The sequence below is a fragment of the Xiphophorus maculatus genome, chromosome 23, assembly GCF_002775205.1.
Source record: "Xiphophorus maculatus strain JP 163 A chromosome 23, X_maculatus-5.0-male, whole genome shotgun sequence".
NCBI classification, from domain to species: Eukaryota; Metazoa; Chordata; class Actinopteri; order Cyprinodontiformes; family Poeciliidae; genus Xiphophorus; species Xiphophorus maculatus.
In genome coordinates, this window is record NC_036465.1 from 7,454,552 (window position 1) to 7,598,730 (window position 144,179).

Consider the following 144,179-nt stretch of genomic DNA (forward strand, 5'->3'; position numbering starts at 1 on the left):
TAGCTGTGGTATCATTTTCTGGTCCGGTGTATAAGATGAAACCCATCACTGACTGTGGAATCCCCCCACAGGGAGTCCAAAGTCCTCTCAAGTGTTAACAGCTATCGACTGCGGGCATTTTTATTTCCCTCAATCGTTTAGAAGCTAAATAATTCATGCTTGAGTAATTAACGCTGTCTACTTGATGCAAGAGCTTCTCAATCTCCACACACGACAAGTATCAGGGTTCAGTAGCAGTAAATATGTTTGTTTATAACATGATTTTAAAACTTTCAGAGCTTTAAATAACAGACTTTCACCACAGCTGATGTCTCCTGTTCAGCCTCAGTCAAAACAAACCCTGCACTGCCTTCCCTGAGTCATATTTCTAAATGTAAATCTGTTGCTGAGCCTCATGGAGAGCATGTGGGCTTCATAATGTCATACTTTCCACACAGTCTAAGCCCAGTTTAACAGCAGTGAGGACAACGACCTCTAAATGACTGGGCTTTCAGTCTTCAGTGAGCAGAAAAAAAAAAAAATTCTCAGTAATTTTATGAAAAATCATGAAACGTACATGCTGACTTGACTTTTTTATTTTAGATAGAGTGGATGTATGAATGGAGAAGATAATATGAAGTAATCCGTAGACATATATTGATTAAAGAAGATCTCCCAGACATGTCTGTCTTCCCTTGTTCTTTAGCAGTTGGGGAATCTGAGTCGACTCCAATTAGATTAGTCACCGCAGAGGAGGTCCATGTCAGGACCTCGCAGAGTGAAATCTCTGATGCTCGCTCTCTTCTATTGATTGTTTCTGAGTTGCATCTCTTGGGATGTGGGGGAGTTCAGGCTGCCCAGGTTTACTTTTTCTGTTTTATTTATTTTGGGGGTTTTTTTCACCAGGAACATGTTGTCTACAAACGGGTCATGTTTTGTTCTGGTAAAACCATTTTCTGTTGAGTATTTTGTGGATCTGACTCAGGAGAATCAAATAAACTACACCACAGTTGGAAACGTTGAGTTGGTGCTTTGCAAATGTATCATACACCTCAAACGTTTGCACATACCTATTCATGTTAGAATTTATTTGAACCTTTTTTTTCACAGAACAGCTGCATTGTTAGTAAATTTTGCTAGCAAAGAATTAAGAAAGCAATTTATTTAGTTTCTCCCACTTCAGAGTACAACTTCGTGTTGGTCCATCACCTAAAATAACACTTAAATGAATTTGAATTTGGGGTTTCAACATGTTGAAATGTAAAAATGTGATCATTTATTGATAGTCTTAATTTCTTCACCTAAAGTGCAGTTAAGTTTTGACACCAGTGACTGAAGATTTAGCTCCCTAATGGAAAATATATCGCAGTTTGGAAAAATATCTCTTCCAGTGACAACTGCAAACTAGAAATTCTAATATTCTAGATTATTATGAGACTATCTACAAAATCTCACTTGGTGGTAAAATAAAAACAAACTCATTAAATTAATTTATATCAAAAGTCATTGCTGTCAGAAAAAAACCCTTATTTTAAAAAGAGAATAAAAGATTGAAGCTTACAGTGACTGCACATGCATTATCACCTTCCCTCAGGCTATTTTGTATAATTAGCTAAATGCTCTGGTGTAAAAGATGGATTCCTGTTAATTACTTGCATTGTCACGCTGTGATGAACAGTTGCTTTTTGAAAGCAGCAGTCCCAGAGTGAACAAATGTCACACCTTCAGCTCCAAACCTTTAAAATCAACAAATCACACCTGATTTACTATAAGTAGCAAATAGTTTTGTTTTTTAATCAACATTTTTTATTTATTTACACAGTACAAAACCAATACAATAACCTACACACCATCCCATTTTATGGCTGCATGGTTAAAATTAGACCAAGAAAAACCCGAAAATCTCCTTTTCCCTGAGCGGCGTTTGGCATCAGTAGGTAGGAAATGGTTCCTTTTAAGAGGAAGCACCCTTTGGCAGGGCCAGGCTCAGCATGAGCGGCCATCTGCCTCGTCCGGTTAAGGTGAACTCAGAGCACAGAAAGAAACGATGAGCAGAGAAAAAAGGCATGCAGCAAAAAAACTTACTGTTTTGGTCTGATGACCACAAATCTGAAGCATGCAGCCAAATTCAAGCCAGTTTACTGAACTGTTAAGTTTTAGACATAAGGCACTTCTTTAAGTTGTTTTCCCAAGAATGTATTGTCTGTATTTTATTTATTCCTTTAAGCTTAGTAAGTTGTTTTTATGTTTTAGTCTTTTAGCTTGTGATCCTTTGCTACCATGCTGCATGATTTTAATAATCGCCTTGGAGACTCATCCAGTAAAACTGCTGAAACACTGAGTTTCTTTAAATCTAGAGTAAAACACCATCTGCTTAGAGTTGCTTCTGAACCATAATAAATCAAACTCTAACCAACATTTTCATGTGCAACGACAGCACTTGGTAAAATGTAACGTTTCAATTGTTAACTGTGTTCTATGACTTTGTACTGTTGTGTTTTTATGATGTAAAGCTCTTTGAGCTGCCTTGTGTCATGAACTGTGGTTTGATGTTGGTGAGGATGACTTGGTAGACTCTGGTTATGGTGAAAATTATGGTTTAATAATGATAACGAACAAAACAGAAGTCCAAGCAAAAAGTACAAAATCCAGGCAGCACAGGTGAGCAAAAAGGCAAGGCGCCCAGACACTGGTAGCAACTGGAACCAAAACACGAGGAACTAAAGACAAGGAGACGAGACACGACTGCAGCGACATGATAAGGATCCGACAGGGAGCAGGGGACACAGGTGGGAATAAATACACAGGGAGATAATCAGGGGAAACAAGGCTGGAGACAGTTAAGGGGAAGATACAACAACACAGAGACTCTAATGTAGAAACATACACAAAAACCAAATCCTTAAACCTTGTTACTGAAATGTGGTACACAAATAAACTTGATTGATCCTGTCAAACGCTGATATAGCATAAACAGGAAGTGCTGCCTGCTGTTCTGCAAAACTTGATTATATTTTTTTATGATTACAAAACTCTTTTTGAGAGTGAAATCTTTCTGAGCTTCTTGGGAGCTTTGTTGCTTTCCTCCTTTTTCCATTTTTGTCATTCTTTAAAAATGTGACATTTTTCACAGTCTGACTCTTGATCTACATTTTCTTGCTGACTGTGATGGACCTTCGCTAAAACATATTTGTCTTCTACCTAGATATCTTGGGACCTGAACATGCAAAGACAGATAAAGACAGTTACAAAGTCAGCCTTCTATCACCTGAAGAACATTTCTATAATTTAAAGACTTATGTCCCAGCAAGATCTTGAGAAACTCATCCATGGATTTATCTTTAGTCAAACTGATTACTGCAACAGCTACAGATTATTGCTGCTCGTGTTCTCATTAATACTTGACCTGTTGTCATCGTATCAACTTTCCAGACTTCTCTGGTCTTCTGCTTCTGGTCTACTCTGCATCTCCACAATCCGAACCAGACATGGAGAAGCAACATTCAGTTTTTATGCTACTCAAATCTGGAACAAACTTCCAGAAAACTGCAAAACAGCTGAAACACTGGTTTAGAACTCCGTTTGTTTAGGGTCTCATTTGATTAATAATAACTGGAACATTGATCAATATAGTTGATGTATAGTTGATGATGATTATGCTTGATGATTTTGAAGATGGCATTTGACAAAATGTTTCATAATTAGTCATGATTAAAAACTATTGTATTATATATTTTATCAAGTAAAGCACGGTTAAATGGCTTGTTGCTGAAATGTGTTTTGCAAATAAACTTGACTTGACTTGGGCACAGGCTTACAGAACGGCTTTGGCAGCCAGGTTTTTAGCATTAGCGTCACTGTCATGTTGTTCCAGATAAAGATCTACTTCTTAGTCTGGTTGATTTCTTCCTGCACCTGAGGCTGAACCACATTGTTTTCAGCTTCTGAAGTTTTATCATTTTTTATTAGCAATGAAATTATTGCCATTGACGTTTTGTGCAGAGGGCTGAGGAGAGTTCTGTTCTCCAGCTGTCATCCAGCATATCCCGCTGCAACTGCTGAGTCAGAGTTTATATTGCTGAGAATATCGAGATATGCTAAATTACTCTGGTAGTGTCTACTTTTTGCCTACCGATCTGCATATCAGTGTATAAATGTGTGTGTGTTTGTGAGTGCGACTGGGTGAGTGTGACTCTAGTGTAAAGCGCTTTGAGTGGTCAAAATGACTGGAAAAGCGCTATATAAGTTCAGTCCAGTTTACCATTTACTTATAAAAGTACAGAAATGGAACAGTTTGACAGATATAAAAAGATATTTTAAAACCAGCAAGTGATTCTCAAAGCACTCATAGTGGAAAATCTGGTGTTGAAAAGCTGATCAGTGGAAGACTGATGCATCTCTGGGCTTCTGTATCTTTACCCCACACATTTCTTATGATTCACTCTTAAATATTTATTGCTGACAGGTAGGAAAGCTTTGAAAAGTATCCAGAAAGCCCAAATAACTATTAAAAAACCATTCTAACACTCCTGTGTTATTGTTTTATTTAATTTTATTTTAGTTTAGCTGTAGTTTTCTTTCTCAAAATCCTGTGTTTGTTTTGTGATTTTGTGACTCTTCAAGCCTGGATAACAATAGAGAGACATTAAAGATTAAGTTTCAATCTTTAAAATGTGCATTTAAAGAGTTAGAGTACTAAAAATGTAATTATTTTTTTATTTTATACTCAAAAACTAAAAGTGGAGCTTCGCTGTCGAGCCTTCCTCACAACACTCCTCTTTTAAGGTTGTGCAGTAATATCCACAGGGACAGAGAGTCCCTCAAGGCAAACGCCTACTTCCCCGTCCTCTTGATGAATCATTGACATTAATGTGATATTTCAGATAGCTTACTACATAAATTAATATTTTTTTCTGACTTTAAAGCTGCATATCCTGTTGCACAAATGCCCTTTTGCATAAAAGGAATTATGTTTTGTTGTCCTCAAGAAAGTTTTACTGCTTTTTGAAAGTATTCATATCACACTACTTTATTACTGAAGAATGACAGAAAGCTGCTGTTGAAAGAAAGCCAATAGGAGTCCTATTGGCTCCTGTAGGGCCTATTGGTCCTATAGCCCTTTAAACACAAACAAACACACTTTGTGTTTCCTTTGTTTGAGGAAACACAAACAAAGTACTCTGGTCAGCTATAACAAATCAAACCATTTATGGCAATAAACTAACTTTGCACATCACCCTGAACATACACTTAAGTACTGAGTTGGAAGCATCATACTGTGGAGTTGCTTTGCTTCTGCAAGGGACAGATATCAAAGTTAAAGAGAAAATGGAGTCAGCTAAATGCAGGGAAAAACCTGCTGATGAAAGCTGTGCATGCTTTGCTGAAAACTTCATTCAGTGGATGTGGATCGCTGCTATAAAAGCAAATAGTGCAGATTCACTGGGCTGAACACAATACACAAACTACACTTTTATTTGACTATTATTGTTTCTACTTTAAATGTACGCGTCATATATGACCTGAACATATGTGAAGTTTTGACTTGTTACATTTATTTAGGGGTATAAGAGTTAAAAGGGACTTAATACAAATGCATAGTAATATTTTCAGATTTTCATTGGCAAAATAATGTAAATCAAATCTTGTATCTCCTTGCATTTCACTAAATTATAGCTTTGTGTTGGACTATTACATGATATCTTAACAAAATGTGTTGAAGTCTGTAGTTTTAAAGTTCCACCCATCCATCCATTTTCTAACACCCTTGTCCCTAGTGGGGTTGGGAGGGAAGCTGGTGCCTATCTCCAGCTAACGTTCCGGGCGAGAAGTTTTAAAGTTAAAGTGGCAAAATGTAAAAAATAAATAAACTTACAGGGTTATGAATGCTCTTGCCTGGTACTGTAAGTAAAGGCAGTGACTTGTTTAAATTTATTTTACTTATAAACAAATAAGGTATAAGTTAGTGAATTTGAATTTAGTTTAAGTCATTGTCAGAGAAAGGTTAGTGTGCCAGTGAGCTATCAGTATTCGCTTCCTAATTTTAGGATGTTAGAAAACACAATAGCACAAGCTGACAGTATCTAATGTAAGTGAACAAAGCTCATGTTTCCTCATAGTGTTCTGATGATACATTTATACTGTGACTTCATGAAAAATGAAAGCTCAGATCCACTCTTGGTGCTGTGTGCTGTGATGCAGCCAGGCTGACAGTCGCTGGCGGCTTTGTGATGTTCAGCCACCGTTAATGAAAAGTGGAGCTCCCAACGCTCCTGGTCACAATATGCCCTCAAAGCTCTGTTGTTTTCTAGATTGATGTCAGAAACACAAATATAAAAAAAAGCATATTGAACTAGAGAAATTGTGTAGAAATGGGTGAGTCGTCACACTAATAAACACGTTTCAGGTAGTAATTATTCACTGACATGTGGGAGGATGGAGGTTTGATGTGGGTCAGAGGCTGCAGATGTGGCTCATGTGGTGTTCTGACATGACGGCTATAAAAACGTGATCTTGGTAGCTGCTATGTCACTTATCTGACATATGGGAGAGAAATATGACAGCATTAGTTACATTTTGACTCTGACCAGCAATATTTCTTTATTTGCTGACTCTTTCATGGTCTTTGAAATTAATTTCAGACTTTTGAAATGTAAAACATACATTTAAAAAAAAAACATTGATAGTAAAACATTGTTTTCTATAATATTGATGCAGTCATCCATTTTGAACACCTGTATATTAAAATACACAGACACATGCCATCTTTACTGTATTTTTCTTTTCAAGTTTGAATTTGGCTTTGTTGCACATTATTACCCCATATTGTTTATTTATAATAAATAAGTGAGCATGGAATGCAGTATTTTAGCCCAGTCTGTGCTTATGACCTTTGTAAATTCGTGAATGCCAACTTTAAGTGTTGTTTCCAAACCTCATATGTTCATATGACATTTTTTATATATCAAAAGTATATAGTCTACTTATTTAGTCTACTTGTGTCTTTAATAAAATTGATGATGATTATGAAATCTCTTTCTACATGGTCACCTCCTTAAATGTACTCAGCTTCTTTTTTTTTAATACTCAAATGTCACCTTAGGTAGCAACCAAACAGTCCTTGACCTCACTGATTAAAGCTGGAAACTGTTGTCATTAGCCACAATCATGTAGGAGAAGCAGCCTGATTACCTCATCAGCGCCACCCTGAGTGTGAATACAGTGGGCACTTTTTGTTTAATTTGATAGCTAACTGACACAGCAATATCCAAGTGGGCATCAAAATTCAACCACCAACAGCTTGCTCCTGAGAGAGAACTTTAAGTTTATCCACATTACTCATTTTGGCTTTTCTATGCAATGGTTCTGATTTTAAGTAAAGCTTCAAAGTGTTTTACACCATAAAAAACATAACACTGTGTTCTCATTGGGTCAAAAAAGGTGATAAGAAAACAATATCAGCAGCCAGCTTCAAGTTTTTCTGGTGGGTTTTATTCTTTAACATCTTTGTTTTCTGACGTCCCTCCCATGTATCTAAAATCTTACTAGAATTGGCAACACATCTGCACTTCATTAGACCAAACCAAACCACAAAATCTAAACAAAGAAACAGGAATCAGGATATTAATCTAGTTTACAATTTCATCTGCATAACTAAATGGTCTGCAAAATTAATAATTTAATGTGTTGAAATTCAAAAGGTTACATGAAAGAAACCAAACAGTACAATAAAAAAAAGAAAACCCTCCATTTGGCTGCACACAGTGATGCAATCAGTGACATCATGCAATCATTTAAACAGGAAATGCTGGGCCGGCCCCTCCCATTCACCTGCTCTGGTTGTAGCATCTAATGGGTCAAACAATGGTGAGTACAAAAGAAACAACAAATAATTAGACTAGACAATTTCAGACCTAGAAATTCGAGTTGGTAATTGTTTTCTTGAGAAATTATGTCTTTATTTTGGAGTTACCAATCTCATAATTTAGAAGAGCCACACATCTGACTACACAGACACCTCTATTAAAGACCTTGTTGTCAGTTTCATTTTAGTTATACAAACTTAAAACTTTCATTTTAAGTTTGTATAACATACACACAGCTCTAAATTATTTTAAAACTTTATCAGACATTTAAGATATTTTTCTAACATTGCTAAGCATTTTGAAGGGATTTGTCTGTTACATGAAAATTGTAATTTTGCAAGCAAGCAAACTTGTCTTTGTGCATGTGTGGCATAATGTTAGCTGAAAGCATTGTCATTGTTATCCGACTGAAATATCGCAATCAGCAGCTCAAAACAAGTGATTCAGAGTTATTTTGTGACATGGGTGGACATTGCCTGGGTATGACAGAGTGTGAGTCAGGAGCTTGCTACTGCCGAATCAAACATGCCTCTGGGCTTTGCTTTAAACAGACTGAGGACGGACGCAGCTCTGCTGGAAAGGTCAAAACAGGTCACAGGCCATGGACACAGTGGGAACACAATCCAGTGACATTTACACTCTCCCTAACCCTCACATTTTATGCAGTAGCTTGTGCAAGTGTCCATCTTGTGAGGCAGATCTCTGTACTACTTCAGTGTTTATGTTACTCTGTATAGACTTTCTTTGTTTTATAACTCGGGTCAACTTAAACTCTGAAATTATTATTTTTTTAATTCAGCATAGGTCATTCTTTTAATCCAGAGACCAAAGTCTATCTTTGTGTAAAATCTGCACTGACCATTTGAGGCAAAAGCACTTTACAACACATTTGAGTGTCCTCAGACAAATGGAAGAAGATCTGAGCATGTCAAGAAAGTTCAAAGAGGTTCAAGTTTCTTCTAAAAATAACAGATCTTGCGACCTTCCAACTACAGGTCTGTTTCCTCGTACACCACTGAGTAGCACAGACCTGCTCAACCTGGATGGAAATGTCACAACACCTCTGAAAATATCCAGCTGGGATTGGACTGGACTTCTGCATCAAAGCTAAAACTTTGCTGTGAGTTGTCTTCTGACGTCAACATTGAAGCTCTAATGACAAGTCGAAGTGAACTTTCCATGTGGTGACGTTACTGCATGAAACTGGAGACTTTAACAGGAAGTTTCAGCTGCAGCTTCCAGGCTTCTCCGCAGTGTAAAGGTAAGGACTTTATAATATCCATACCCTTCAAAATCAAATGTTACTGGGAATAAAACTATTTAATCACAATTTAATCATATTTAGTCACAAAGCAAAACAACTATTAGTGAATGGTAAGAAATAGTCAAATAGCTGCTGCATGCTTTTTGTAAAATTAACCCAACTTACATTAGATGTAGTTTGTCTCCTGAAGATCAACATCCTTTGGTCAGTTTTAGTATTTTTTTGTTTGCTTCTTTGCTATTTAGCTGTAAAACAAAATACAAAACCCTAATCGAGCTTCCATAAACTTGTATCCAATGACATCACAAAAGGGGAAAATAATTAATTACAATTTTTTTTGAGTCTATCCATTTGTACTACGCTTTCTTTTATTTTTTTTGTTTCTAATCCCACTTCTCCTTCACCAATAGTTAACACCTACAATGTTAACTATTTTCAGCCTGACTTGTGTGCCTCTTGTGATTTCTTTACCAGTCTGCTTTTTAAAATCATTGCATTTTGTGAAATTTCACAGTGGAAATTCAGACTTTATGACCCACTGTGTCAGTGTAAATTGGTTTTGGAAAAATACAAGAAATAGAAAGTTAACTGACAGTTAACATACCTTACTTAGCCACTATTGCTATGGGATATTAAGATGGCAACCTAAGATAAGATGCAATTCAACAAGTGTTGGCTGTTCACATAAGCAAACATTAAGAGTAAGTACAGGTGGAAGTGAATGTGAATAAACTGATACACATATTTACAGATTGACACCCTCCATGATGAGTACAAACCATAAATGATGCTGGCTATTAATAGTGATGTATCCAAGCATATTAATGGAAAGTTGATTGGGAGAAGCAACATGGATTAACCACACTCTGGAGAGGAAAAAGCTGGGGGAGATTTATAAAGCCTGGAGTCAGCGGTTCGAGAGCAGCAACAAGGAGTGTCCCGGACATGGATCTCATTCCTTGTGCGTGACACTCGTGAACCAGAGACGATCTCAGAAGCCATCTGCTGGTTTTGTTTGTATTTTATTAAGTCTGTGGTCTGAGCAGCTGTCTACCAGAAAACTTTAGATCGCCTCATTCTTCCCTCTGCGGGCGAGCTTTATGGAGGCACAGATTTCATTTTCCAGCATTGCTTGGCACCGGCCTACATTTCCAAAACCATCATTACCAAGTTTAATGACTAGGTTATTGCTGTGCTTTGCTGGCTGGCAAATTTGCTTGGCCTAAATCCCACAGAGCATGTAAGGAGTATAGTCAAGAGGAGACACCAGGGCAAACAATGCATATAAGCCAAAGGCTGATATTAAAGTAAAATGGGCTTCAGAACTCCCAATTACCTTTAGGCCACAACACATTGGTGCAATAAATCACAAAAAGAAAGCCCTGAGGGCATATATTATATGGCATAGATAATATACTGGAAGCCTGATATTTCTGTATTGCAGTCATGTTTGTAAATTCTTTTTAATTAAAAGCTTCAACTGTGCATGTAATAAATCTATATAAGACATGCACAAAGTGATACCTTTTTGCTTTAATTTACTGAGATGCAGCTACTTAGGCCCGATTTCCAAACTTTAGGCACCTGGCAGGTCACACAGGTTTTACAGTATGAACTGGTAACACTATCTCATAAATCACAGTTCTTAAATTATTTATCTTCTGTTTTTGCGTTATATTAGTCAGAGCCACTGCTTCGCATTGTAAGTTATGCCTTTAATAAAGCCAGTGTTTGGAGAATGCGCAGCCTGGATGTGAATGGGAAAACGCAATGCTCCGCCACTGAGGCGACTGAATGAGAGCAACAGCAAGATGGTGCGCGCCATGCAGCAGCAGCAGCAGCAGCAGCAGCTCAACCCCCTGCTGTAATTCTTCACCGCATCGACAGCACGGCTCACACACACCGCTTTTATGGATGGGACAGCTCGTTTACATCCCAGCAGTGATACTGAGGTCCAAAAACCAACGTCCGTTGCGTGAATCGGCGCTGAAACGGGCGGAGCGCTCTCACTTTGTGTATCCTGTTGATTGTGCCTGCTGAGCGATCAGAAGAGCAGGGCAGAGACAAAACAAAGAGGCAGACGCCAAAAACAAAAAGCTGGTGGCAGGAGCTGCGCTGGATGGCATTCCTCTCTGGGTTTGTTAGGTGGTGTGCTTCACTGTTTTGACTTCAGAACCTCTTGGGGGGGAGAAAGGCTGCGCTCCATTTCGCAGCTTTTTTTTCTTCTTTTCTTTTTATCTGCTCTGGTCCTTTGTCACAGTAGAGTAGGTCGTGATTTTTTCTTTCTTTTTTGGTACATAACAGGATTCATGGTGGGAGCGCTTCCTTTCATCAATGTGCATTGATGTAGCAGAAAAAGTGGAGGAGATAAGGTAGGCACGGAGATGCTCACAGTCCTGGTTCCGGATGTTTAATGAAACTGTGCTACTCCTTTTGTCTTGTTACATGTGAGTGTGTGCAGAGGACAGCAAGAGTTGGATGTTTTCATTGATACCTAATTGAACTGAATTGGGTTGCACCCCCCACTGTCCTTTGTTAGACTTCATGATGTGTCCGTCACCAAACGCTGCTCTTCTCTTGTGGAAAATAAAACAATAATGTGACTCTCATCGGCATTTCTCTCCTCACAGAACCCTTATCTCTGGGAAGGATTTCACTGAGGACGGTCAGCAAATAGGGGGATTTCGATTTTTACCTAAATCGGGAATTACACATCCAAACTGGGATCTATGAGCGGAAAAGTGGCGAAGGCTAAAGAAGACAAGGATGCTTCCAAGGGTAAGAGACGAGCCTTGCCTTGCACGGACTGCTTTCATCCCTGAAGGGGAACATGCACCAATTATTTCCCCCTGCATGATCAAATCCCCCTCTGAGGTTGTAGAGCAGCCACTGGATGGGGAACCATTCCCAGCATGATGCATTCGGGTCGCGAGAGCAATGCATTTGCTTCTGTAGGCCTACATGCTGCACACTAGTTTTAGATCACATGCTTCAATTGTATTCACAAACGTGGGTAATTTGGACAATACATCCTTCTATGGACCTGGCTGCCTTCTCATTGAATAGAAACCCACATGTACAGTAATGTTTCCAACGCTGGGATGGTAATTATTTCATCCTGTTGTGTTACTGGCATCCTGTTGAAAGGTCCTTTTGTGTTTCTCGCTTGCGCCGTCATTGCAGCGCGTGAGATCTCGTAGCCTGAACCTGTGATCTGTGACGCAACACATCTATATTTAATATTATTATTATTATTATTATTAATAATGTTTATAATGTGTTTTTACATTGCCACAGAGACAAGGTTGTCAGAGAAACATGGCAGGACTAATTAGTGTACCCGTTTCATCCACGCCGTGTATTTGCGCGACTCTTACCGTCTGTTGCACCTTTTCTGTTTTCTACACGATACTTATAAAATATATATGTATACGGCGATAATTACTTTTAAGATGACATACCTTTATTTCCCAGAACTTTAAAGCGATACTGTAAGGTGTTAAACGTCACCGATAAGTATTTAGATGCTTATGGAAAATTAGTAAATTAGTTTTTGTTTTTAAAGTGCAATGTAATAAAGCAACATTAGTAATGTGGCACCGGAGCAAGGGCTGTTTATTTACAATACATAGAAATATACTGTAAGTGGATTTCCTTTTGTCACGTTCTGGATCAGTTTAAGGTGTTCAAACAAATCAATAACCTAAGTGGCTTAAATTGGCAGCACAGCTAAGATATTCATGTTACTTGTTGTTATTATTATGAAGGCTATAATTCACAAATAGCTACAGTGTAAGCCAGATGGTTACATACTCATTATAAAAATTATATATTTTTTTCACTATCTGATGTTAAATTAAGAGTAAATTTTGGCTGATTTAGGTCAGTTGGTTATTTCTAACTGTTAAATGACAGAAAATGAAGCAGATTGTTTTTTTTACTTCAATTTCAAATGTTTGCATACACCAAACATAATATTCAATTTTGGCTATCCGGTTGAGGACGCCATGGCTGTGCAGGCTTCTGATAGTTTAATTCACACAATTTGTGAAAACTGGAGGCAGAGGTATTAATGTAAAGCAGATCTAAAACACTCTTCTTTGTTGTGTGACGTCATGGTTCATCCTTTAAGATGCAAATGGTGCCACATTCATCTGAGCAAACAATTATATGCAAGTTTAAATAAACTTTCAGAAAGAGGAGAGGTTGTTTTGTCTTGTGACTCAACCCCAGATGCAAGGCAGAAAAACTTGAGATTCTGACTCAAGGTGTTAAATGAGCATCATTAGCCGCAGTCAAACAAGTCCACTGACTGAAAAACCACTGAGAGGAATAGATAATTTCTTAAAAAGCATATATAACAGTAGAGTACACTTCTCAAATTAACTTGGCAATAAAGAGCTTCATTTTAGGAAATTTGTAAAAAAAAAAAGAAAAAATAATAGCATTCTCTTCCTCTTTACAGTTGCATACAAAATGTGGTGACGCAAGATGTTAAGGATGATCAAATAAGAGGTTTATGGATGATGGACGGTGGCAGAAGAAGACAGATGATGATCTGTGGCGACCACAAAACGAACAAGAAGAAAAACATTTTTTTAACACTCATTTATTCGCACAATTATACCATGAAAACAACAACATGTTAATGCTCACAGCAACTCTAAATTATCATCTGTAACTCTACAAAGTATGTCACCTTCCGTCCTTAAATCTAGCCAAACTTTGACTGACTGAGTGAAAATTAAACTCCAGAAAAAGAAGAAGAAGAAGTTTGAGATAAACTAAGGTACGGACAGTTTTTCAAGGTATAGCAGTTCCTAAAAGATACCAAATGAAAGGTAAAAGCTGAGTTTCCCTACTGTTTTCTAAATTTAGAAAAAAGCCCTTAGCTTTCACCCCAGTCATCACTGACATGATCACGCCGGTGAAAGCGGCCCTTCATCATGGACTTGAATGGCACACAAGCAGGGACTTGCATGGAGAAAACCACTCCTGACCCTGCCAATGTTGGCAACCACCCGGCCTGCAAATTATTTCAGAGAAACAGTCCATTAAGCCAGAAGCACCTGCCATCTCCGTGGCAGTTTTTCTGGAAGCTCTTGGCCTACACTGGTTTCTAAATCTCCCACTCTTTCATAGCAGAAGAAGCATTCAAAACATTTATCACTCACTAGCTGCTAAAATTACCCTCAAATCTCTACCATCATTGTTGTTTAAATAATAGATTAACTTTCTAATGAATCTTGTATGCAGTTATTAAAGCCAGTAACTGATTTGCCATAATTCACATTCACAGTCAGTCTCATAGTCCATCTTAGTTTCCGCAGAACTTGGCAGAAGAATAAGTGAGTGGTTTTAGATTCTATAATAAAAATGTTATTAAATATATCAGCAGGAACTCATGATCATCTCATTATGTTTCTATATGATTTCACATATTCTGGACACAGGAAACTAAATCAGAAAACTTTCACAGTTCTTTTGCTTTAACTATAATAATACTCAAGTCATCCGCTTTGTTTATAACCTTTATTTAACCACACTTGTACAAGAATTTGGGCTATCCAACAGCAAAACAAGATAACTTCAACCTTTAAAACATTTTAAATTCATTATACTTTAATAAAACAAATTACATAAAACATGTACAGCTAGAGGTTTTTGTCTCCTTGTCATTCAAGAGAGCTTTAAAATTGTTCAGTGAAACCATCTCTTCAGTCTTTAGATCCTTCTGTAATTGGTTTCCGTAATGAAGAGCAGCATATTTAAAAGCTTTCTTTCCCAGTTCTGTCCTGGTCTTTGGTTAACAAAGAAATAATATCCTGGTAACAAAGACTGGAACCACTTGAACTTTTCCTCAGTAACTATTTTCTCAGTAGTGGTTCCAGTAATAATCATATCAAAAAGACATACCAATGTTTTAAGTTTTAAGTTTTGTGACAAATATGTCTCTTCACCTCTCAGAAAATTTACTGCCTATCTTCTGCAGTCCATGTGAAAGGAGGAAGCTGAAACCTGGTGGGGTAGAGGGGGATGTTGTGAATCTGGGCTGCGGTATCAACGTCAGTGAATCATGTTGTGTTAGTTTTCTCTGTCCTTGTGAAGGTAAGCTGTGCAGACAAAGTGATGTGTCAAAGTGAACAGGACGTACACACTCTGAGCTTCATGTCTCTTCTCGCTCAGAACCCACAGATGGATAACTTCTATATATGCAATTTAACAGTTTTGCACTGAAGCATTTTGCATCAGTTATGCAGGAATTTTCACTCTGCTTGTCCTCTCTGTAGTCTCATATCACAAAAGATCAAGCCTATCCCGATTTATGAACTCTTTTTAAACCTTTGCTCACGAAGATAAGATCAGGAAATAAGATCAGCTTCACATGTAAGTATCAGCAGATCACGATCCCCCAAAATTAAGGAAATCGGCGCCCAGAAATCAACTGGTCAATAAATCAGTTGGCCAATAAATGTATCCTATTATACATGTATATAATGTAAACAGCAATGCCAGAAATGCAATAAGTTTATGGTAGGTGTGTGATCTAATGGTACTGCTGATTGCAGCCAATCCACATGGTTAGCCGAACTAGAGGGCCCCATAACCAAATTTTGCTTAGGGCCCCATGGATGCTTGGGCCGGCCTTGCTTCTGTGCAAATAATTTTCTCTGCTCTTCGGTCATTCTACTCCAGCCTCATCCCTGTGCAGCGTGCTGATATACTCCCCTCCTGGGCTCCAAGTGTCAGCCAGCCGATTCACTGCTGCCCCAAACTGCAGATATGAGCAAAGCACGGGGCATAAGTCTCGCATATTTGCTGGCAGATTAATTCAGTGCAAGAAAAGTCATTGAATCAATGGATGCCCAGAGAGAAGTTTGTAGCTGCTTCATTAATCACAATGGCGGCAGCTCTGCCCCCCGCAACACTGACACCTGCTCTAATCTCATCAGCAGAACTGCACACAGTGTCATTAGGACCCTGGTTTGCTCTTTGAGGAGATACCGTGAGTAGCCTGTGGTCAAAGGAAGATCAGCTGGTAATAATTAAGAGAAGATTTAACGGTATAATCATTAAGACACAGGATTAGATGTCAGCACCTGAACTGAGAGGTTTTATTTAACTCTACGGTCTTGCAAAGAGTTTAAAATGTAGTTCTTGCAGCCCTGAATGTGGAAGTTTCTTGAAGTTTTGATGCTTTGTTATGTTTCAGCATCAAACTTAAAAGGATTTTATTTGGGATGATACGTGATTGATCAATGCTACGCTGTGCATATGCAAAGACACAAAGTGTTATCAAGTATTTTTGTCTAGTTTTTAGTGTTTCTAGTATCTTTGTACACTTGAAATTGTACACAAATAACTTCAAAGTAACTTTTCATCAAGAAATAGGAGCTTGTTTTAGGTTAATTAGAAAATATGCTGAGGTATTAATGTGGCAAAACCCAGTGGAGTATGGATAAGGCACTATATATTCCATAGTATATTTGTGGTTTTGTAAATTGCTCCAATCATATTTGAATAGAGCATGTTTACATAGCAAAATAAACATTTTTTTGTAAGATGTTCACTCATGCATGTGGCACATTTTCTTTCCTTCATTTATCTTTTTTATGCACTGGTTAATCCTGTTTAGCATCAGTGGAGGGGAGCATCTCTAGAGTCTGTTTGTAGCTGAGAAGAAGCTCAGTAAACTCTGGACAGGTCATCAGTCAATTAGTGTTCTTGTCACTTAGCAGTTTCAGAAACTACAAATAAATTAGGATCATTTAATTGTCTCACCAAGCTATTATGTTACTTTGTGTAAGGATTTACTGTCAGGAATGGTTACACAAATTATAACAAGATATGTTTACAGATCAGTGTTTGTTCTGTTCCATTTCATGAGGTTTGCCGGATTTAGCCGGTGTGTTTGGAAAGGATGTGATGTATTTCCGATGACAGAGCGGTGAAATTGTTCCCTGTCAGATTCCTTCCTGGTACTGACGCAGATCTGATGATCATGCCTGGAGGAAACCGTCTCTGAATGGCGTCAGGGATCCGCCACGCTTCATCTCTCAGTTGTGCGCTGATTGCTTTGAGACTGAGGACCCATCTCTGTCAGTGACCCAGCATGGCCTTAGATCAGTGTGTTGTAGTTCCAGTTTTTGGTTTGTTGGGATGATCCACAACATCTTCTGATAAAGCACAGTTCTTTATTGCATAATGATAAGTTCTTGGATTAGAAATGGTTCGTTTTCTGTCTGACGTCATCATTGCCGAAGTGTTCCCTCCATAAAAGCTCAAATGCATTAGTCAGCTTAATAATCCACAAAGCTGCATGGCTTCTGAGGTGAAAGGCTTTGTGAGTTGTCCTCAATTGAGATTTCAACACGCTTCCTGTAGATGTTAATTTGTAGGGGCCAAAGAACAGCGTTTTAATTATTTCTAGTTATTCCTTCAAGCTTTTTTCTGTTAAATGTCTTCATTATCTTCAACATCTCCATCTTTACTTATTTTCTAATCTTAATAACTAAAAATAAAGGAAAGAGGTCAAGAGTTAACAAAAAATAGGCTATTTAATAGATCTAGTAATATCATAGCAACAAATGTATTCCTATGTTTTTCTGATCAGGTGAAGAAAGCCTTCCTCTTTCCTAAATGTTCATCAGTGATTTTTTTTTACCTTTGAGAGGTGAAGGGAACTTTTAAACTTACCTTAAAGCTGCATCTGCATTATGTAACTTTTAAAATATGTTTGTCTCTTAAAACTCTCACCATGCTGAGACAGTATAACATGAAACAAATAATCTGTGAAAAAATTGAGCTCCTGCGCCTCCTCCCTGTGGTTTATTTATGCTATATGCATAAATAAACTGCTCCCAGTCAGCAACAACCAACAGGAGCCAGGGGAAGTGTCTTAGTGCTGACAGTCACGCTCATGTATGTGCTCCAGCTGTGATAACGGCAGAGAAACAACTTCTCGCAACATGACAACTGTTCACCCACTGTCATCAGCGGCCATGCTAACTAGCCTGTGCTATGGCTGCAGGCTCTGTTGTGAGGATGGAGCTGCACTGCTCAAGAGAGCAAAGGGAAGGGTGTGACCAGAAACATTTATAGTCAGAATCTTTCACTTGTGCTGTGATATTTTCAGATAACACCAGACAATAACAGTAACAATTCCTAGAGTCCCTGTGCTTTGAGAAACAGTGCTGCCTTTGTTCTGGAAAAGACAGTTGAGCAAAGTTTAAATCTGCTGTATTTGTGTTGTGTTACGCAGGGAAGACATTGAAATAAATGTTTAGCTGCAGATGTGTCAAAAATAACCTTTATGAAAAATCATACTTTTTCCTACAAACTGGTTTTTTATTACATTAGATTATTTTAGTTTTAATCAGTATTAAACACTAGATCTACCCAAATGATTGCGTGTTGAGCTTTTCTGCTTCAGATTGATCAGAGGTCGTTGAGGTTAATCAAAGATGATTATAATGATCTAATTATTTACCTGAATTAATTCATTATAATAATTGTGGATCCAAACTAAAAAAATACAGTGGGATTTGCTGATACCTGTACACTTTGGATTACTGCAATTTACTTTCAGATATGCACTTCAGAATATAATCTCATCTAACTATAATCCTCCATAATTGTGGTTACATGTGTCAAACTGGCAGATAACAATAAATTATGTTAATCCTCAAGGTCAGTATTGTGAACTGTGTGGCGGACTGATTTGCTCCCTGTATTACGATGGTACAAAGCAAATTAAGGTTACAGATGCGTTGCAGATTAGAGTTTTTGTAAAGGTGAAAAGTTCAAGCATTTCTATACTCAACCAAAAATATCGGCAGAAAAATGGTTTTTAAACTACTCCCTATCTGCTGCAGTGAATAATTGTTTTGGCATTTTCTTTTAACTCAAAGTTTTAAACAGACAAACTGTAGTATTACTGAATACACTTGTAATAACTTTTTTAGGTGTGCAGCAAGCAAACTGTATTTATCAATGTTGTACTGAACTGACTTCAAATCATGTTACGTACTTTGATGCTAAAATCAGCCATAAAGTCAACTGTCTCTTCAAGATTTTGTGACGGTCTTCTGGGCTATGAAAAATGAAATTCCCTGAATTATAGATATGCAAATGCTTCCTGTGGAACAGGGCTCCAAGCTGGTGAGAAGCATGTACAACTCCAAATTGTGCATCTGGTTTCATGGAGGGAAGCTGTAAATTCTCAAGGCTGCAGATGAAATAGAAAATGCATCTGTAAGACTGTGAAAAAAGTGTTGCTTATATTTAGTAGGGTTTTGTTTTTAGTAGTAAAAGGAAAGTAAGGTAAAGGTGGAGAAACCACATGTTGTGCATTACAGTGCTTATTAAACTTTACCATTACCTAAAAACAACTTCAGATTTCAGAGTCACAGAGTGATGATCAGCTCAGAGTGACTGCAGTTCTGGCTGCACTTGCGAAGATATACAGTACACACATATAACTTTTTCAGGGTAACATTTTGCATAAAATTGCACATTGATAGTGGACTACATTAGTGCGGAAAACTTTTGTGACTGCAGTTTGCATCAATGTTTCATCTATTTTGCAATTCAAAATGTCTTGAATGTCAAGGTGGGAAAATGCCACAAGGTTTTCTGCTGTATTTGACACATAAACTGAAACTCGTCTTCTTGCTGCAGTTGGAACCAGAGTTTTAAAGTATTGTATGGATGAAAAAATAGTTACCATAAAAGTCTTAAGTCAGTTTCAGTCCTTCATGGCTCGATGTCCAACAGTTGCTTGAAGTTTGTCAAGATTTGAAAGGTTATTAAGGTGGGGTAAGAAAAAGAAAACTATTGGCAATAAGCAAGATATCTGGCTGGAACAGAACAGGTCTGGGAGTCTGGCTGGCAGGCCTCTGTGGTGAAGATGATCGGGCTAAATGACGGCCTGGGGATGTAAGTAAAGAGCAGATTGCTTCCTTCCAGTTTTCTAACCTCTTCTAACCTTAAGGCATGATTTCAAAAGCCTTCTGAATTCACAGATGTTCTATTAAAACAGGCTATTAAAAGCAGATTTTGATGTAAAGCGAAAGTATAAGATGATTGATGTTCAACATTAATTCCTGACCTTTCCTGATGCAGTGAGGAAGGTGTAAAAAACCTAAAAGGTGAAAAAGCTCTATTCTGACCTGAAAGGAGATGCAACCAAATGTTGCATCTGATCTTACTGGCTTAAATCTTGACAACATTGTGTTCTCTGTATCAGCAGGCACACCGTGCTCTCTCAAAACGTGCAGTGAGTAGTTAACAGGATTATCCGCTTCCTGGTCTTCTCCAGTCCTGCAGCTGATTTCACAAGCAGGTTACAGGCGGCGCATCACTTCGGTTTGCATCAATGTTTCATCTAACAAGAGCACTGTACCTATGAAAAGAAACTTCACAGCCCTGGAAAACAGGATCCTGAACTGACCTGATGGACTATTAGATAAATTTGATTTTAAAATTAAAACAGTGAAAATGGCATTATGAAATTAGATCTATTTGTAAATTAATCCAGTTAAAATTGTCCAAAAGCTGGATGTGTGATATTTAAATTGTGTTTGCTACATTGGAAAAATAAGCAGTCTAAATCTAAGCTGTGTAGAAAGTGTAACATACTGTAATTTCATGTTGGTATGACACACATCAGCTTGAACACAGATTTACACTGTGGACTTAGACATTGTGTGCATTAAAATAAATGTTAATTAAATATTAATTAGCTAAACATCTTTTTTCTCATTCCCTCAGTGGTCAGAACAAATTTAAGTCATTGTTGCAGAAAAACATTTATTTATTCAGGTGCATAAAAAAGATCACTAACAGCTTTTCTCAGAGAATTTGTTAATGAGCTGAAGCTTTGCCTTTTAAAGTTGTTCGTGGATGTTGATGGAAACTGGAGGTGTTAAAATAGGGAAGCAGTTTGCTTATTAATTAAAGTCTGACTGACTGCGCTGAAGTCACCCCGCTGTGACTCTGCACTCCAGACGATAAACATACTACGGATACTGCTGTAACATCTCTAACTAAATTGATCTCTTGGTTTTTATTAGCTCAAACTATTTTTATAACTGTTGAGTAGTGGTGTAATGATAAAGGCAGCTCATAAAAAGGGAGGATACACAACATTCAGTTCACAAAACAGGCTGAAAATGTTTTCAAAGATATTCTTGTAAAAACGTCAACTTTACTTTACAAATGTTTCACAAACTACAGTCTGTGTTTTTATACTTTTTCAAACCTAAGATGGTCCTAATGCTTAAAAACCTTTTCAAACATAATTTCATCTTCTTATGAAAAATTATCGGTTTCGCATGTATGTTTCAAAGACTGCTCAGTGTAGAGTGACTCAGTTCAGGTTTGATTATTCTAAGTATATTACATCTTGATTTTTCTCTTTATGTTTACAACTTTGTGTTTATTTTGTACTGTACTTTAGGTGTACTATGTGTTGGTTAAGAATCTGATTTTGTCATGAAGTGTGGTGTGAGGCGGTTAGGCAGCAGGCAGTAGACCCAGGATGAGATAAATAAATGACTTTAATGCAGAATGTCCAGAGAAACTCAGTCCAACATAGTCCAGAACACCGGGCATCACGGCCGAGCGGAAGCCAGGGCTCGACACCGGTAGCAACCGGTAACACAAGAGACGAGAGGACGGACTGGGCACACAGAACAACAGAGACTCGACGCCGAATGAAACGAGGACCCGACAAAGACACAGAGACACGGGTGACATTAAATGCATAGGAAGTAATCAGGGAACGAGACACACCTGGGAACAATCGGGGGGGAAGACAGGACAGGACAGCACAGCGACTCAAAGACACAGAAATTCAAAATAAACACACAAAGAACTCAAATCACAACAGATTTTTGTTGCAGTGTTTAGTTTGGCAGTCAGGTTCTTTTAGTACAGTGTTGTTTCACTTCTATTTTGATTAGTTTTAGGGTTAGTTCTGCTTAGTGATTGTTTAGGTTCGTGGTTTCTGTTTCCACCTTGTCAATAATATTACCTTTTCTTTTCCAGTAGGCTCTCTGAGTGCACACAGTATATCCAGTTCATTCAGTTTACTCCTAATTCTTAGTGTTTTCTGCTCTGTGTTCTTAGTCTGGTTTGATTTTATGGTTTGGATTTGAAGTTTTGAACATTTCAGTTTTTTTATTTGCACTCAACTTACATTATGCCTGTTGACTGCATTTGGATTCTACATTTCCACAATTAAACCACATAACTATAGAGAAGCTATAACACACATGCTAACTTCAGCATTGCTAACTGCTAACAGTTAGCCAGTCACCATATTCCCACAGTGCTTTATAAATCATTTTTATTCTTCTCTAGCTCTCTCTCACCATTTTATTTTTTCTATTGAATACCCAAAATGCTAAAACACAAAGTATTTTTGTAACCTGGGCTTTTGGAACTAATGTTGTTGATTGTGTCACACTTCCTACTTCTTCACTTCTAAATCTTTCAATCACAGGTGCAAAGATGTCAAGTTTAAAGCACTCATCTGCAGGACTTATGATTAATAAAATGACTTATAGCAATTATAAGTGTGTTTCAATATAAACTTTACTCCACGTTTTCGGAGATTTCTTGACTGATCAAACGGTGTCTGACACTTTATACTGTTGTTTAAGATATTAATATTATTTAAGATGATAATCACTGACCTTTTAAATACTGACAAATGCTGACAAAACAACACTTCTGCTTAATTTAAAGATAGAGAGGCTATTTCTGATCTAAAGTTGATGTTATGCTAAGTAACTAGTGGACTAAGTTTGGCTTTAGCTAGAATATACAAGACAAAACATAGTATCAAAGCGTTAGTACCATTTCTCAGAGAGAGCTTACGTATTCATAAATAATAATGACAGAATTTGCAGCAGCAATTTGTAGAAATCAAAACCAACAGAGTTGAGTGAGCTGAAGAAAGTCACAGATTATAAATGTCAAACCTACGATTATAATGTACTAAGAGAGAAATATTTCAGATTTCTTGAGGTTAAAACGATGAAGCAAGGGTCAACGTATTTCGATTTGAGAATGAATAGAGAAGATAGATTTAAGATGCTAAATATAGCAACAATCCTTCTCCAGTCCATGAAGGCAATTTTACAGTCTGGAGAAATGAGCATCCTGCCTGCTCCTGCCTCCTTCTCATCAGGGAGTCTTCATTTACATAATGACATGCAGCTACTGCTAAAAAGACCCCAATAAGCATGAGAGTCATCAGTCAAGGATACCTAGCTAGCTTGGATTATTCTTATGCCAAGTCATGCATACTGTATTACACACATAGTGCAACACATTAGTTGTGAGCAAATTACCAAGACAAACTCCAAATGTGAAATGCCATTCAGTTAACACTTACAGTATATGCTTTCACTTATAAGGAAGGAGCTAAGGAGATATATTCCCATTGGTTGGTGCAAGGAACTAGTTAGTGCCACATTGAGGAGCGCAACATCCTCCTAGCATCCTCTGTCGCACTAATTCGCTTTAAGTGCTTAACCTGCAAAAAATGCATCAGTGTTGTGTTTGCATTTGTGTTTGCAAAACTTTGCTTGGATATGAAGAACGTAAGAGCAAAAAACACTGAGAAGTGAATGATGTCCATTGAATTAAATAAAGAAATGATTGAAAAAACATGACAACGTTTGCATGTAGTCAACTTGCCACAGCAGTATAACCGTAGCACATCTGCCATCTGCACCATTTTGAAACAGAAAAAGATGAAAAAAGTTATACCAGCCAAACGAGTTAAAATAGTGTTTAAACAATGGACATCTATTCATGAAAATATGAAGAAGCTGCTGATAGTGTGGTTGATGGAGAAGCAGCTCGTAGGTGTTGAGAATAAATAATTCTGTGTTTTCCTTCGTCTCTTTTAGCTATTTGAATGCTTGTATGCACATACATGAATTTACATAGATCACATGTGCGCAAAGCTAAGGTTAAAGGAAATGACACACTAGGGAACGCCCGCTTTAGGGCGGAGCTTAGGTACAGGCTAACAAAGGGAATTACAAACTGTTGTTTGAGGCCATTTTGCTCTGTTAGCCCATAAGAATGGACCTTACCAAGCTCCGCCCACAACCGACCCATGTGACCGCAAATCTCACAAGCAAAGCCTCGCAGCACATTGTTTCTATGTAAACATGACTCGATTAGTGCATCATTTCTACCGGATTTTCACAATATATCAGCTACTACAATGGACAGAGGAACTAACAAGTTCATGTCATCATCTGGAAGGAGGTTACTGGTTTCTCAGTCACAAGCTGGTTGCAAACCTGAGGCCAGCAGGTGTCAGTCAGTTATGGTAGATCTGAAATTTGGTTTGATGACCTCAATATGAGAAGCTACAGACTGATAGGAGGAACCAAAGAGCTCTGTAAAGGTAAAGGCAAATCTTCTGAAGCTGGGATATAATTAATTTAATTTCACATAATTACCAGGTAGAAGCCATTTGTTGTTTCTGAAATATATTTGTTCTATTTGATGTTTGTTGTGAATGACGTAAACTCACAAACGAACGAGGTAATTAGTCCAACGTTTAGAAACTACAGCGGCTGTAATGCGCCACAGCAAAGGGAAACAAAGGTAAAATAACAAAGGTGATCAATTCAAAACCACTCGTACTTTACTCTCTCTCTCTCTTTGTAGTTTAAGCACACCTGTTACCGTGGCAACCGCCTGCTCCCCGCAAGACGAGCAAAGATTACGTTAAAAACATAACATTCAGTTCGTTACGATATCAAGTTTCCAGGCTTGATATTTATTTCTCGATTATTAATCAGCGCTTCCCTGAACACAGCGATGGTTAATTGACTAGCTGTACTTGGTGCTAACGTGGCTAACAGGAGTAACAGTTTAGTCCAAAAAAGATTTTATTTCTGCTAAAATAAAATCTTTAGTGTATGTCAGATACAGACACATTGCATATTGATCTGTTTAGCTAACGTAAGACTGTGTAGCAGACAGGCTTCAAGGTGTAGAAGTTGTATCAGTGCTGCCATTATGCTGTACTTAGCTAACGGGAAGCTAAGTGTGTTTGTGAGACGGCCACGCACGTGACCACGTAGAATGGACATCAGCCAATGAAAAGCGGCTCCTGTGGTAAGGTCCATAGCATGAACAAATGGAGCAGCTGTATTTAATCTTAATACATGCAATTCATGAATTCAACTCACTGACTCTTCTTCAACCTCATACATCAAGAACCTAATGGAGAAAGGATAATTCTCCACATAGGCTATGATTTGCAAGAACAGATGAGCTATTTATGATGAATTTTGAAAACAATTTATTGTAAGATATTGTATTGCATTATGATTTTGATACAACATTGGTTATTTTTAAGTGTGTTTTTGTATTCAAAGACTTCGAACAAAAAAAATTGGAAAATTGATTTGGCATACTCATAAATTCAGTTATGAGCTCCAACATGGTACAAGTAAAACTTGTAAGCTAAGAAGCTACTGTAAACTTATGAAAAAGTAAATGAGCACATAGTAGTGTTCTGAATGCTCCCGAAACCCCTCAGTAGTGCTAATGCCTCTGATATTTTCCTTCACAACCCTTAAAATCACGATCAGAAGACCTGTAGCAACTTCTGACTTTAGGATGATTCAGTTTCCCTCTTGACAAACTTTGTCTTTGTTTTGTCAGATGTCAGAGAGATTCTCTGCAGTGAATGATCACATCATTTTCAATGTAATTAGAGGAGACAAGTCTCTGCCTACACTGCAGAGAGGGACAGATAAAGTGAAGGAGAGTTAAACAAAGGGATAAAGAAAGGCAATGTAAGAGAGAAATGGCAGCCGGTGATCTAACAGTAATCCATACCAGCAGAACCAGCGTCCTATAGAAGATGAATAGTGCTTTAGGGGAGATGAAAAGGTTACATGCAACAAAATGCTTCCTTCATCTATGCTTGAAATTTACAGCAAAATAATTAGGACAGGGACAATGTGTAAATGCGTCAATCCCTTTATTTAAATAACATCTTATGTGTTTCACCATGGTTTCAAATCCCAACGTGTCTTTTTTGTTTTGATTAAACTGCGATCCATGACACATCTATATTAGGTAGCCTAATTTTCAGGAGTTGTGTAAGTGGTTCTTGCGTGTACTGACCTTTACGTCATGTCTGTGTGTCTGGTGTGCTGTGTAATCAAATGGTCAGTTGTTAATGCCAGTGCTTTGATGTGTTCTCTGCATTTGAATATTACATTGCATTATTATAAGCACAGCGACCTTTGCATCACATTAACCTTCAGAATATATCTGACAGAGATGGAAATGTGCTGAAAATCTACAAGATGTCGCATACTGGTTTGTGATTATCTCTCTGAGCTCATGTTGCCGTGTCTTTTTCAGCTATTTTAAGGTTTTGTCCTGCTTCCCTTTTTGCTTATTCTTTACAGACAGGAATAGAAAGCGATTGTTTGAGCAGATTGTTCTTTTTTCCTGCTTTTAATACCTTCCAGTTGTGCTTTTTTTATATAGAAGAAATAGATTGAAGTTTTATATTCATATATTCATGTTTGACAGCTAACAATAAACTTGGACCATGTGTTGAACTGGTGACCTGTCCAGGTGTGAACACCCCTAACTCTACTAAGAAACCTCCGCAAAACAGAAAATTACATTTTTAGTGCATAAATAACTACAGTACATACTTTGATAGATAAGTTGATGGGCATCGCCAGGCAAAGTAAAGCACACAACTCGTGCTGTGACTTCATGCTCTACATGTAAAGTCGGTCAAGCTGAGAACAATCTTTACTCCTTTACTTAATAAAGTCATAAGTTTATACAACTCTGAGTTTAGTTGTTACATAAACTCAGAGCAACCAAAAAAATAAATAAAAAAAACACAGGCCAAGAAAAACTGTACTAACACAGGACTTAAATCTAATACCTAACAGAAAAGCAAATATTTTATTCTCTAAGGTGGCAGCTTTAGTTTCTAACTCTATATTTAACCAGTTTTATTTTAAAAAAACCCTTGAACTTCTCATTGGGTAAACATCAAAAATAAAGGTAGAGTTTCACAGGGCTATAGAATCGGGTCAAAATGTTACCTTACATATTCACCTGTACGAGCTGTTTTTGACACAAAACTAAGATTTGAAAGTATTTAAACAATTTTCTGTCTTCTCAATGGTGATCACAGTAAAAAGGGTGCAGGTATTTCATTGAGTTATTTGCTGCTTAAGAGGAGAACTTCTGTGTGTAAACAGAACAAGTCTGTAAACAAATTTTTCTGCAGTTGAAGAATATAAAAAAGTTATGTACACAGCTTTTAAATTTACTGGCTAACCTTAGCTGGCTCAAGCCAAATCACTGTGGACGTTGCACTAACAGTAAAGAGTGGTTGATAGGTTTATTTGTCATAACCTGCAAAGAATCAGCCAGAGACAGAGATTAGGTTTCTTTTAATTTCTTTTCTGCAGAATAGGAGAATTGAGAACAGACGCGACAAATCGCTGTCAAACACTGTCTGGACTCAATTCTGCCAGTTCTTTCTTTGCATTTCTCTTTATTGTATAGAAAAAGGAGGTTGGGCTTCTTCACACAGTCACACAGAGAATTGACCAACCGTCTTTACATTCTGAAACCTCCTATGGACATGCCCTTACAAGGGCATGTGACTGACCACAACTAATCAGTTACATATGGAACTAATAACACATGAATGTTTAACGTTTTTAGCTTCCAAGCAAACATCCTAAACAAAGTTAATGATATACTATACTACAAAAGAAAGAGAAGTTAAGTAAATATAAAAAGAAGAATAATATGAGAGTAATAATATAAAAGAATAATATGAAAAGAATAATATGAAAAGATAACTTATAAAATAAACTCATGAGTAAATGAACATCAATATCAACTTGTTGCCTCTATCACTGAGGGGCACCCTGATGTCTAACGTTATGATGGATGCATTGAAAATGTGCCAGCAAGTGATGTATTCCTGATGTCTGTGTTAGACTTCATGCTTAATATGAAAAACAGGTGGGAAATGTTAGGAAAATTATCCTCCTGTTCATTTACTCATGAGTTTATTTTATAAGTTATCTTTTCATATTATTCTTTTCATATTATTCTTTTATATTATTACTCTCATATTATTCTTCTTTTGGAGAAGTTACACCTTCTACAGCTTTTCTGGCTTCTTCAAGAGACCACGGACGGAAAACTAGTATTGTAGGTTGTTTATTTTCCTCTCCCGGATTAGGATTTGCAACCTGAACCATTGGATATAACTCTTCTGATGGCTCAGACAGTGAAGGGTACAACTTTTGATATGAGCTAGAAGAACCCGGAGTTTTAGAAGAATTATATGGAGGAGGATTTTCCATTTGTACATGGATTTTAGCAGCTATTGGGGTTGTTTTACTGCGAGTGGATTGAGAGGGACCCAAAGTTTCCTGTTTTTTTTCTATTTTTTCAGGCTGGCCTGTTAACACCCCCCTTAATGCCTCAGGAGCGTCCTCCTTTGGGTCAAAGGCTGGGGGTGGGGTTTTTTGTGCACATACTTGAGCTCGAGGTTGAGTTTCATTATCTTCTGGTCTAACAAACAAAGCTTCGGTTTTTCGGCCTAATTTATTTTTAGCACGCGCATTATGTCTATTTTGTGCCTGGGTTAACCACTTACGTGCAACTACAAGTTCCTTTAATTTTTTCTGTTGTCTGGTACCAGTTTTTGAACTAACACTTGTTTCTAATTTACACACCACGTCCTTCCATTGTTCCACTTTCAACACACCATTTATTCCATACTTCTTTTTCCATTTGGCGAGGTATTTTAAGTTACCTGGCTCCATCTCACACATAAACTTTTCATCCCCTTTTAGACTTTTCACCTTCCCATGTGAAGAACCCATTTTTTACAGTGTTTTCGTCCCGTTCTTTATAACACCTAGGGTGGACGCTACAGAACGGGGGATTGGAAGTGGGGTGGTGGTTAAATTCTTGTCGTGGTAATCCTCACTTCGACTCAACTCAATAAATGATTTGAGTGGAGGATTCTTGCTACACATCCCCAACAAGGCCCACCACTTGCTTTCCCACTGTTTTTTTAAAGGTTTCACAGGTTTCTTTCCCTTCGTGTGTGTGTTTTATACTTTCCCTTCTTTATTTTACATCAAACGGGGGACTGAAAACCACCCGGATACCACATTATTTACTTACTTGGCTGATTCCTGCTCTGTCTCGGTTCTGAGTCCCGTCAATCCGCCGTTGGCTGAAAGAGGTTGACCTAAGACACTGGCCCAGCGAGGAATTTACCCCCCGGGACTTTCAGGTTAAAGAACCTGACTGCCGGCAGTTTTCAGCGCGTCTTTCCTCCGTCTGTCAGCGGCGGGTATGTTGGGAATCCCGGACGAGCCTCCAAAAATGATAGGTTTATTTGTCATAACCTGCAAAGAATCAGCCAGAGACAGAGATTAGGTTTCTTTTAATTTCTTTTCTGCAGAATAGGAGAATTGAGAACAGACGCGACAAATCGCTGTCAAACACTGTCTGGACTCAATTCTGCCAGTTCTTTCTTTGCATTTCTCTTTATTGTATAGAAAAAGGAGGTTGGGCTTCTTCACACAGTCACACAGAGAATTGACCAACCGTCTTTACATTCTGAAACCTCCTATGGACATGCCCTTACAAGGGCATGTGACTGACCACAACTAATCAGTTACATATGGAACTAATAACACATGAATGTTTAACGTTTTTAGCTTCCAAGCAAACATCCTAAACAAAGTTAATGATATACTATACTACAAAAGAAAGAGAAGTTAAGTAAATATAAAAAGAAGAATAATATGAGAGTAATAATATAAAAGAATAATATGAAAAGAATAATATGAAAAGATAACTTATAAAATAAACTCATGAGTAAATGAACAGGAGGATAATTTTCCTAACAGTGGTCACAATCATTTAATGTTGCCAGAGTGGTCAAAATCTAGTTTATTTGGTAATCTATTGTTACAAAACACTTCAAAGCTAATTTACACCTGATGATTTGGGAAAAGAAATTATCACAGTAAAGCACAATTATGTCACAGAGTTTACTCTCTGATATCCCACACCTTTTATCCAAGGAAGCGCACAATGTGCATTATATGCAGGACAAACTTTCAACTTTTCTTATCTGATGCAGCTGTGAAGATGGATGTTTAATATTTAAACATTGTGTAAAGTTTTATCTTCTGATTTTCAAAATCTAATCTTTTGACTGCTGTTGAAATTTTCACTGTATGCATAATTGATGGGGGAAAAAAAGATAAAGATTAATGTTGTTGCCATGTGCATGGCTGCACGTGTACAAGAGGGTTGCATGCCACATTCCCCTGCTCTCTGTAAAACATCTCTGATACTCCTTCCTCCTGTCTAATGGGATAAATTCAAACTGACTAGAAAAAAAATAGAAAAGCAAGAATCTCAAACTATTTGCTGCAGATATTCTTTCTTTATGTCTGCAAAATATTGTCTGGCTTCATCCATTTGAAATGTTAACACATTCAGTCTCAATAATAAATAATTCAGAATACATGAAGCAGCATAGACACCGGCACATTTTCACACATCTTTATGCAAGTCACCACTTACAATAAGGATGCTCCGTTTTAAGGAGTTGTGTTTTTCAAAGGTTTTTCAGATTTTTAGTGTTAAGTACTTAGATGAAATAACTTTCAAACATAGTCAATCTGAGCATCATCGGAAGTCCCTGATGCTTCCACAGTTTTCCCTTTTATGGAAGGATGTTGGGTTGTTTGTTCGGAATCGAGGACCCTGTGGGCATCTTTGGTGGGATGTTGTTAACACTGTGTGGAGGCAGACCTCACACTTTCTCTAAAATCAGTCATCACACTCAAAAAATAAAAACATCCATGATTCTATATCTGCGAGACAAAGAAAAGCCAAATGATTAAAAATATCTACTTGTCTGGTTATTGAACCTCATTGAGTTTTTATCCTTTCTTGTTTAACAAGGTAAAAGGCAAACATAACAAGTTTGAGACTCTTCCATTTTCGGGCGCTATGTACAAGCATTGATTCATGTGATTGATTCATTCAGACCAAGAACTTTGCTTCAGTAGCTAACCAAGGGGAAGTCCCCATTTAAACAGAGTTCACATTTATGGATCTATTAAAAAGAAAAAAAAAAGCTTGTTTTCACATGGCTTTACAACATCTAACTCTGAGGAATGAGTCATACGCATGTTTTGCAAATGCAGAGTGTATACCAGGTAAATGTGTGAGGTGTGTTTTGGTGGAGATTGGATATGTTTGTGTGGGTGATTGGAAGCTCAGCGCTCTGCACTGCAAAACCCTGAGGGACAGATGGCTGCTTAGTTTCTTTGCTCCACTGCTTTCTTAGCTTTGGCACAGGGTCTCCATTCTGACTTGGCATTAATGTAGCAGCAATGAATACAACTCCATACATTGAATACTGTCGTACTTAAATAAAATTTATTATATGGATTCCATACTGCACTGGCTTACCTAGCTGCATTTTCTTTTGAATATTTTAGATACTGTATGTGCTACCAAAAAATATGAATAGAGAGATTTTCAGCAAATAATTGGTGGAGTTGGGTTCTACGGAAAAATCTCTGAATACTGAACCATGTATAGGCAGGGGTCCACTGCTGTTTGGAGTTAGCAAGGTCGGACATTTGCTCATGCAGTGATCACAGGCTAATCAAGCAGTGCAGATTGCTGTCAATCAAACTTGAGTGTAATAATGGCTTAGTGCAGCTTGTTCTACCCCTGAAGTGGTTGCAAAACACCAGCAGGAGGATCTGCTAATGGAAACAAATCTGGCTGGGGCGGACTGAGACAAAACCGGTTAAAGCCGCTCCTGTGAGAAAGCAGCTTTAGATTATATTTAGACAGCAGGTCTTGATGCTCAATTTAAATTTTGTCCTGAAATAGTTTTTTTTTAACTTTGTTATTTATATTAATAATTAAAAGTGACCCGAATCAAGCTTATGTGTAAACAGTTTGTTTACACATAAACCCGCATGTGCTGAAGAAGAATGTAGAAGTCACATAGCAGCGCACTGCTTAGGGAAGTAATAGTGGATGCTAACAACTATACGTTTAATTGTTTGGATTTTTTCTAAAATATTTTTAAAAAATTGAAAATACCTAGAAGCACTGCTACTTGACACACAATTTGTGACGTTTCCAAGGGACCTAATCTACGAGTGTCACTTTCTGTATAACAAAGAATGGAGATAAAGAAGACTATAGATTTTAGCTGCTGCAATAGTTTCAAGACAGTTTCCACTGTGCATATTAATGCATATCATGAGATATTTTGTTTTTGTACCATTAAAACTGTGGTTTGTAACTGTTTCCCTAACCCCCATGAATACCAGGGGCCCGCTGTGGTATCTTTGCAAAAAGGAAACTTATGCTTTGATGTCCAAAAAAAATAAAATAAAATCTTGGAAGCAAGATTAGCTTTCACCTTAAAGAGTGAAACATTAGTTATTAACAGATTGGAAGTTCACACTAAATTAAAATTAAAATAAGTTTAAAAGTTCAGGTATATGATTTGAGTGTTGTAATTTCCACAATGCAGTATTATATTGATTAGAAAGTGATAATACATACTGTATCGTATTCAATTTTATGAACGATCTGCTGCCTTTATTTGTTATGAATAAAGTTACAACTGCTGGAAGGCTGTGAGTAAATCTGCAGGTTTGAGCAGTTGTTTTGAATGTAAAAGCATTTATTTCCTTAGTTTAGTTTGCTTTTCCTGGCAGCTCATTCTTAGCTCTGTTAAGTTGCTGACAGCACACAGGAAACAAAGCACATTTCTTTCTTTGCAAAGAAAGTATGACAGATGCATACAACGATGTGGATATTATGCTCTGTCATTCCGTTTGCACATTAACAAGGCAAAGCATACGAGTTTTTATCAGCTCTCTTCTACTGCGCGTCCTCTAAATATATAGATGGCATATTATTATAACTGGTTATTCCATAATATTTAAACAAAATCTAATGTATGTATGTATTGTGTCACATTGAAAACAAAGGACAAACAGTACAGGGAAGTTGTGGGTGGTAAGTTAGGAGTCAAAATGTTGCCCAGCTATAATTACAGTGCTTTTTTTTTTTTTTTCACCAGCCCTTCCTAACTATTTTGAGCTGAACTTATTAAGGCTTTGCCGCCACTAATTAAGTTGTTTGTCTTTGCAAAGCGATCTCTGCCTGCCCACTGCTGCTTCCTAATAAGTGGTTGTGTCAAAGCACCCTGCCTATTAATTGAAGGGGAGATGAAAGCAGAAATATGGTGGGAAAGTGACCTGGTGATGGCAGATTTTCTAACAGTCATTACTGAAGCTGCCGTTTGAGCCACCTAGCTGGGCCTGTTTGGGCTTGTTAACTGGAGGTTGTGTTGTGCCTCTGCAGTGTCTTGTGGAGGTTTTGGAAAGCACAGATATTTTTCTCTTAGATAGTGGAAGTTTTACTTGTATTGATTTGAAAATTTTGTTCAATAATACAACCTTATGAAGGAAAATGATGGACTTTCACAAGCTTATTTATGCATTTTCCATCTATGGAAACCTCTTGCAGCTACAAAATGTGAGATTCTAAAAAGGGAGATCATACTTTTTCTTGTATGTTTGAGAAACATGTGAAGGACATTCAAAATAGATCTCAAAAACTTTTTTTGTCCTCTTCTTATGTAGGCAATATATTTACAATATTTGATTAGGTTTGCCTTTTGTTCAATATAATTGGCTAGTCTTCATAACAAAAACATGAATTCCTGAAATCTTGGACTTGAAAATTGGACTGTACCTTACATTGCTTGCTTCATTTTTGTTTTTTCCCCCAAAACACAAAAAAATGCCTGCAAAATGCCTACCCGCATAAAAAAATTCAGTTCTTTTTAAGCTGGACATTACCTGAGTAACAGGTCTCTATTAATATACTGAGTTCAGTCGAGTAAAATGCCTCGATTGGGACCCTAAAGTGATATTTGAGATTGGACTGGGACATTGGTGGTTAAAACACTTCAAATTAATAGTATGTTTTATTTTTAAAAAACTTTAATATTTTTTAAAACATACAATCTCTTGGTGTGTTAAACATATTAGTGCAATTTTGTACACCTTTTCAAGGCTTCAATATTTGAAGGAGAAAAATAGATTCTTACTTCAAATAGTCACTTTAAAGCAGGTTTATTATTTCAAGTTTTTGACTGTTGCTTCTGTCAACAAAGGTGACTGAGGCACAGGAGTCATCCTATGTTGAGTAGTGGGTTAGATTCTCACTAGTAGTTCCAGAAAGGTAAGTTCTGGCTTTTGTTTTTGAAAGGTTGAAGTTTGAATCTGTATAATTGCACAAAAAGAAAACCTTGCAAACCAAGAATAAAACTGTGTTGTAACGGTCCTGTCTGCTGCGTCTAGGGAGTGTCAGTTTAGGTTCTACTGGGGGATTCATCTCCCATAGTGCATGTTATTCATAGAGCAACATTACTAAGGTACAATGCAAAGCTATTACAGTCAAGAAAGTGTAAGCGTGGATTCAGAAACATGCAGTCATATTAGGAAAACTGAGTGAGAGTCCATAATGAGATAAGAAGATTTTCTTCCATAAATGTTGATGGAAGTTTAATTCAAGGTTGATACGTCAAAGTGTAGGAAAGCAGCAAAGACAAAATCAGTAATTATTATGTGAAAAACACTTCCACTGAGTAGAACAAAATAAAGCATGAATGTTGCTTGTGTAAAATAAAAATACATTTATTGTGTGACTAGGAATCTCTTCTAATACACATTTCTTTCTTTGAATACTGCATGACTACATGTGTTTTTGTAAGTTTGCTTCATGTAACTTCTTTGACTGTGAACTTCGTCTCACTCCTGTTTCTTTCCTCCTTTTCTTCTCCCTGTCTTTCCAACTCTGCAGCGTGCCTTGCTGTAGGAAGCTGTCTTACTGAGGTGCAGTCAGAAGGCTGATGAGTGTCTGCACAAATACTCTGTCTTATCTCTCTCTCTGTATCTCGTGTCAGATTGACCCCCCAATAACCATTTCCCAAACATCCACAGGATGATTGTTGAGTACACTAACTAAAGCGAAGCTTTTGCAAACTTTTCTTGCAGGCATGAGGCTTTAAGAGTTTAGAGATTTACCTCCTATAGAATGTTTAGTACTAAGAATACCCCACTACAATCCCATGTCTTAAAACTCTTAATGATTTTTTGTCTTTAAATCTCCACTCTCAATTTACTGTTCTTATTCCTCACCAAAGCTCTATTTTTTTTTTTAAATATATCTAATCTTTCCCTGCAGTTACTTCTTCACCATATTAGTTTCTGTACATAAAAACTAATTGCTACACTTAATTTTGCTTTTCTTCTTCCCACATGTAAAGCTGTAAAATGTTTTCTCTCTTCTGGCTAAAACGTTGTGATATTCTGACTCTGAAGTATTACAAGGTTCAGTTGCTGCTTATTAGAGCTCTACGGAGTGTGAGTGGTTGTAACTGCAGAGATCTGTGCCAGTAATGGCACCTTTTATATGTTCTTTTAAAATATTATCAGACATAATGAGTTGCATAGGCACTGAATGTTCAATCACTGTAAAACTTATACAGTCTATAAAAACCATGCAAGAAAATTATACTGTCATATTCAATAAATATTAGTTTTGATGAGGCTAGTTTGTCAGATTAAAAGTACTTTTTTGAAAATAACTACTTTTAGAGCAGGTAATAAACATACTTTCCATTAATCCGGCATTTCTGTACTTATAGTTTTTAATGGACTTACAGTATGTAATATTTTAATCCTAAATGTCATATATTTATTAGCCATAAGCAGAAAATCATCATTATTAACAGGAAGAAAGTATTCGTATAACTGATCTGTATAATGTTCTGAGATGCTGAAATATTATAGCTTATTGAATACCACTATATGTTTTATGCATATGGTGGTATTGTTAAAATTATCTTAGGTTCCTAATTCACAATTAATTCCCACTAAAGCTAAATTTGTGCCTCTCTGTTTTTCACTTCATCTGGGGAAAAAAAGGACTTTTCATACTTTGAAGCACCGAGTTTAGGACTCATAAATAAAACAGATAAACAGAAACAAGCAATAGTTGCTAGTAATTGATAAAATAATGCATCTATTGACCTTATTATTCCGTCCACATTTCCTCCAGTTACGTCTCATTTTCCCCACTCTTTCTTAACCAATTTATAAAATGTTTTTTTTTCTCAACTAATATTCAATTGGAAATTTCTGTATTGGTCTATTCTTTGGTAATTTTTTAACATTTCACATATTTAAGTAATTTAATTAAATTATTTTGGAAAAAAAACTTACTGATGTGCTTGCACATGTAAAACAATCTATTATTTAATACCTCTATTTTTAATGTATAGAAGTACATTAAATTTGAAATGCATTTATATTGAATATTGCATTATTTTGGATCAAATAAAATATGTTTTTGGAAAGCTTATTTCCAGACTGTAAAACTACTGTACATATGGAGTCACACTGTAATTGAAACAATCTCTGTAACAACAAAAAAGGCAAGATATTTTATATAAATATAAATATATATATATATATATATATAAATATATATATATATATATACTGCTCAAAAAAATAAAGGGAACACTTAAACAACACAATATAACTCCAAGTGAATCAAACTTCTGTGAAATCAAACTGTCCACTTAGGAAGCAACACTCAATTTCATCTGCTGTTGTGCAAATGGAACTTTGTACAGAACAAAGTATTCAATGAGAATATTTCTTTCATTCAGATCTAGGATGTGTTATTTGAGTGTTCCCTTTATTTTTTTGAGCAGTATATATATATATATATATATATATATATATATATATATATATATATATATATATATATATATATATATATATTTAAAAATTAAATTTTTTTTTAATTTTTATATATATATATATGTAAATAAATATATATATATATAATTTGGCCCTTTTTATTACAGCACAAACAACAGTGAGGAATCATCATAAGGAGTCTATAAAAATGAATCATGACTCAATGACTGAACTTCGGATTGATTTCAAAGATGTTGTGAAGATGACAAGTGTGAGACAGTTTTCACTAGTTCATCATTAAAATGACACTGATGCCTTATATGTTCCATCGTGACATAAACATATATTACACTATAATGTTACAGTGGAAATCCACCAATTCGCTCTTCAGTCATTTCTGTGGTTCCTAACCCCCTACTTTAATATACAATTCAGAAGAATGGATCTGCTGACTCACAAATTAAAGCCTGTGCTTCAGTCCACACAGAAATTCTGCAGATGTGAGAAGAACTCACATCTGCACACTCACACATCTGCGTGTGAGTGTGCTCTAACACACACACTCACACGCACGTGCGCACACACAAAACTTTATTTTTATGCCTCAGTGGTACCTCGTTCCACCTCTCTCCACAGACGTCTGGGATGCTCTCATCTTCAGGCTTAGCAAACACACTGATGTGTGCACGTGCCTTCCACTGATATCGCTCTGTATGGCGTTTAGGAGGAGATGCTTTTCGCTGCGCAGCTTTGTGTCTCTGACTGCTTTGGTGCGCTCATCACAGTGCCTGCTCACATGCACTCGACGTATGTGGAGCTACGGTGACAGCAGCAACCCAAAGAGTGTAGATCCCAGGGTGCACTGGGAGTGCTTGAGGAAATGTAAGCAGCTTAAACAGTCCATGATGTTGTCATCTCCTCTCAGCTGAGCTCCCAAAATAACAGGCCCTCTGGGTACACTCTGACAGAGCTGAGCAGGGGACAGTCAACAGACATACGCAGAACAACCCGGCCCAGATTGGACCAGATCAGACTAGCCCAGTTCCTCAGTCTGTTTAAGCTCAGACTGGTCATTTTGGCCTCAGTTATTACTTTAGTGGAAGTTTTTACATTACATGTCAGTTTTCACCCGCAACACTCTGAAATGTGCACAGCTCAGCCCATTTTACCAAAGAGCTGAATACAGCAAACATCTCTCAATAAAACCATTCATTTTATGAAATTACAGGCAAATGATTTTATGTATTTTTTTTTTAATAGTGGCCAGCGAGGAATATTCTGGTGGACATGTGACTAACATAGATTGTTTATCTTACTTGATTATTATAGCAGTTTGAAAAGCAGAGCTGTGCTCTTCCAGTGAGACAGCAGATAGAGAGAAAAGTGTTTGAGTCCCTCTGCTGTTCCCCTTTCTTCCATCTAGGTCATAATGTAGGCTATAGGGCTAGTATACTCCAAGTATGGCAACATGCAGGATCCATTTCTGTAAATAAGGGATTGATTTAGAGCAGCTCACTCGCGCTGTGTCATGCAGGGTATTCTCACCTGAAAGTTCTTTGCTTAATTATTTGCAAGCTTTATAGGATGCAGATTACAACAGGCTAACTGTGTGAATGAAGGATTACTTCCATGAGTGGATTCAGCCTGTGCTGTTCTGATCTGAGTATATTTAAAAACACTTGCATAGTTCAGAGTTTAAGGAACTTTGGTAGGTTGAGTGTGCATAACATAAAATAAAACAGCAACAGTTTTTTGCTTCTTGCTTATAACACTTTTGTATATAATGTTTATAGATCGTGCTTGAAATAGTTCATCAATAAATCAACCAAACCAGGCGTTCATGTTGTATATCTGCCTAATTAATGTAGGGCTGGAAGCTTACTCCAGAAGTCTTGAGTAATGTGTATGGTGCATCTTGGAAAGGTCGCTAGTCTGTCACACGACTCCACACAGACACTCTATACAACAGCCGTGCACACACACTTTCAGATCTATGGGTAGTGACCAGCTAACCAAATATTTAGACCCATATCCAGGATTTGAATGCAAAAGCTTCTTGGTGCAAGACAAAGGTTGTAACAACACAGAGAAGAAATGTTCACCAACATTGGTTATTTTCAACAGTGTTTCTGTATCTATTTTAATATACAATTAATTATTTATGTAAAGATTTCTCCTGAATAAATAAAGATATTCAAATTAAATAGTAGATTTTTGTATTGATTTCAGTGTCAGATTATGCAACTGTAATACAAATTTCATTTTGAAACTTTTTAAGTACAGAAGAGTGCCAACAAAGGTGTCAACTTATACAAGTTGAAAGTTTCATAGTTCATTTTATTGTTTGACTGGATTTTCTGCCAGTTTTCAAATGGAAATCTTAAAAATTCAACTGTTGTCTATATAATTACCAGAAATAAATCCTGAATACCAATAAATCTAGAGTGCAACTGTGAAACAAAACCTAAAGTTATTTGCATAGAAAGGAACAACAAATTGGAAAAATATCCAGAAAATTGCTTTTTCTTACTGCATTGATCTGCATCTTTTAGTTTAATTTGATTTCAAACCTTTACAAAACAGTACAAAGTATATTTTTCTGTATTCATGCAGCTATGTCCATTAACCTGATTACATCAATCCCATCAATCCAACATGTGAAAAGTCCAAGGTTGCTGATCTTGCCCTGATGTCCCAGATTTAGAGTATTTAGAGCACCTGATGTTTGGTTAACTGCTTCCATGCCGTCTGCCATGGACCTCAATGTTCACAGTTTTACCCCTGAAGAGTCTCAGTGGGTCTGGTTATGGTGCAGGTCAGTGGTCAGCACAGTGAGCAAAATGAGGGCATGCCAGGGATCAGGCATACAATGATGGATGCAGTAATGAGGTGGTTATCTCATCTTTCTGCATTACTGACCTCTGTAAATGTCATTTATTTTTGAAAAAAAAAACCCAAAACATTTGGAATAATCAAAACAAAAGTGACATTATTGAAGATTTACTGTTTAAATATTCAGGAGACTGTTTGTACCTGCCAGTCTCCTTCTGTTGTTGCCCTTATGAGAAATAACTAGCTTGTCTCTGCTTCACCCACAACCCTCTGTGACTAGTGAAACTGCAGATCAGCAGCTTAAAAGGTCATAGAAAACCACTGTTGCTCACTTTGCTGATAGGGTTTCCAGAGCTATAATTTCAATCCTGACTGAAACCGGTACTTTGTACTTGATAGCATTCCCTCGTCTCTCTTTGAGGCTTTTCTAATAAAGGGCATGGCGACTGACTTTACAAAGCAGACAGAGGATCACACATAAAAGTCACTATGCAGAATGATGAGCTAGCTCTAATGGCTTCTTTGCATTTCCTACTGGTCCCAGATGCAGAAAGATTCGGGAAAGGGAGTTGTGCTGAATCAGAGGTGTGTTATGTAGTAAATTCTGTCCCTCAGATGGTCATGGTCTTCATCTATAATGGAGTGTTTTGGGTTGGGTCACAAGAAGGACAAAAGCTAATCCAGTCTGCATTAGATTTAAATCTGATAAACTGTGGGGGGAAATCCACTTGTAACACTGTGAAATCATGTGTACAGTTGTAAGCTCTTCTCACACTTGCCAGTGGTGGCATGTTCCTGTTTGCTGGCTTACTGCGCTGATATTATTGAGGGACAGGATATATAGAGTAGCTGGGTGGCCACAGCAACAGACCGGATTAAATCCTTTAAAAATTATACTATTGGATCTGAAATTTCAGAAAAACAAGATAAATCAGTTTTTTCTTTTCCATACCTGTCGACATCAATTACATTCAGATTACTTCAATTCACAACAAATGTTGTATCGAGGCACTTTACAAAAAAAGTTATTTCAGTTCACTTGATCCTAGTTATCGAACAGTACAGAAAGCTCAACTATTTATTCAAAGGAGTTTTTTAGAAATTTTCTAGAAACCTGGCAGATTGCATCGTCAGCATTATGCCATATTGTTTTCTTTGAATACTCAGATATCCCACTCTAGGAACACACAATTACTCTTGTTTATCCCTGAAAATCAGTCATATTTACCCTAATTAATTTATCAGATTTGGCCTTGTATTTTAAAGTTATTTTATTAGCTGTTTTAGTAAATATCCCTATTTTTACTCTCAATCTTCCTGCTGCCTACATGCATGTGGGTCCTCTGTTCTTTACTGCTTTCTTCATTTTTGAAAACCTTCTTGATACTGAAAATAGCTACTTTAAACTTCCTGCACAACATTCACACCAAAGAGTGTGGTATTTATAGCAACTTGGTAGCAGTAAGGTATGGTGGGTTCAGTGATGTTCACTGTGATGATTTGAATTTAGAGTTCCTGCCCCATAAATCAGTGGTTAGAGCCAGACAAGTTGAAAATGAGCCAATTTGAGACACTTCTGTAATTTTCTGCCCTACAGTGCATAACCCCTCCTAAAGACATCTGTGATTTAGCAATCTGTCTCTGAGAGCAAAGTAATGTGACCAAAGGCAGAAGACCAGAAATTAAATAGTAACTTATAAGTGATGATATGCATGGCAAAAATATAAGAAAATAAGAGAATATTTCCCAAGATGCTGGCTATGACTCATAAGAACTCTGGATGTTTCTTTCATTCTTTAAAGTTGCAAATAACAGAGAATCCTTGATTTATTTTCAGTATCTCTTCATCTCAACTGAATGGGACATCTGGCATGGTAGCGTTACAGGCATAATAACATGAGGAAATGGATGCTTCATCAAGTATCTCTCCCTCTCTGAGCCATCTCTTCTGCTTCAGTGCGGCATTTGGTTCTGTGCTGCTTGGTTTTGAGTAAAAGCTAAATGGTAGAACTGCTATTGCAAACCCACCTATGAACCAGATGAGGAAGCTTTTAGTTATGATGACAGATTTGATTTTGAGGGAACATTTTAAAGTTCAGGTTTTTTGTTTTCTCCAGAACAATTTACCTTTTAGTTGATTTATACCTTTCTATCTGCATGTTTTTTAAATTGGATTGATAGTATTTTGATAAACTATGACATAACATTTTTCAGGAATTTTTTTTTGTCATTTGACTGTATTTCATATTATTTTCCAAAAATCTTTTTCCATTTCCTCCTTCCTTTGACGTTGGTTCTTATCCATTTTTGCATCAGTCAATTCTTCTGAAATATTAGAAAACAATTTCTTGCTCAAACCTTCAGAGTGTGTTTATTGATTTGGGTTACATAACTAACATCCTCAAAGCAGATCCACCATAGTTGTGAATCTTCCAGTGCAATGTGTCTACTTTTTGTGTCCCCACCATCAAGCACTACATCCTTGTTTTTAATAAAAGTCATGTTTATGGTGGCCTTGAAAAGAAAATAACAGTTGCTTCAATTATTATTAAAGAGTGCAGTCTAATGGGAGCCAAAATAGGTAAAATATTTCTAAAATAGCAATGACATGAACACCTATGAGTATTTTGAGAAGCAGATATTTATACGTGGCTAAAGAAATCTGCTGTCACACCTTGCTGGGTTTTTTTTCTATTCTTGCAGCTGACAGTTTCTGTAGGTGATGCATACACTGGACTGGAACATAAATGTGAAACTCACTTCAAAGAAATCAAAGCATCCTTTGAGGAATGACTTTAATAGAAAAATCCGCTTTCATTACTCAGAGTAAATCTTTTGTAACTAATACTCAGTACAGCACTTTGCAGCGATTGAACCAAAGCCGCTCTTGTTTGCTCCAAATAGCATTTTGCTGCACATATATGGCCATCAAATATTTAACAAGGACTTGTACTGCAGAGTAGCAGCAGACAAACAAGCCTTTTTACGTCAGGAGTGTTTGTGTTAGTCATCCCTGTTTACACTTTATTTTGTTTCACAATCAAAGAAGGTATGACTTTGGGTTTTTACAACTTGAATTGAATCCCAGCTTTAGAATGGTAAATGAAGATGAATTACCAGTTGGTGATGAATACTTGATTGATACATTGATATTTCATTTCCCATGAGAAAAAACTGCCTAATCTGATCGGTGACTTGTACATAAAATCACACAGATTGCAGTATTTCTCCTCCAGCAATTCTATCTCATTTCTAGCTGTGGGTGTTGTCATGGTAATTATCTGCAACACAGAGAAGCAGTTTAGTGTTTTGTGGCCTTTTGTGTTTGCACGTAGCATTTACTGTTCAAATATACACTGGCCCCCAAACAGCTGGTGGGGCCATTAGCGACGGGGTAACACTGTAATCTTCCTCTGCAGGAGGAAGAGACTGTAAACACGAGGACGAGAATTTATTTGATTCGTTTCAGTTATCCATTCATGCATCAGTAATCCATCTATCTATGTGCGACATGAATGAGATCTGCAAAGTACTGGAGTATGATGGGACTTGGCTCTCTCGTTGCTTGCAGTTACACCTCAGTGTGGACTGTTCTGGAAAAGAGCGGGGGGCTGAGGGGTTGGACCTCAGTTACAGAATTATTTTCACATGAAGATCATCAGCGACTGCTGATTTCCCTCTGCTCACATCATAGTTCCCCGAGGCTGTTTTAAATCTTACATGCTGTCAATACTTGTTTTGACAGCATTTGTGTTGGATTAAAAATAGCTGGTGGACAACCAGAAACCCCCAAATTGATTTGTTGCATTGCATCATTTTCTACTTTTAACTTTACTCTGAAGAAGAAAAATAATTAATATGTTGAGAATTCATTCTGATTCAGCAGCAAAATCAAAGGTAGTTAATGTTGCTTATGGATGGGTGGATGAATACTTTTACCTCTTTAATGTATAAATATCATGCACGTCAATAAAAGAGATAGACAGGTAAAACAAAACAAACAAAAAAACTAAAACAAGTTCCAAATACATAAGATGCATCCGAGGAATGGAGGGACTAGAGGGATTATGCTCAGGAGTAGGACATTAAATTTGGGACCAATTCATGAAACCAGTTTATCACAAAACACGCCACATGTGTTAATATTTTGTCATGAAATCTTGCAATTTTGTAAATTTTAATCTTAAATTTTAAAGTATTAGTTGCATTATAAATAAAAACAACTAAAACAAATACATTTGAAACATTTTTTTTTGTCCTCATTGTATTTGTGTCTGTATTACATGGTCTGATTTTTTGTGTTAACCTCCAGTGTTGGATTATTTTTATAGATTTATTTGATGTATTTTGCCTACCAATCAGGTTTCAAAACAGGTCACTTTCACTACTTGATTGAGTTGTAAATTATTGTGTATTGGAGAACTTTTTTGTTGGTGAATAACATCATGATTTTGTATCTCAGGCTTCCTCATAATTACGTTTTAATTACTCCAACCCCACCAGCCTCATGGTTTTCTGATGACTTTCTCCCCACTTTGTGTTGTTTGATGACTTTGCTATCATAAAATCCCAGTGGTAGACAAAGTGCAGCTTGTAAATTTTCCTCACATTTTACAGTTACAAAAGATTGTTTCTATGCCTTTAGAAATAGCTTTTCTTCAGTCAGTCAACAAAGCCGGTCTCTTAAGAGAGACCGGCTTTGTTTGTACATAAGATATGTTTTTAACTGCTGCTTTTAGTTGCATCCAGTGGGCTCACTGGTTGTAGGTCACTTTTCTCATGACTTATGACCAGTGAGTGGAGAATTATCTGGGTTAGTGTGTGAAATAATGGACTGCTTGGGGGGGGGAAGAGTTCTCTACTCTAGTACAATTCAATGCTTAAAACGTTTCCCTAGATTATATAGTAGATTCACACTGACTTTTAAAGTTTAGTTCTTAGCTGTAAGTGTCAGTTCTTTTACTTTGTGAAAAAGTAAGTTAATATTTAAGTTGGTCAACTCTTTTGCAACCATTGCTGGAAATAGCTTTTCTGGTGGCTGCTCACACTCTTTGAGCCAGCTATTTTTGTTCTTTATGATGGGATAGTTTCAGCAGGGGTAAAATCGCTACTTCACCCTGCAGCAGAAGGGTAGTTTTCAATTTCATTTGAAGCAATTTAAATCTGTTACCAATCATAATGAGAGTAGAAACAGAAAGAGATTTTAAACCTTTGCATGAATGCTATAAGTGAGCAATATTTAGCTGATTCACTGTTTTTTCTCGATACATTCCTCCCAGAAACTACTCCCAATCACAGTGTTACATTTTTAAAGATATTGCGCAATATTTAAGAAAATCATGTTAGTCACAATTAGCTTTAAGTATCCTCAATTAAACACAAAAAAATCTCTTAACAGAGACTGTGCTGGTATCCACTCCTATTTGTTCCTTCAACTTTCTATAATTGCTGAATGTTGATATATTAATAAAAAATATTTATTGTCGATCTACATTCCTTTATGGAGGTCAGGGATCACAACAATCCATGAATAGCTAAGTCAACAAATAGTTGAGACCAACTCTAAAAGTGCTTATATTTGTCTGTTTCAATAACTAACTTGTAAAAGTATCATTACTCCCTAAATGTTTACATTTATTCTCCAACCACAAACTTCAATGTTTTGGGATTTAGTGGAAAAGAGGAACACCAAGTCATGTTTCCTCCACCAGCGCCTGAAGTTCAAGAGATATAAAAACCTTTGCAAGACAACAAAGTAATTTTATCTTAACACAGCAGCTATACAGAATTTCCAGAAGCTACAGATTTGTCTGTGATGTTGGGAATTCTTATAACTTATTATACAATAAAATGAAAAATAATGGTTTTCTTGGCTCTGCTGTTATTAGAAGCATCTGTATAATTGCTTATGATATGTTGTCGATGAAAGCTCCTGCACCCTTGATAGTCACCTGTTGCCAGTAAGTGCTCATAAATACCAAGAAGGGTGTAGATTTCTATTTACCACTTGTTGTGGTTGATGCCCGGTGTCAGCATACGGCATGTGTGGGCGGTTTGATATCGCTGAGTAACACAGCTGTCTTAAGCAGTTTCTGTGTAATTGTAATCCCTCTGATCCGCCACGCCGTAAACACCAGATAGTAAACTTAGCCTGCAGCTTGTCTCAAAGCCGGCCAGCATCATCTTGCTGTATATGCATACTTGCAAGTAGAAACAAAAATACGCGGAAATACATGTGCCTTTACAATAACACAGTTCGCCTTGTGGCCTCTGCCTTGTATGATGTTCGTAAAGAGTTCAACATAGTGGCTCTTTCTATGGATGCCAGCTCTTCATATGCGGTGTTACATCTGACAGAGGCTTGCTTTTTACTTTTTATTTTTATGAACACTACATTTGGGTTCAAATAGGAGAGAAGAAGAAATTTAAGTATCACTTTTTAAGTCCCTCAAGTGCAGCGCCTGCATAAGACTTATGGTATGAACTCTTTGCTGCATTGCTCCTGGATGTCACTTTTTTATCTATGCTGTGCCAGAAGCTTCAGCTGAGAACGCTCTCTCTCTCTCTCTCTCTCTCTCTTTCTTTTCTCTCTTTCTTTGTCTGTCTCTGTTTCTTTGTGTATTGTGCTAAAGTGGGGGAGAAAATATTAACTCAACTCGACTCTGTAAAGCGTTTATGAAAACTACAGGGAAACAACTCTGAATGGCCCAGCTGCATAATTAATGCTTAGGTGTAGAGTTTAACTTTTCAGATGCTATCAGATCTTAAAATCATGATAGTTTGGGAGCCACTCATGTCTTCACTGGCCCCGTTCAGTCCTGGGACCAACATCCAACTTGGTTGATCTGATCACCTCCAGAAATTAGTAATTACAGATGTGAATTTTGATAAGAATTTAAGAATTTAAGCTATAAAGCACATGGTACGTTGTGCTTTATAGATAAGTTAGTCAACTCTGCTGCATCTTTTGAATGGTTGACTTTTTTTAAAGCAATTTACATGAATGACCATTAATTAAATAAAGGTACTGCGATTGTTTCTGCTCAGTAACAAGGTGAATTCTAGTTTAAGACAACTTAATTATTTGTTGAATAATTAGGATCAGTACATGGCAGATTTATTTATGGATGATTAATTTAGAACAAATATATATTTCTAGTGAGTTAGAAGACAAGTGTTATTTAAAGTAATTCAGTAAGTACCTGGTGCAGGTTTAGAAAAGGACAGGATTTTTTTCCAAATTTTGCAGTCTATCTCTGTAACTGTAACTGTTTCAGCTCATCTCATCTACTGGAAATAGATAAATGCTGACTTTGCACTTGCTTTAGCTGCCTGCTTATCTCTTTTTCCAAGGTTTAGGGTTTGGTTCCTGTCTTTTGGGCTAACAAATGCTTTTAATATTTCTACAACTTGACACAAACAAAGAAGGAAAGGAAATTCATTTTCTCAAAATGCATCATGAGGAAATAGAATCACCAAATACTTATCGTAAATATTTGATGATTCAGATATTGATGTTAGCTGTTTGTTAATTACGTTTGGATGGACTTGAATCCTTTATGTAATCCTAGGCACCAAGGCTAAGATAGTTGAGTCTCTTGGGTCAATTGATATTGAAAGTGAATTCATGATTTTGAATAAAACAAAAACAACAAAAAAAACAGGAGAGCATAAGCATAGTGGAAAATCTTTTTCTTGATATTGGATTTATGCTGCCATTATCCTGTGTTGCATTCTTACTTTAATTTTTTTTTCAATTGAAATCTTTTCCACACTTTAATTGAAATATGAAGTATGCATCTTACAGAGATACATTTATTTTCAGCTAACAATCATTTTTATCATTGAAAGAAAGTATTAGTTTCTATGATTCAAAAGAAAACAAAATTTAACACAATAATCCTTTTTAGGGGGCTACTGATTTATTAGTTAATCCCTAAACTGAATTCCTTCATTTTTCGGATTCGGTGAACAGCCTACTTACATGAGAAACCAATGTTTTCTACCTTCACAAAGGTTTGAAAGTCAGCCATTGCTGACACTGTTGCCAACTTAGCCTCTTTGTCACTGTATTTAGTGATTTTTCAGACAAAAACAGTCAGCACTGGCCAAAGTTAGAATTTGCAAATCAGACTTTTTAAATATTGGTGATTAGCTAGAAAACTCCAGTCAGTGCAAAAAATATGCATGCCTACTTATATTGTCTCTTCTTTCACAGATCTAATAATGAAAGCCTAACTCTATCTCCCTGCCTCACATATCGTCATTGAGAAAATCTTGATAAAATACCAACAATAATGCGATTTTAAGGTCAAATCCATCTTCTCCACTCCACCTTTTACTTGTTGATCTACAATTTGCACATGACTTCACTCCTCCACTTTCACTCTCCACCCACTCTCCCTCTGTTACCTTCTTTCCTCTAACAACAGGAGAGGCTGTAAATCTGCATTTATGAACTAAACTGTGAGCAGTCGATGCCCATCTGGGAGCTGATCTGGTTGGCAGAGAAAGATGCTGCACTCCATATGCGTTCTTGGCAGAGGGGTTTTTGGATCAAGCACTTTTTTTGGTCACGTAATTAATAAAGAGGCTTCTCAAAATGTATGAAAACTTAGTAGTGATATGATTACATAGTGCTCATGACTAATAATATAGTTAATAATATGGTGGCAAAACACTATCTAGATTAAGTAACGGACATCTGAAAAGTTATTAATTGACTGAATGTGGTGTTTTATCACATGACCCAGAACAAAGGTGTTTGAGACAATGAGGTCATGAAAAGATAAGTGTCTCAAAGTGCAAAACGTCTAAATTATGAAGCAAAAATCTACTGAATCCTCAGATAAACTCATAGCAATGGATGGAAATAGAAATGACCCATGCAATCCATGGGTCATCCATGCGTTTAGACATCAGTTTGTGCATTCAGCATCGTAAAACAGCAGAACATGGGGACAGGTCTCTGCTGGCCCTGACAGTACAGAGCAGAAGCCAAATAAAGTCAACATGTTACATAACGCAGCTAGTTCGTACACAGAGAAAGAAGACATTTGGTGGGTAATAATAATTTATCAAACACTGATGTTTCATATTATCAGCCTATGAAAAGTTTTTACAATATTTTATTTGAAGTAATGTGCATAAGACAGTCATGAAACATAAACATAACAAATGGTATGAAGTGTCATTGGTAAAAAAAAAGAGACATTTCTAATGCAAAGTTGTACTAAAAGTTGCATTTAAAGTCCATTAAGTGCCAACTTTACATTAAGTGTCATTGTTTACTGAATTACACTTCATGACAACAGTCATAAACATTCATTAAAACTCCTTCATGTTCATGACAGATGTTATATCAAGTTTATGACAGCGTCATGTCAGTCTTATACATGAATAAAGTGTTACCAAACTCTTTATTTGCTTGGATCATACATGTTGAGCATCTGATCAGGTATTTCTTAGTACTGAGCAAATTTGGGACATATGCAAACTTTAGATTATGTGATACAATTTAGCTGTAATTAAAAGATCAGAGGGGGATAAATGCTAAGAGTTTGTGATCTTTGAGACTGAAGTCTTAAGATAAAACAAGTTCTATCTATTTAAGTTTTGTCATTCCTTTTTGCTGGGAGTTATTGCGTAGAGGCACATAATTACAAAAAAGTGTAATATGTATGTTCTCCATAAACAGTTTCAAATGTTAGTGCATTGTTAAATTAAAGAGGTGGGTAAAATGGAAGAATATACAAGCCATCCAAAGTAAATTTGGTACAAGCACTGAATACACATCAATACTTAAAAGCAGCATAACAATGACAGCGATTAGTTGTTAATTAAATGGCCAAAGTTCACCAAGTCCACATCTTTAAGGGGTGCAAAACTGCAAGTCAGCAAAAAAAGATTATAGAAAAAAAATCTATTAACAAAAAGAAAAAAAGGCTTATCTTCCGACAGGCTAAATGCTTGCTCTGCTTCTCCTGAAATTCAGATCAAGGTGCCTCACCTAAGTAGTTAATTAACAACCCAGTTTTCATCCATCCATCTTCTATACCCGCTTATCCTTGCAAGGTCTCAGGGGGGCTGGTGCCTATCTCTAGTGCTAATTGGTTGAGAGGCTGGGTACACCCTGGACAGGTTCCTACTCCGACACAGGGCAACACAGAGGCAAACATCCACACACACACACACACACACCCGATCCCTCTAAAAGGCAATTTAGGGAGAAAACTTCACTTAACATGCATGATTTTGAACTGTGGAAAGAAAAGCCGCAGCCTGAGATTCAAAAGCCAGGATCTTCCTTTTGCAAGGTAACAGTGCAACTGTGACAACATGCAGCCTAAAAACCACTTTTGTCTGAACAATATTACTTAGGTTAGTGTACTTTATAGAAGGACAACAGTTTGAGTTACCTTTAGATTTTCTAGAGAACGTCCGAAAAAATCAATCCTGTTTGATGCTCAGTTAATCATTTATTGGGAGTTATTTGAGACTGTTTGCATCAACTCATCTCTGAACAGCTTTATGGAATCTGCAACTGCGATGTAAGCGTCAGCACGAATGGAAACAAATAAATTGAAAAGGTCGATATGATAAATGTAATATTGGATAAACTACATCCAGTCCTTCAGAATGTAAAGTTCAAATGATCAGCAGACAGCAGCAGGTTGGATCCACATGCTTTTTATCCTCTTTGCACATGTCAGGTGTTAATTGCAATGAAAAAGATCTTAAGCATTAAGCAGCTTTACGGGGGATGTTTTTTCCCTTATTCCTGCCTGTTTCCAAGATGAAAAACCTGGATCTATGACAGGGATGAAGCTTGTTTATGTCATTTATGTGCATACTGAGTGCAACCACACCCCTTTGCCTCTTTTATAAACATTTAAATGTTATGCGTGCTGGCAATTTGATGAGGGCAGGTCAAGTTGAAAATCAGATGATCCTGGTCATCAGCTGATTTCTTGTTGCGTCTTTAGTTTTCCCATTTATCTATGTGAAATAGATATTTTCACATAGATAACTGGGACAAGAGCAAATTACAGTACATCTTGCTCTTTGCCTCCAGTTTAAATATGTATTTTACAATAACACCATCATGAGAAATTAGATTATTAATAATAATTAGATTATTTACGTAGGCTAACCACCAAGTTCACAATAGTTAAACTACAACATATCAAATTTAAGGTGAAATGAATGCTGCCTTATCTCACCAATAATTTTATTTGAAGTTCAGTTCAGTCTAGTTTCAATATAATTCAATATAGCACAGTCTTACGCTGAAAGTAAAAAATAAAAAATTCAACTTTTAACCCGAGATGCATTTTTGATCATTAATCTTTGTAAACTTTCTCTCGATAGTTCAAAGTGGGAGATATACTGTATTTCCGTAAACATTTTGCTGTGGCTGTACTTGATGTTCCCTTCATACATGTTTCACTGATGTTGGGTTTACCTGCTTTAACTTCACCACAAATCATTTATTGTCATTTATAGTGCCAAAAGAGTGAACTACTTCAGGTTTTCCAACTGATTTAGGTAGATGGCAAATGGCAATGGAAGAAGATTGAATTTGTGTCTGTGGATCAGTTTTGATTTGGCCATGTATTTGGGCTCATTATCCTGCTGAGAGACAATTGGGCATATTTTACCTTCTCACTGTGTGGGCTGAGAGGATAAACCTGGGTCATCATCCAGCTTAGTGACTGATGGCCAAAAAGAAGTCTTCCTCTGTGTTGCATAATGGTTACACCCAGAACAGGGGAACCCTGCTATTCATACATTTTTCTATACAACTTAGGTGATATTTTTATAGAGCATATCTAAAAAATGTTAAAGAAAATGCAGCTTGGGAAGCTGAAATACCAAGGCACAAAGATGCTGACTAATGGCTGCCGTTTTCAAAGCAGCCAATATCAAAGCACCATTCATTTTGCTTGCTGCTGATTGGTTGTACCCCAAAGAACAAAGATAAGAAAAACTGGAGATATTAGCATCTGCAGTAGTCTTAAGATGGTTTCCGCTGTGTGTATTAATTCATATTTAAGCATATTTGGCTTTTAAGCTGATAAGATATATTTTAGACGGGGCTTGAAGTATTCATGGATTCTTTGATATTCATGGGTGGTTCTGGTCCGTGACCCCACGAAAACCAAAGTCCAAAGTACTAATTAAAATATTATAAAACTAAAATCAGCTTAAAAATGTAAATGGTAAATATAAAAACAGATGTTTCAGTGGTTCAATTGCACCATGAGTGATTTTGTTAAGAGGTATTTCTTAATATGGCATTGTTTTTTTCACTAAATTAATGTACTCAGATGAATTTTCTACATTTTATAGCGAGAGATTATGTTAATCCAGTAAAATATTATTTAGATTTCAGTCAAATGTGATTGGAATTTATTCATGTAGTGTCAATAAAAAAAGAATTACAATGAATGTTTACTTTAATTTAATATCATATTGGACAAAAACATCGCAGAAGGTAACAGTGAAGAATATAACCCATTTTAACAAGAGACCTTCAGTAAAATCACTCCAAAAATGTAGGATTATGCCATGACCAGCAGGGTGGATGGAAGGACAGGTTTCTGACAGACACAAAGACATTGGTCAGGAATATCAGCCAGAAGAAAACACAGCTGTTCCCTGAGCAGCTTCACCTTATAGCAGCATAACGAAAGTAAAAGGATTGTTCAGGGTCACCCTGTAAGCCCAACTATAAGCCTTATCACAAAGAAAAGTTTTAAGCCAAAGGCAGGGTGCCTTCCTCTTAAACCCAAACTGGAAATTGTTCCACATGAGAAGAGTCTGATAACCGAGAGCTCAGTCAAGTTTGCAAACTCAAAAAAGTGTAAGTTAACCTGAAAGTTGGAAAAGAATTCAGCTGTTGTGAAAATATAGCAGCATGATCTCTTAAATACTGTTCATGATCTTAGTGTGTTAAAGTATTTAAGGTGGATTAAAATGTTGTTTTGGATATAACTAAAGCAAAACTAAAATATTATTACAGAAACTTTTACTGCACTTCTGAACGAGTTTGGCAGGTAACAAGCGTTAAAAAAGCTTATGGTGATTGACTACAGTGTAATTATATTAAAATACATCAAATAAAGTTACAAAATAGAGTGGTTATTTAATCTAAATAAATTCAAAGTGGCCATTTAATTTTTTTGTAAATATTTTTTAACTCAAATATTGTTACTGTTAAATCAACTATTTATGAACAGTTATTGGTTAATATATCAGAAAACAAGAATATTTACAGGTGTTACAAAACTTTGGTTCATTTGTCTTTTTCTGTTTACTTTGTTAAATGTCATTCCATTTTGCACTTCAGAAATATTCTGAGATTCTTTTCAAGGCACATTTTTTACTAAGTATTTTTTTCTTGTTCAAATTATATTCTTTTTGAATTAGTGTGTTATTCCACATATTTACCAAAAATGGACTCATCTTGCACATATGCTCACACACAGATAGCATGCTAAACATATTTCTGAATCACCAAGGAGATCCTTTTTAGTGTGAGCACAGACTAATATTAGAAAGGCTTTAAAACATCTCAGAATAGAATCTTTAAGCCAGCTCTCTGACTCTTTCACAGATAAATAATTTTTGTTATGGATGTTAAGTTTAACAATTTTTGAGAGCTTTTTTTCATTTAAAATTTAAAATACTCATCACTCCCACAGGTAACCAGTGTAACAGAGTGACTAAAAGATTTCCCAGATGAATTGGTTGAAACAGTCGTCTCATTCCTGTCTTTGATCATGTCATCATCACTTTGCCAGGACAGGTTTATAAATAGTAGACCTCTATCAGTACTGTTCTATACTGTACTGCAATGTATGCAGCCTTCAGAATAGAGCAGCCTATATGATCATTGTGTGCCATCAAGGTCAGCTCCATATCTCTCACTGAATTTAAGGTGTGAAGGCACATATAATCCTAACAGTAAAATTTAAGGCATCACTTCTTCTCAGTTTAATTGACCAACCTCGTTTTCTGTCTTAAAGTAATAGCATGGTTGGATGTTGATACAACATGTTTAAATAAAGCAAAATCTAATGGTATTATATTACGTAATATCATGTAAGGTAGATAATTTCGTTTATACAATGAGTTCAAATTAGAGATACATGCTGATAATAATTGTATCTGATTTTGATTTCCTTTTACAAACTTTAGAGTAAGATATTTGAAGACTCCATATTTTATTATGTCTTCTTGGGTTGTCTATTAATTGTTTATTAAGGGGCATACTTAATATTACATTTAAATTTGATTTTGAATCAAGGACAAAATGAGCAAAGTTGACACTGTCAGCGGTTATTGTCAACTTATAGTAGGAATTAGTGCAGATGTGGTTAGCATTACTAAAATAGCAGTTTCTCTTGCTGTTCAAGAGAACAGAAATGCTTGAAATCGTTTTCCAACATGTCTTACTTTCTTTCAGACTGATGTCTCAACATTTCTAAAAGATACAATCTACTTCATAATAACCATCCTACGCTATCCTATGCTTCCTCCTAACCCTACCCCAACAGATGTTCAAGGTGACCTATAGAGTTGATTTTCACAAAGGAACCAAAATAACCAGAAACAGAGATTCCAGGCCTTTTCTCAACAGTGACGACATATTGCCATGTCATATTATACACCAAACAGTTGTAGCAAATGTTTGGTGTTTTTTTAGTTATTTTTTACTGATTTCATTTTCTTTATTCTAACTACAAATGCCAAACTTTGATAACATATCTGTTGATAATACAGGTTATATGTGTATTTTGATATTTTCTTGCAGGAAACTAAAGGATTTTTTCTAACATAAAGACTAAAAATATACAATTTAAATATATAATATGAGAGCTGTGCTGAGAATGTGCATCTTAGTAGAAAATGTGCTACATTCTGCTCCTTGGAAAACCACATTTAGGCCAGGCTATTTCTGAAACAAAAACCCCAGGCTACAGACCTGTTTCTGTGCTTAATTCAGATTTTAATTCAGTGAGTATGCCTTTTGTCAAACCATGATGACTGAGCTCCACCTTCTTGATGCATATGAGTCATGACTTGAATAAATTGTGCAAATTGCATTCGGGAATCTGGTTCATTTTTGTTGACCTGACTGTGCTTTAGTTGATTACACGTGTCCTTGAACCCCAGTTCAACAGCGGCATATGTGAACATGAGTGAACATGATAAAGGTTTGGCACATTAGGCCTGCTCCCCTGTGCCACAGAAGTCCCCACTCGAGGATAAGCACTGCAGAGTCATTCAGAAATTGCATGTCATTTACTTTATACTGCACATGGAAATTACTACAAGGGAAGATATCACTTTCACACTGCTCTGGATCTAAACCCATAAAGATGACTTGCAATAGTGGTCTGAAACAGATGAGCAACTAACCAAACTAAACTACCAACCCTCACCAACACAGCCTTATTTGGGCCAGTTTCTTCCTCATGTAAGATTTATTCATGTCATTGGGGCAAGTGTATTTATTTCAGCTGAAGGTGTAGTAGCAACACTACTACCTATAGATCACCAGCCATCATAAACTTGTGTGACAGCTCACTAGTCTCCAGCAGACTGTGGTCCCAGGCTCTGATGCTTAATCCATCATGTTTCCTTCAGTCCCAATGTTCGTTGTTCATCAAGGCTGGAGTAAAAAGGACAGCTGTAAAAGATGGAGTGAAAACTCCTTCCATTTTCTTTTCACTCACTGATACCTGATGATCTAATAAGTAGCTGACTCTTTAATTAATGCTGCTTGATATTCGATATTTCTTTAAGTTTTCCTGAATTTATACAATCTCTCTTTTGCACAAGGAAAATTGCTTTTTATTACTGCAGTACTGAGCTCAAATAGAAATATTTAATCATTAAGAGAAAAGGCAGAAGGAATGGTAAAATAAAAGGACCTAAATGAGTAAAAATGTAAGATTCCATGCCTGACAATTAATATTACAATAATTATAATGATTATTCTTCAAAAATCTAGCTTCCCATCACTGCCCACCAACCTAGAAGCCTACACACAACCTGCACACAGAGCAATGCCATGTGACAGTTGTTCAAGCTTTTCACAATGGGTCTGTATTTCTAAAGCTAATTGGTGTAGCTCAAAACATGTCAGCACAACAGCATGTTTCTTACTGTGTTTCTGATCGCAGACTTTTTTAAAATGTCTAACAGAAGAAAATACCATAAGAGCATTTTTTTAAACTAATTAATATTGATGGAATCTAAAGTTAGAAGGAGCAACTAAAAATGTTGCTGCTGTTACCTTAAAGCTCCAGAGTTCAAATGTCAGTCCAGGTTTCTGTGTTTAGCTTTATGTTCTCCTCATGCACAAGTTGGTTTTTATTGGATTCTTTTATTTATTCCCACAGTTCAAAAGTGTATTTTTAGGTAAACTGAGATTTTAAATACTCTTGAATATGAGCAGTTCTTGCTCTCATACATGCATGTGATGGATTGTATTCAATCTCTCACCTATTGACTGTGTCTAACACCCTGACCAAGATAAAGCAGCTTTAAAAGAATCAATCAATGCTTACCGCAGTGTGTTTACATTTATTCACAGCAATGAAACATGACGTAACACACACAGATGTACGTCAAATAGTTTATGTAAATTCAAATGCATGTTTGAATTTTGAACACAATGTCAATGCAGTAGTCCTATCACATAGAATCACAATAAATTATATTGAGTTTTGAGGTAAACGGAAAAAAAATTCTCGGAAATTTCAATATTTTTGCAAGACATTGAGGTTGGATTTGGAGATCTGCACACTTGTTGAAGAAATCGGTAATTTGAATATTTTAGCAATTTGTTCATTCCTGAGAAATATTTGGAAGAAATAATAGGGGACTGATTGTGCAGAACGTCCTCAGAAACACAGGGAATTTCACAGGATCCCAGAGTTCCTAAACACATGAAGAAGTGTTATATACGTTTTCCTTGCTATCGTGGTATGCATGACTTCTTGACTGCAAATCTGCCATCCCAGCTGCCTGTGTGACCTGTAAGTGCATGAATCCAGTTGAGGGCCATTAAGGCTACCTCAGTGCCAGCAATGCTAACCTGCATGTTTGCCTTGCTATCCCATAACGTCATTCAATTGCAGCAAGTCCTGGTTTAATTTTAAAACCTGTCATAATAGTGATTCTGCAGATTGAACTGTTCTTGTTCGCTGTCTTGTATATTTTCTTTGTGTTATTTTAATCCTTGTCTTATTCAGCAAGCAGGATATATATAGAGATACAGTATATGTTTCTTTATTTGGTTGTTTTTGATTTGAGTTGTTCTGTGATTGTAGTATTCTTGATCTAAGTGTGTCTATTTATTTCTCTGACTTTAGTTCTCTCTCCTTCTGTCCTCTCCTACAGCAGTCATATTTAAAGCTACTACTGCTGTTAATGTTGTATATTTTTTATTTGCCTGTGTTTTTGCCTTGTGTTTTTCTTGTTGATGTCTTTTGATCCTCTGTGGTGAACCTTCTAACCCCAGTTCATTCTGTCATGGCACCGCTGCAGTCCAGGATGATGCTGCCCCAGGTACCCAGGAGTACATTATGTTACGGCAGGACTCCATCCACTCTGCGGATATAAGGAGTAAAGGGTCCCCTTTTCGTGCTAAGTGTCACGAAATCTTCTGCTGCCCACTGAAGCAAGTTGTCCTCAAAGAAAGTGCAGAGCCCGAAGGTTTGTGTGCACCACCTTCTTGTCTTGATTTACTGATGCTCACAGTTGCTGCTCTTTTCTTGCCCTCCCCATATTTCATATTCTGTCTAAGGTGATAGTTCTCCACCCCTTCAAACTAGGCTCTCCTTCATTTCTGCACCATTTTTAGAGAGCATGGCGTGCGCTTCTAGCCAGCTGTACCATGGGTTCACTTGTGCTACTTTGTATGTGTGCGTGTGTGTTTGAGCACAGCGTACAACTTATTGCTTAGGGGGTATTTCCTTGCAGAGAGCCTTTGGGACATTTTTTTCTCTTTATCATGCAAACAGACTGGTTTAGCATGCATTTGAATGAACGCATGTGTGTGTCTGTGTCTGCCTTCATACTGCTTAAGTTGGTCTGAGGAGCATAGCATCTGTTGTGCTCCTGCACATCCCACCCTTATGTCAACCCATTAACTCGGTCATTGCCACCCTGAGGCACATGCTCAGACCAATACAACGTGCAAAAAAAAGGGGTAAAATATGGAGTCTGCTGCCACTCTAATGAGTTCAGTGACTAGGCAATTTTAAAAAGGAAGATCTACTTCAAAAAGCCTCATAAAAAAATGAGGCACTTTTTTTATTCACCCCTTCTGGGGAATTACACTTTATATTCATGACTAAAGAATGATAAGTTCAGCTAGAGAATGCAAGTCAACAAGACTCCCACCCTAAATTGTTCTATGTGCCTCCTTTCCTTCATTCGATGAATCCATATGCTCTGCAGCTGGTGTGTCTATCAAGTTAATTAATGTCCCTTAAAACCTTTCACACTTTGTCATATTACAACCACAAACTTCAATGAATTTCAGTGGTATTTAATGTGATCAACTAACATAAAACAGTGTGTAGTTTTACAAATGAAAATCTGAAAAGTGATGTATGAATGTGTATCTACCCACCAGTGTAACCTGCCTTCATATGTCACCTGATTTGTTAAAAACACATCTGTACTTTAGCCTCTATAAACACAACTTTTCTGTGTCTCAAATAGAGAACTAGAAAGGGCCAAAATGTGGAAGAAGGAACTATGTAAACATGTTATCAAAATGTAAAATATATGTTTTAGAAAACTAAGACTGTACATCATTGAAGATACACTCTGCCAGTACAGAAACGTGGTGGTGGCAGCATCAAGTGTGATTGCTTTTCTTCAGCAGGGACAGAGAAGCTGTCCAATAACATAAAAAAATCATTGCTTTCACAGTTAGTTTCTGTTTTTGTGGAAATCTTGTGCAGACATTGCATTAAGAGATACCTACTAAAACTTAACAGTTTTTAATACTTTTATATAACAAAGCGAATAATTTGTCTATTTTTATATAATTTTTGGCCAAACTTAAGAGCTCCTCATGTGTCCAACGGCCTGAGGTGGCTCTGGAGCTGCAGGATACAAACCCATTAGACAACTAGAGTCCAGGCAGAATCTTTTGGAAAGACTTGAAAATGTGTCACCATAATTCTGTCTATGCAGTCTGAGTTTTATCTACTTAAAAGAAAGAAGGGAGAATATTTCCACTCTTTCCACATAGAGAGCTGATAGAGGTATATCCATAATAGATGGTTGCAGGCCAAAGGATCTCCTGTAGCAGTCAGTTTTACAGTGTCTGAAGAAGATCCTGACTGAGGACACTGTTGTATGACAATCTGATGAATAGGATGATCAGCATGGTTTATGTTCTTTCTTTTTTGAACAATCCCTCACATGATGCTTTACTACAACTACTACACTTCACAATTATGTACAACTTTGTGTTGATCTGTCACATAAAATACGTGTCACGATCTATGGTTTTTACATGACAAAATATTTTAAACTAAATAAATAACATATAAAACAATTCCAGGGTTTTGAATAATTTTGCTTGGTACCCTGTTCTAACGGTCCCGTTTCTTCCATCCCAGCCAAACATAATTTCCCGTCTAACACTTTCTTCCCTTATTTAGTTTTTCTGCTTTGAAGTTTGCAGATGCATGAAAAATGTGCAGAAACTATTTTTGCTTCCGGGCTTTGTTCAGATAAGGATGTGTAGTTATGAAAATATATTTAAATAACAAGCATGTAGCCATACCCTGCTTTGTCTGGCTCTCCAGCTTTCTGCTCCCCATGCATTTCATCTGTCCCTGAGTGCTAAGATTGTAGAAACTGTCTTCTTTTTCAGACTTCCTGATAGGTAAGAACTCTCTCACTTCTGATGCGTTTGCTGCAGTGTTTTGGTCTGTTTTTGCTGCATCTAAAAATGTCTCATGTTTGGCCGTGTATCTGCAGTAAACATCGGTTAACCTGTTGATAGCTTCCTGTGTACTCTCTGAAGAGCTCAAGCACATGTACTTACGCTTGTGGGAAAGAGAGAGGAGGGTAAAGAGATACAGAAATGATGTGCGAGCAGAGGTCTGCTTGGAGAAGCACAGATGTATTATTCAGTTTGTCTGTAGCTCTAGTTGGACGTGACTGAATTTACAAAGCAAGGAGGGGAGACTACAGCTCTTACGTAAGCGGTTCAGAAGACATCATTAATGGTGATGTATGATGCGGATGGATATTGCGTAGAACTGTGTGTGTAGATGACACATGGAAATGCGGTCCCCGGTTTAAAACTGGGACAGAAGATAGAAAAAAAAAACACAAGATAGTATTTGTCTTCACTTTTATCAGAAAATGGATTTTGATCTAAAATCTTAGGTTTAAGGCAGTGTTACCATGACAACACTACTGCAACTGGTTTGCACTGCTCTAGTTAAAGCTTATCACAGATTTTAGATTTTATGATATTTGGCTATGTTGTAAACAGTTTGTAATTCGCAGGGCACTGCAGCAAAAATGTGCTGTCAGAACCGAGCCTGGCTGTCTGTCTTACCTGCATGATTGAATTTTAATCTCACAATAACTACTAGATTTTAAATGGAAGATGCGCAACAAAGCAGTGGTACATGTACAGTATTTAGGCAATAGCACTGTAAATGATGAGTTCAACACATATCAGTGTGTCTCTGTAGATCTACAGAGAGGTGAGGACAGAAAGCCTTGGACTCCCTCTCTATTCCCAGACTTGTATCTGTGACCTTATGCTGGTTTGAGCTCAGTAATGATCTCTGTGGATTAGTCAGTGTCATTACCTCATGGCTGATTTGGAAATCATTTTGTCCTCTTACCTCCCCTTTTGTTTGGCTCTTTGACTCTGTTTTGTTACTCTACAGAAGAAGTGAAAAAACATGGTGCCTGAGGGGGGCTGATCTGTGTAAATATCCATCCATATTTCACTCAACTGCAAGACTTTGTTTACAATTCCAGGCCATGCAATATACAGAAAAGAAAGTCAGAGGTCCCTGAAGAAATCTAAATACATATTAAGGGCTTCTGATGTTTTCTATTTGTGTAATTCTGTTTAAAAGATAATGTGAAGTGTTAGTCCTGTTGAGTGATGCGGCATATGGCTCAATATTCAAACTTGAAGGCTAATTGTTATGTTTATAAGACCTCACAGCAGGTTAAAACTACCCAATGGTGTCCAGGATTCCCAAGCTCATTCCCATGTGCCTTTACTGCAAAACATGTTAAAAACTTTATTTCAATGTGAACCTGAGGATGGCTCTACTGTACTGTCTCTATGCTGCTGTAACTGCAAAATAATTTCCCAGCTGGGATGAATAAAGTAATTCTATTCTATTCTATTCTATTCTAGTTCTTCACACAAAGGTATTTCCTCAATATTTTATTGGTCATCACAATGATATCAACACAAGATTCTTATCTGTAAGATTATTTTTTTCTTACAATTTGAGTAATTTCCCTTTAAATATTATAGGTTTCTGTACATCTACCAACATTTTCAATCTTAGTATTCTCATGGAAATCATATCACTGTTTTCTCATATCAGCAGAATGAGAGGATGGAAGTGAGGGGAACTTTCTGTGCAAAGCATAGTGTTTAATACTGTACTGTTTTGCACTTTAATCTTAATCTAGCACAACAGTGTATGCTCTTGTCATGCTGTGTGGTGTCAGAGGAATCATGCATGCATAATTTTAAATTTGGGTCATCTTATTCTCACTAGTCTGAAGCATGGACAGCTCATAACATTCCTGGGACTCTCAGAAACCTGCTTCTAGGTGCAATTTCTGTGTTTTCTACTTCCCTGCTGTGAGGCCTATTCCAGCTCGAACACAGAGCATGCCAATCCCTATGTGTGAAGGGGCTGAGCATGACACTTTTTTCCCTATTTTTTAAAGGCGTGGATTCTTTCTTTCAGCTAGTTGGCGAGATCCGCCTCATTGCAGTATGAGCATTGGCAGGACACCATGCACATAGCAATGACGAAAGCACTACAGTAAATTAAGCTACCTGGAGTGCTGCCATCCAGGTGTGAGTGTGATTAGGTTGTGGCCTTGGAAAAGGACCTGCATCCTCCTTTAAATTCCCTGATGACTAATCCACACCAGTGTGAAAAACCCACACATCATGAATCAGCTGCCACTGCTGCTGCCAGGCTCCTCCATGCAGCACCACGGATCCAAACATGCTGCCACCACAATGATTAACCACCGCTGAGGTTTTGTGTCTGCTCAAGCAAGTTAGGAGACTCTCAAGCTCCAATAAAACTTCTTCCAGTCTCTGCACTGACCATCCATGATCTGGCGGATTATTAATGGCACAGAGTGGACTTAGTCTGGTGTAAAGGGGGCCTAAAAGAAGCCTGCCAGACCCTGGCAGACCTAAGGGAAATTTAGTCAAACTCTTTGTAGAACACCCGTTTTAAATAAATTTTAGGTTTTGATTTTGGCATCTCTTTTTGATGAGTGAGACAATGACCACAACATAATAACATAAACATATCTCGTAAAATAAAGTATCACTTGTAAAAAAAAAACGCATCCATTTTTAAAATTTACATATGCACTTCATATTTAACAGTCTAATAAGTCTTTATTGTCATTACAGCATCCGAACCCTTTTTATAAGTTGTAACCAGCTTTTTAAATGCTTTCACTGTTATGTTAACAGTGTAGCATAACAGTGAAGTTATGCTAACAGTGAACAGTGAAGTTATGCTACATTGTTAACATTTAACATTTGTTAACAAATGTTATCATTTGTTATAACAATCATAACAAATAAAGATCACAATCCAACTAACAGTAAAAACTGTTGAACACTTATAGAAAATTAACGACAAAAGAATTAAATTTAACAAAACTAAATACAAAACTCAAAAAAGTTATCAGGTAGAGATAGAATGTGGTCCAACATTCTGAGTGCTCAATCCTGAAACCTTCACTTCATTCCATGAGCAAAGTTATTTGATTAGATGAATGAGTAGCAGCACCATTTATTTACTGGATCCAAGTAGAAAACTCTTGACAGTGACTATGATAATTAGATGACACAATTATACTATAGGAAAGTGGTTTTACTTTTCATGACAGTGTAAGCTGTCTGCTGTTCTTATATTACATATTTCTGTCTTGTAAAAATATACACACACACTTAAATGATGCCCACATGTCAAATAAATTGCTTCTTTCCTTTAAATTGATCTCTTTTCATGAGCTCTGTTTCTCTAAACAAGTACATAAATAGCTGATGCATGAATAAATCATGCGGATAAGAATGTCCTTTGGTGATTTGAGAGGTTGAGAGCAGGGATATATCAGTCTTACATCAGCAGTGCGAGTCCTGCTTACACTTGACTGTAATGAGGTATAAATTTGTCATGTTAAAGTAACTGTGACACCAGCAATGCGTGTGTTTTCTCCTGAGTAAACAAGTGTTAAGGTATTTAATAGGTGCAATGAGGCACGCTGCTGAGTCAACAGCATGGTAATGTGAGGCCAGCAGCAAAGTGGCTTCAACTGTTGCCAGGATGGAATTCACACATAAACACATATGATATTATCATGTTACCTTTTTATGATAAACGCAACTCCACATAAAGTTTACAATTCTGGGTCTCTGATTGCTCTTGCAGTTTGATATCCTTTTTACTTTAACCCTTAAATTGTGTTGTAACTCTGTCCACAACATCCTCTTTGTTCTCAGCAGAAACAACTGGTGATACATTGGTTGCATGTTTTCTGTCCCAATTTCCACCCACCAAGCCACAGCCTATTTTCAAAATGACAATTTAAACAATTTGTCCACCAAATGGTTCCCAAAAGCAACTGTGATTTTGTTTTTCCATTTCTGTGACAATTCCTAGAAGACTTTACTTAGTGAAAGAAACTGTTTTTCCAGACATCACTTATTGCTCTTTGCTCTTGATCTTAATCAGATACACTTTACAAAATAATGGTTCACATGAAATATATGTCATCCATGTGGCAGGACAGTGCCTCATTGACTGCAGAGTAAATTCTAAAGTATTCACACAAATTTAGGATTTTGAGATTTAGGTAGAAAAAATTATTTGAATTCAATCAAGAAGTTTATGATAGGAAATAAGCCAGGTATCTCTCCAAATGTAATAAATGAAAAAAGAGCATTGATTTTACAAAAAAGCTTGTTTTTAATTACATTTCATTAAAAATGTCATTATGTTTTATGCTTGTCAAAATTAAGTAGAAAAAATAGATGGTCAGATGGCTAATCTTAAATCACTTAGATCAGAATTGGAAACAAAAAATCTCTTTTTTTGGCTAATGGCAACTGTTCCAATTATGTCCTTTAATTTTCACAAATAGATCACTGTAAAAATGTGGGTTGCTTCAGTTACTCACCACTACTTCATGTTATATTCATCATAAGTTTGTGCTGTGTCATAGCTTTTAGCTTTTCATCTTTGGTTTATTTTGGCTTGTTGAATGGAGAATAAATCAGGAAGAGATGTTACCAGGCTCCACTGCTGCTGTTTGAGCAACCATAAAGCTCAGATTTTTGATTTTTGTGTCTCTATATTACCTCCTGTCAGATCAAAGAGCATTCGCATTATTCGAGTAGCCCATCCTTTTTATCAACAACAACATCAACAACAAAAAACATTACATTATTATTATGTCACAAAACAATTTGGAGTTATGCAGAATATACTAATAGATTCATATACTTTTAATTACTGTAAAATGTTATATTTCTTTGAAAATTATGTGTTAAGTCCAGTAATACTCTGTCTCAAATGTCCAGAGTATATTTAAACCAAATGTATATGAGTAAGAGGCAATATTAATGTAATTTAATATGTTGGTCCATTCCTGCTTGGTAGTTCAACATTACATTTTCTTTTTAATTGCAGAAAATTCAGAACATGTTTTTCTTAGTTCAGCATCCAAGCTTTCTTTTAGTCACCATTGAGTCATGCTTTTGTAAGTTTTGCAGCTTGTGATTTGAAAAGCCATGCTTTTTCAATGGAGAAATGTTACCTGGATGGCAGTGTATACATCTGCAACAATATGTATCGTTTAGCAATATTGATTCAATCACAGTTCAGCCAGTCCAGTCAGAATTTAGGATCTCTGTGCTGGAGAAATCCAATGTTTCTTAAAGTCAAAATTCAAAAATTTCTTCATTAACTCTATGACTGCCATGATTATAAAAGCAGTGATGTTGCCGTGATGAACTATTTGCAGTTTGTATCTCATTGAATCGAGTACACATAATATTGTACATCAACTGTTGGGGAACATGTGCCTGTCATGTTTAAATTTGCAAGCTGCGAACAAATGCATTGCTATTGTTTTAAGTAGCTGCTCAAGAGGCATGTAATCCCACTGGTTTTACAGTCTTCAGGAAAAATTGGGCCTCATTCCCAAATTCTAGCCATTCTTACAAATGTAAATGTTCCTGTCACTGTCCCCTGGCACAAAATATGTTGTGCCAATGGACTACAGCTTAAGCAGGCTATTCAGCTTAAATAAATGTAAAGCTATAAAGTGCCGATTTGAATTAATTCAAACAAAGATCAGTGTTTGTATTCTTAAGGTAACTCTAAAACCTGCCCTCTAACAGTTGGATCTATCATTTTTTAGCCCTCTTCACAGACGTATGCTGCACATGTCTAAGTGAAATCTTAGAAAAGACTGAGAACACAATTCACACAGACAGTTGGAAGAACATCTTGGATACTTGCAGGGTTATGTAAAACCCTTGCATGTTTCATCTTAGGGTGCTTCATGTAAAGTGCCAGCCTGCCAACAGGGCAAATGCTGGCTGGGATTCATGCAGACACCCAATTTTCTCCATCATGTCACCTGCAACCAGCTCTGAATATAAAGAAAGTTATATATGAAAAAGGCCAGACCTGGGACTACAAGATATTATACTCACAACATAAAGAGAGTGTTCCTTACAATGATACTGCCAAATCTGACAAAGAGTCACTCTTCAGAATATTTATAGTTCAGTGTTGAAAAGACATCAGACTTTTTCACACACCATGAAGAAATCTTCTGAAAATTATTTCTGGAAGTTGCACAAAAGACACATTATTTATATTTTTTTCCATATATGGCTGGGGATGATTTGAGTATTTGAGCACTTTAGGTCCATCTCTGTCTCATACTCAACTTTGCAGAAGCAGCAATTTCTAAAAGACAGCTAGAAATAATGTATTTCTTATGGATTATATTTCTGTTTACAATGAAATTGTACCTTAAATGTTGGGCTTACATTTATGCAAACTAGTAAATTTCTCATGATTCTCTGCCTAAGGAATATATTTGCACTAAACATATGAAACTATAGATACTGTATATAGATTTATTTTTTTATTCTAGAATTGTATCCTTTTGAACTGCTTTCTCCAGCAATCTTCTCTGTTTACTGAGCTGCACATAACTTGCATTTTTGCCTATAAGCTTTTAGATAACTAAGTTTCTCTAGATGACATGGCCTTTACTTTCAACAAGCTCTTATGTAGTCTTCCTGTGTCCTTTCTCTTCATTTTCAAAACTCAAGCACACCCTGAGTTGGATGTTTGGCATTAATATGCTGTGAACCATATCCTATGAGTTGTTATAGGACTGTTGTTGTAACCTTAAATCTAATTTCTTAGGAAGCATACATGCAATGTATCAGGGATAAAATTGAAGCACTTGCCTCAATGTATAACAAAGGCTCCACAAATGTCTGAGTCAAATCACAACTATCCATTCAAGCATGAACACTTGATCATATTTTTAAATAAAAAAACAAATCAGGACAATTAAATAAATGTAACTTCTTCAGATTCTGATCTCTTGAAATAGTTTTTTTAAAATCAGTTTTAGAAAAAGTATCACAAGACTAGCATTTCAAACCTGGGTTAGGTTGTATTATATTTAATCAAATAAACAACTAAAGAAATCACACCAGTGTAACAGGACAGATAATAATAAATAAATTAATAAATAAAGTAATAAATTAATTTAGGAGAGACATGTAACATGTAACTGTGAGTGAGAGAAAACAAGAGTGGAAAAATGTGCAACAGCTGTCAGTGAGTCCAGTCAGAGACTGATGTGCATTTTCTAATTATATCTCAAAGCAATGGATTACCAGGCAAGACCTGGTATTACATCTGCTATTCAGATGTAATAAATACATTTTAGGAGAGATAATAGTGATATATGTTCTTTCCCAATGGAATAACTATTTCCTGACATGTCTGTCTGATCTACATTTTTGAAATTCTGTCTTCCTGTGCAGCTGTACTCTATGGCAGATATTTGGTCTTGCCTGGTAATCCATTGCTTTGAGATATAATTAGAGAATGCACATCAGTCTCTGACTGGATTCACTGACAGCTGTTGCACATTTTTCCACTCATGTTTTCTCTCACTCACAGTTACATGTCCAAACAAAAGGTCAAATCATTAGTACAAAAGGCTTACAGTTAGTAAGAATGCTAAACTGAAAAGGAAGATGGCTAAGTGTCTGTTTCTGACTAGCTTGGCTGCTTTCTTAGAGCAAATGCTCAGCTCTGTTGCTGTGTGTATGGGCAGAATGCTACAGCCCTTAGCTCTACGTATGTTCAGAATGATGTAATGGGGAACAATCAGTGAGCCAGAGCTCTAACGGTTCTGATCATCACACGTAAGCAGTCATCACAACAGGCCAGTGTCACGCAACCTCCCTCATCTAATCTGGGCTTCTGACTGCCAAAACATTGCTTAATATGTCATAATCTTCTGATAGTTTCTCCTAAAATGCAAACACACACTCATCCTGTACACCATGGGTTGTGCACAGAGATTTGGCTCTGGTCATTTTCTCCCAGTCTGGTTCAAATTTGAGCCAGCAGTACTAAGACGAACCTGTTCTGACTCGTTGATGAGTATGAGTGTATGTTTGTGATAGTTACTTTTGCAAGCTGGCTAAGCTCTACATGTAACACTGCAGCAGCTGGGCTGCTTGGGAGCCACAAATTTGGTAATACGATACAGGCTATGAGTGTTTGTACTGATCATAAAGATGGCCCAGGACAATCAATCAATCATTTTGGGCATAACCTCTGACTTACTGTATGCCTGACGGATCAGCTGAATAGAAGAGCCTTAGAGAAAGAGGAGCTGATTGTGAAAAAGGGGAACTGGTGTCCACGGTTCTTATTTTAGTGCCCACCTTGATGGCAATGTTCCAGTAGATCAGCATCTATACAAAGATGTATTCAAAGCATGCGCTCTATGGATCAAGTGACTGTAGAAATCTGCACAGTGATTGAACACTCTAGGCTAAATTGTGCCTTGAGAAACATATTTTGTTTTATTTTCACTCGCTAATTGTCTCTAACTTCAAGCTTTAAGCCACAGTAGTCATCATGCAGCGACTATGTAAGTATATGTTTATTACAAGACATAACCAGTAGAAGTGTTTGACTCATAAATGACCTTGGGCTTCATGTATGTTCCACACTGTTTGCATTTGGACCAAATCTATTCTGTTTTATAGAAATTTAAGGATTCAGGAATACATCAATACTGCAAAGAGTTAATTTCTATTTAACTGTTCCAGACACAAATATTAAATATATATGACTGCAGCGCTGCGTTTATGAAAACTCAGAATTCTCATATTCAGAAGCATGTCTGGAGCCAGCCTTATACATAAAAATGGTTGGAGAAAACTCCACAGTTTTAAGAATACATGAAATTAACAAAGCTATACAATTGAAAATAATTGATTTTATACACTCCAAATACACTAAAGGATAAAAACAGAATAAAGTCTACAACATTTAGTGCTACTTAAGTGAGAAGTCCAATTTCTTGCCAAAGTATTCTAACTGTTCTGACATTTTGTGATGTTAAACATCAATCCCAGTGTATTTCATTCATATTTTATGTTTCAATAGCAGATAAGTGGAAACTGTGACATGCACATGTTCTTTAAATGTTTATTAAAACTATGACAGTATAATATGGGACAGATAATCTGTGAAAAAATCCAGCTCCTCTGCTTCTTTCTTGTGGTCCTATTGCAATCTGCAGAAGTATACCACTCAGTCAGAAGCTACCATGAAATGAAAATGTAACTATTTCCCATACAAATTTCTTGTTCTTCATTCATTAAATGGGGATCCATGTCAATGTGATTGTGTGTGGCCCTGTACACGTCTCACAATTTAGTGCTTTTTAAATCTCTCCTGCAACTCTAAAAACCTCGCCCTGCTGCGGTTTTATTACTAGAAACAAACAGCAATTAAATAATCATCCAGCTTCTAACTCTAATTCACTGAACACAAGGTTAATGGGCTTTTCACATAACAAGTTATCACATTTGCACTTAGTTTATTTTAAATGAGGTGCTGCTGGAATTGCTTTGGCCTTGCTGACTCGCAGCCAGCCACACATTGCTGGAGGAGTCCATAGCAAAATGAGGGGAGGTCTCGGCACCAGCTAGAAACCTCTCCAGATAGCTTTTGTTGGTTGACGCACAGAGTTTTTCCCCAGTTTGTGTGCCCTTTGGACGCAGTGGACACCACTGTCTGCTGCCTTCCCCTTGCAGCTGTGGGACCTGCCGCTGGGAGAAGGGGCATATGTTTTCCCAGCCTGTTTTTCAGAGAAACAGCACACACAGGCGTGCAGGTGCCAGTGTTTCTTCTGCAGCTGGGTAAGCCAGCTCCAGCCAGGCTTGCAGCCAGGACTGTTCATGGCACATTCCCCAGCAGCTGTGTCCCTGATGACGGGAAGAGCAATAAATGACAGAAGTAAGAGGAAAGACATTAATACAATTAACTTACCAGTAGACCAAAATGCCCACTTCAACTTGTCATGTCGCTCTCAAAAAGGGTATTTTGTAAATGATCAGTTCTGAAAATTGAAAATGGAAGAGAGAATTTAGACAAAATGAAACAAATTTCATTGGGTCCCAGGTTAAGGCAGCTCATTGAGGTCAGAAGTTTTTACACCAGTATGAAAATTCTATGTTTTCAATTAATCTGTCTGAGACAAGAATGTAGAAAAAAAGAAAGCTGTAATATTGGTTACAGTATTGGTGCTTGGTTAAGCAGGATGATACCTAACACAAAGCAGATGTGCTCCAGAATAGGGCTGGGCAATACATCAATAACAATGTATATTGATATGGACACATGATCAATATCAACAGGTAATAACTACATCTGATAGAATATTCAGTCATTTCACTGAGCCGCACAGCATTCTGGGGGCTGTAGCTGCATAACTTCTCACAGCCAGCTAAGCAAAGTTGATGACATCAACTAACTCACTCACTCTTTCGTTACCTAGCAACAACTTGCTGAGTAACTTTGGGTTCCTAGCAACAGCCTTTTGACTAACTTGCGCAGCAGAAGTTTAAGGTTTTGCCAATCTGCCTCATAACTGCTTAAAAATTAACAAGAGCTGGACTGAAAACTGTGGATAAAACAGGAAAAGTCAAGTCACCAGTTTGGAAATATTTCAAATATTTAAAACAAAAAGATAATCAATAATTATTGATGTGATGTCAACTGATAAGAAATGCTTTTCTCTTGATACGATCTAAAGCTATTCTGTCAAGCCCTTCCCCAGGAATGGTTTGAGGAGTGCAAAAACGAACGTAAGTTGTCGATTTGTCTCCAACATTCTCCAGATGTCAAAAATTTGTCTGATCAATGGAGAGTCCATTTTGTAACTTAGAGGATCTAAAGGAGGGGTAAGCAACTCCAGTTCTCAAGATTTCTTGCAACATACCTGAATTGTCTCCTCAGTGTGGAGTCAATTTCTCCAGTTCTGCTAATGATCTGATTATTTGACTCAGGTGTGTTGAAGCATAGAAACATCTAAAAGTTGCAAACCCTTCACCTCTAGGACCTATTGGTGTCAGATACTATACTCCGTTCAGGCATCTTTTAGGGTTTTGGTGGTTCAGGACTATTTTGGCAGCAAAAGCTGGATCAGCTCAATATTAGGCAGGTGGCAATACTCCTATGACTGTTAGTATATAAATATTACTTTCAGTGGAAAAAATCTTAAATTTGATCTGTCACATGTCTTCCATGAAGTAGAAATCCAAGAAATATTTGTTCTACACTGCAGAGAGTAACCAAAATGGAGTGGCGATGCTGTCATTTTCAGAGTAATTTCCCCGGATCTGTCCTAATCCGGCCCACTTTTAAGGAGGAAAGCAGAACATTTAGTTCTCACTGGCTCTGTTCTTCTGTGAGATTGTTTTGCTAGGTCCCTCTTGAGAGAGAGATTGTAGATCTCAACGAGCTTTTTATCGGGTTAAATAAAAGTTATTATTATTTAAAAACAATATGCTTGCCAAGACCACCGAGGTCCACGTCTGGACTTTTCCCTTCATTTTAACACAGATGTAAGGTTCCAAATCAGCTCTTTCACTTTTTCTGTTTCTAACTAGGATTCATTACAATTCACTATCATTATGCTTTCATTGATTTCTCTGTGGGCCGTCTTCACCAGGCACATGGTCTGCACAATATAACTGGGATACAGTCTGGTAAGGGAACATGACCTATTTACCCACCCACTCCCATTAGTTGACTCCTGTCTGCTGCAGTTTCATTTCCTGCCTAGTTGATTTGTTCCGCATGATGATTTTGCAGAAATAATCTATGCCAAACTGAAACCATGCAATAACATCGGCACATTCACACACATTCTGATCGTTCTGTAAATATGCGTAATCATTTTAATGTTATGTGTGGCGCCTTTACAGTAAGAGATATGACCATTCACGGATTACACGCCACGCATAATCTTCCATATCTGTGCTGGGGCATCGGGAGCCTTCCTGCTGGGAAATAAAACAACCAACTTCTTCACTGAGGACACTCCAATGCAGGAGAAAGCTGGAGTGTGTGACCAGGCTAAAATTAGCTTCATTAATGTTCACATCCAGTTTGCCTCACTGCACATTTGACCTCCATGCATAATGTTCACAGATATGCTGAGGCTAGTGAGGAGGTTACCATGAGGACACAGACCTGGTAAATGGCAAAGTAAATTTTACTCATTCATTGGCTGTCAAATTTTAGAGTCTCCAAGGTGTGCACAAGGTGTCCTTTGCTACCATTGCTTTATTAATGATGGAAGAAAATATATACAGTACTGTTTAGTTTTTGCTTTTAAAGCTTGAAAAAGCTGCTCCAGATACCTGAATTCTTTAGTTTTTCCATGTAGTCTCCTTTGGAAACGACTTTTATTCTGTATAAGCTTTGTGTCAGTTCCCACATTTGTGTAGTTTGTGCTATCTACAGTTCTTTTAGGTCATTGAAGGACACCCTTCTAAAAACTAGAAAAAGGGAATGAGCAGTTTAGTTGAAGTTAAGCATAATAAATGTTTTATATAAGGTCCAACTTTAATTTAATGTAGTTTATTTGTACAGCACAGCACCAATTTACAACAAATGTAATTTCAAGGCCCTTGATATTATCTTTCATTTTTTGATAACAGAACATGAACAAGTTTCTTTTGGATAGTTTTGTTATAAAGTGCATAATAAATATGGCAGATTTTGTTAGCAAGTTTTATAATCCCTGTCCAAGGTAATTTAAGGTCTGAGATCAGAAGCTTTTTATTACTAACTTGAAGGCTTAAGTGGAAATTTGCATTTGGTTTTAGTTCTAAGACACAGGGAGCCTCTGTAGCCTGTAGTTTCACACTTTTGTGTGTACTGCTTGGGGTAATGAATGCTAAAGCATTATTCATTCCAAGCAGGCTGCTGTCTGAACTCTGGCCATTTCACACACCGTTTGGTGCCTCTGATTGGGATTTCTGTGCCATTACAGCCTAAGAACTTACACACACAAACACAGGGAAATACACACACACACAAGTACCAAGACCAGAGATCACAGACTGTTAATGCTCGCAGTATGCTTCCCTGATAAATTATCAACTTCTCTTGCGGTGGAATTAACGAGCCACATTGTGCAGTTAAAGTTGTATAAATATATACACCAGTGTGTTTTCAGTATTTAATTAAAACACAGTCTAGTTCCAGAGGGTTAAAAATGTACAAAGTCAAATAAATATATACATCATTAAGTTATTAATTAAATTCACCACAAAATGGAAAATATATTTTTAAATAATGTTATTAAATTATTAAAATGCAAAAGCACAGTATAACTTACTAAAGGTTTATTGAAGTATTTTATGATTCCTCTTCCTGTAGCACAACTTTGAAATAATTGTATCGGTCAAACTCATCCATCAAAGTTGAGGGGCGGAGCTATTGGAACATAATGATCTGTTAAACTCTGTTATTTAAGCTGTAGAACTGATTGAATGACAACTTTGTTTGCCATGAAGCTGACATTCAATCAGTTCTTTGACTTTATCCATCAAGTAGGCTGCTTGGCTATCTCCTGCTTCTACATTGTCAGCTAATTGTAAAATCTGTTTGAGCTCAAAAGAAAGTTCATGAAAACCCTCCATTGCAATGTCCGCCATTATTTTCAAAGAATGGGGCTAAACTAGTGGAGCTCAAAAGATCAGCGTTAGCTCCTATCAAAGCCTATCAAAATTTATAACGTCACTAGAGTCTTAGAAGAACTTTGGAAAACAAAGAGCAAACTCGCTGACTAAAATGGTAAAAAAATATATCCTTTCATATTTAGACACAGAGATCTTTTCAGGGCCAATGTTTTCTAAACCTTTTACCTTCGCTGGTATTTGCCACTACTTAGGTTTCAAAGTGCATTATGCCTCATATGGATAGCAAAATATAATATTGCAATTTTATCTTCTTAAAGGCATTGTGGTGATACTGCAACATATTTATGCAAAAGGAAATACTTTAAATGTGAATTTGTAAATAAATGTCATTGTTTTCTTGCTGTTTCTTAAAAATGTTCATGGTAACTGAAATTGTTTATTGCACTTTGTATTTCCATGGCGTCAGTTCACTGCTGTGGTCTGTAGTTCTTTTTTGTGATATGTAATTAGATAACTGCATAAAAATGTATGCTGTTTTTTTTAACAACAGTTTGAGGAATTAAGATTCATTACATTTTCAGTTTCAGAGGTGATCATGGCCTTATTTACACTTTATGTCTCACATTTGCTGTAAGTTCCCAGATTCCAAACCTGTTAAGCGTTCAGCAGTGAACCACAATGGCTTTTTGTGTCATTTTCACACCAAACAGACCAAAAATGGCTGGCAGACGTGAATGTCCTCCATTTGTGTGAGTTCTGGGTCTCGCTGCCAAAAATGAGCTTTTATAGACATATGAAACAGAGATGAATTACTTTCTCAAAGTGAAAAAATTCTTGCAGTCTCACAATGTGTTAAAGAAAATATGGCATTAACAAGCAGATAGAACACTTTGAAGGCAGTTGCTGTACAAAAGGTTACAGGTTACAAGATAAATGCCGGGCAATCCCTGTGTTCCCATTTACTTCTGGCATTTTAAAGAGATAAAGAGCTAGAATTGGTGGTTTAATACTGTAATTTAAACTGGAGCAAAGATCAGAGATGAGACTATTAATACACCATATTAAAAATAGTTTTGCTTTGTGTTATTTTTGCCTTAGTTAAAACACCTTTCCTGACAATAACTCATATTGCGTTTTGAGTTATTTAAAAATCAAAGTGAGTTTGAGAATATAACTGAACTGCTTCATGCTTCAATAATCAAAGGCTTTAAGACTTTTTGGAAAGATGCTGTCATGATGTTTCTAATCTTGAAACATATTGAATGTAGCGTCTGTGATGTTTGTGTGTGTGTAATTAATAATGGGAGTGAAATATAGAGTACCTTTGTGTTAGCAGAGTATATTATTTTTGCTGTAACATCACCATCTTTAATGTATTTTCCCATATTTATGATTACTTGACCATTAGGGGCTGGAGAGTAAAGCCCGTATACACACTCCATCACTGCCCATAGATGGTCAAAAGCTGAATTCATCAAAATATAGGTCAGACAGTTCTGCTGTTAGAGCCACTAGGAATTTGCCATGTGGAGGTGAATCTTTCTTAATGCAGAGAAAATGTCCACATAGCATTGCATGAGATTAAGAAACATTATTTAGTCAGTGATACGTAACTTAAGTAGTAGTTGCATAGGTTAACTTGTTAGGTGTGTAAACATTATGGCTCAAATAATATTCATTAAGATGAGAACTAACACTGATGCAGAGACTCATTAAAAAATGGGGATGTGTCATGACCACATCCCTGTACCTGAAACAATAGAAAGATAAAGACTTCTTAATGTTACAGCAGTATCACGTTTCTCAAGAAGTTCATGACACCAGAGATAACTGCACTGAATGATCAAAAACAAGTGTGAAATGGAAACTGATGCAAAACATACTAATAATTTTTCTTGAAATATTTTTATAAAGCATTCAAATTACAACTTAAGGTAAAGTTGAGCTTTTCCGATGATAAGTTTAGAGGAGCATTTAAGACTTTTTTACACTTTATATTGAAATCCTCTCTACTGATGGGTTTCTCTGCTAATTTTTGTGACATAAATCCTCAGGGGTTGTTGCCTGTGCTTGTGGTTGAGCCGTTTGCCCACAAAGGTTTATATTATATGAACCAGAATAAATAGCGGGCCTCATATTCTTCCGTTTCAGTCCTCTAACTCATTTATCTATGCTATGAATACAGCACTGTTTTAAAATGAACAGGACACTTTATCTGTGCTGAAGCTCCTGAAACCCTGAGCGACTGATGGCTTTCTCTTTCTGTAAAAACCCAACCCCCCATTCCCAGTGTGCAACATGGTCTCTCCACCCCATCTTTCTCACACACCCTCTTACGTATGTGCTGTATCCATGGTAACGTGTGGTATCACGACAGAGCTGGTGGCCGAGCATGCTGTAAGCTGCTGTTGTCGTGGATGAGGCAAATTCATGGCACACAAGGAGGAGAGAAGAAGCACATTGTTGTCAAGGGGCTGAATGACCAAAGCAGCTACCTTTTAAGCTATTCTGCATTTTTCACAATAATACTGTCGTTTATCCACCACCGTGTATTACCACAATGTGCATCCTGTTACAGGATTTAGGAGTTATTCACAGATATGATTTAATTTCGCATAAACCACTGTGATAGTCAATAGGAAAAATCTTGAAAGTATCTTTTTCCTATTAATAAACAGCAAGGTTACTGAGTTCTCTGTAAACTGAGACTTTAATTAACCTCAGATTGCTATATTGACAATCTTGAGTTGTTTCAAAGAGGAAATATGTATAACTGTTTTGATATATTTAATACACAAAGGTTAACACAGTGATTCACCTCAGCAGCATGCAGTCTTCCTGTTCTTCTTTGCTGATGTTCTGCTCTCTAGTGGCTGACACAGGTGATGACAGGTATGTTTAAAGACAAGGGTCCTCCTCCCTTGGGTGTACTTTCAGGTAAAAATGTTTGTATTTTGTAAAAGCTATGTTGAGACAGCAGCAAAAAGCTGAAGCTACAAGTGAAAATAAAACCATGGGGTTTCTTTAGAATACTTTTTACATTTATGGAATAAGTAGACAAACAATAAACAATAATGTGTCACATTTAACTTCCTACTAAATGGTGGAAATATGAAGTTTATTTCCCTTGAACTCATTTTCTGTCATTTAGGCTAAATTAAATGAGTTCTCTGAACTTAGTGTGGTTGCATGCTGGGTTCAATCAAACATGGATGCTTTGAGCTGCTCCTAATGATTTTTTTACTCTCCCGCAGCGTGTATGGCTCCGTGTGCGTACAGTACAGTGACTATGGCCCCATGAGGCTGCAGCATTCTGGGGCAGTACAGTAATTAATGTATCCATGACACATTGCTGCACAAGCAACACACATACCACGTGTAGGAATTTTCTATGTTTGCTCAAGTCCTTTTGCCTTTTGCGGGCTATATATGTTGCTGAGCTTTAGGTCATTGACCCACTGCACAACCAAACTACTGTTTTCTTTTGTTGTTAAGACATAAACTCATTTTCAAAAGAGTGATTTTGTTGTATAGATTTGTTGAATTTTCTAAACGCTTTTGTTGTTGAAATTGCCAAGACTTGAAATTAGGCTAATATTGCACAGGCTTAATTTTGACATTTTAAAACACTGCAGACAAGCTTTGTTTTCTTCTAAAACTAGTCAACACAAACACCCCTTCCAGACTTTAGATAATCAACAGGTACCTGGTTAGATTTGTGAACTACAGGCTTCTTGCTTTCTGAATATTGCAAGCGTAGTTTCTTCCTATGTAGCTTTTTTTTTGTCTCATTTTAAATGCTTAACTCACATCACTGTTGAAGAGCACCTCCTGACTCTATCTGTCTTCCGAGCTGTCAGTGATAAAGCAGTCATTCTTTTGGAAGGCCAAACTGTCTGCTTGAGTGATTGTCTGAATTTATCAGTCATGGGGATGACCGATGCAAAACCTGGGATAAGTGAATCAAGTCATCTCGGTGTGTTTGCAGGGAACAGAATCTGATTTTAAACGCAGGGTTGCTATATGGGAGCACAAGCATTTCTACATTACAGGTGTTTCACTTTCACACGTAAATAATTTAATACAAATATGTTACAATTTAAATATGTACTTTTACAACTATGAAATTTGGACCAGGCTCTAATTTTCACATGAATCTTTATCTTGACAGATCTGTAGGGTTAAAAAAAATAATTAAGAGTTTTATTTAAAAGACTTTACTTACAAAAATGTACAGTTGACCATTAGACTAGACTGCACTGATGAACATGCCCTTTGCAGAAAGTTGCCAGACTGACATTTAACACATTTCACATGAGCTTTGCTGCATGTAGACAGAACTGTTAACACATCACTCTCCAGCTCTCTGACAGCTCTCTGGTCTTCCAAATTATGAAAAAAAAGTGTTTAAAACATCAAATTAAACTTGACAGGGTACTGGTTAGAGGTTATTTTTGTAAATAAAAAAAACAAACATCATCAAATGTCATAATAGCTTAAAATCTTTCCCTGTATTTGCCCTAGAAAAAAATGTAAACATGTAAAAGGAAAAATGTTTTTTTTTGCATGTGTGGTTGCTCTTGGTGTGAAGTTTACCATAAAACTTGAGAAGGAAAAATAACTAGATATTTGTATTTTAATGATTAACATTTTAATAGCTTTGTTACTTTGATACTTTGAATGTACCTTTCTGTGGTACATATTATCCCAACTGAGGAAATCTACTTTTAGGAAACAGTTTAAGATAGAACCAAACAGTAATAATCAAAATGTCTACTGTACAAGATTGAATTTTATTCTGTTCTGGAATGTTTTATAACTTCTGTACTATTTAAAATCTTATTTAACCCATTTTTGAAGTATTTATATTGACACAAAGATGGGATTTTACATTCTTACAGAATTTTCTTTGCAGTCTGCAGGTTAGTTTATTCTGTGAATTAAGGTTAGTTTCTAAATTACATCTAGAGACCTTTCACCTGTTTGTAAAACATCTGAAACTCTGTTGGATGGGTGGCATCTGTGAACATTTCCTTTCCTTTATATATCAACTTTCAAGTCCTGCGAAAGATTCTGATTTGGATTAAGGTCTGGAGTTTTATCAGATTATTGCTTTAATCTCCATTTTTATAGTAGCTTTGGGTATATATTTAGGGTCATTTTCCTGTTTAATTTGAACTCCCATCATCATCTGGACTTTTGAACCCTCTGTCAGACTTTCTTCCAAGATTGCCATTAGCTTTCTGTAACACTTTCTTTCAGTGAGTGCCAGAATGGTCTCATTTGACATGAATGTTTTAGTCTATGTGTTTTCTGAATACCCTACATGGCCAGTGTGTAAAAAGGACTTTCTGTGACTTTTTTTAATAACTTCCTTCTTGACACTCTTGAGCTGCAGGCAACTCCTCCAGAGTTACAACAGTTTCTTGGCTTCTTCTCTGATTAATTTGTTTTTATGGCTTGCCAGTTTAGGTGGACCCATGTCTTTGTAGATTTGTGCAATATTATTTTATTTTTTGGATAATGGGTTGAATCACTGTGAGTTATTGATAGATTAGGATGCTGTTTATGCCTAACTTAAAACAACTGCTTTAAACTTATCTGAACATTTTTCCTGACCTGTCTGGTGTGTTCCTTGGTCTTCATCATGTTGTTTGTTCAGTAATGTTCTCTAAAAGAATAAAAAATCCCTGAACCCTTTGCAAACAACAGTATTTATATTGAGAGGTGGGACAGTTGCTGACACTTTATTCTACTTAGGATTAAAAATAACTATTTTCTCATTTATTTTTTGTATGTGTTTGTTTTATCTCTTTGTTATGGAGCTTTTATGTTTCAGTAATAAAGGTAATGATGATGAATTATGCATATATACACAGTCTGCACTTCATACTTATATTTTAATTATATGGCATTTTGAAAAAAAAAAATTCCACTTCCAAATTATGAACTCAGCACAAGAACACAACAAAATTTGAAAAAAAAAGATCTTTGGAAGACACAAAATTTACATGTTGAGGTTATCTTGTGTTTTGAGGTAATTACTGAAACGGTATAGGATCATAAATATGGTTTTTGTAATGACAAGTTTGGATAATGAAGTTCCAATCATCAACCAAGAAAAGTTGATTGTTGGTACATTTGCGCCATCTAGTGTTCAAAACAGTACACAACTCTCAGAGCAGACACACCATAGATTACTGCTGCTGAATCACCTAATCTGGGTTTACCATGGGGTCAGACTCTTAAAAACACTAAACACCATGGTGCATATTGGAAGATAGATTTTTTTGAACATTGTCTTGGAAGAACATTTCGTGGAGGTCGCCTTTATATAAGTGTTATGACTTAATAGGATAAAACTGCCAAAGAACAGAGAATCGTCTTTGCAAAAAGCATTCAGCCTAATGTAAAGATTCACCATTGTCTCGTCGATATGTTCAGCCAAAGTGGAAATGTCTGAGTAACCAGTTTAGACAGCGCATTAACGGATCATTTTACATCATTTTTGTAACATGAGAGCAAAGTCTTCAGTGCCCCAAGAAGGAAGTAGACAGTCGCAGCTCACATTTTCGTTCACTTTTCTCTAATCTGCCCTCTCCTCCCACCACCACTAAACTCTCCATCTGAACCCAACAACACACAGAACTGTGTTTGCTGGATCCACAACGACGACTAAATGAATCTTTAATGAGCGTTTTAGAACTTAAAATGGCATGTCGCTAATGTCCTGTAATGATCCTTCCTGTTGATGGCCACGCCTCGATGCTTTCTCCTCCACTGCGCCTCTGACAGTTGTCTGACAATGCTTTGAACTTTGGAGAATCGAGTCTCTTATTCTTTTCAGCAGCATTTTTACAACTAATGCAAGTATAAAAATATCTGCTTCTGGGTTTATCTGGGAAAAAAGATGACTTTTCCTCTGAGAAAATCTGTTTCAGGTAGGTTATTTATTCCTGATGTTAGATTTAGAATGCTCATGCTTCTTTTTTAATTATGCATTATGCGTCTGAAATCTGGTTTTCATGCAAAGACTTGGTTGCCGTGCATAAAGGAATGCCAGGCATCATGCTGCATATCTTTTCTTTGTTTTATTTTTGTTTGGTTTTTCATTTTACTCTGAGATCACCAGTTTATGTTGCTGTCCATGGTTCTGAAATTAATCTTTGCATTACATTTTTGACAGTTTTTGCTGTTTACAAAGCTTTTAGTGTGAATGATACTTATACCAGTTTTATCCTTGTTGAAATCTCAACCTCATCTCCCTCAGATTGTTGTATATGGAGCTTCTTGTGTTATTTATGACAGTTTCTAACCGTAAGGTGTGGCGTTCCTATTTCTTTAAAAGGTAAAACAAACCAACAACAACAAAAAAAAAGGTTCAGTGTCACTTTTGGTCTTACAACTGTAGATGGCACCATTGGTTAATCTTTTAAAAGTGTCCAGTGGGAAACGAAGGTAACCTGGTGATGTTTGCATATCGCAGAATCAAACCTCTAAGGTGGAGTTTATTACGTCTCATTATTGTTAAGTGCACTTTTTTAAATTCTAGATTTATTCTTCTGGCTTCGTTCCTTGTAATTTTCAATTTTGACAACATTTTAGGGGAATTTTAAATTATTATAAAACCACAAATGTGTTCAAATAAAGTCTCTTCTGTTTTCTTACTATTTTCACATATCTTATTAATAACATTTAGTTCTTAGTTTCTTTAAGATATTAAGGCAGTGTGTAAGGTTAGGATGCTTGCAATTGTCTTCAATCACAATTTACTACAATGTTTTACTCTGTTAGAGCTGTTTGCCATTTTAATAGATAACAATCTGTGATGTTCCTTTACCCCTCGTTTGGATTTCATCACTTCACTACCCACCCACCCGTTTTTTTTTAACTTTTGGTACTTAACATGAAACATGTCACATGGCAGCTTGTGTTTTGTTAGTGGTGATGTTTCTGGTCTGTGTTTGTGTCTGTACTCCGCGGACCGACCGTCTTCCCTCCTCCCCGCTGCTCAGTCTCCAGGTTGCTGTAGGTGGGGACGCGTTGAGCAGCGCGGCTCACTGGGTTTGCGCTTCACGCCTATTTACTGATTCAGCATGGGGCGCTTCCTGCGACTCTACCTGGGGTAGCCTCGCTCTAACTGTACAGGGGAAACAAACAATACTAACCGGATCTCCGAAGTGATTCATTCACGTCCTCTGCCTTTTAATTTTGAAGTGTCTTTCTCTCCGCGGCACTTTCACAGTGAGAGATTAAGGGGAACAGTCACAGAGGCGTCTGCAAACAGGTGTTTTCCACCCACTGCGCTTCATTCACCAAACCGGTTACTATGCATGTGCGCTGCTCTGGTGTTTTTCGTGGGATAACGCAAACCCATTGACTGAGACAGGGCTTGTGTTAGAAAGATGATCCTGTTGGAAGAACATGCACCGCGCTTTGGTGAAAGTCTTTTCGCATCTTCTTATGGACCGTCTAATTTTTGTTTATCAAACTTGACTTTTTTCTCGGAGATACACCGGACAACTCCTGAATATCGCCTGGATTCGTGGAAAATGATCCTTTAGGAGGTTATTCGAGCGAGTTGGCTTTCCTCCCCTGTGGGACTATTTCATTTCACTGTTTGATGCGCTTTGCGAAATCTTCATCTCGAGCATCATCGTAGTTGCCTTAGACTTTCTTTAGCGCTGCGCCTGGAAGTTTTCCTGCCAGAACCCACTGTTCCGGATTCATCCACTTTTCTCTGGAAGTTTTCTTCCCCAGACCGCTGCCAAGCTGGCTATGGCGGCGGCTATCGCCAGCTCCCTCATCAGGCAGAAGAGGCAGGCGAGGGAGCGGGAGAAGTCAAATGCCTGCCGCTGCGTTAGCAGCCCCAGCAAAGCCAAAGGAAGCTGTGAGAAACCCAACCGGCTCAATGTCTTCTCACGGGTCAAACTCTTTGGTTCCAAGAAAAGACGAAGGAGAAGACCAGGTCTGTTGTCAGGATGCTTGTTCTCAGACCTCTTTTTCGCCTTTGACAACTATATATCAATAAGATAATTTGCGTAAAAAGTTTGCAGTGTTTAACGAGCCTCTGCAGAGAAAATTACCAGATGATTCTTCAGTTTATACAAAATGATTGAACTGATTCTAAGTCATATATTTCTAACTTCTAAGCTGAGTGTTAAATGTAAAAGAATAAATATATGTATTTTTTTCCTGTTACCAGTGACATTAGTCACTGGTAACTCAAACTTTTAAAGAGTTCTTAATTCCATAATTTTAGAGAAGCACCTGGTGACTGGAATCTGTTGATTTCCCTTTGATCAGCTCCCATCAGTGATACAAGCAAAAAAAAAAAAAAACGTTTTGCTTTGTCAGCAGCATACTTGAGTATGATCTTTTTATGTTTAAAAAATAGATATTTTCCTCTTTGTATTTTTGTGCTTTAAAAAAAAGTAAATTAGAATCTGCCAAGTCGAGGTCTGTTGTGTAGCCCTAACAGGACACCCACAGTTGTTCAATAACTTTTCTTCCATTACAAGCTGTATAAAAGACATAGACTGTAATAAACTTTGTGCAAGTTGCTGAGAAGATGACTGAAGAAAAAGTTGGATCTACATCCAAGAAACATTAGCTTTGTTCCCATTATCCAGATCTGAAGGCCATACAAAACAGATCACACCACTGATTTAATCTGACATGGGATAGGAAAAGATTTAATGAAGCAAATAATTCTGTTTGTTTGAAAGCCAGAAGTGTATTTTCTTGTTTTGCGTGTATAGGTGCAAAGGTTGTCATTTTTGCAGGAGTTACCATCAAGGTTTACATTTTAAAAGAGAGAAGTCACAGTATAGTTGTATTTTTATTACTTTTATTTATTTACGTATTTTTTTATTTTTTGCTGTTATATTTAAAACACTTTTTTCATTTTAAACCCTTGAAGGTCAGGGTTCAAATCCCAGACTGGGGTTTTTCTGCATGGAGTTTGCATGTTTTCTCCATGCAACTGTGGGTTATCTCTGCGCAAACCAGCTTCCTCTCACAGTCCAAAAACATGACTGTTAGGGTAATTGGTTTCTGTAAATTACCCTATGAGTGTGTGTGCTGCATGGTTGTTTGTCTCATGCATCTGTGTTGCCCTGTGATGGACTGGTAACCTGTCCAGGATGTACCCTGCCTCTCGTTCAATCACTGCTGGAGATAGGCACCAGCCTCTCTGCAAGCCTGCATGGACATTCAGGGATGGATTAATTTGATTAAGTGAATGTTTATATAACTGTTCAATATAGAACATTTGCACCATCCATTATCTTCCTTAAATAGAGAAAATGACGAGGCTTAAATAATTTTCAGACTCAGAAGTACAGCTGGTCATCAGACTTTAAAAAAATATATACATGTTCTTTTTTAGAGCTTAGTAACTCAATTAAGCATAAAAATGTTTACAATTACAATTAAAGCTCAATGTCATTCTTGGCAACTTTAGTAAACCCACAATGGTTTCACTAACATACAAGTAGGACAAAAGAATAGATGAAAGGTGTGGTTGACCACTAAAAAAAACCCACCCCAGCAGAGACACTAACCAGATAATGGAGGGCACTTAGCTCTAATTGGACATTCATGATGTAACACAGCACTAACAAGAATAAATACAGCGTTCTATTCCCCTTCATGTGAACATCTGTGACATGTGACCAAATTAAAAACAGGAGATTATTATTACAGTAATTTAGCTGTGATGACGTGCTAATGCACCAGTCTGATTACATCACAACAATATTCCTGCTATTGTTGTGTGAAGCGCCTTAGTGTTGGCTTTCTCAATGCAGGTGGAACTAAAAAAATTATGCTAACTTTCTTGGCTAAAATTATAAATAACAGACTTAATACTGATGATCAATAAATATGAATTTGCTTCCATTTGATTTAATTTAATTCTGTTCAATTTAGTGGGCCCAGTTCACAACAATCTCAAGTTTTTTTTTACAAAACAACAAATTAGTTTGCAATTGCACTCAAATATCTTATGAATTTTATTTTCACCAATTTGATCTAGTTATATACACTGATTAGACTAACATCTAGATGCCAATTTAATTATACAAGGACAAGGTGATTTTGTTTAAAAATATCAGAATCTTGGTTATCAGTTATCATGACTTTATATGATTATCACCTTGTTTTATCCTTTTTCTTGCATAAAGTCTGAATTTTTAAAGAATTTGATATTCAGCTTCCCTCCACATTTGATATTTGCAAATAAGATTAAGTGTAGTTTTTGTCTACTGTTTGCCAAATTTTCTTGTACTCCTCTTTAAGTTCAGTGTGGTGCATGACATTTTATTGCATATTTAAAGTAAAAAGCTGAAAGCAATGTGTTATGTCTCAATTTTGGAACCATATTGAAAGGTTAAACCTAATTTTAGTATTCCTCTTGCAGTAATGTTAATATATTTTTGGCCACATTCATATTTTTTTGAGGTATTTTGATGATAAAACATAATATGTCAATTTATTGGTGTTTAATCATGCATGGAGTCAGTAAAGAAGTGGAGAAAAAGACAAGTGAGATGGAAAAAAAAAATCTTCAGCCATCTCTGACAGCTGCAGTGTTACATGTCCGTGGCCTGAGTCAGTTTTAGTTTAGATAGTCTTTGCTCTTGTCCATCTGGGGTCTTTTTCCTTTGAAGTCGTGCCGCTGGGGCTCCCTTTTTAGTCCACTCAGTTTCATAGTATTAACAAAGAACTCTCCAGTGCTCATTGATTTCATAACCAAAACATCCTGAATCAAATGAATTCCTATATACTTATATACAATGAGTCAATTAATTAATGATTTATTATTATTTTTCCTAAAGTGGAAGGCTTAATACATACAAATAAGTCAAAATGCTTTTTATTCCTTCTATAGAAAAGCCCATAACAAGTAGATTGCTTCAGCTTGGATTGTTGATGTTTTTATTTTGGGATTTAAAATGTGACTGGCTGACTAAGTTAATCTAAATCATCAATTTGCTCATTTTAAGCTTTCCAGCTCCAGCTAGATTTGACACTAATTATTTTATCTGGTTGTAGTGCTATTTATATTAATGATGCACTTTAGAGCTGCGCAATATATTCACTCACAACCATCATCTTCACACCAGCATGGTGAAAAATCACAATTGCAAAGGACTATTTGGATGCTATTTTTGTTCCGCTGGTATATTTTAAGTACAATTAATTTACACCTTCTTCTTACACCTGATGGCAATATTAGAATTTGAGGTGCAGTGTGACTTGATGATTAAAAAGTAATAGAAAAGTGAAGATATGTGGATTATTTGCCACTGTCATCACTGCAATATTCATTTCATAGTGCATGTTTTCTAAATGTTGCGTAATGCTAGTGTTCATTTTATTCTCCTGTTTTTGTGTCTCCTGTGGTCCACAGAGCCCCAGCTGAAGGGGATTGTAACGAAGCTGTACAGTCGACAAGGCTTCCACCTGCAGCTGCAGGCAGATGGAACCATCGATGGAACAAAAGAGGAGGACAGTAGTTATAGTAAGTTCCTAAATTTCTGTCTCAATGGTGTTTTCTCCTCTACATGCATTCAGATGACAAAATAAGGATCCAGATTAAACTTTACCTTATCTATATCAATTCTATAAAGACCATCAGTCAGTCGGTTTCCACTGAATGGCTCTGATCAGTGAAATTATATTTTCTCTTATTCATTAAAGCTGTCAAAACTAAGAATTTTTACATTTGTTGGTCTATAAGCACAATAATGCTATGTACTTTTATGCACTTTGCTTTCAATTTAATAAAAATATGATTTGACATATCTGGAAAAGATTGAGACCACTGCACTGATCCTCATTGAAAACCTCATGGTTATTCCACCAAATGGTGATTTCTGAACTCTTCCTGAGTTAAAACATTAGTATTGTTGTTTCTAAATGAGTATGAACCTGTTTTCTTTACATTATTTGAGGTCTGAAAGCACTGCATCTTTTTGGTTATTTTGACCATTTTTCATTCTCTGAAAATAAATACAAAATTTTTGCTTAGAATTTCAGAGACATGTTGTCAGTAGTTCATCAAATAAAATAACAATGTTAATTTTACTCAGACATATACCTATAAAAAGTAAAATCAGGGGTGTGCTGTGGTGGCATAGGGGATAGCGCGACCCACGTTTGGAGGACTTGAGTCCGTGACCCGGCAGTAGTGGGTTCGATTCCCGGACCCGGCGACATTTGCTGCATGTCTTCTAAAATCAGAGAATCTAATCATTTTAAGTGATTTTTTTTTTTTTTAAATTCCAGAGCTGTAGATGGTGATAATCTTGCACTTCCTCCATTTCCTAATGGTTTCCAAATTCTTACCACTATTGAAGAACCTAAAGAACATTTTGTTCATTTTTATGTTTCAGATCTTAAGTGAAATAAATTATAGTTAGTCAAAGTTTTAATTGTTGTGCCAAAATCTAAGGAACACCTGGAACTCTTTATCGTCCAATTAAAGCCTGATTGGTGCATCTCTACAATTGGATGCACCACAAGCATCCCTGGAGTTGCTATACTTCCCAACAACCCATCAATTATAACATAACTTTCTGCTCAAGTTGCAGAGAGACAGTTCAATTTTCAGTGTTTCATTCATTGTATTCAGCAGCATTCAAACTAAGTAAATAGGTCATTACACAGAGCAAAACAAAAGTTTGTTTGAGTACTTCAAGTGGCTCATTACTGAGAAGCACTTTAATTTCCTCTGATTAATCACTCTGTTGAAAAACCTGAACTTGGGTCACGACCATCATCTTCCTCTCCTACACTCTGTGTGAAAGACAGAAAGAGACAGCTTTGTCTTATAGCATGCAATGATGCATTCCTGCCGTAGCCGCAACACCCACCAGCTCTTTGTTTAATAGTTGAAACAGGAGATGAGTGGAGGAAAAACAGCCAAGCCACTTGTCTGGTAACAATGCAGCAGAAATGGATCACCTCCAAATTAGAAAGTACAATAAAAACCTTGCATGCTGGGGCAGTGCGGTGCTTTGTGACTTAATTAAATTTGATTTATTCAAAAGAATAATTTAGCAAACGGATAGATATTTGATCTAACAGTTATCTATGCTAAGTAGACTGCAACAATGAAAAGAAAGGTAAACATAACACAGAGAACCAATTAGCAGAAGTTGGCATAAAGATACAGAAAGGATGTTTCAGTGTTTTAATCTTGCATACGCCACCTATTAGACGCTCCTTATGTAGCAAGCACAGCACACCTTACATGTACTTGGACTCAGTGTTTTATTAGGTTGCATAATAACTGGCCTGCATCAGCACAAAGTATTTTGTCAAAAGAAAATTAAAGGGAGATGCTGAACATGGAGGAGAAGGAGTGAAGCTCTTTGCGCTGCTCCAAAAATAGCGTTGTTAGGCACTGGGTGCGCTTGTCTCCATGGTGACGGAGAGTGCAGTCCTCTTGGAGCTGGTGGTGTCTTGTGATGGTGGGAGAGGACCTCCTCAAATCTGAGCACATATACGAGGAAGGATTTGATCTTTGCTACACTAGCTGGCTGAGCTGACAGTTTCTCGCCTGTTTGAATGTTTAGCAAAGAAGTTTGTCTTTTTTTTTATGAAGAGGAGATGTGATAGGAAAAGCTAAATAAATGTTATAGTCTCTCTCAACTCAGATATTCAATTGCATTGCATCACAGCTAATTAAACTGAACAATTAGAAAACTATTGAAACAAAAAAGCTACTTTTCCCTACAGATAAATTTCAACCTATTTTTAAATTTACAATGCCAATCTTGTAACTTTGTTGAACTCCAAAATTAAACCTATTAAAGTTATTACAGAGTCTCATAACCAGACTGTTTTAAAAAAGCAGTAATGATCGAGCCAGATAAAAACCAGCCTGTTGTTGTTGTTCTACGCTGTGTTTCCTCAGCTATTGAGAAATGATTTCTTTCTGGAGGCGATGGCACGGTGATGCTTACTGGAAACTGCATCCCTGTAAACAAGCGGAGAGAGAAGGACGGAGCCAGACGAGATGGCAGTTAATGTTAATTCAATGTTTGGAAGCGTTGCCAACATGGACTGAATGGTTTTGTTCTTTTCCTTTGTTGCCTTTGCTAAAACTACCACCATATGCCGACTACAGTTCTAAAACAGCAGATAATCAAGGTCATTGACAGCTTCTCCTTCTGATTGGCCCGGTTGAAATTCAACTGGAGAAATCAAGTTCAATGGAAGAAATCTCAGATGGAGTAATGAAGGGAAATAAAAATGAAGTGGACTTACATAAGATGACAGTCTAGTAATTAACATCTAATATCTCATGTTCATTGTGTTTAACTTTGTTACAGTGATTGCACTGTACACAGTCCAAAGGTTTGGAAGCAATATTTCATTGCATAAAAAACAGAAACATAATTATCATATTGCTTGCCACTTATTTGAATACGTTATTCTGATTATCAGATATTTGTGTTTTTCTTTCTTACACAGTCTTGTGCTTTATCACTAGCATGGAACCAATACAAAATTCAAAGAGTGAATTTTTCCTTTACTTTTGCACTGAATTGTGACTCTTGCATATCTTCTCAGCCCTAAAACTAAGCCTTTCTTTTCTGATGGGCTTTTTTGATTAAACTAAATGCACAGTAGTCATAAAGTACAGCTCAGTGTATCGTGACTGGCATGAAGAAAAAAATTACTGGGGATTAAAGTCCCAAACTTTTACCTTAGAATCAAGTGCAGTAGCCTGGTGTTGCAATGTGAGCAGCAACAATATTTAAAAGTAAAAAATTTTGTGTTTGCTTCCCTAGTGTTAGGTTGGATTTGCTGTTATACAAGATATAAGGTGTCACCACATAAGCTTCACCAACATAATCTTATTCTCTTAATCAGATTTTGGTTCCTTTCCAACTTTACTCCCCCGTTTTATAATATAGCAGGTTTCCATGCCGACCTTCTCATTATGGTAGCTGAATGATTTAGCTGCTTAAGGCTGTTTGAACATATGAAGTGTCAGGTGCAGCATATTCCGCTTCTTATCTGAAAACAGCCTAACTTTGCAGAAGGAGCAGCAAAGAGCAGCATTTTATAGAAAACCAAGAGATAATAAGTGTAGCACTGACATAGAGGAGAAAAGAAATTAAAAAATGAGTTTTTAACCAATTATCCTCTTCTTGTAGTTGTTCACATTAGAGATAGAACTGTAGCACAGATAGCTACAACAATAAGTTAGAAATTTAGTGTAAAAATGTGCAGTGCATTTTGCCTCTGCCTTTTTTAATCTTTGTTAGTTTTGGTAAGCTATATGTTTATGCATTTAGCAGATGTTTTTAGCAAATATTTAAAATTTTAAATTGAAAGAGGCCATATCAGTGCAGGTCATATTAAAGGTAACTTTAATTTGCTTAATTAGAAGACAGATAGGTTTTGTAAGAGGTGACTGAGGTGAAACAGAGTGCAGGCATAGAGGGAAGTGCAGAAACAGGGTCTAGGAAAGCACAGAGCAACTACTTTTTTTCAAACTCGGAAAATGATTATGGGAAATGTTTATCAATTTATTTATTCTTGTGAGTTTTTTTATTAGGAAATCCGGAAAAGAGTGTGGATGTACTCGGAAATTTCCAGATGGGTATCTCAAAATTACTACTTGAACCTAAAATGACTTCTGTGATACAGGCACACATTTCTGATTTTATCTCAGTGAACTTCTGAGTTTTTTCTTAAAATCTTTTTAGTAAGTAATACCTTAGTTTTAATATTGTAAATTTATGCCTGGAATAATGGAAAATAATTTTTTTTTCTCACAAATGTACAACTTTTCAACAGACATTTTCAAAGTTTTTCATTGAAAATATGTAAAATTAATCGAAAATTCTTTGACTCCAGTCAGTCCAGGTTATTTTTCTTGCTTCTACATTGGCTCTAATACTATTAAGTTAAAAATTATGTCTCATGTTTACACTAACTATAGTTCAACATTTCACAGCTACTAGTTTGAACTGCAGCTGTTGTTGGGAGGTTCAGGTTGATCGTCACATTGAATCGGTCATGACTGTTTATGTGAGTAGGTGGAACAGAGATGATCATGAAAGCTGTCCCTCAGGCCACCCTTCTCTTTCTCATTCCATGTTCCTCCGTGCAGCAGGCTGTCCGTGCGTGGGCGGCAGCCCTGTCACTCCTCAGTGTGCTCAGGTGTTTCAAGGAGCCAGAAAGTAATTGAGTCCCCACCCCTCCCTTTAAAAATCTCCATCAGTGCTCCGGCTGGTAATCCCTCTGAAATGAAGTAGATAGCAGATGTGTTCGTGCTGATCGTGTTGGAGGCACCAAGGGGGAGATCTGAGCGGAGACATGTGACATGAGGAAGGTGCCTATGTAAGGAAAAGAACTGTTAATACAACATGACAAGCAAGAGAGGGAACATCAAGCCCTAAGCTTTGAGGAATAAAACTAGACATACACACATATCAATCATAACTTTATGACCTCTGACAGGTGATGTTAATACTATTTATCTCTATTATTTGGCCTTTCAGTGGGCAAACTATGTTGGGCAACAAGTGAACTTTTTCATGTAGGAAAAATGAAAAGAACTTAAGCAAGTTAAATAAGGGTTAAATTATGACCATTATGAACATCCCCAAAACTCTTGTGGCGAGTTCCTGGTCAGCAGAGGTCCGGATCTATCAATAGTGACTAATTACAGCTCGTGAATCTGGTCCAGTTCCACAGACGAAATACTTTAGATCATATTGCTGAAGAACTGAATACTGGCTCTGGTAGACTGCTTCAGACTACCAGACATTTTGAACAATTTTACGCTTCAAAACTTTGTTGAAATAGTTTTGGGATGACCTCCTTCCTGTTCTAACTTGACTGCACACCAGTATACAAAGGAAGTTATGTATACATGAATTATGCTCAATAAGAAGCATGGACTGCCTGAGACTTAAATAACTCAAGAATTCTGACTTATTTACTGAAAATCTTGAAATGAACCCTGAATTGTATAACACAAAACAGTTCACAGTGTTCATTTTCTAAGATAAACAATATTTCAGAAGCAAATCTGGTTCATGTCGACGCTGGTGTCTTCAAGGATTATTACTCCCTGGGAAAAATTGTGTTGGTGAAAATAGATAAATCTATTTTTAATGTAGTTCTTTTTTAACTGCAGATGATTGTACAAGCCACAGTCCATTGCATTTGTCAAAAATTACTTGAAGGATTTTCTATCTTATGTTATTGATGCTGAGGAGTAAGAAAAGACAAATGTGATATTGTATACTGTACATAGAAATATAATCCAAATGTATCATTTCAAACAAACATATATCTAAAAACATACTTTGTAAGAGAAAGTAATAAATAAGAACAGAGCCTTTCTTGGAAATGACTGCTTGAAATGGATGTATTTCCCATTAATGCAAAATCAATCTCTCAAAGCTGCTGTGAAATAAATATGATATACATTCTTCTGGCTGATGCTTTTATAAAGCAAACAGTAAGAGATGTCTGCTGCGCTTAGACACCGAGAGCAAATAAAATGACCCTTCAAAAAGCCTCTATAGTTCACTTCACTCAGAAGAGTTTGAGATGTGGATATTTATAGTGAGGATACACTGAACCAAAGCTTCAGTAGAGTTTAAGTTAAAAAAAACATACATGGACATGAACTTAAAGGGATTGTTTAAAATAACATCAGCTTTGTTATGTTTATCTCCATACCCACTATAGTAAAACACACCAGGCTTTTCATTAATTAAGTCCGTGCAGTAGTCAGCTCACCAGAAAGCAAAGTTTGTTTTGTTAGAGACGGGTATTTATGTGGACATTTATAGTCAACCTTTGACTTCAATATGAGTAAGTTATAAGTAGAAACACACACACACATGCACGCCCACCCCCACACGCACATGCATAAAAAAGCACTGAACAGGCGGATGTTAATTAGGTGGAGATATACCTCAGTGACCAGCTGGGTTGCTGCTGCTCCTTTCAGACACAAAACCAATATCCAGCTTCCTAATCACAGACAGGTTTATATTTATTTATTTTTTGTGTATTTTGGCCTGAGTTCAATCCACAGTGTTTATATAAGTGACTATTGTCTGTATAAATGTTGGTGTGGCCACAAAGAATAGTCTTTGTTTGGAACCACACAAAGACATTATTATTTTTTAATGGTTTTGAAATCTTATCCTGTGCTCGTGTGTAGTGGTTAGTTGGAGTAAATTTAGAGTGATTCAGGTCACTGTTAAGTAGTTTTCAGAGTGGCAACTGTCAGCTATCAGTGACTAATCTGATATTTAGCTTGTGTGATATGAAAAAATGCTTTTAACTTTTTATCTTAATAGTTCAAACACTAAATACGCACAGTGAAAACCGTTTCAGCACATCTGCAGAAGCCAATTACCTAAGTCTTCCCTATTTCCACTTTGGCTGGGGGTACAAGAAAATAAATAGCACTTGTCTTGTTATTGACTTGTTATTAGCTGCAACCAATAACAAATCAAGTAGTATTATGCCTATAGGTATCTAAGCTTCCTCAGTGGCATTTCCTTTCATATATTTTAGATGTGTTCCACAAAAAGATCCATAAATTGGCATACATGTTAAGTAGAATGAAAAACATCATTGGGACACAAAATGTGTTTAATTACATCACTCTTAAAAAACAAATAATTTTTTTTTAAATTCAGTCAAATAAATGGTCAACAATTTTAACACTTTCTTCCTAAAGCTGGTATATCATGTAGGTTGTTGCATTGACATGGTCTGTGAAATATTTATTCTTTCATATTTCCTTATCTTGAAAGTAAATGGAACATTTTAGGTAGGGAACTCTGACAAAGCAGTTTACATATGACAGCTTCAGCTTGTATATCCCTTTTAGTTACTCTAAAAATGTTGTATTTTCCCTGTAAGTGATAAACGTGTTTCTGTTTTCAGCCATGTTCAACCTCATTCCGGTGGGACTACGAGTGGTGGCCATCCAAGGGGTGCAGACCAAACTCTATCTAGCAATGAACAGTGAGGGCTACCTGTACACGTCGGTGAGTGTTTCACTCAGTGTCAGTGTCTTTATACATGGATGTGTTTGTTACCCAGGAGGGTTTTAGTCCACCTGTGTTCAAAGTGAATGTCTGGTTTAGATGACACAAATGGGCCAGAAAGTAAATAGAGAAATAAAAGTTGCCTGATGAAAGAATAACAGCCTTTTGCTGTTATCTTGACAATAAATAGTCCAAGGATTGTATAAGCCAATCAAGCGGTGAGATCTCTAATGGTGGTTGTTGGCTGTTCTTCTTTGATTAAATGTGCAAGGTTATGAATAATTCAGTTACCGGCCAAGTAATGTCAGTCTTTTTTCCCCAAATGCCACTGTGAGATTGGCGTCACTAACAAGACTGACAGGCTTGGTGGATATGCGACCGGAGGGGATGCAGACACACACATTCACCACTGACAGACAGGCTTAAGAGTCAAATTACCAATGATTTTTCATTTTAGGAAAAGGTCTTCAGACAGATTGCAACCAGCACAGACATAAACAAAATCTGAAATCTAATAATCTTGTGACTTTTTACTGTGCGACTTCTGCTGTCAGATATTGATTATATAATATGAGCACTCTGTGAACTAAAAGCAGAAAAACACTCTTTGGATTTTACCTTTATTTTATATTCTTAGTTTCTTTTTGACGCATTTTTTAAAAAATACACAAAAAAATGTAAAATGGCCATCCCAATAGACCTAAAAAAAGATCTGAAAAACTGAAAATAACAGCATAAAAAGTACTTTGTGCTGTTTTCACTCAATTTGCCCTAAACTTTAACTTCTCAAAGTTTAGTTTATATAATGTTCTTTCCTTATGACCCACTTTATGTTGTGCAGTTAAATCCTTCCTTGTCCTCCTTGCTTATATCTAAATATAATAATGATTACCATGGTAACACAGCTGAGTGTTATATGTCGCCAAAATGTTTTTTGATCGTGAGTGGATTTGCAAACCAAAATCTGCCCATTTATGTTGATTTATTAAATGTTACAGTGGATGTTTTTCATGGGATTCTGCGCAAAGAAGAATAAGCAAAAAATTTAAAATTAAAATATATAAAAAGTTGCAGTTGTAACCAGACCAAAAGTGAAAAGGTTTATAATTTTGTATGGCCCCATGGCCCAATAAGATAAGAATCCCCTCACTGAGTTTGAAAAGAGCGAAAAGTTAATTTTGCATAATGAGATACGTAACTGCAGCTATACACATTACTTTTCAACAAACTAAAACATTTTTCTAACATGATGAAGTTATTTGAACAGTGCCATATTTTGGGACAATTGACAAAATAATTTTGAACATGCAAAGTATTTGCAAACAGTATTATTACAGGCAGAGACTGCTGGCAGAAGTGCTTTTATCCACAGCCTTAGCAAGACAGCTGGCACTATCTGTTGCTACACCACCACAGCCATGGTGTTAGTTTTCTGTTTGGCTTGTTGATAGTATTGCCAGACATATCTGCTTTGTGGAAAAATAAACTAAAGGATTCAAACAGTGAAAGTGCTTTCTTTTTCCTTGTTTGTTTTGCACATAGTAAAAACTGCAATATTTCATGTATAAATTAAATGTGCATCCACATGTGATGATACATTTTGCATAAGAGAACAATAACGCTGGCACTGCAAGATTTTGTGATTTAATCATGCAGCTAAGAACGTTTATACACACTATAGAGACATACAAACCACATCCCAAAATGCTTCTTGTCCGTTTTTTTGAGTATTTCTTTTTTTTATCTCCTCTATACCTCAGTCACCTAGTTTCTGACATGTGAAACTGGACGATCCTGCAGCTAAAATGAATGCATGTCTTTCTGTTCTCTAATTTAATTAAATTAGAGAGCTTAAGTAAAGTTTATTTTTATGAAACTTTACTTAAACCACGTTTACATGAGACTGATCTCTGTTTGGAAGCTGCTGGCATTTTCAGATGTTGATTGGGGAAAAGTTTAGATGAGACATATATATTAGATGAGACCACCAAGACACCTTGAATCTGCTGTAGCTATCATGCCAGGGCTCCATGAGGCGCTGTGATTTTATCATGTTGTTGAAATGCGTGTACTGTTTTCACCTCACTAGCTTCCAGCTCATTTTGAAAACAGTAACCCATCAGATTAAGCAAGTGCTCATATAACACACACATATTCCTTATAAGAACTTGTGTAAAACTGAACAGGTTAAGTGGCATAAAACAGCACAATGCTGTCCACCAGTGATTTTGTTGTTACCTGCCCAAGCATGCATAGAATCAAGCCTGCAGCCATGAGTTCTTTGTATGTGCGCTTTCATACTTGCACCGTATTTCACACACCTCTATATGGGGTGTTCCCAAAAGTTTCACTCTAAAACCTGGCTTCAAAAAATTCCAGTGTCAGAGAGTCTGATCACTGGAGACATGTAAACAAGTGGCTGGATTGCAACAAAAGTGTTATGGTTTCTATAAAAACTGACTAACAGGGAAATCACAAAGTAAATTTAATTGGAAGCAAAAAATACCATGTGCTTAATTAGGATTGTACTTCATCGCCTTAGCTGGTTATGTAATAATGTGTGAAATCTTACTCAAACAGAGGAGAGAAAAGCTGGAGTCTAATTGTAACCATGTTGCCTGGACACCATGTATCATCTATGCCGTTTCAAATAATACCCTCACAAGGAAACTGGTTGATACTGATCTGTTAAATTGGAAGAATACAATTGGGGGATGGGTTGCAGGGCTTCCCATTTCACCTAAATTAGGGAGAAAATTGTACTGAATGTAAGGCTTGCTACCTAATAGTGCCTATCTTCCTGGGATTGCTGCTGTTGCAAAGTGCTGCCTTCCAGCTACACATTAAACCAACCAATCACAAGTTAGTATTTTGGGAAGAATCCAAATCAAAAGTAGAGAGACAACAAATGACGCAGTTTGGAAGGTGTACGGATGGTTGCTTTTATGAGATCTACATGTCTACATGTTTGCGCATACATGCATGCAAAAGGAGAAACACTGACTGAATGGTGAGAATGTATGTTGTGATCAAAAGTAAAACAAATTCATATTTTCATTCCTTTCTAAATGTGTTTCTAATTAGGACCAGGCAATAAATGTACATAGATTCCTTAGATTTAAATTAAATTCTCTATTTTCCCTTGCTAGCATTCATGTAATTAGATTTTGGTACACAGAGTGTGTCAGGGGAGTTCAGCAGCAAAAACACATGTACCTGGGTGACTCAGTCCTTAGACAAAACATGTATCAGTGATTTTGGGTATGCCAACTTACTAGTAAGATGGAGAAAGATTTGCAATTAATTGTCCACTTTTGGGTATGTGAGGAAAGATCTTTGGAAGGTGCTGTAGAAATATATTTTTGCAGGAATTTGGTGTGACAGCAGTCTACGTTCTTCCACACACTGTACAATTGGAACAATACAATGGAAATTAAACATGTCACTTTGTCTGGGTTCAATATGATGGAATCTAGAATTTCCTGTCATATGGTAGGATGGAAAATGTTGGTTCACAGCGGAAAGATTTAACAGCAGTTTTGGTCCAAGAATAAACCAAATGCAAAAAAGCTTGTTGCACTTAATATTAGTCATAATCTTGAAAAAAAGACAAGAGGAGAAAACTGTGTAACTTGGCAAAAAAAAAAAAATAGCTGAAAAATTTCAGGCAGTTCTTGATAGGTTTTCTTTAGTTGAGAAAACATAAAAGGCAGTCTGTTTGCCTCTCTCACTGAAAATCCCCAGACCACCAATCACAACTCATCACCAACAATTTTCTTTGGATTTTTTCACGAGCCACGACAATAGATTTTGTCTAAGATTGATAACAATCACAGTGTGATAGCAGCTTTAGGGGGCTGCTGGTGTCTGGACTCTTTGTTCTTTTGCATTCATCTATGTTCTGTATGCAGCATCCATGTTATCTATGGATGCTAAAACAAAGCTTACTGATGTCTGAACCTAACTACCCCTCCCATTTAAACTGAGCATCACAAATTCAGCAAAACAGCTGGCAGCTTTCAGGAATTTGGAAGCATTTGTTTTCTGGACCATTTTTCAATACCTGACTTTTTACACCATTACTCAATTCATCTTGAGATTGGAAAACAACACAAGTAGGTAAACAGTTATTTGACTACCTGGAAAGAATACGTTTAACTATTGTCAGAGCATGGCTAATTATACTACAATTTACCCTGCATTTTTCTTTCATCTCGGCCAGTTGTTGAATTAAAACATTTTATTTTCGTTTCCCCCACAAAGACAGTTTTTAGCTCACAAATGCATTATGTATATAGTGTTCTGTCTATATATATATATAGATGGTGTGATGCGAGATAAACAGCATGTGTGTAGGTGAACAGAAGTCGCCAGTGATAATATATTCATCTATCACCATCAATGTGTGGGAGAGAAAGAATTTAGTATATATTTATTTTACTACCTATTCAGGTCTACTCATTTCAAAAAGTAGTGAAAGGTCAGCAGTATCAGAACTGAGGAAGCATCATCCTTCGAGAAAAGTGTTTCACTACAATCTGTAAACATTTGCAGTTACAATCCTTCAAACTAAAATAAAGGAAATCACCTTTTATTCATCGTTTATATCTGCAAGCTTGCTTTTGAGCCGATTTGCACATTTACTCTTATACTCACAAGTGCCTTTCAAGTGGTGTTATTAATTTCCTAGTGGGTCATTTTTGAATTAGTGTGAGTCACTGAGGCTCCAGCTGAGTCTTCTCTAGACTGCTCAGTGAGAGTGAGAGTGGACTGAACCGTTCAGCTTTTGTGAGGTGGAAATATTTATCAAGAAATCTCTGCGATTCAACAAGAATACTATTTTTAATTTTATGTGTTCAATGTCAGATATTTAATATTAAAAAAAGCTAAACCGGTAACACACCTATTACCATCACATATTACATGAAAAATGTTGTTAATACATTTTCAAATGTAAGTTACTTATCAGCTCTGCCAGCAAGTAATGTTTTTTTTTCCCAATTTTGCAAAGTTCAGTGTCAGCACACATACTCTACACATATGCTCTACTGCCACAAAATTAATGCAAGAACTACTAAAATGTCACAACAGCAACCCGAAAATAAGAATACTAACTCTTCTGATCTATACAAACACTTGTTCTTCACTAGTAAAGATTCACTTACAAAGGCATTTTAAATACCCGGTGAAGCTCCAGCTGAAGGCAATCAGATCTGAACAAGCTACAAGAATTAATTATAACTTTTAAGTCCCTTAATTGATTTTCAGACAATTAATTGTAAGACTTTTTCATTTTTTTAATGAAAAAGTGTAACTGAAAAGAAATTCCCATTTCTAGTGTTTTATTTAGATTTTAATTGGTACTTGTGTCTTCCTGTGGTAATTACGCCTGCAGATAATTTGCTTTAAAATCTCTTTTGAAAAAGAGCCCTGAGTCACAGTCAGACTACCTGGGTAAACGAAGATGCTAAACAAACATAAAATAATAGGCTGAACGTGACAGTAGAGAAAACAATAACTTGCATGAGAAACACACAAGGCAAGTAGGACAGAGATAAGAGACGATCTGGCATGCAACAACTACCCTAAATATAATGAGGGAGTAAATAAATGACACAAGAAAGGGGAGTTAGCAATAAAGTAGGACAGGGGGAGCAAAACATGAATTAACTAATTACTGCCTGACATTATTTTACAAATATATACAAAATGAACTAGATCTATTTTTGCTGATGGATTCTAAATAAACTACAGATTGTTTCTGAAAATATAACAAATGCGTTTTGGTGTTTAGCATGCTAAATCACTAAATGAAGCATAACCTGGTTCAACTCCAAGCTCTAGATGTTGACAATGTGCTTCCAATATGATTCATGCTATGTGTTGAATATGCATCAACAGGCATAAGTGATCTACGAGGAAAAAAAACTTTTTAATAAAAGGTCAAATTATATAATGAAGATCTCTACAAAATCTTAATAAATCTGTACAAATAATTTTGTGATAAATTTCTTTGTTGATTAATTATTTCTGAAGAAAAATATTTTAAAAATGTTAAATAATATTTTAAGTTATAGATAAGCATTCTGAAATTCAGGTGAAAAATGCATTCTTGTCTTCTTTTACTTGAACATGTGTATTAGCGTTTTAATGCACTCTTATGAAATATGTAATTAAATCCCACTCTTTTCAGCTGCTTAGTCAGCACAGTGCCATTAGTAAAGAAGCACTAATACTGTAAGGTTTCAATTTACAGGGTTTGTCATAAATTGTTGTGTTTTATGAGTGTTTACATGCCTCTGAATTGACTTTCAATCTTGTGTGGGTGTAACTTTTTGCCTGTTTTTTCCCAGGCAAAAAGTCATTTGGAAAACAAATAAACCACAAGAGGCCAGAAAAAAATTTCCTTTTAGATCCCATTTCAGTTTTTTCAACATCTGGCTTCAGAAGGACACATTGTCGCTACTCCACCTGATAATTGTTTTTTCTGAGTTTCACTTATTTTGAAGTAGGTGGGAGGAACTTGAGCGGTGCTCCACTATGATTTTACTGGCATAATTGTTGTTGTTCTAGTTTTCATATTGCAGCTCTTGTAACTTAGCATTGATTTGGCTTGCCTTTACATGAGAAATTAAATGCTTTATGACAGTAATTCACCTCCTGCTGGCTGCACATTAAAATTTTTTTTGCTGAGGTATAATTACTTCCTTTAAGTTAATAGAACTGTGCCATTTGAAAGCTACTCACAATTGAAAGTTCTTGTTTATATACCTGCCTACCTAATAAAAGAAGCATTACACAAGAGGTTGTGGAGCTGTTTGAACTGTAAATATGCCTCAGTGCAAGGTTTCACTGGGAGGTAGCTTTATATTCAGAGAGAACAAAAGTACTAAGAAAGCGTCTGACATCCAACACCTAACTCGCACAATCATGCCCAAATCCCACTGGCTATTTTACAGAGCTTTGGCAAAACTGACAATTAATGTGCTAATTTCATACAGCACAGAAAATCAATCTAAATGACTCTATGTCACAATTACCTGATGACCAAAAAGATGTATGAATTAGATGAAATGTCTTTACTAGCTTTTTAAATATATAAATTGACTCCCAAGTACACACATCACAGAACCTGCCATTTTAATATTTATTAAGCAAAGAGGAAGCCACTAAAAGCCCTAGGGTTGTAATTGATATGTAAAATCCTAGAAAAAGAAAGTCATATTTTCTTTTTAGCACAGCGGTAGATATTTCTACCTGAATTGGACATGTATTTCATAGCAAAATAAAAAGTTTTAAGGCAACATAGAAAGTAGCATTTTCAAGGAGGTCAATCAATGTGCATATTTAAAGCTAATATTACTTGTGCAAAAAAGTCCATGAAGTGGAAGCGGATCATTAAAAGCTGATTTGGCCAAAGCACCATTGAGACTTCAGGATATGAAGATGAGTGTGCATATATTATTTTCATGCAGATATTGTGCTATTTCTATCGAGATTTTCTTCAGTCCATTTGGCACAGAAGCACTAATTAAAAAAATGTCACATTTATTTTATTATTTCACATGCCAGTTGGTTTAATGAAACGACATGCGACTCGCTGAAAAAGATGTTTCTTAAATTCTTTCAAGCATCTAGTGTCCATCACAGTCTTGTTTTAGGAGAAACCGTGGAAGGAGAAGGGGATCCCCTGCCATTTTTGTTCCTCTTTGTGTTAGTTGGCACAGGCCCGCTGTCTAGAGATCCGCTCCAGTTCGACGCTTACAGCCAGCAGCCTCTCCTGAATCTTGGCTCTGGCTGTGAGAGTATCCATCTGCGTCTGTCTGCTTGTCAATAGACTCTTATTCTTCATCAGGACACGTGTAACCAGCCAAATCCACATAAGCTCATTATTAGAGGTACAACAGAACTAAGCTCAAGAGCAGCTTGTTGTTTTGCTTCCAATTACTGTTTGTGCAAAACTGTAATGGACGCTGCCCAGTCTCTCCACGACCCTGAAGGTAAACAGCTTGGACAAAAAAGTGGTGCAGTAAGGAAGAAAGAGGCTTTGATGCATTGAAGCTAAACAATATAAAAAAATGTCTATAAAGGATTAAAAAACAGCAATCAGAGACAAAATGATGGCTTTTATAGGTTTAGATTAATATCTTAATCTTAGATTGATGATGATTACTGTATTTACATCAGAGTTTTTTCACTAAAAGTAGTGCTGTCAGTTGTGTTTCCAGGGGCGGGGAGCTGTTATAAATACCAGCTGGTAAGACATGCTCAACTGCACATGGCTATGTTGAACGCGACTCAAACTAATGAGACTCAATTTTATGGAGTCACTCATACCAGTTTTGAAGCAGCCTTTTTTTAATTGTCTCTCTTTTTTGTTTTGCAAAGATTCACTGATCAGGATAAGTTGGCAGGCTTTGTAAAGCTTTTACTTGCCAATACAGATTTTAACTGATATGTTTACTTGAAAAAATTTATAAATGGAAGATATGAGAGCTGCACTGACAATGTTTGTCCTATCCTTCCTGATAAAGTGTATTTTTTAATTATTTAAAACAGAAGCACATGCTACATTTGGCAGTTACAGTAAAAAAGGAAGTAAAAAATGTTATTTGCATATTTCTAAGTTAAGTACATGTGACAGTTAATCTGTGACGAGATCGAACTCCACCACCTCCTCCCAGTGACACTGTTCATTTGATATACCCTAAAAGTCTTGGTCTCAAGAACTATATCACTAACTGGCTGGAATTGTTAAAGAAGGAAAACATGAAGGAAAAAAGACACAAACCAAAAATAAGACCACAAAAGACTAACACTGAAGAAAAATTAGGAACAGATGACCGAGAAATCCAGATTATATCAAGAACATCTAGATGAACACCTCCCAAAATGTTCATCATTTGATAATGTTTGTTAATTGAAAATAAAAATAAAGTTACAGAATGCTTTACACTGCCCCTGCAAAGAAAATAAAGGCAAAAATCTAAAACTGATGTGATAAAAGATCAGTTTTAGATCTACTGCGATCTTTTTGAAGCGAGACTACAAAATGATTTTACAGCTACACTTAAAGAACTATCTTAGGTGTAGCTCTAATATAAGATCAGCCTTTTGATCTTATTGTCTAACTAACGTAATTTGGATATGATCAAAAGTCTGTCACGTTTGTGCTTTATGTATTTTTGACTACACAAAAATGTTGCCTTCTCTTTCGGAGCCAATAAACTAAAGGCTTCCTCCATGGTAGTTAGCTACAATGCAGCAATTACTGCTGTTTATGGAAGTGACTGAAATACAGAGAAAAGATGAGTGAGTATTACAGGAACAAGTCTGTGTTATTATTTTGTTTGATTATTCTGTAAGTATTATAAATTATGTAATAACTCTTCTGGTGAATTATTGCCTAATAAACCACGACACTAATCACTAATGGTTCTTCATTCTTCAAACAGCCTGTTTATAGTCTTTCTACAGCCAGTGCCTTAGTGATTGAAACTAATGAGCACCTTCTTTGTGTTAATTGCAGAGGCACTGCATATAAACCTATTAAAGCTCCTTTGTGAAAGAATTTAAAACACTTATCTGTCAAATTAGACTATTAGATCCGTACAGTAAAAAATAAATGTAATGGCTGTAAAAAATATGCTTGTCTATTAAAATATAACATAAAACAAAACTCTGAAAGACAAGGAAGAGTCCATACATAATTAAAAAATAAGACCAAATATGAATGTACAATTAATTTGACCTGTATGTTTTATTAATGCTCCTTGGTAATGGTATCTTACTATTATCTCTGCTATGAGGTGCTGCATTATTCATAACAGTGAATGGAATAAAATGATTTAGAATGCTGTTATAAAGGCCTCGAGCCTTGGGACAGTTCATGTGCTCTTTTCTTCCTAACAGTATGTTTTCTTTACACCACAACTTTATTAAGCCCTCCTTGTATAGAAGGAACAATAGTATATTTGCTGCGTATGTTATTTCCAAGACTCTTGAGACTTTGTGAAGTGCTGGCCAGCAACTGCTTGAAACTGTCCCTGCTTCTCCCCTTCTACAGGAACACTTCACTGCAGAGTGCAAATTTAAGGAGTCTGTGTTTGAAAACTACTACGTGACATACTCCTCCATGATCTACCGACAGCAGCAATCAGGCAGGGGCTGGTACCTCGGTCTGAACAAGGAAGGAGAAATCATGAAGGGGAACCATGTCAAAAAGAACAAGCCAGCAGCCCACTTCCTCCCTAAACCTCTGAAAGGTAGGCCTGCACACATCCTCCATTACATTTTGATTCCTTGATGTTTAGGTTCAGAATTAGTTCATACTGCACACCACAGTTGCAGTCGGGGAGTATTGCATCCTTTCTCATTTCTTTTTATTTTTTTGCTATTTTTTTGCACTTGAAGCTTTCCAATCATCAACCAGTTTTTAATATCCGGCAATCTAAACACCATATTTTTCAGACTAATAAGTTTAAGTAGTAAGTATAAATCACATCCGTCAAAAAATGCTTTATGAAAAGGAAAAAAAGAAAAGTTGCACTGGATTAGAAGTCACATTTATTTTGAAAATGTCACACTTTACGGGAACTTTGTCCACATTGGTGACTTATTTTCAGAAATTGTTGACTTTGGCTTGGAAGTCTACGGAGTCCATAAAGGGATATTCAAGGAAATCCCATACAAACGAGGCCCATACAAAATGTATGGGCCTGTGAAAGTAGAATATTTTCAGAGATCTGTGTCTGATTACATCTGTGTCTGGCTAAAATCTCTAACATTAACTTTCAGAAAAATAACATAATGCAATCACCAATCAGTGAACAGTTGGCCAATTCTGATCTCTGGATAAATGATGTGTGCATCTCTAACTGAGAATTACTGTTTTTCTAGAAGGATTTTTACATTTATTCATTGGTTTATGTTCTGTTTCTTCTACGATTGCTTTACTAAAAGCTAAATGTGCTGTCAAATCTGTTATTGTATAGCAGAGAAGCTGGCATGTGCCTTTTCAGTACTTTATTCCAGCTGGTCACAGTCTGTTACAAGTCCTGCACAGAATGAGGTTGTCTGTGACCAGAAGCTGCACGGACAATATGTTTCAGCGCTTTGAATAGTAGCACCAGCAGTTTATTTTCACTAAATGAAATTACAGAAAACCCCACCCACCCAGGCGATGTGTGTGGTAGCATGGAGAACACAGAAAGCTGCCAGAAGAGAGAGAGAAAGGGTTCTGTTCTCCCACAGTCCTTTCATCTTCAATAAGACTCTGTCAATGCAGAGACAAGAGAGAACGAGTGAAATACTGTTCGGTTTTTAGCCAGATAAAAGTGGTCTGTTGTTGGTTCTAATTTAAACAGTAGCAATGGAATTTAACTTTACATGTAAAACAAAAACAAACATATTTTTGCACCTGTAAACATTTCATATGGAGCTTTTATATGTTTTCCTTCCACCATTTCATTCACATGAGGTCCATTAGTAACAGAGCTTCCTTTGTAAGGTAGATTTCTGTGGATCCAATATTACTTTAAATGTGCAGCTTGTGAAGCACCTCCTTTTCCCAAGTATCCATAGCAATCTCATAGGAGCTTGAGCTGTTCTAGTGCAGTAAAGTGATCACTTTAACAGAAGTATTTTGACATTTCATGCCCTGAACAGGTATGTCTTCTATGTATCTTTTTTCTCTTCAGTGTATACGGGGGCACTAAGAGGGACTTTGACAGTTTGCAGTCGTTCTTTAAATTGGTACATTCAAAGAAATCCTGAATGTGTTGAAGTCTTGGAACCACCAAACTATACAAAATATATTCAAACCTTGATTTTATTGCTTTCGGCACAGTGGACAACAAAATGAAAAACATGAATCTGTCTTTAAAGACTCAAGCTCTGCAGATGCTTATTTCCCCACACTTGCAAAAATTACAATTACTTTTAGGCTTCAGCAAAAGTGATTTACTAAGTGGCTAGTGCTTTATTTTTGTGATTCATGAAAGTATGGTTGATTCAATCACCTGTCAAGTGCTTTTTTTGTTGTATAAATCAGCTTTTTCACAGCTGTTCATGCTTTCAGATGGTTTCAAACCATCTGTTGTGTCAGTTGAACACTTTCACACCAGCTTGTTTTTAGGGACGTCATCAGTAGATCTGCGTCACCATGTTCACATGTGGGCAAAAACATAGTCCAGTAGACGTGCTCTCTCTACAGTCCTCTAAATTTAAATGTTAATATTTTGAGTGAGCTTTTCTCAACCTCAGTTTGTTATTGATTATTACTTTGCACTTTGTGAGTAAACTTTGAAAATGATATAAAGTGGTGACCCTGAATAAATTATGTCATACATGTGGTCAACTTCCCTTTCTTTTAAATTATACGTCAATAAATGTATTTTCTCTTAACTCATAAATAATTATACTCTGCACTTGCCATCACCTTGGTTAAAATCAATTTTAAAAAACCTCTACTGCACTATTGTAATCTTTCATTCTTTGAAAATCCAACCTTATTGTAATAAAGTTGGACCACATTCTGATTGCAGCAGAGAAAAAAAATATTGTTTTTACTAAAATTAACAGAAAAATGATTAGTGGCATCTATTCCAGCAGACTCTGATACAGTAACAGTATCCATCTGCTGTGACCGACAAGTTTGAAAGCACGGAGCAGAGAGAAAAAACATAATTATCCAGGATTACTTTCCAGGATAAAGAAAGAAAATCCTGTGGCATCATTCATTAGGGACCTGTCTTGGAATCTAACACTGCCTATGTTGATACTGTTTTGCCTTGATTAGAAATATAACTTGAGAAAAAGGCCTATTTGTCAAAGCATTTTACTAAGGCTAAAACTAACTCATATCTACTTTAAAAACAATAATTAAATGTTCAAACAGTTGTACCTGTGACAAACCAAGTTGGAGAATGACCAATGTTTATTTTGAAACCAACTTCAGAGAGGAAAATGGTGTACAAGAAAAAACATCCTCACAGTTTACTGTCTTTTAAATGCCAGGTTATAGTGCTACTTGAAAAGATGTTTATTTTTAAAAATCAGGTAAATTTAACAAACATGTAATCTCATATTCCAAGATGACAATTACTTTAAAAACTGATTTTTTTACCCACATAGTGCATGCTGTCACAGCCTAAATGCAAACATATTCATGACCAAATTGAACACAGAATGTTGTTCATGTTTTTTTATTATTTCCAATTCAGCATCATAATTCAAGGTGTAAAAATACCTGAACAGATTTGAAGGATTTTATTCATACTTAATCTGTTTCAAGATAATATTTTTGGTTGATTTGTTTTTACTCTATTTTTCTGAATGAATAAAGTGAGAAGTTGGCAGCTGAATTTCAACTGCCCATGTCTGAGTTAAGGTTAATATTATACCTACACTATTCAGGACTTCTCAAACACAAGGTTAACAAAATTATAATTTTCCAAAATGCATCTGAAAAAAAAAAACCCTACAGACAATTAGTAGTAAAAAAAAAAAAGAAAAGAAAATCTAAAGCGAAAGATTATCTTCTAGTCTGTGTTGTGATGCCAGATCAAATATACATAAAAACACCAGTTGTGCTCTATGTTACTATGCTACTTGTACAATTCATATTTTGGTCATATTTATTCATTCAGAAAGACTTTCCCACTGCATAGACACAAATGGACAAAGCGAGAGAGAAAGAGAAAGAATTTGTTCCAGCATCTCATAAAGATTCAGCGACCACAGCGTTACTGAGCACCAATTAAGAAGCTTCTTGTGTGCTGGTGATGCCATCGTCTCTTGACATTACTCACTGCTCTACTGGTTCCAGTATCTGAGGTGCAGCTCTTAGCCTCGCATTTCCTCCCACTTTGGATAAAGCATGTAAAGTTCACATTATTCAAACCAAACATGTAAATCCTCTTACACTTTTTGCAACACGCTCTGATATGAATCACAAAGTGTTTTTATCTAGAAGCTGGTCAAATATAGGGAAGTTTGAACAGCTTAATGTAGGGTGTTTCTTTTCATTTGTCATGTTTAAAAATGAAAACTTACTGTAACAACACATTAAAATCATAAACTTAAGTTTATTTCCCTACTAAGATAATCATGGAATATATTTACTTGTGAACTATCTTCCAATGGTCAGTTGTTTACAGTGAAATGCTGCCAATGATTGATGTGTGTAAGGGGTGGGGTGCGGTCTCTGGTTGCTGCTGCAACATAAAAGTGCTGGTCTAAGTGAACTGTCTGAAGGGCTGGATGTGCAGTTTCAGCCACAGGCCCCTGAGGAATAAACATCAAATAGCATTTTAGGCAGCAGGATGTTGAACACATCCTGAAACCAAAGACTGTGAACATCAAATTACTGATGTTTCTCCTGAAAAGGCAGCTGCTGAGATGCACATTGAGTTAGTCCTGCACACACAGCAAAGCTCAACCATTAGCAACTCTTGAATTTATAATGGCATGGTGGGAATATAGGTTTTTTTCCTTTTTACTTCACCACCAACACTTTTTACTGTGACCTCTTGAATCAGCAGTTTTGCAAAGAACAATACATTGTTCACAAAAATCTGTTAACTGTAATGTTAACATTTTCACATTTAAAAATTATGATTAATCTGTTAAACTGTCTTTCAGTATATCTAATCTAATTACCCAATTTAAGTTTTTCTGTTCAGTTTATTTGTAAACCATAAATGCAAAACAAAGGTTTTGTCACAGCGCTGATTAAATTTTGGGTTCTACAAGACTGCTTTTATTTATTAATTCAAATCCAGTTCAATACAATCAAAGTGCATTAGCTAATCATCTTTTCATAAAATGTTGTCCAACTAAAAAAAAAATTGGAAGATTGTTTGAAGTTGAGGATGCTCTTTTAGTATCAAGAAATAACATACGCCACACCTAACGGAAATTTGATCAGACAAAAGCATATTCATTTTTTCTGTTATTTTTTTTTTTTATATTTAACATGAACTATTTAAAACTTTTAAACATTTTGATAAAGTTAAAATATCTGCTTTGAAAATCAGTTTAAAACTTTGCGTAGTTTTTGTCTTTAACATGCTAATGCACCATGAGCATTTCTAAAAGGCTGAAAATATATGAATAAATCGAACATGTAGGTACTCTTAAGATACGCAAAAAAGTCTTAATTTAATCTTAAATTGCTAAAGCAAAATTTCACAAAAATGTGCAGAGTACAGTATCTGTTTTGATTACATTTCTTAAGTAGAGGAGACAAAAGTTACTTCAAGAAAATAACCTGTTTCACACTAAATGGCATATAAGGTGTTTTTTTTCCATTCTTCACTACTTTTACCCCTGTTAGTAAAAATCAACTGTGAAATTGCTGCACACATTCAGATGTTTACACACCAATTATTAAAATAAGTATTAATAATTTTAACATCTTAAAATGATTGCAAATGTGGTACAACACGGCTGGAGATTTAAGGCTCTTTGTGCACATTGTAGAGAGTGTATCTGTGGCATCACGTCATATTGAGTGCCGGTGAACACAGCAAGAGGTGTTCCTGTTTGTGTTATAAAATAAGGATACAGAGAAATATGCAGATATATTCAGAATATTCTGATGAATCTGCTAAATGCCTTATTTTCTTCAGTTAAATCACCAGGTGTGCCTTAATTTAGTATGACACAGATACACAGATTCTTTTTAAATAGTATATGTTTTCTTTTTAAAGGAATCTTTCTGATGTATTTTACTCCAAAAATTCTATCCTTGAATGTTTGCCAATTGTACTTATTATTGTTACTTAAAAATATTAAATTCTTTGATGTTGATTTTTATTGTGTGTGAGCTTTGATGTGGAAAACAAATGTTAAAGCTAATCTGCGATCCAAGTGAAGATGTGCATTACTTTGGGTATAGAGTGGAAGTCATACAGTGGAAACTACTTTTAATCTTGCAGGAAAGGAAATGGTGTAAAAGATGGTGCACAGATAAGGCAGCAGTGTTTAGTAAATGGCTTGTACTTGAATAGCACTTTATCAAGTCCAGAAGACCCCAAAACACTTTACACTATATTCAGTCATTCACACACACATTCACTAACTGATAGTGGCAAGCTACTGGATTGTAGCCACAGCTGTCCTGGGGCAGTGTGACAGGAGTAAGGCTGCCATGCACCGGCGCCACCGGTCCCTCTGATCACCACCAGCAGGTACTGCAGGTGAAGTGTTTTGCTCAGGAACACAATGATGGAGACAGATGGATAGGGACTCGAACCGGCAACCCACCGGCCTTATTTCACACACAAGCAGAAGGAGTTTCATGGCACAGTTTGCCCCCAGTATTCGAGGGAGTTATGGACCACAATAGTTAAATCTGAAAAACACTTATAAAAACTTTTACAACTATAATAGAATTCGAACACTAAATATACCTTATTATGAGTAAATACACACAGTGAAAACCCTCTTAGAAGACACTAATATATTGGTGATATATCCGATCAGGACAAAGGAAAATGAATGGCACTCCTGGATTAACTTCTTTACAAATGCCAGCCAAGAAAGTACTTCTGCTTACACAGTTGAATGGCGGTTGCTTACTTTCTTGACTGTTAACATCTATCTATATATTGATATGACTTGGTCTGATTTCCACTTTCTTTGTCTCTCCACAGTGGCAATGTACAGGGAGCCATCACTCCATGACTTGACAGAGTTCTCACGCTCTGGCAGCGGCACACCCACCAAGAGTCGGAGTGCCTCGGCTGTCCTCAACGGAGGCAAAGCCGTGAGCCAGAACGAGTCGACGTAGCCCGGAAGCCGAACCCAGGCCTGGGGCCGAACCTTGAAACCTTACCTCTCACAGAGCGGGAATCCAAGCAGACGCCGATCAACGGTTCAGGACTAGCTATGACAATAATCCACACATTAATACCCAGATATCATCAGAAAAAAGTATTCATCAAAGCAGCATCTAGAATAACAAACATAATCTCACACAGGTCACTCTTGTCATACCCAAATTTTTGTTTTTGCCAAATATTTATTTAATATTGTTACCACATTCTTTTTTGTTAATGAGTTTAGTCATCCTTATCTATGACACTGTCATTTTTCAATCACTTTTTTGGGTCATGCAAACACCAATCACTTGTGCATATGTCACAGAGGGACAGCAAGGTAGATATGCAGGTGTTCAGGGCAGCCAGTAATGATTCTTGTCCATAAAGGCTGCAGTGGGACAATAAAAAAAGCCCTGATCACCATCTCATCCATGCTTCTGTGAATACAAAGCCTATAAACTCCCTGGCATGGCTCAGCCTCGTCCTCCTGGCCAGCCGGATGGTAGCTCTCCTGCGTCCTAATGCACACGCTCAGAGACTGAGCTCTTTAGCATGGGAAAGTGAAGCCTATGTTCAACTGACCTGAAATATAAGGAGCAGTGTGGCTCTCTTGTTTATTTATTTATTAATTAAATTTTTTTTTCTGTCTGAGAGATGCCACAACTGCACTTTTTTTTGTTGCTAATTTTCTGAACTAGCTGAGAGGTTTTTAATTGTTAACTGGTTTTTGTTGGAATCTCCTCTTGTTCTCTGCTCATGTCATTGTTTCTTTACTGTTAGGATGAGTTTCAGCAAACCAAAGACAGATTGAAAGAGTGTCCCTTTAAGCTGCTAAAAAACAAGCCAACATACAGTAGAGATAAAGATGGGTGTTTCTTTTTTCATTGTACATTTTTGATGAAGGGAAGTAAAGGTTTTTTGTTGAGAAAACATAACTTGTTGGCAACCCGGCTCGATGTCTTGCTTTTTGCTGATATGCTCAATGATGGAAGAATGGAATGACTATTTATTGTCCCCATTCCCTTCTGTTACCAATGTGTCACACTGTCTTTTGCTCTTGTCCTCGTGATCTGTTTCTTCTTTGTGCACGTGTCATACTTCAGTCCTCCTCCCCGTTAGCCATTCTTGTTTCTTTCTCTACTTCTACTGACTGATAAATGTCACCATAGGAGGATGGTGGAGGACCCCGCCCTACCCCAACTATCCAGGATGCTTGTTATGTGTTTGAGTAACTTATTGTGGTGATATTTTCTATTAAAAAAGGAATACTGTGGACTTTTAGGTGGCTTAACATTTTATAGGAAACGTCAAATTTATAAAACTGAAAAGCAAACAAAAAAGTACAAAACAGACTTCTTCCCTTTCTTGCACAGGGCATGTACACAAATATGTACAAAAAGGACCCTTTTTGTGGGCTACGTACTCTTTCCTTCAGCTACATGACTTATTTCTAGTACATGCTTTTGGGAGACTTTTTTCTTGATTTCTTCTGGAGGTGGTCTGTATTAGGTGAAACTATCTGTTGCATGGGAGAAAGCAGGGAAAATACTGGTCTAGAGCTGCATGATGTAGGCTATGTGTATTAACCCATGTTGGATCATGTGTTCCAAACTACCAGGCTAAATCTGATAAAACAGCATATACAGACAGGCACTACAGCTGTCTAATAGCTTCCAGTTGTTTATTATTTGTTGTATACACAAAAATGCACTGAATAAAATGTTTATATTAAGATATACTTTTAAAAAGTGTCTGATGTTCTTCTTTGTGTTTTGCTCTGTGTTCCTCAGAACAGCTATGGTTTAAACTGTCCACACCATTAAATTTACACCTATAAACATTTTCTTCTTTTCTTTGCCTGTTAATGCTTTATAATGTTTGTCTCAGAATTACAGTAACTGGGCAAACTTAGAGACTATCCAATCCAATAAATCAATATCCCTCTTAGGACAGAGATTCTAGTTTCCACCTACATTTAGTAATATGTGCTGATTTAGCAAATTATACAGTAACTTAAACATCCCTTTCTTAATAGTGTAGGGCACTTTTCTTCTGGTATCTGTTCCTGTTTTTAACCAGTAAACATAATATTGATCATAAATAAAGGTTTATAATGTGATTTATAAATTAATCAATAAAGTCACTGTTACAGACATAACTTGTCCAAATTGTTAAGTGCCTGAAATTCCTGTGTGAATCAAGCTTCAGTTGGTAAGGGGGTATTTCATAATAAAAAAAAATGCTTTTAGTTGTGTTAAACCTTAAAGTTGCATTGCAGTGGACCCCTGGTATTTGTATTCACTGTGAATACCTACAATCTGCAGATACTTCAGGGTCCCTCTAAAAAGTTAATAGTTTAAACATCATATATAAGTTCATATGAATTAATACATACAGTGGAAACCATCTAAGCAGAACCACAAAAATTTAAATCTTAAGTTTCCTTATCTCCACTCTTGGGTTTACATTCAATCAACCCCAAGGAAAGTAAACGGTGCTTCTGGATTGGCTGGTTTTGAAAAAAAAAAAGAATTCATTTGAAATTGAAATGAGCACAAAGCAGCTAGAAACACTGCTGAACATTATGAAAGAATGATGACGTTATGTCTGGAAAGCCAAATTGCTGAATATCATAAGAACCACCAGCAATGAAAATAGAAATAGCAACATATCAAGCTGTAATGTACGGAAGAGGATTAGGGCCACCGAATAAAGTTGCAATGATGGCATCATATAAATAGAAGATATATTATACTATTTCACAAATAGAAAAATAACTCTTTTTGCACCTCTTGTGACGTTCTGCTTTGTAATCAATCTAAAATGTTAGTATTTTTTAAAAGGTGAACTTGTCTGTGCAAATGAGAAAATGTGTGAATATAAGTAAAAATGTGTTTTTTATGTTAAAGTTTGATCTTTTTTTTTTACAGTATCATTATTTAGTATCTGTAAAGTAGGAGCTTAAAACCAGTGAGAAATGATTTATTACATTATCATTACAGATCTTAGAACTGCTTAGTTTGAAACTTTCCTTAAGTTGTAATAAAATACAATTGTTGCCGGGTCTGAGGATGTGTTTGGTGGGTTGCTTCATTAAATAGCATCTAAAAGAGAGTATAACTTTGTTTTTTCAACTATCATCTTTAAGAATTGGTCTTGTCTTTGGAGACAACCTCATTACGCCCACCACTAGTGGAGACAGGAGAACTAATAGGCTCCGGTAATATAGGCCCTGTTATGAGTTACTTCATTGTTCATGTAGTTTGACATCCTACTACTCCCTTCATTTCCTTCTGCTCCTCTCTAGACTCCATTCATTAGCACGGGACAGTCCAATTCATTAGTGTGGGCTGCCAGCCTTGTTCTGAGATGGTGATGTGAGGAGAAGCCACTTTTCCTCTTTGGTATTCTTTTCTCTCTTTGCCTCTCTTCCTCATTCTCCCATCAGTCAGTTTTTCTCCCCTTCGCTTGGCCAGACTAATGAGTCTTCATGGAGCCACCCGAAAAGAGCAAATCAAAGATGTGTCTAATGTTCGTACATAAACGCCACACAAGTACTCCAGGATTTGTGATTTTGAGTGAGATCAGCCTGAATCATTCAGTCACGAGTCAGACGGCGCTGACAGAGCTGTGATATATGTGAGCACTGTGTACCTGTGAATGCAATAACTCATTACCCTTTATCACTGCCAGCACAGGCTGTGCAGCCTCTTTTCTCTTGTGCTCACACAGTCGTTCTTTCTTTGTGTCTCTGCCATCTGCATCAGAATTCTTACCATTGCTTTGTAACAATTTTTTCCTATGATTGTTGCTACAATTATCTTTTTTATTGTAGAACTGAGTGACAAATGCCTCAGGACTAGCTTTTTTTGTTTGTTTGTTTGTTTTGATGCATTCCTTACCACCAGGATGTTTAGACCTTTTCAGCTTTTTGCTTGCTGCTTTCACAATAGGACCCATAGTGATGAAATCAAATGGTGGGTAATGGCTGTCCAGAGAAAAATGTTCAGCTGTTGGAAGAGTGTAATGGAAACAGAACAGCATGGAGGAGAATGTAGTCCAGACAGATATAGAAATAAGAAATGTAGCAAAAACATGTCACCAGGGCATCCATGTTGTAAACACAAGGGCCAATTGAGGCTAAAAAATTGATTTGAGATTTTGAAAACAACATAGTGGACCGAACTATGTAATGCAAGACAAATTTCCCTGATTTCCCTGCTGTCTGAATGTGTTGGTTTTGCCGGCTCATCTTTTGGATGTCACAGAAGATATTTATATGAAACAAAGAGAGGGTAGCTAGCTGATAAACTTTTATATTTAGGTTACAATGAAAGGGCTGCACAGTGGCGCAGTTGGTAGCACTGTTGCCTTGCAGCGAGAAGGTCCTGGGTTTGATTCCCGGCCCAAGGTCTTTCCAAAAACATGACTGTCAGGTTAATTGGCCTCTCTAAATTCTCCCTAGGTGTGTGTGTGTGTGCATGGTTGTCTGTCCCGTCTGTCTCTGTGTTGCCCTGCGACAGACTGGCGACCTGTCCAGGTGACCCCGCCTCTCTCCCGGAACGTAGCTGGAGATAGACACCAGCATCTCCTGACCCCATTAGCGACAAGGGTGATAGAAAATGGATGGATGGTTACAATGAAAATGTTTATCTTGCAACACATGTTGCAGTGTCTAAAATGAGTTTTCACCTGGATAGTAAATTAAGTCCATTTGGTAAAAATCCATTTCTTTAAGTCTATAAAATATGTGTCAGTGATGTGTTACTGCAGCAACACAAAGAAAGTTATTTCTTTGCTCCTATGTCCATGTCTCATTTCCCCCATCCTTAATGAGTACCACACCATTTTGGGATGAAAGTTTCATTCTTAAATGGTGTAACTGCTGGACATTTGTTTTAAACAGATAAAACTGGCACCTTCAAGCATCTGGTAATTGTACCCAAAAATTAACCAAACATTTGGAGATGCACAATTCTCTTGTGGACAATTTATTTGATTACTTTCGAAATGCCTTGGAGTTTCAGATATTGCCTTAAAATGCACCATCTGAAATTCCTCCAGTTAAGTTAAATGTTGTGAGTTATATTATCAAAAGCTTATAAAAGGCATTGTCATCTTGGTTTTCCCTAAATTGTTTATTGGCATAATTCATCTACTGTATGTAATTGTGATCATTTTTTCTTGTATCCTAATATCTACATCCAAATATAAAACTTAGCTTAAATAATATTGAGGACTTCCATCATTAAATAATACTCATAATTTTCTCTGTAATTTCATAAAAGTACTAAATTACATTTGAATACAAACCAATATATAACAGGTCTTTACATGAATATACTGTATATATTCATCAGCATGATCAATTATGTTTAACCTTTATTTGGTTTACAGCATGAGAGCAATTTGTTGTACCGTAAAAAATCTTCCGTCTAGCTACAAACTGAGAGAAATTTGCTTTTTGTATTTGTACATTAAAAGGAGTAAAGTGCAGCTTCACAGAAATATTAATGTTTTTAAAGACACAAAGAGGAGAGAGAGGGCATTGAATCTATCTGACAGCCTGGCGCCAACAACTAACTCCCTAGAGGGGTTTGTCTGGCTCTCACTTGCTTCTCCACAGCTTTTTTCTCATTCTCTTTAATTACATGTTGGTTTGGAAAAATTAAGTTGTCATTTATTCTGCAGATTCACTTGGTTTTTACATATGATTGTAATAAGAAGAATTGCGTTTTAATTAAGTGGTCTGTTCTAACATAAAGCTATCACTATAGTACAGAGATATACGTTCAAAGCAATCAAAGTGGAGACAGTGACAGGCTTAAACATAAGTTAAATCAGTCCGATAGAGCTGTAGTGATATCATCTAAACAGAAAACAGTTATTTTGTAAAAAACTGTTTCTTCTTTCATTTTGTGAAAGAAAAAAGTTGTCAGGTTTGAAAAACTGATGAAATTAAATGAAATGCACTGCTAACCTCCGATGTTTGGGTCTCTCAGTTCTCCCAACACCCCAGTGCCCTCTGACAGCAGCGAATCCGAATGAAGTTGGCTGCTATTTGTCCCTCTCACAACCTCTCATCCATCAACGTCGCCATGTGCCTCCAGCTGGCACAGAAGAAAGCACCAGCTTCATTCTGGACAGATTACCCAGAGCAGAAAGAGTCTCACACCTCTGCTTATCAGAACAACCAGCGCATCAAAGCTACAGGGATAGGCAGAAAAGACGTGGAAGACACGGTGCTCAGAGAGTGCATGCTGATAACATCCACTGCAAATAGCTACAAACATCAGTGCTGCTGGTGTCACTGTTAAACAGTGTTTTTATTCGTCAGCCATTGATGTAGTTAACTCTTTATCAGAGTTTGAAGCAGAACCATTTTTGACCACGCAGAAACACAGAGACATTGTTGAGTGTCCAGTTGATTTAGACTTCTCCAAACCTGAACTAACTGGGACAATTTCTGATTAGAGTAGATTCAATACTTGCTGGTTACTAGATAACCAGATGGCAAGGTATATTTAAAAAAGGTTTCTTTTCATTTTACTTCCTAAGTATAACTGCTCATGCATTTATTCATGTGTCAACAAATTTTCAAGTTAGTAGACAGATGGATAATTTCCAGGTTTAGCCAGTCCCACTCCTTAAAAATCAGATAAAAAGGGACTGAAAGTGCTGTATTAACTCCCAGGAGAGAAAAGTGCATTTGCTGATTTAATTTCTTTTTTCATTTCACCCTTTTTATAAGCATAAAGCCATATGTGCATCTAGTCGCGTCTGGCACAGTGTCTTTAATGTGTGTTAGATAACAGATTTGGACTCCATGTTATCACAAATTACACAAAAGCTGGTGAAAATCCATTATCACCAGACAAACCTTTTGTCCCGTTGCAGCAACTTTCAGCAAAATTCCAGTAATGACATTCCGATTTTAACATCTGTGAACATCTGGACCATTGAGTGGTTTATCCCTTACAAAGGACTCACTGGTGGTTTTGCAGAAAGGCCATTGTTATGTCAAAGATTATGTAACTACACGCTGAGCAATTAAACTGAACACATAATTGTCTGTAGACACATCAACACAAATGTGAACAGGAGGGCTGAGCAACAAAAAAACAATCAGTTTCTAACAGGAAAGGCAGATGGCCATTTTTACTCTAAACAAAATGAATAATCCCTTAATGCAATAAACCATCCTCTGCTAAAAAATGGACAATTCTGTGCTTACTTCTGAAAATGATAGAACATTTTTTAGTCATTAGGGATGATCCTGATCAAGTCAATTTTATATAATTTTATAATTTATATCGATCTTTGACAGAATAATTGAATGGTCTCTCATTGTTAACAAACGCATTTTGAATAAACATAATTTTCTAGATACAAAACTGGGTTTTCCATAACAATTTTTCTTTCTTAAACCCTTTACAGTAAAGTGTAGAGACTATATTGTGTTCTGCACACGTTGCACAGAAAACATTATGATATCATTCTCAAGCTAAGTTATTCAGTGTTGGATCAGGCTGTCCTAGAGGAACTCAGTTTGGGACAAAATATTTATCACTGTCAAATTAAACTAAAACTGTGGGGTTGTGACACAATACTACTGCAGACTAGTGTAGCAGTGATGAACAGTTATGTGTTATTTTGCAGTTATTTAGCAGAATTACATCAAATACAGAAATCTACATATATTTTCAGCCCATAGTGGTTAAACTGAAGCTGGCTGCTAGGGAAACATCTTTTGATGACGCTTCACTTTTCACTTGCATACCTACACCAGATGCAGTAGTCAGCAAATACTTCCAAGAAATTACAAAAATGGACAAAATTCACCCAAAATCAGAACAACAGATATTTATTTCCATCTTGTTGCCATTTGCTTCTGGAGGGAGGTGTTGGGGAGGTTTTGATATTTGTTTAGTCAAGTGACGGTGACAGTAATGCAATGCAGGATTGCGGGGAAATCAAATGAAGCAGAGTGGTGAAGTCAAAGAGGTGGTTGTTATTTTTCAAGGTGTCAAAGATAGAAAAGCATTAACAATACTGGTGATTTTATACTATTGATTATCAACCACAGCAGCAATATTTATATTAGATATTGATTTCGGCCCAAATTTTCGTATCGGTGGTAATGACCCAAATCCTCCTCAGGTGACGTAGAAGGTAATATTCTATACATTATTATATTATCCAACTTACTATCCACTTTGCACAAATCACAATGCACATTTACATCAGATTTTTCTTCTCTTGCTTACATTTAAATCTGTTACGGTCACTAACCTTTAGGGGCTCTCTTCATGAGAGAGCTCTTTCTTTGTGTTTCAGCTTTACCTGGCTGCCACAGGTGCAATGTGTTGGAGCTCGTCAGCCACCCCATAAAGAGCTTCAACCGGAGATGTCAGATCCCTTTTTCCTTGGACCTTGATTTGATGTGATCTTGTCAGTGAGCTGATTGTTTGTGGAGACTTTGTATAGTTTTGCTGTGAGCATTCTTGTGAAGCATCAAGTGTATAACTTAAGTTTTGTTTCTCTTCACAGTGGAAGCTGGTAGGGGTTCTCTGCCATTTTGTTTAACTGTTTTCTCCTGTTTTTGGTTAGTCAGGGAGTGCAGGTATTGCACTTTCTTTTTCAGTTCTCTTCTAGAAAGTGTTTCTATTTTACAATTAAGAGTGGGATGTTATGTTTGTTGTTTTGGCCTTGGAAACCCTGAAGTTTAAAGCTTCCCTGTGTTTGTCTATTGTGAGTGACATTTTACTTAAACTGTAAATTAAACTATATTTTTGGTACTGACACCAACTGTTTAGGTTGCCTTCTTTTTGTGTTACACCCAGTGCCAGACCTGACCCTTATTGGTTTTGTGGGGGGTTGTAACAAAATCATTTTGGTTTACGTATGCTTGTTTCCTTACTAAAATGACCCTTGACGAAAAAAGGTCCAAGAAACAGCATGGGTTGTTATGTAACAGCATCACATGCTGAAAAATAAAATCACTGCTTCTGTGACCCTGTTGACATCTCTTCCAGCTAAATTTGCTGAACAGCACCTTCAAATATTGCTAAGACAAGTCAATGTCTTATGACTTCCACTGCCACAGGGAAACAACGTTACGGTTCAACACATTGTGTTGTTTCTAGCAATTTGAATCACGTTCATTTGCATAGATATCAGACCTGCAACAGACTGATCCACCTTGCTGTTTCTGCCTTTGCTTTTATCTTTTCAGATACATGTACAATTATATCTGTCATCTTCAACCTGAATGTATCCGGCCCATTGAACACCCACTTTGTCTTCATGCTGCATGGTGTTTTCCACTCCCTTCTCCCCACACCAGTTTGCTTTTGCAGGAGGGAATCCCAGCTCTTGCCTCACTGCAGTGGATGAGGTCAGGCATTATGTAACTGAAAGTGAGCGAGTCAGACAAGCAGCACTCACCTCTTTCAGCACGAATTCAAGCAATAAGAGAGGGACAGCGAAGCAGGCGGGCAGGCAGGGGCCACATCCAATATTTATGACGCTTCTGTAGCATAAATATATTCTTTCTATCCCCAGTTCCAATACAGTACAGAGGAAGATGTAGTAAGCCTAAGTAAAAGCTGCTGAATGTTACATTATTCTCAATAAACACAATGCGGTGAGGATATTTGCACAACACTTAATCAAGCACCAAGGAAATACTTTCAATGTTGAGTTTCTCTTTGCTTTTTTCAGAGGTGATTTGTTAAATGTTGAGGGAGGTTAAATATCATATTTAACCGTATAGGTTAAATATGAAATATGAGGTAAAGTCTGAGAAATGTTTCATTAAGTCCCAAGTGGGCAAACTTCTTATTTTTCTCCAACAGAACGAAATCTATACTTCAGCTATAATGCTTCCCACAATCAAAGTAATAAGATCAGAGTCCACACTGTTCTGGTTTTCTGGAGATAATCAGATCTGACCGTAATTGAGGGAGTGTTATTTTCAGTCTGTTGCTTAGTTTTCAGATGAATTTAAAATTTGCCAGAGTTTGGAATAATGTGTTGAAATTAGTCTTTCTTGTCTTCTATTTACCAAATGCTATGATGATTTACAGTTTTCCCCTTTAGAAATACTAAAAATTCTGGTCTTACACAATGAAGCTGATTGTATCAGGATTGTCCACTGGATATTTCTCTTTTTCTGCCCTGCCCCCTTCTGTTTAGAAAAATAATCTGAACCTCTAGAAGAGAGAGAGCTTTCACAGAGAACTGTCCTAATTATGTCAAAACCAATCATACTGTTCGAAGTAAGCTGCTCCACTGCTTACTTCGAATGCAGTGGAGGGAAACGTTGGGCGCAATCGATACAATTCCTGCCTAAAGCACATCTCAGGTGAATTCTGTGTCCAATTTGTGGAGAAATACTTTGTATTTTGGAAATAACCAGACCTCATACTTTTAGCTAATATAACCCTTCATGTCATTTTGTTTCATGAAGACTGTTGTATTTGAATGTTTCTACTAGATTAGAAAAATAAATCTATTGGAACATCAGAACACCAAGAATTTTTTCGCCGGCCACCACAGGGTTATCCTCCAAACACTGGACAACCATGGAACTGGAATACTTTTATTTACATTTTATGTTTATTTATACGCCTTGAGGACAGAAGAAGAGGTAAAATATACAAAACACAAGAATGCTCAAAATATTAATTTTACAATCCACAACTTATATTTAACTCATCTTTTACTAAAGTTATTCAGTAAGTTAATGCTCAATTCTAAGAGACATTGTCCGAACTTCTAATATATCTGGGAAGTCAGAATCAGATCTTTCAGTCATAATGACGGCGTTACACAGGCATCCTCCTGCCACATTCCAGATCTCTCTCTTCTTCTGCCATTTGTCTCCAATAAACCTTTTATCACAAAGCTCCACACATCTTCTATCCTCTTCCACACCATTTCTAACCGTCACTTTACCAATTTCTCTCTGTGCCTCTGCTCTGCAATTTCCTGCTCTTATCTCATATTCACAATTGGCATCTCTTTCTCTGCTGCAGCAGCTTTCTATGTCTTATCCATAATCTTGATATCACATAATGATTGCCATGTCTGTCTTTCAGAAAGACTGCTACTGTGAATTACATTGGCCCTTCCAGATTCCCCTTGTTTTCTTGACTAATTAAATGTCAAATCGACTTGTCAACAGCGGGCCTTGTGTTTAGTGCAAATGCAAATTCTCATCATTAGCCGGAGATATCGGCTCATTGAACCAGGATGTCAGGTGTCAATTAACTTTATGTAATTGACACCACCAACTTAGGGAGACATCCAAATCTGGGAGAAATAACATTTCCACTAGGATCTAGTCCTTTTAGAGTAAAACAGAAAGAAAATTATACAGTTAAAAATATACATTTGTTTTAAAAGTATTACTAATGTATGTTTTTTTTATTAGAAAATTGATTCTGAAGGCACAAAATTAAAGCTTACTGTAGGGTGGATTATGGAGTTTCTATGCTGGCCAGAAGTGAATAGGGTCAAAGGGTAGAGTAAGTTTGCTTCCCACTGCTCATTAGTTTTTCACATCCACATTTGTGCTCAAATAAATATTGGCCCACACAAAAACACTCGAATTTCCAACATTTTTAATTAGTAGAATTATGTCAAGAAGTCTATAAGACAGCTGTAGAGAGATTTTGCATTGATTTCTTACTTTGAATTAACAAGAAAAAAATACTGACTTAGATGCCCTGCTTTGCAGAGTTGTTGTTTTTCCCACCAGGTCTTGAAAATATCATGATCCTGAGTCACAAATAGCTAAAATGTTGCAGTGGAGCCTGTGTGTTATAATTGTACAGCTTAAAAAAATACTGCAATTTAAAACAAAATGTTTTTTTTCTATTAATAATATGAAATGAGGTCATGATAAACATGGGAGGCTCCTGAGTGTCGACGATCAATCTCTCAACAGGGGACTGAGCGCTGTTCTCTCAAACAGGGGAGATTTTTCCTGTTTTGATACTCCAGACTGGAGAGAAGACAAAAATGTTGCTTAATGTCACAGTGTCTGTGTGTAAACAGGTCAAATGTATGCAGCAGTGTTTGAGTGAGTATGCTTCTTCATGGGACACATGAGATGTGTGGGTGTTTCATGTGGGTGAGCTTCCAGAACCACACTATACCCCCACTGTATGTTTTGTTCAAGGCAGGTAGATTATACAGCATAAATCAGCACAGAATGTTTATAAATCAGTTTATAAATCAGAAAATCAGGATACATTCTCAACACTTAATTATAAATTCAGCCCCTTTGGCATTATTCGATTTTTATTTTGAAACAGAGAAAAAGTATGGGGGAAGAGAAAAAGGGTGGGTCAGTCAGTCATCCGAGGAAATGCACAGATGGGAGCCAGTTGCCATGGATTCAGGGTAGCTATGGCTGGTGGTGCCGATGGGAGGCTGGCAGCTGGTTGCCTAACAGCAGCAGATGGAGCAACGTAGGTTTCCAAGAACACAGACACTATCCTTCGCCTACGTGGGTCATCATTCCTGACATCATTATTCCATCAAAACACATTTACCGTAACTACTACTTCACTGGTAGCTATGACTTTGCTGTAACCCCTTCATGCGGCATCATTTTCACTACCATAACAAAAAGCAGTGATGTAATCTGTCTGACAGCAGAGACTGAACTGTTATATTAAAAACAAGAGACAAATTTCTTTCTTCTGAAAGAAATTGTTTCAGAAGAAACAATTTTATTTATTTTCTTTCTTACCCCAATGTGGATGCAGTTAAAATAAACATTTTGTTCAATAAAATCACCTCCTGTTTTTACAGAGCTGTAGGTTGAGAGTTTTATTTTTTGTCTTACCCAAATTAAAGTTAACTGAAAAATCGTCTCCATCCTTTGTTCTCAAATAAAGCTGAGAACCTTTCCTGTGTGCATCTTTTTACTTGGTGTTATTTTAAAGTTGAAAAAAGGAGGAAGCAGAGGAGGCAGCTGAAAACAGCAAAACCCACGACTGTGAACTTTAATAACTTCGAAGAACTGTGCTTTCACATAGATGTCCAGAAGGAGATATTAAGACACACAAAAGCACTCCCATCGTCCCCAATCTACCATGAAGTTTGCCAGGTGGCATTAAATCAGAAAAAGGTGTAAACTCAACAGATACTGTATTATGTGGGTTGGAAACAAAAGAAGAAAAAAACGAATAAAAGACACACATTGGGTTTTTTTACCTCACAATTTTTGTGGATGATTTGCTGTCGAAGGCACAATTAGAGCCCAGTATAATGAAACTGTTTCTAATTAAAATATGTCTCTTTACAAAACTGAGGAACACCAGCTGGTGACAGGACAGATTTAATCTCAAGGTTGTAAGCGCGGTGAGAAAATATGGTGGTACACTGCAGGTGAGTAACGCTTGAAATGCATCTGATTCCAGACATATAGTTCATTTAATTTTTTAAAGTTCCATTGAATTTTCTCTGACTTAAAGGTTAAAAATATAAAGTATTTGGCTATTCAAACCTGGACTGAATTATTATACATTCTTTATTTCTTTAACAAAATATTTGTAATTTATTGAACTTTCAATTTATTTGTGAGAACAAACAAAACAAAAAAGGACTGTGATGTAACAAATGGGTAAGAGTCCTATACTTTTCATATATTTTCTTAAATGTCTTCATCTTGAAAATTTTGGTTAACTGCCCTTGGACAGGTGCACCTTCACCACATGTTTTTGTTGTCGTTTACAGCCTTTACCATAATTATGATCTAGTATGTAGCCACTTCTAGGCAAAATAGGTACTTCATTTAATACATTGGTTTCCTGACACTGACCTGGTTTTAGAGGTTATTAACAAGTTTTTAATAATTGTTAAGTTTATGTTTATATCTTATTCATTGTATTGATACATTTTATACAGTGAAATACCTAAAACAAGGCTTTATTTTCAGTTAATTGAATTGAATATATATAGTATGTATATATAGTAGAGTTTTTTTCAGAATGTGTTTTGTCAGATGAGTGCCCGGGGCATCATTTATGCAGGAGCCACCCCTGTTACAAACTAAGAAACTGGTGCAAAACATTCTCTAGAAATCAGATGCCCTAACACAGATCCTTCATAAAAGGATGAAAGACAGGAAGTGTTGGAAAGAATAAAATAAACAACATTTGTAGCATTAATTACAAAAAACAAACAAAGCTTTCTTCCTGCGTTCTCTCGCTGCCTTGGCCGACCTCCCACAGCTTGACTGGATGGGGACCTTAATTTATTCACTAGCTACCCTGCTAGCACACCAACACTTTGTCCCTTATTGCTCTTTTCTGAATGAACCTCTAAAAGAAAATTCAACTCGCGAGAATGTGTTTCTGAAGCACCACATGGTGGCTCATTTAATTGTTGCATCCGTTTCCCTGTTCCACTCAGTCACACCTCTCATCCATCTTGCTCTTCCATTGCTAACCAGGAGGAATTGGAGCGACTCTGGAATTACATCCCATTAGGATAATTCGTTTCCCATGGCAGGCAAAATGAGAATGTATCAGTGTTATTAATAATGTGGTAGCTGGGTCCAAAAACGGCTCTTCGATGACAAAGATGGAGGAGGTCAGTCAGATAAAGCTGAGAATCTCTCCATATGGCTTAAGCTGCCAATGGCAATGCTGAACTGCACTTTAACACTGGGAAGATAATGAGTTAGTGTATGCAAAACTTGCACATTTTTTACAGAGCATATGTAATGCTGTGTAGTATTGTGTGAACTCGATGTATTGATTCACTTCCAGGGATGCAGCAGGCAATTCATCATTTCAAAAGAATCCTATGCACTTCCCAAACAACGATAAATCATCCTCTGTAATTGCCTTCAGCACAATGTGTTAAACAGTTGAACAGCAGCTCACATAATATATCTGTAAATATTGAGTCATGCTGGTTTTCATGACAGAGGGGGAAATGCTGTCAGTGTTTTGATTTTGCTTGGTGATTACATCTTGCCATTTTATCATCCTCTTCTGGGCAGATTTATTAAAGAACATAATCTCTGACTGGATAATGGGACTTTTGTGCCGATATTCTGCTGCTACCTGGATTTAATGAAAAGTGACCCTTCAACTGGTCAGGGAAAGCCATTTTTCATGACTGCCTATTAGCAATGTTTTTTCCAGGTGAGAGGTTTTATTTCTTTCTCCCTTTTCAGACGTGTTGGTGTAGCTGTGTTTGTAATGGCCAGAATAAGGTTTAATGCTGAACTGCTGAAAGTTCTCTAATGTTTATAAAAAGCTGACTTCATCCACGAGAATATATTGTCATGGCCAAAGGATCCTGCCTAATGCTTTTATTGTGTAAGCCCGCTTATCCATGTAGGTCCAGAAAGGCTAGAGCCCATCTTCATCAGTCAATGGGCAAGAGGCAATACAATTTGGACAGAAATTACATTCATATACCAGCTGACAGACTGGTCCAAGTTCATCCTGCACAAATACTGTAAGTCCATCTGCACAGACACAACACCAAGTCCAAGTTTAACTTTGAACTAATCATTTATATATTGTTTAGATTAATTATTTTAACTAAAAATATACTCATTTGTAAAAAAAAAAATCTTTTGAATCATTTACCCCATGCAGTTAAAAGTGTGAAGACTTGAAGTATAATTTTGAAAATTAGACTGTACAGATTATTTTGTATTTTATATCAACTATTTATAGAAGAAACACAAAATAATGGAAAATCATTTCCATTATTTTCCATTTCCAATCATTTCCATTTTTTGCAAGTTTTCCAAAAACTTGCAGGAAAGTGTTTGATAAACTTTAATCACTTCTGTATAAACAGAGTAAGGAATGTTGACAGTTGCACTAAAAGCATTGAGAAACTCAAATGTATAAATGATTAATCACAGACTCAACCGTTTTGTGGTTTGTGCACTTAGTCCAGAAAGGACTAAATGTAATTTACTACCGACATATGTAAAACAACACTTTTATGACTTGCATATATAACTGGGTAAGAAAAGGATTTGCAAACTGCAAAAAATTCATTTTATTAGTTTCTTGAGTGCATGGAATATCATAGCTACAATAAAAATTTGCAAGCTCCTAACATATGGAAAACTTACATTAATTTTGAAATGTATCTTTTAAAAGAACTTTTAGTTCAAAATGTATTCTCTGATTTTATTTACATTTTTTCTTAGGGTTAAGTTTAGAGGATTCAGCTCCTGCATGATGTCTAGCTTTTACAACTTGGGATGACAACTCCCAACTGAATGACAACATTTCTGCAAGAGAAAATAGAGTCATCAGCTTTGGTTCATAGGTTATCAGCCATAATTGGGAAAACAGGTGGTAAAATAATGGGTTTACAACAGAGCTCGCTATCTGATCTGTTCAGCAGTTAGGTCATAAGAAAGGTCATTTCCATCTTGCCTCTCTGTGCCCTTCCCTTCGGTATGAGTTTCAGCTCTTGCCCTCCACCTGTAGGCCCGGGTTCCCTCTTATTTGGAGTAATAGATTTAGAAACTCCTTTAACCCCGGCTGTCTCTTTCATTAATACAAAAAAAACAAGATAAAATAACTGGTTGGAAAGGTTTTATTTATGTATAGTGTAACCTAGTGTTTCTCAACAGCAGTGGTACCTGGAGGGTGTTTAGAGGATGATGATGAAGAGGCCAATACTTGTCTAAACTTTGAACTACTTGCAAAAAACTGTGGTCTGCTAAGTTAAAAACATGCATGGCTCTGAAACTGTACTGATTGTTCTTCTTCTCTTTAGTTTCTGTCAACTTCTTGTGGCGGATCTTCATGCTGTCTATGAGTATATCAGTTATAACAAATTTTTGCCCACATGGCATTTGCTATGGAAAATCTGGAAAATTAATGGTCTCTTTCGTTGTATTAACCGTAGAAGAATTAATTTCTCTTAATTGGTTAATTCCTCTGAGAGAAACATCATGAGTGTATTGTTATTGGAGTGGTTCCTCATTTATACTGTAAGAGCGATATTTTGTTGGTGGACTTCCCGTGAAAGCGTCCAATATCCAGATGAACATTAAAACCCTTATCAGTACCAGTTGCTTTGTTAACTCTAACCCTACCCCAGATTTGTCAAAGCATATGAACACAAAGCTATAATAAAACATGAAATATTTTACATACACTCAGACACCTAAGAACCAATACCATGAACCAGGGTAACATCATCTTCATGTCTGAATCATGGTATTTATGAGTCTTTTAATCCTTTGATCTATCATGGCCAAAAGGCTACAGGTAAAATTTCATTGTCCCCAAATTATGTTGTTAGCTAGGTAGATTGGTGACAGGTTTAGTACAAATCAAAAGTAGGAAAATGAGTGTCTAAACCATTGACAGTAATATTAGTCTAACAATTCTTGACTTTTGTCATCTTGAAGCTTTTGTGTACTTACAGTACCCATGCAGGTTTTGGAAACTTGTTTGAATGTGTGTACGTGTGTTTGTATTTCTGGCCATCAGGACTGTCTTCCACCTCTAATGGTTTAATGGGCACCCTGTGGTGCCTCTCAAGCACCCCCGGAGTGAGACACACTTTGAGAGTGAGGGTGCACAAAGGCGCAGCCATGTCTCTGGAGAGGCATGGCTGAAAGGAGTGTCTATGTGGCAAGGGGCCACCACTCTACTGACTGTTGCTGGCCTCATGGTGATTACCCTTCCCAGGGGGTCTGCATTGTGAGCAATGAAACCCAGAACTTCACTTTTACATCTCCCCTGCTGCGCCACAACAGGGGGCTGAAACATACCTCTGTCTATCATACAATTTTGGCACAACAGCCTGTTATTCCTGACAAACTGCCCCATATTTTCATAACACAACAAAGCCTTTAACCATATCCATTTGTATGTGTATCAAACATGTATCATATCCTTTTGGAAAACAAAAACTTACATTTGAAAAAGCTCTAAATAAGAAAGCGTAATGGTGCATCCGGCAAACATCTGCGAATATATCAAAGACTCTCTATTTTTATGACCCACTTATAAACAAATGCATGTTTTATATGTCAAGCACTTTTTAAAACTATGCTCGCATACAGTTACACCATCCAGATCCAATCCCACACATTCTGCCCACTGACCTCTGTCTTCAACACCAAACAATGTGTACAATGTTAAATATGTGCAGTGTTCTTTAATAATGAACCCAAAGGACTTGAACGTTCAAGAAGAAAAACACCTGATCAAAGGTTTATCTTCAAGGTCGAGGGCAATACAGACAAGCAGCTTATTAGGGTCAGACTGTTGGTTCCAGTCACTCGCAGATAGTTTGACGCCTACTTTTGAATCTTGCTGTCATGGAGACTGTAGCTGCTTCCGCACGTATCTTTTCAAGTGTGCTCAACTTTATCTTGAAGATATCTGCTAAATTCCACAGGGACTATAAATAGATGCTTCTTGGTTTGTGCTATGCTTCTGCTTCATATTAGGTGAAAACAAACCCACGCTCCATCATTATACGCATGTCTTAATCCTCAGAAATAAAGTAAGTATATGATGACTTGAACTTAGTGATTCAATGTGATAATCCTGCAAAGAAATGGAATAAAACTGTATTCTATTTTGTATGAGATTAATAATCTAAGGTGTTCTTTGGTCAGTGTCTTGTATCTGCATTAAAATAATGACACCTGCTACGTATATTCTTAGTTTTACTTTTTAAAGGAATGTAATGATCAACCACAACTTAAAAAATCTGGGTCAGAATTAACACAAATTTCAGCAGAAGTGATCTGCATGAAGACGTTATTCAACAAAAACAGCATCAGAGAAATGAAAGAATAGAAAGATGCTAAAATTATGTGCTGTCTAGACTGTAGAAGGGTGCGGTTCTTAATACTATTGCCTCGCAGAGAGGAAGGTCATGCTTTTGAATCTTGGTTGGGATCCTTCTGTGTTGACCTCTGTACTCCAGTCTTCCCCCAAAATTTGTAAGTCATCTATTTTAGCTCAACTGTAGCTATTAAGTCACACATGTGCAGATGAATGGTTGTTGGTTTTGCATTTATCTGTGTTAAACCAATGACAGACTGTCAACCTGTCCAGAGCGGTTCTTGTCTCCCAGCCCTTAACTGCAGGGTGAATTTAAAGATTTATTGAAGAGAATAATGGATGCTGTAGGAGAAGAGGAATGGAGTATTTTTAATGGAATCATCTGGAGACTTGCTGCTGGAAGCTTGAGAGATTTAGCCTCAGAGTGGGGGGCTGGCCTCAGGAAACTGGGTCACCGAGCTGATTAAGGACCCCCAGACACCCACATAGAGTAAAGAAGAAGAAATATGTCCAAAGGATGAGGGAGAAGATGAGAGAAGATAAGGAGAAATAGGACTGAAACAGGTAGAGATGAGGGAGTAGGAGGTAAATGATTGGGGAAGAGAGGGACTTTTAAGAAGATGACAGAGTTGAAGTGAGCAGTGTGAACTGATTGATGCATAGCCCTGCTCCCAAACCTAAGGTCATAAATAAAACTTATTTTGACAGATACAGAAAAGGATGATCTGTAATGTCAATTTCTCAACGCAGTGCTTACACGCAGCATTTTTAAGAGAACAATAACATTTAATACTGTTATGTTTAATAAATAAGCACCAAATGTTATTTATCTTTTTGTATTTACTTCACATTAGCCCATAAATCTCTAACTGTGTGTTAAGGCGCCAACAAACATTGTCTGTTGTGGATTCATCGTTTGGAAGGTACGACTACATGACATGGATTTGTTCCTGCTTGTCGGGAAGGATGCACTTTCTATGGTTTTCACCATAATCAATATGCTTTTAGGACAGTGTCTGGGAACAACGGTAGTTTAATGGCCTGCTTAATGTGTAGTGTTTCTGAGGAAACTGACATGACAACGGCCACTCATCGCTTTTATCATTCATCCTTGTTCAGGTCGTTTGGGTTCAGCCCTTGCAACTCCGCAGAAAATGTATTGGATTACATTATAAACAATCAAGCCAAAATATGATCTTTTCCTAGCCCTCAAAATGTTGTGTAAAATTTAGGATCCTTGGTAATATGATTAGTATTTACATTGTCAAAGCCATCTGATGTAAAATCTAAACGGATTTGAAAAGCGGGTTTGTAAATCAAACACACATTAAAAAATACTTTATTCATTTTTATTTATTCAGCAAATCATCAGAGAAGAAGAAAGAACAACAAAATATGCTTCTTTGAACACTTAAATTAATAACTGTTTAATAACGATTAAACAGTAGTGCTGCTGTCCTGGACACTTACCTTGTGAATATAAAAATAAAACTTCTGCCTAATGCTGACATAAAAATGAGGAGGTTAACTTTTTCCAAGTCGGCATGAATAGAAATGGGAAACTGCATGTAAACAAGCTTGAATGTAGAAGATTCAAAATAATCCAAATGTATAAACTATGCTCTCACCTTTGCAGCTTTACAGATTTTGTGCGATCTTTTCACATTGATCATGTCTCAAAAGGAGAGCTTTTAGGCTGCCCAAAAAACAGAAACGTCATACTTCCCCTAAAAATTTGGTTTTAATATATTCATCAAAGTCTTTACTTACATAATTTTAGTCTGTAATTTCCCAGTTTTATTATCTTTAATGTTGTTTTTATTATGCAAAGTCATCATATCCATTAATGGTGGACACCTTATATTAGTTTGGACATAAAACAATTTTATGGAGGATATTAAATATTAACTGGTGATTCATCTCATACTTTATTCAGTTTTTACAACTAGGTTTCTTTGTATTAGTCTTAGTTTTAAGTTTCATTTAGTCAGTGCATGTGAGGCATTAACAGCCACATGTTCTGTGAGTCTGCACTATATCAATGTTCCATCTAAAAAAAATGCTAATTAAAAATGCCACTGACAGTGTCTCACTTGGTAAACTATTTCCTGTTGTGATAAAGGCACATTTGTTTGTCTTTATTGCTGCACGATTTTTAAGATATATGAAAAACTCTCTTCATATTAAAATATTTCTGAAAAAAATTTAATTACATCTCTGCTTTATCTGGTTGCAGGTTACATTCACATTCCTCTTAAGAGGATCGCCGTTGCTGCTTATGTTTATTGGTGTTGCCAAAAAAGCTTCAACAGGAAGCAGTTAGCTGTGACAGAGACAAAGTAGTTCATTTCCCAACAACCCTTTTCTTTTCAGTTAAAATGTTCAGCACTCAGCTGGGATTCTGCTCCAAAATAGGCATTTAGGAAAACATTTTAAGCCATCTCCCCAGGTAATATTTAACTATGGGCTTGTTTAGTGGCAACATTTTGACGGGGGATTTTTCTGAGTATGTCCACGTTATTACTGACTTTCCTTATTACCCCCATTTGAGCTCTTTGCTATATTTGAAGTTTGCTGACCTTGTCAGCATAGTGTCGCATATGCCTTTTTACAATGAAGAGCAAAACCTTTTATTTATTTCTGGATACTTTGGTGGCCATTAGGTCCAAATATTTGCTGTACAGCTCAAAATCACGGATTTCCTATATTCTTCTAATAATAAGAGTCATACAGAAATAATAATATAACTTTCTGTTTTACTATGGGTTTTGTGCTTGGTGAATAACTCGGATGCAGTAAAAGGTCTTTCAAAGATGCTACTGACATTGTCTTACAAAAGTATTCATGCACCTTTAATTTTTTCCAATTGGTCACATTACTACCACAACCTGGTTGTATGTACCATATTTTATTAGGATTTTACATGATAGATCAACACAAAGTATTTCATCATTCTGAAGGGTATTACAATAGAAATTTTTCATATTTATTTTACAAATAAAAATCTGAAAAAAAAGTGGTTTGCATCGCTATTCCCCACCCTTTGACACCCATAAATAAAATCTTGTTTTACCCATTGCCTTTGGCAGTCTCTTAAATAGAAGACTAGGAGTCCACCTGAGTATCAATTAATACAATTTTAAATACAAATGTTCTGTCAAGGCCCCAAATGTTTGTTGGAAAACTTTATTAAAGAAAATACAACCAGTAGCATAGTCCTGCAAGGACCAGAAGTTCTTGTTCATTTACTTCATGCTCCCAGCTCCACCTACTCTGTTCTTTATCCTCTTATTCTTCTCTTTTTTCTGTCCTTATCTTTCCTCCTTGTTGTCTCTTAACCTAGACTGTCCAATGTAATACCATCCATGAAGTTCATTCTGTTGGACCACCCTCACTCTTCATTTCCCTAGCCTCTGAGTGAAGCTCAATCTTCCTATCCATCATACTCTATTTCTCTCTTCTCTCTAAATAAATCAGTGAACTCAGATTGTTGTGATGTGGTCACTGCTAGTGAAGTGGATGCATAAGCATATTTATGTACTGTGCACTTACACAGAATGTTTGTGTGTGCGTAGGCATATGTGAAAGAACGAATTTTATTCAGTGTGAGCTCCATTATGCTCCCGTATTGGCAGGCAGAGTATAAATCTGATGCGTTATGTAATTTTGGACGGGATCCCACTGTAGAGCCAGGCAGTATTTCTGAGGCAGCAAGGTATGTTTCTGCCTTCAAGAGAACCGCAATGAACTATTCATGGCACTTACATTACAGCTGGAGCAATTCAACGAGCGTTTCCAACTCTTTTTTTAACAGCTGTGCAAATTTGGCATCATGGCACAAATCAGAAGGGATTAAAATCACTTTTTCAGTGTGTGTGCTGCTGTGTGACCACAGAAAGCTGTGTGCTCACAAGTTACAGAAAAACATTTTGACAACACAGGAAATAAACAAAATTAATAAGAAATTTAGGATTTTGAACCACACATGTCAAACTGAAAGCACTTTAATGTTATTTTATAACTTATTTTGACAATTTGCAACAAATTACAAAGAAAATGAAAATAGATAGATATAACATTCCTACTGCTGGACTTTATATGCATGCTTGAAGATCATAAATTAAGTAACGTTATTTGACCTGGGACTCGTTCCTAACACAATAATTCAAACAGCATGTAATTATGAGCTTGAACCTTTGACTCTGACAAATTCACACAGAGAGAAAGAGGAAATTAAAATGGTAGGGCTAATCTATTGTTATTGGGCTGTCACAGGTTTCCTGTAGCTTTAACAGCACTCTTTATCCCTGAAGCTAGATAAGGAGGCAGACAAGAGGGGTACAATTAGGTAAAAACACTGTTAGTGTGCAGAGAAACATCACTAATTGTGGCCTCAGAATCAGTTTTGCTGTCCCAAGCTGAAAAATGTGCAACTCAAGACAACATTTTGGGACATTGTACCACTGTGGTGTAAAAGAGAAAGGTGTGCATTGTTAGGAGCTGATGTTACTTAACTGTAGTGATTGTGCCCAAGGCTGTTTTATGTTTATAGTTTCAACTACATTTACTGGCAGCCTGTAAAAGTCATAAAAATAAATTTATCTTTATTTCAGCAGCATAATCTCAAAGTGAAATTTGTTGACATGACAAAGAGATAATTCAGCCTTTTGATTCAGGTGTTTTGAAGCAAGAACAAAACAAAAAGTTGGTTGCAGGACCAGGGCACTTAAGGACTAACATTGCAGACCCTGATATAGAGTGTAATCACTGAATATTCCTTTTTTCACAATTTCTTCGTATTGTTCATTGCCTTGGGTGTGCGCTTATATTCATATCTCTTCACACCAGCCCACAAGTTTCCAATATGATTTAATATTAAAGACTCTGATGGTTGTGAAAGAATGTTGATTTTGATATATTTAAAGCAATGCATTAGTCACATTTATGTAGGGATACAAGGGATAAATGTAAAACTTCTCAGTCCAACACTCCTAAGAAAGGTGGAGTGCTGGTAAGAATAGGAGTTTCTTAAAGGCACAGAACTCAATTTAGAAGTGTCAAATTGCAAAGTCAAATTTCTTTTAAGTTATATTTGATATACATCATTTTTACTACAACTTTAGGTAACAGTTACTTGATTCTGCTATAAAATGACACAATGTACTATAAATATAATACTGCCCCTTTAAATAGAATCTTAGATCTTTTGTGAAGCAAACACTTTATATATTGATTAACTGAAGAGTTTAAAGTTTATTTTTGCCAACACTGTGTCAACCAATTCACATGACTGTATTCCATGCTATTTTGGACACATACTGGATAACAGAAGTCACTTTGTCCAGTTTTAAAAAATTTATTTCACTAGAACATTCAGTAAAAGTTAGGCAAGTGTCTGTGTTTGTTACACAGATTAACACATAATTACAGCTGAAGCAAGAAACTCACATTGTGTTCCAGTAACACTCATGCCAGTATGCCAGGTCCATGGGCTCATCTCTTCACAGAACATACTGTGCAGTGAAACAGAGTGACACCACAGAACAGAACTCTCCGTGTTATTATTGCACACTGATTCTAATTATTTCATTACAGCTATTTTTAACTGTGATTTTACCATTATTAAAAAATAAGGTGCATGCAATACAGACGTTTTCATTACTTGACATATAAAATAATTTTCTGAAGTATCTACAGCAGATTTTCTTTTCAGATACATTGCTACAACCATTCTGCTTTTGCATTTTTAAAGGAGTTGAAACTTTGTTACATGAACTAGCATGTTATTTTATGCAAACATCATGAAATTAGCCCCATAAAATGAAAAATGCAGACTCTGTAGGAGGTAATTAAATATTTTATTATGCTTATTACGCAGGATTTAGTTTCACTTTTTATTTGTTTTGAATTGAAACAATTTATTGTTCTTTGTATTTAAAACAACAAAATAATAATAAAATAAAAGTAATAATAAAAAGCCATTTAACAAACTGCTTTTCTTACTGGTGAATCTCAGTTTATGATGTCAGACATCTTACTGAGCTCAGCATGAGCAGCGATTTTATTATTAATAAATGTGAAAGGAGGTCTAAAGATTTCATGGTAAAAACTGTAAAGCTTTCACTGCTGAGCACTAAAAATAGGATTGTGCCTTGTAAAGATATTCATACTACTTGAACTTTCCCACATTTGTCATGATATAACTGCAAACCTCAATGGATTTTGTTGTGATTTTTAGCATGAGACCAAAACAATGTGCATTCGAGTGAAGCAGAACAATCATATGGTTTATTTCACAAAGAAAATTATTGAAAGGAGTGTTTCTATGGAAAAAGAAAACAAATCCAACCAGCTACCTTCATGTCTGCTAGTTAGAAAACGCTTGAGTGCAACTTAATCTAAGTGTGAATCCAGCTGTAAAGGCTTCAGTTAAGAGACAGGCTGTTATTAGAATGACTACCTGTCCAGGGTGTACACCGCCTCTCACCTATGACTGCTGGAGATAGACACCAGGTCGAGATTCAGATGGATGAGTAGAGAAGAAACAACTCATGAAGACCAAGAAACACAACCAGGAATGATGTTATAGAGACATTAAAGTAGGTTTGGTGCATAAAACAATATCCCAGCTTTCAAACATCTCACAGAGGACAGGTTAATCAGGTCATCGTCATAGTGTGCCTGTTTTCTTCAACAGGATCAAGGAAGCAGCTCAGAGTTAAGGCAAACATTTATGAAGCTAAATCAAGAGCAGCTTTAGAAAAATACAGCCAAAGCTACAGCATCATGGTTTAGCTCAAACCAAATGCATGTGTGTCATGATTCATGTTCTGTCCTGTCCATGCTGTGCTTAAACACTCATTCAGCTCACCTGCCACGCCTGATTGCTAACCTGTTCCACCTGGTTCCCGCCCTATTTAAACACCTCTCAGCCTCTGCCTCCTTGCCAGATTATCAACAGCCATGAACCAGTAGAGATCCAACGTTTCCTTCCAAGCCTTCTGTGTTTCTATGGCCCTTTTCTGTCCACGGATTGACCCCCCCCTGTCAAGCCCTTTACGGATCACTTCTGTTCTGGATTTCTGGACCTAAGCTTTGCCTCATGACCACTGAGTATTGCCTGCCCCTCAAGCTAAGTTTGCTCTCTCTGTCCTCCTGTGTATGACCTCTGCCTGATTGTCATCAAAGTCCCTGGGTGTTGCCTTTTGGATTTCCTTGTGGAGATCTTAATTGCTTCCGCAGTTGACTGTTCTACCTGGTTTCCTGCACCTCCCTGTCGTCAGACCCTTGGTTTCTCAGCTCCACCCGTCCACTGCTCTATAGGTCAGTTAAGCTGAACATTTCTAGATACCCCTCCTTTATCAGTGCATCACCAGCCTTCTCCCCTCTCGTCTCAGTGTTGTGTTTGATGACCTCATCCTGAGCAGCAACCAGAGTCTGAGACTTTAATTAAACTTGTTTGTTCTTTGTTAACTCCTGTGTGTGGTTGAATTTCCGGGTCCCCACTGAGTGTCCTATACAGACTGACTCAATCAAGGGTAAGAACAAAGTTCAATTAAGAATCAGACTAATGTTAACATGTGCTCTCCATTGAAAATGACTGAAGGGGCAAAAAACTTATTTAGAGGAGCAAAGCTGATGGTGAAATAGACCAAAACACTACAAGGTTGTATGCTACCTTGACTTGGTCTGCCCATATAAACCCCCTCTGCCCCCTCCACCCCCCAAAAATGCAATCAGTTAAATAAAAATTATGTTGGTGATTAAAACATCATTTATTTTGCAGCTTTACAGAAAATGCTTTCTCTCCCTAGTAAATTAGTGCAGGCATGGTTATAATGTTCTTCTCATAAACACAATATCATTTGGTCATTTGAGACCAGCTAGCTTCAAGTTCACAACTTGTAATGCTACAATAGCCAACTTTTGTATTACTATACGTAACTTCCACCTTACAGGTCAAATATTTGGTTTTATGCAGGCAACACCATGTGTTGTATGATGGAGGGGAGCAGAAACGAGGGGCAAAGGGGTTAGTGCAGCAGAGAACTGTACTTGTGCATTATGTGTCAGAAATCGTGCAAAGCTGCAGCAGACCTGCCTGGGTTATGTAATGGATGAGCCTGGTCTGTGAAGCCTCTGCTGTTATCATTAATTCATGCCACCTAGGACAACAGGCACAGCAGCTAAGAAGCCACAGTGGGAGACACTGAGAAGGAGGTTGTTCCTGTGGGAGGATCAGGCAGCACATGATGGAGGGAAAGAGAGCAGACTGGAAGTCTAAGACCTGAGGTCAGTTTTTTTTCCCCAACTTGTACACTTTCTCAAAAGTGAAGTTTCCTGAAAGTTTTTAATAGCTGACTATATAATTTAAACAATTTCAACCATTAAACAGATACCATTCTCTTTATGCCTATAAAAAGAAATTATGTGGATGAGCTTAACCACTTTTGTTCTTTTGTCACGGCAACGTGTTCAATGGTCTGTGGAAAACTTAATTTTCTGCCTCCGTTCCAAAGTTTTAATGGGTAAATGGTTTGAGAATTGATGAACATTGTTTCATTTTGAATAATGAACTGTTTTGTAAATCTTGTTTTCATTGTCCTATGCAAGAAAGAACCATTTATTATTAAGTATATCTCGGCTTTTATCACAGACAGTTAAGGTTTGCTTCATCTGTCAGCTTTCGTCAAGAAGTCCTTCAGCCAAAGCAGAAACTGCAGTTACAGATTTATGGGTGGAAATTTATGATGCAGGAGTTCACAGTGGAGCCTTTTGAGTTCATTGGGGAACACCAAAAAACTCGGGTATAGCACCTCTTTTCTCTCTTTCTTTCTCTACCAAATTGCTGTAAAAGGCGACAAGTCTTTTGTTACAACTGTCTATGCATCAGGTGGAGCGTGAAGTACTAGTCTCTTCTTTCTACAGATTGATACTTCCTTTCTCTCTGCTGCATTGCTCCCTTCCAGTGATTTACTCCCCCAGTCATGCTATGCTTGGCTTTAACCCTGTCCTAACCTTTGACAGCACTTAACCCCTAAACCTCCCTTCTCCCAAGAGGACACACCATGATTACGAGACACAGATATGCCTATAAACCAGACTCCTGGGGGAGCTGATGTGTCATAAACTCTGGCTCAAGTACAAAGCTATGAGAGAGGTATCTTCTTTCTTTTAGAACAGAAATGCGTACAGAGAATTTTTCTCTCTTGTATGCACTCACCAGCCACTTATCTGCTCAGTTGTTTGACGGAAACATTGAAAAATCCAATCAAATTGGAGTTACCGATGTCATTCAGTCATGTAAATATGGTGCTGATGTTCAAACTGAGTCTCAGAATAGGTGAAAAATGATCACACCGGATGAGTGTCTAAGTATTTTTAGAAACTGATTTTATGAGATCTCTTTTTATGGGGAATGATCAGAGAAAATGAAAACAGTTGTGTGTACAAAGCCACCTTGTTAATTACAGAGGTCAGAGGAGAATGAAACTGGTCTGAGTTGATAGAAAGCCAATATTAGCTCAGATAACTACATGCTGGGTATTTGGAAGACCATCTCTAAACATACAACAGGTAGAATCATGAAGCAGATGGACCGCAGCAGCATAAGACACCAGTTTGTACTCCAACAAACAGAAATCTAGTGAACAGTTCTAATAAGTTTACCAAAATCTGACAATAACAGATTGTAAAATAGTTGACTCTGTGTATACAAGGCATAGAAGGAGTCAGTCTGGCATCACAGCAACGTACAGATGGTAGATCCAGAATTTGGCGCAAACAATGTAAAAATATAGCTCAGTTAAGGCTGGTGGTGTAATGATTAGAGGATTATTTTCTAGGTAGGTGTACAATGCTGGCATGCCAATGTAGCTAAAAATCTCTGGGGAATGTTCCAACACGTTGTGAATGCATACAATGAAGAATGAAAACAATTCTTAAGGCAATGCAACCCACCTAATGAAGTGACTTTACCTCAAAAAAGTAACTTCATTTTACCTCAAAAACAGTATTTCTTGAAAAAAGATACAAACAAAAAATATGTCAAATTATTTGAGCTTGGGAAATTGTATTTGCAGCTAGACTAAAATGTTAATACAAGTACATTCTGCTCTGTATGCAAGGCTGCTACATCCTAAATGCAAAAAGGAGTGAAATAATAAATCCTTCCTCCCAGAAAATGTTAGACTAACCATAATTGCTCCCAACAAAGTCAATAAGTGTTTATATCCTGGCTGTTAGAACAATTTTGCTCATCTCGTATAAAACGTCAACTGTTATTTGCACATTTGTTTAGTTTTTATACATTATCTATTGTCTTATGATACACATTTTAAATAGAAGTGATCCTGCTAAGTTTCACATTACTTTGATCAAAGTGTGCTCTTTCTGATAACTGAACAGTATGTTTAAGTTATAATCTTGTCATTAACACATAGCACATTATTATTAATTTTGATTGTTTCATTTTATGTATTTTAATACTTTTTTTTGTCTTTGTGTGCCTTGATGTTGCTGCTACACCTGAATTCCCCACTGTGGGACAATAAGGAATATTTCTGTACTATAACTAAAAGTCTTATTTTTACACAAACTGGTGGATCACAATTCATATTTCTTTGTAATTCAAAGTATATGGACTCTCCACATTTGTCAGGATGGTTCAGAATGTTTTGGTTGTCCGTTTCCCCTCTGGAAAGCGGGGCTAAGCTGGCTGCACCTGACACACTTCAAGAAAAATGGATTTAAGCAGCTGCTTGTTGTAGTCCCAGCCTAATTGAAGATAATATCAAGAGTTGAGGGTTGAATATGCAAACATCTTGCAATCTTAGAGCAATACTGATTTAGAAGCATTTGAGTGGTTTGCTAACACTTTTGTTGAAAAGCTAGAGATCCCTGATCAAATTTTCTCAAACACTCAATTCAAACTTATCAATGAAATAACAATTGCTATAAGATTGACAATTTTCCCTACATTACTGATTTAGGGCTATGGAGACATCCCAAATAACAATATCTGAGGACTTTCAACTTCAAGTTCTCATGGACCATTTTTGTCATATTTTTTCACATGGCATTTATTGCTGTTCTAAAAAGCCTTTACAAGTCAACCAGATTTTCTTTTGTCTCTGATCAATTGCACAGTCAGTATTATCCAATAATCTCAGAGAGCTGGGATGGAGAGCCTGCTCCTTTTTTGTCTTCTCGCATATTCTTTGTTATATAATCAGAGCATGGCTTATCTGTGGAGAAATCTGGAGGCTGACAACTTCAGACTTCAAGTTGCCAAAATCTTGTTTTATATAAACCTTAAAACTTCTGAGCACTTCTGAAATCAATCTTCACATTTTAAATGAGATTGATTATCTTGATATATTAAGAATATTCCTGAGGTCTCATATGTGTGGGAGTGTGCCACGTCAGGATCAAACTCCGGTTTTTGACAGCTCATTAATAAGAGTCTCGTCTGAGCTGAACAGTGTGGTTGTTTCCTAGATCAGGAAGAAAAGAAGTGGGTAGAGGCAATATGTCAAGAGATGAACCACAGGGGGACGTTTCGCCCTTCCACAGCTGAAAAGTGTGAATCATCCTGTGAATGATTTTGTAGGAAGTGTGTGCAAAACTGCAGGTTTACAGAGACAACAAATGTGCTCCAGAATGTTGTGTCACATAGAATTACTAGTAACACAGGAAAATAATTACCATAAGGTGCAGGAGAAATGATTCTCCTAGTGTCCCTAGTTGCTTACTTACAAGAGGTTGGAATAGGAATGGCTAGTGGTTCAGTTCCCAGTATTAGTAGTTCACTTAATGAAGAGGGTTTGACTAAAGCTGCAAACTTTAATCTCCCTCGCATGTTTACAGTGCATAACATAAAGCACAAGAGTAATAATGTTAGGGATGTTTAAATAAAAGATGGATGGGCTAAACTCAGGAGTTTCTCCCACAGTGTGCAAACTAGGTAAATCCAGAGTAAGACCTTTTCGTTCCAAATACTTAGGATTGCTTATTTACCATTGATTAAAGTGCAATCTTAAATAATCTGTAGACAACTTACTTCTACTGTTGAGGTTTTCATGCAAACCAGTTAGCTAGCATGCTAATGCCAGCATGTTTTTTCTCTGTTTCTATAAATTATTGATAATTCAGTTTGAAGCCTTTTTTGTGGCCACACATTTAACGCTGAGAACCGGTCACGTGACAGCCAGACATGAAGGCTCCCTTTATCTGTGCTGTTGTTGAAAAAAGTGAAAACCCTTCAACTGCTGGTAAAAATTTTGTGTTTTTAGATTGAAAATAAAAATATATGTAAGCACTTTTGATGCAGCTTTGCATATAAAGAGATAGAACAGGTCCCAATTAAAAGTACGTTTCAGTAAATTGGAGCATGTGTTCCGATGAGGCTCATTTTTTCAAATTATAAATACCTTTTAAAATAATAACCTTCAGGCATTACAACCACATTTCTGTGTTAAAAGTGTTTTTCTTGCTCTGATGTAATATTCTCATCATGTTACATTTTACATTTTTATTGGAAAATCATATTTAACAGAAATAAAGGCTTGAAAACTCTAGTCTCTGTGTAATTTATCTAAATAACCTGTTTAACTTTCCTGAGTTAGTGAAATAATTACTTTTTTCAATTTATTGACATGGAACGGTATGTCTGACGAGATAATGTAATAGGGTAATGAACGTACATGTGTGATGGTGGCTATACTGAAGTATTGCACAAATGGGGCAAATTTATTTGACTGTTTCTGAAAGAAACACACAGAAACTTTAAAATACTTTAAATTTAAGTGGATCAATAACATACAGCTGTGTGTTGAAGTTAAGTTGATTTGTTTTGTCTGTTTGAACCCAGCAATCACACATTCAACCACATTACTTGGTTGAATCATCATCGAAGTCCTGAGTTTTTTTGCCACTTACTTTTTAAGGGTACCATCCAGCCACAGTCTGTATGAGTACTTTACCAGTCAGACTCTTAGCTAGCCTTCACAAGTGGAAATGTTCCCCATGGAGTTATTGCCTATCATGCAGATCCATTTCACACTGAGCAGTCATTACCCAGCCAGTGTGATAAGATACAAGAGCAAGTAAAGGCTCTTTAGGACTAAATGGCCTCAGGGATCCAAGTTTCAACTCTCAATAATATTAGACTCTGTTCAGCTCAAGTGGTGAGATACTGAGGGAAAAGACAACTGAAGCACACCGTCCCTTTTTTGCTTTAAACAATATTTTGAAGCGTGTCTTCATGGGCGTTGATCAGATGCTGTTAGAGTAAAATGACAGGGTGACAGTAGTGTGCATGGTGACTCTCCCAGGAGACGTCTGTCAAAGCATGCTTGGTCTTATTTTATGAGCTTAGAAAAAAACCTCTTTGAAAAGTGTTTGTACAGCAAAAAACAAGGTTTGGCTATAAATACATCAACTGGAAAAGGTGGAATTAATTACATTGGTTCTGGTTTTCTCTATTGTATTTGATGTACAATGCTGCCATCTGCTGACAAAAGTAACATTCATTTTGTGACATCCACCCACCCGTCCATCCATCTGTGCATCTTTTCTGTTCAGACTTAATCCTGTTCAGGATTGTACTGCCTTCTACAAACATTTCATTATATCTACACTTGCTGAGTTTTACCTCCAGAACTGCTTTATTGTTTCAAAGCATAAATTCAACAATTTGCTGGGACATCCAGATTATTGGAGAACAATGAAGTCATGATTATGTTCACGACACCAGAAACTATTTCAGCTTTGTCACATGAACCATTAACTGGAGGTAGCCAATCAGATGGTGGGTACACTTTGGTCATAAGAAGATTTTACATGGTCAGCAACAATACCCAGGTAGGCTGTTTAAACAATGCTTAATTGATACTAACAGCCCAAGGTGTGCCAAAAATATCAACTACACTTTTACACAATTATGATTAGCTGTTCTTGCACAGTAAGATGGAGCTATATTTTGAAATTGAAAAAACTGAGACAATACTATTTAGAAATGAAACTGACACTCTTCCAACTTTAAAGCTTTTCTAATCTGCTGTCCCATTTTAGTGAGGCTGTAGTTTTGTTTCAACTAGTGATTTGTTGTACATTCAGGGAAGGTATTCTGAATAATATTTTGCGTTAGCAATGAATTTCTTGAGTTACTGCCCTTTTACAATATATTTTATAACCTCCTTGTTGGATAGCTACAACTTACTTTTAACAGGAATTGGCGGGGTTATTCTGTTATGCCTTCAAAGAGACTAAACGGTTTCAACATGTATGAAGAAACGAGAGCACATACCTCCGATGCCAATCTCTTTCCACTGACAGTCTTTTTTTATTTTCCATCAGTTCTTTTACTTGTTTTCAAGTTTCCAGCATATTTGTCCAACCTGCTGCAACCATACTCTCCATCTTGTTCCCTTAAGTCAGCTGACCAAATGCTCCTGAAAAGCAAAGGAAATTGGATATTGATTGTCCAGTTTTTTCAGATTTGACTTGTGCTGTTAGTGCTTTGAGGAATGTTATTTTTATCTCTGGTCTGTGTTTTACCTGTTGAAAAGCACTTTAGTCTTCCATTTGTTGTTCTTTAAGCACTATCATTAAATAAATATAGCATGGTAGTCTCAAACTAGTCTGTGCATTCTCCTCAACAAGGCATTTTTATCCACTAAGATGCTGCTTGCTGGATCTTTTCTTATATTCAGATCATCCTCTGTAAGCCAAAGGGGTGATTGTGAGTTTGGTTCTGGCAAAACATTAAAATTCCTTTTCTTCCTCATTGCGGTGTTCACATTGAACTTTAGCAGGTCATCCTCACCAAATCTAGCTTTCTAAATACAGAGAGTGCCTGCCATGTGATTGGTATTTATGTTAATAAGCCATTAAACAAATGTAATAAAGTCAGTGAGTGTATCTGCCCTTCTACGATAACAGTGATAACATGTATATTGCAGTATTGTATGAAAGAGTAACATATTCATAGTCTAATTTCACCTGCAGAAACATCTTCACAGGGGGATGTGGGGGTTAGTGAACACGCTTGTCGTGCATCATTTAGATAAAAAAACAAACAGGAAGAC

At 36.7% G+C, this 144,179-nt stretch overlaps 1 protein-coding gene across 4 annotated transcripts; it reads left to right on the forward strand.

Moving 5' to 3' along the window:
* Positions 1 to 10,877: 10,877 nt before the first annotated feature.
* fgf13 (fibroblast growth factor 13) lies at positions 10,878 to 112,021 on the forward strand. Of its 4 annotated transcripts, XM_005799505.2 has the most exons (8): positions 10,878 to 11,253; positions 11,413 to 11,480; positions 11,739 to 11,886; positions 57,402 to 57,569; positions 85,820 to 85,930; positions 93,349 to 93,452; positions 103,519 to 103,717; positions 110,111 to 112,021. In XM_005799505.2, exons 3-8 carry the CDS (start codon positions 11,838 to 11,840, stop codon positions 110,245 to 110,247), a joined length of 768 nt encoding a protein of 255 aa, XP_005799562.2. In that variant the 5' UTR covers positions 10,878 to 11,253; positions 11,413 to 11,480; positions 11,739 to 11,837; the 3' UTR covers positions 110,248 to 112,021. The 4 variants fall into 4 exon arrangements, with proteins under 4 accessions (XP_005799562.2, XP_023184704.1, XP_023184705.1 ...); XM_023328936.1 differs by lacking the exon at positions 57,402 to 57,569 and having other exon boundaries at positions 10,878 to 11,480; XM_023328937.1 differs by lacking the exons at positions 10,878 to 11,253; positions 11,413 to 11,480; positions 11,739 to 11,886; positions 57,402 to 57,569 and adding an exon at positions 80,283 to 80,345.
* Positions 112,022 to 144,179: the final 32,158 nt, after the last annotated feature.

Bases quoted from the DNA above. Each gene is read 5' to 3' on its own strand.
- fgf13 (XM_005799505.2), top strand. From the start codon at position 11,838: ATGAGCGGAAAAGTGGCGAAGGCTAAAGAAGACAAGGATGCTTCCAAG. The intron at 85,931-93,348 runs GTAAGTTCCTAA...TTCTGTTTTCAG, and splicing joins AGAGGAGGACAGTAGTTATA to CCATGTTCAACCTCATTCCG. The intron at 93,453-103,518 runs GTGAGTGTTTCA...CCCCTTCTACAG, and splicing joins AGGGCTACCTGTACACGTCG to GAACACTTCACTGCAGAGTG.